General features: G+C 39.7%; 2 protein-coding genes across 6 annotated transcripts; both read right to left on the reverse strand.

The window, feature by feature from the left end:
* Positions 1 to 12,409: 12,409 nt before the first annotated feature.
* CLCN4 (chloride voltage-gated channel 4) lies at positions 12,410 to 45,343 on the reverse strand. 3 transcript variants are annotated; one of them, XM_015886956.2, is made up of 13 exons: positions 43,048 to 43,161; positions 37,833 to 37,910; positions 35,981 to 36,132; positions 35,719 to 35,818; positions 32,424 to 32,611; positions 27,515 to 27,637; positions 26,505 to 26,711; positions 26,333 to 26,413; positions 25,323 to 25,868; positions 23,849 to 24,035; positions 21,070 to 21,468; positions 18,141 to 18,357; positions 12,410 to 16,739 (listed from the first exon to the last, which is right to left on the reverse strand). In XM_015886956.2, the coding sequence occupies exons 3-13, from the start codon at positions 36,122 to 36,124 to the stop codon at positions 16,649 to 16,651; spliced, it is 2,283 nt and encodes a 760-aa protein (XP_015742442.1). In that variant the 5' UTR covers positions 36,125 to 36,132; positions 37,833 to 37,910; positions 43,048 to 43,161; the 3' UTR covers positions 12,410 to 16,648. The 3 variants fall into 3 exon arrangements, with proteins under 3 accessions (XP_015742442.1, XP_015742425.1, XP_015742433.1); XM_015886939.2 differs by lacking the exons at positions 37,833 to 37,910; positions 43,048 to 43,161 and adding an exon at positions 45,255 to 45,343; XM_015886947.2 differs by lacking the exon at positions 37,833 to 37,910 and having other exon boundaries at positions 43,048 to 43,180.
* Positions 45,344 to 45,957: 614 nt separating this feature from the next.
* WWC3 (WWC family member 3) lies at positions 45,958 to 101,631 on the reverse strand. Of its 3 annotated transcripts, none has more exons than XM_015886921.2 (22): positions 101,498 to 101,631; positions 96,644 to 96,847; positions 94,377 to 94,453; positions 92,588 to 92,667; positions 86,837 to 86,966; positions 81,634 to 81,783; positions 79,827 to 79,900; positions 72,901 to 73,143; positions 69,447 to 69,536; positions 67,737 to 68,311; positions 63,017 to 63,065; positions 62,174 to 62,248; positions 61,319 to 61,405; positions 58,569 to 58,761; positions 56,990 to 57,157; positions 56,170 to 56,321; positions 55,305 to 55,464; positions 53,751 to 53,915; positions 52,307 to 52,399; positions 50,244 to 50,474; positions 49,446 to 49,573; positions 45,958 to 48,392 (listed from the first exon to the last, which is right to left on the reverse strand). In XM_015886921.2, the coding sequence occupies exons 1-22, from the start codon at positions 101,511 to 101,513 to the stop codon at positions 48,326 to 48,328; spliced, it is 3,207 nt and encodes a 1,068-aa protein (XP_015742407.1). In that variant the 5' UTR covers positions 101,514 to 101,631; the 3' UTR covers positions 45,958 to 48,325. The 3 variants fall into 3 exon arrangements, with proteins under 3 accessions (XP_015742407.1, XP_015742400.1, XP_015742392.1); XM_015886914.2 differs by having other exon boundaries at positions 50,244 to 50,471; positions 62,945 to 63,065; XM_015886906.2 differs by having other exon boundaries at positions 62,945 to 63,065.
* Positions 101,632 to 121,896: the final 20,265 nt, after the last annotated feature.

Here is a 121,896-nt window from a genome sequence, read left to right on the forward strand (position 1 = left end):
GAGACTCCGTCTGGAACAATGTGTCCAGGTCTGGGGCCACCAGCACAAGAAAAACATAGAGATATTGGAGGCCATGGGGATGACTCCAAGGAGTGGATGAAGGGGTTTGTTTCATCTGGAGAAAGCTCGGGAGAGACTTTCCACACTTAAAGGGGTCTACAAGAAATCTGGAGAGGGACTTATCATGGAATGTAGAGACAGGACAAGGGGTAATGGTTCTGAACTAAAAAGAGGGATATATATACTGGATATAAGGAAGAAATTCTTCCCTATGAGGGAAGAATGTACATAGTGAAATAATTAGACAGAATAAAACTGACTGGAAATATGACATTTATGTAAATATTTTCTGGGATTCTACACTTTTTGGTTTTGTTTGTTTCCACATTTAGCACAGTAGCCTTCTGGTCTGTGACTGGGCTCCTAGGAACTATAATGACATAAACAGTGATTAGATGGAAGTTAGAAACATCATGACTGTACTGAACAAATATGCATAATTAAGATGTGTCTGTATCAGTAAGAGTGGAAAAAAAAAATGAATATATTTCAAATATTCCAATTTTAATACCTCATTAGTAAAAGATCATAAATATTAGCTTAAGGAATGGATTAAAGGGAACTCCTCCCCTTACCCCATTTCACTTATTTCTTCTTCTTTATTTTACAGTTGATAGTGATTTAGATATCTACAGAATTTGTTGAGTCTTTGCCATTTTTTTATGCCTAGGAGCTTATAACTGCAGGCTGCCAATCATTAGGCTGAACTGGTGAAAGGGAACATAGGTGCCTCATAGCAGCCTTTGTGAACTCATGCTTTCTGTGGCATTAGAAGCCAGTCTTCCAATGCTGATCTCTTTAAAAACAGATACTTGACAGCGGGGTTTATTTTTAGCTCCAAGAATATACTTTTGTTGTCTTTGAAGACATGGAACTTTGGAACAAATGTGCAGGATAGGAGATTACAGACAAAGAAGCTAGCCAGCATTGCGGAGATGAAAAGAATGGGTGTATTTTCTCTGGTTTCCTAAGCTGCACGCTAATCAAGTATTAAAGACCTGTTAAATACTGTTATCAGTGATTATTTAGGCAAGATTCAAACTTTTCTACCTCTAGAGCAGATTTGGGATTTGTGTCTGTTCAGTGACTTTGGTCGACTTTCAGAGAGTGTAGATAATTTTCTTTTAAAATGGCTGTATCATAAATGATGCCTTTTTACCCCTTAGCTGGTCAAGATCTAAAAGAAAAAAATAAGAAAAAAACAGAAACCAAAATGTTTTTCAGGAAACTCTTGGGATGGGGGATTTGGAATGTATGCCTACCTGTCTTCGTTTTCTTTCTATTTTGAGTGCAGGTAACTAAAATTTCCCTTTGGTACAGCAGATCAGCAGCCTCCTTAGTATTTGTTGGCAGCCTAGTTTGCTTTTGTCTGTGTAAAGCAGAAAGGGGCTATGCAGGCATGGAGCAGTAGTAAAGTGGTTGAGACGCTGCTGGCAGCAGAGTCCGCAAAGAAACCATCATATCGGAATGAAAACAGCTGTCTGCCAGCACCATAAACATTAGGAAATGTTGTGGGTGATTAGTTGCTGCTACTAATGTGTGAAAGTTGGCCTGTTTGCATACGAGCAAAATGAACTCCTTTTTACTTCTTGCCACTCAAACATAGAAATCACAGGACATTATGGGATTGATTATGAGCCATAAAAGCCAGGAAGTCTAGTTTTAGAGTGAAAGCCATGGTAATAACTGTCTCTTTCTATTTGGATGTCATTGTGTGAAAAGCTTAGGTGAAATGAAAAGGAACAGGAAACAAACCTCAAATGGAGAGTGGGACAGAACTCTAATGGGAAAAGCATCCTGGTCAGGAAGAAACACTCGAGCATGTAATGGAAGGCATCTGGCATCTTTCTTTTTTCTTCTTTCTTTCTTTCTTTTTTTATTTTTCCTAAGACAGTAAACCTTAGTTGTCATTGAATAAGACAAGCAGGACTACTCAATAAATCCCCATTCTGTTAAGTGCCACAGTCTTTTCCACCAGAGACATCCTCCTTATTTCCACCATCCCATCAGACTGAATATTCTAAACAAACATCACTGATTCAATGAAAGCTAGAAAAAAAATTCCAGAATAATAGCAAAAAAGAAAATATAGAAGCTTTTATTATGAAACCTTTAATTACATTTTTTCCAGGATAAACTGCTTAGTAGGACATTTCAAAATTGAATCAACTGTGACTATAAATCTGTGAGTTTAATGTGGATTAAAATTATCCGTGTTTTGTGCTTGGATCTTGTCTTTCTATGAGGGATTTCTCTCCCTGAATTGATTATTAAATAGATCTGAAAACCAAGGGCAGAAGGTGGGGATACTTAATTTTCTTTTCTCTTTTATACCTCTGAGCAGTCTGCTTTAAGCAATCATAACAGAGATAAATATTTACATAGCACCTGCCAGTCTATGGCTTAAAAGCTCTTAACACACTACAATATATATACTATTGTATGGAAATAGAAAAAAAATACAGTTCTAGGGTGAAAGGTAATTTCTAGCTGATAGCAACGCTGGAAAATAAGAAGTTAACTCAGTTTAGAGCGAAGTAAAACAGAACTATTTGCACTAGGCACCCACTACAAGAGCAGACTTAATATAATACTTTCACTACTGCAAAATCTGTCAGTGGGAATTTTCAACCCTAATTTTTCTTATCTTTCAGACACGGGCAGGTAAAGCGTAGGCCCATCAAAACAAAGGGGTGGTTTAGTACTTACTCTTATAAAGGACATCAGCTTGTTCCACAAATATAGTGAGGTAGACCCTTGGAAGTAATAGGAAGATCTGTTTCCAAGAGCTCACAAGGGGTTAAGAGGGGCTGTAGAAATGACTGATGCTTTTGCCTAAGCAATAAAACTAAGTTCTCAGGTGGAGGGAGACTGCAATATTTCTGAATGCTTTTTCCTCACAAAAATGTCACAAAAAGATTTTATTTCATTTCACATGATCCACTTCATTGTATTTGCAAGAAAAGTAAAGGAAATGAAGGCTTTTACTCTGGGAAATGCCTTTTTTTGTTGGGTTTTGGTGTGCAGTTTTTGTTGTTGTTGATTTTAATGCTAGGCAGCAGCCTGGTGATTTAGGAGTCACCCTCAGGAGAATACCAGGACCTACAGATGGTATCAAGGGAGCCTTAATTTCTTCTACTCTGACTGGTCAACGCTGACTAAATAATTAATGATCTACTAGAGAAATCTAATGAACAGCAGATCTACAGTCCTTAGGAAAAAGTCCTACAGGTTGTTCCATAAAGTCACTCTCATCCTGCAGGATGAATATTCAAGTATTCCATTGAAAGTAGGGCACCTCCGAGAGGAAGGCATGAAAGAGCCCTCCCTCCAAATGCCATGTCTCACAGGACAGATTTATTTCATAAACATTAGCAAACTGCTAACTCTTGCATGTGTAACCTTAATTAAAGCAGAATGTAACATTCTTTCTTTTAAGCTAGTTAGGAGGTTTTTTCTACTTACTAGGAAGAATATTTTTAGAAAACAAATCAAATGTCCTAAGTGATAGTGTGTATATATAGTACAAGTATGCTAAATTTGACCTTTGAAGGAGCTCTTAGCTCTTCTACCTCCAAATCAAAACCAAGAGAATAAAACTTGCTCTGGATTAAAGTGACATACTCCTTATTTAAGACTCAAAAGAGAGATACTTCTGTCCAGATATCTGCTTTGTAATTTTTGTCCCTAATAATTTCACAGGAATTTCAAAAAAAATATTCATGATATTTCTGATTCTTCAGAATCAATGCACTTAGTACTGGATACAGCGTAACAACATGGTATACAGTAATATGTGCTATGCCAAGATGATAACCCCAGCCCCCGGGAATTCCATCTCTGTAAGTAGGGTACCTTCTCTTCACCCTCCAAGGAAGGAGACAAGAGTTGTGAGCATACTGGCTGACCAGCACAAGCAATGAGTTCTGTTGTCCCCCGTTCCGGATCTGCCTTCACAGAATCAATTGAGATGGGACCTTTAGAGGTCACCTAGCCCAACCCCTCTGCAATGAACAGGGACACCTACAGCTAGAGCAGGTTGCTCAGAGACCTGTCCAGCCTGACCCTGAATGTCTCCAGGGACAGGGCATCCACCAGCTCTCTGGGTAACATTTTTCCTTTTCCAATGCTTCATTACCCTTGTTGTAAAAATAAAAATAGAACTTTTTATTCAGAGTCAGCTAGAGATCTCTAAATAAGTGTATTTTGTGTTACCATCACCTCTTCAATCTTTTAGAGATATGCTGGAGCACATGGGAGAACTGAGTACTGGCAGGTTAGCTTGGCTAGGAGGGACCTTTAGGGACTGATAAGCCCTCTCACTTCTTCCCAGCCTGAGCTAGTGCTCCAGTGTTGCTGAATTTCACAAACTACTTATACTCAGGTACATGACCCAAGGGAGAAGCAGTGCCTGAGAAAAGCAGCAGCTGGCTGAAAGACCTTTTTCAGCCTGGCAGTACTAGCAGCACCCACAGACTCTTAAGGCACAACCCTGACCTTTGAGATAGGAAAGAGCAGACAATAAAGCTCTCTTCACCTTCTATGCTGAAGCTGGCCCACAGGAATGCATGATTTTGGCAGTACACAAAAGGAAACATGATTCTCTAGCCTAATTGCTTTGACATCAGAGATGGGAGACTACAGCTCTGTCCTTGCTCCTGAGACTGGTAATAGGTTTTACATATACAAAAAAGTAAGTAAAACACACAAGTTGGAAGAAGGGGTGGGAATGCAGAGCTTCTTTCTCCTGCTCCCTCTCCCTTGTAAGTTTTGCTGGAGGGGAATAAACAAAAAGCACTGAGCCCTCATAAGCTGCTTCCTGCTCATTGCTTGAAGCATACCTGAGATTCAGACAGCAGCACCAGAAGCATTTCCACAAGTTCTCAGACTCTTTTAACAAGGGTGCACAAGGAATCTTTACTGTAAGAATTAGCTCAGGCATATGGTCTGAAGGGACATGGGGCTCCTGTGAGCCCTAATATAGGGAAGGAGAAATATTTTAAGGTCTTCTATGGTGTTTCCCAGTGCGTAGTATTGACTTTTATTCTGTGTGTTGGCTGCAGTGAAACCCATTCCTTAGCATTTAATTCTCATTATAATTTTAAAAGGGTATTTAAGCACCTAACTTGGGGTTGTAAATTACATGGAAGCCTAGGGGTTACATGTGGAAATGCTGCCTTACCAAGAAGCCTATGCTGTTTTCCAAAATTGATTAGATGCTTTGCAGGGAAGGCTTTTTATTCAATTCCCTGGTAGTATTTACATAGGTTTTAGAACTGCTGTTACAATATAGGAGACTTCCATGCTCTAAGGGCCTCTGATTTTCTGTGCCATAGAAAATGCTTGTGCAAATAGAAATTATGGTTTAAAATAAAAGAAGTACAAGACTGAATTGCATCTAGCTCCATCAGCTCAGCTCGATTTGCTTCCTGACAGCAACTTTGAAATGGCAAAGGAATTCCTTCTTCCAGCTCTTCCTGTGACCTAAATGCATAATTGATGAAAACGTATTGGTTACATGAAAGCCTCACAGAAACCACCAGGAAAGCACTGCAGATTATTTTTTCCTCCTTTTGCCACTATGTTTTTACAGATGTGATATGTGGCTTAAGAAGCCAAAACAGACAGGCATGCCTGAGCCCTGCCAAATCATGCAAACAAAGGGCTTGCGTGCTCGCTTTCCTCTCCCCTTTCCCTCTGGAGATGGCAGTACACCAGGATAAAAAACTATACCTATGTATGCATTAGCTCTTAATTGGCACACCTAGGCAAATTCACGAGAGCAATAGCAAACTAAGAGTGAACAGCACAGCTTGTTCTACGGGAACCTGAAGTCAACAGCAGCACCTCACGGCCTTTGTCAATGCGAGCCCGATGCAGAGCGCACAAACCGAGGCCGTGAGTGCCGCCTGGCGGGCCTCTGCAGTCTGTGTCCACGCCGGTACCTGAAACCCCGGCTCATCACCAGGGCACTTGTTAATCAAGATCCCCAACGTGGCTCAGTGACTTCCCAAACACCCCGCAGGGCGAACGGCTCCGCAGTAAAAGGATCCCGGGAGTGTTTATTGCGGTGCCCAAAATGTCTTTCACCAGCCAGGAGTGCAACACAGGTTGTTCCTCCTCACGTGGGTTGTTCTAACTCACACAGGTGGGGATGTTGGCCTCTCTTGAGTCCTCTGGTACTCGAATGCCCTTACAGTGGTTAAGATCATCTCTTTGGCCTTCTAGACATGACGAGGACTGTGAGGTAGTTTTGGTGCTGGAGAGGATCTTTATATAAGGGCTGGTAGCAACAGGACAAGGGTAAATGGTTTTAAACAAGAAAAGGGTAGACTTAGACTAGATATCAGGAAGAAATTCTTTACTGTGAGGATGGTGAGACACTGGAACAGGTTGCCCAGAGAGTTTATGGATGCCCTTACCTGGAAGCATTCAAGGCCAGGCTGGATGGGGCTTTGAGCAACTGGTCCTCAGGGTGGTGTCCCTGCTTATAGTAGGAGCTGGAACTATGTGATCTTAAAGGTCTGTTCCAACCCAAACCAATCTATGAGTCTATGACAGGGTACAGGTGGGGTAGTGGTAGCTGAAATGATGGGTTTGGTTTCCTCTTGCCTTGGAAAGGCAGGTTCTATGCTTCTGCAGGAAAATAAGCTAAGTAAGCATGATTCCAGTTTTGGCTGTATGGGGCAATGTGGTCACTCAGAAAGCTGAAAAGGAGAGATTGATCTGGTGAGACCTCCTGAGTTCAGTTGAATGGAGAGCCTTCTCAGCATCTCCCCTTGCCCTAGTAGGGAATTTTAGTCTTACCCCTCACTCTTGCTGTGTCTGTCACGGCTGCTGACAGTTTTTATAGTGAAGAAAATACTGTTAGCAGGATGACACGATGACCTCATGCTTCCTATATTATGTCTTACGTAAATCTGTGCACCTGGAACAGAAACAGCAGAAGACGTTCTCAGTGTGGAGCTGCCCATTAGAAACATGGAGGGTGGATGTGCAGAAAACATTGCCTCTGCACAGGTCAGACAGATCTCACAACATTTGGCTTTGGCACTTAGACCAGCCTCCTCTCACAGTTCATTGTTTCCCTGTGCACACAAACCCACCACCCTAACACAAATGTCTCAGTGGTATTGGCAGTCCCTTGGCAGGCAGGAGCCTGGGGTTCTGCCCTTGCTTCTCCATCCAATTAGACGATGTTGTTTTCACTGAGAATTTTTCCGCTTCTTTAGGAGAGGGAGAGATTGTTCAGCTCAAAATATCATCATGAGCAGGACGATCTGGGAAAAAGGCATCATGGCATAGCTAATGATTCCCCCTCTCCCTCCATAGCACTGAAACTTGAGAAGGAATCTGGCACTGTGGTCAGTAGATACCAGGCCATCAGATGAGTAAATCAGTCTCGACCCCTTGACAGGCTGTCTTTTACATTTCACCAGCACTGAATGTTTATTCTATGGAAATAATGCTGGCAACTAGAATAGCGCTCAGTTAATGGCTTTCCTCCTTGCCAACTTGTGTTCTGGCAGGGCAGCAGCTCCGCTTCAACAGAAAGAGCAAATACGGCAAATATGTTGATTTGTTTGGGGCTTGGGCTTTTCTGAAATAACTAAAAACAAACAAACAACAAATAAAAGCTGCAGCCGCAGAGAGACAGTGTGGACTGGGAACTTGAAGCTGAATGAGGGGAAAGGCAGCAGCATCCAGAGCAGATCAGGGAAGTAAGAAAAGGAGGAGGGAGATAAGAGCGTTACCTTCCATACCTGGTTATCCTTAGAGAGAAAGAACTGTTACACTTGGAATGGTGCCTTTGTATCTGGAAGGCAGCAGTCTGGCATGTTGAGCTTTACTAAACTCGAGTTGCTGTAGCTGTTGAAAGTACAGGGATTTCTGTTGCCCAAAACCAACTTGGCAGAGAGAAAGGGAATGATTTCATGTGTGTTCCCCCCGGCTTGGAAAGGAGAGGTACAGCACAGATTATGACTTATTCCTTGTGCTTCTGTGACTAGTGCTTTGTGGGAACACTCCTTAAAAGTTGAGACGTGGCCAAAACATAATTCAGATTAAACGTTGAATATCTGTGACATAGAAACCTTCAGCCAAACAGTATATACTTCTGTTGTACTTCTAATTATAGTAGCACTTGAATAGATGATATTTAAATAATTCTGGTCAGTAACAAATGGAAATTAGACGTTTTGTTCTTGGGCTTGATTTGCTAGAATTTTATTATTTTTTCAGTCATTTGACCATTTGGGTATTCAGTACCAGAGAAATATTTTCCGGAATCTAAAACTGTGAACCAACTGTTTAGAAGTCCAGATACAAGATATACAGATACCTTAAGAAGTGAGAAATTTTAAAGAGGCAAACTCGGGCATCGTCTATTCTATGCTTTTATCCTTACTGTAAGTAAGCCATGACTGAAAATGTGGCTGACCTCAGTCTAGTGATGATGAGATCCCAAGCCGGAGCCTGAGCTCCCTATAAAATAAATCATGATATAGAGTCTACCTCTCAAGTCACTCAGAGCATCCATCATCTGAGACATCTTAAGAAGCCTACAGATGGTATCACAGAATCACAGAATTATCAAGGTTGGAAAAGACCTAGAAGATCATCCAGTCCAACCATCACCAAAACTTCCCAGCTATATCATATTCATCAACACCACATCCAAACGTTTCTTGAACACTCCCATGGTCGGTGACTCCACCACCTCCCTGGGCAGTGCATTCCAATGCCTGACCACCCTTTCTGAGAAGTAATATTTCCTAATTTGCCTGAATCTCCCCTGCCACAGCTTGAAACCATTCCCTCTAGTTCTATCACTGTCTATGCGAGAGAAGAGGCCAACCCCCAGCTCACTACAACCTCCCTTCAGGAAGTTATAGAGAGCAATAACGTCTCCCGAGCCTCCTCTTCTCCAGGCTGAGGACTTATAGGACAGCGCTGTTCATAACTTTGACGGGGATCAGCACATTTACCTACTGCATCCCAGCCCTACCAGAACACAGGAATCTCTGACCATGAGTCTGCTGTGAAAAAGGTAAGGTCTGCAGATGACACTTCTTGTACTTTGGCTTTCATGAACTTAGTGCTGACAGGGATTGTGATTAGGTTTGGTAGAATTTATTATGTCTTCTCTCTCATCTCTGAAGTGCAGCAGAGCTTAGAGGTTTCTTTAAGCAGGTAGGAAGACATCAAGAATCTGGCTATCCATCCCCTCTAATTTATTCAGAAATGTTGGTATCTCATGGTGATTTAATATGGGTGTTAGGTGAGGGAAATTTGTCACAGACAAAATGCAAATTTTATAACACTGATGTCAAATTCAGCATAGATAATAAATCTTAGGGCTTCATAATGTGAAAATATCTTTGCATGGTACCTGGTGGTGAACTTTAAAAGAAAAGAGATGATTGATAGTGTGACATTTTTCTCTATCCACGTCACTTTAATTATTTGAAATTGTCTTTTTCCATGGCAGAGTTATCCCAGGCACTCCTTTCTACTGCTTTTATCAAAGGCAACATGCTCAGTGTTTGATGGCCAGCCTAGAGGCATGCCACATCAAGCTGTGCAGCACTGTCACATCTTCACTAACAACCACTGAAAGAAAGATCTTACTTCAAAGACAGAGGTGAAAAAATTGTCTTTAGGTATAAAACTGTAACATAGGTGGATAGAAATATCTATGATTTGCCTTTATTTTCCATATTACTCCTTCCTAGTGATGCAGCTAGCAAGTGTAGCACAGGGGGATAGTAATTCTGCAAGACACCATTGTGGACTTAACTTTGAGACAACAAAGAATCATAGAATCAGAATCATAGAATGGCCTGGGTTGAAAAGGACCACAGTGATCATCTAGTTTCAACCCCCTGCTATGTGCAGGGTCACCAACCACCAGACCAGGCTGCCCAGAGCCACATCCAGCCTGGCCTTGAATGCCTCCAGGGATGGGGCATCCACAACCTCCTGTGCCAGTGTGTCACCTTCTTCTGTGTGAAAAACACCTTCCTCCTCATATCTAACCTAAACATCCCTTGTCTCAGTTTAAAACTATTCCCTCTTGTCCTGTCACTATCCACACTCATGAATAGCTGTTCCCCTTCCTTTTTATACGCTTCCTTTGAGTGTTGGAAGGCCACACTGAGGTCTCCCCAGAACCTTCTCTTCTCCAAGCTAAACAAGCCCAGCTCCCCCAACTTTTCCTCATAGGAGAGGTGCTCCAGCCCTCTGATCATCTTAGTGGCCCTCCTCTGGATCCACTCCAAGAGATCCATGTCCTTCCTGTACTGAGACCCCAGCCTTGGATGCAGTACAGCAGATGGGGCCTCACAAGAGCTGAGTAGACAATCACCTCCCCCTCCCTGCTGGCCACCCCTCTTTTAATGCAGCCCAGAATACAGTTGGCCTTCTGGGCTGCAAGCGGACACTGCCAGCTCATAACCAGCTTCTCATCCTCCAGGATCCCCAAGTCCTCCGCAGGACTAATATCAAGGAGATCTTCCCCCAGTGTGTATAAATACCTGGGATTGCCCCAACCCAAGTGCAGCACCCTGCACTTGACCTTAGTGCATCCCATTCGGTTCAATAAAAAGCTACTTCTGTAGCTAAAATTGTTGACTATCTTTCTTCCTAAACAATTTGCACGTTTCTTATGTTTGTGGATATTTTTCCTACACCCATTATTGAATTTTGGGGCATTAAGGCTGCTTAATCATCTCCAGAATGTGTGCCAGCCCAAGAAGACATTGCTTAAAGGGCTGTGCAAGGCAGAGATGGACTGCAGGGGCTTTACTAATGTCCACAGGGAGCTGCGCATTGTTTGTTCAGGCTGCAGAATCTATTCTTAAATGAAACATAGGTGAAGAAGATGGGTGACACTGTATCCATAGGAATACTGAGTCTGTTTTGACCCTGACTATAGAAGATCCTTTTGAAGATAGCATGGGTTGAAATCATTAACTGTGCTCAAGCTGTGCTTGTAATACGCTCAAACTGAGCGCATTAATTATGCTCAGAATGCAAGCAAAATGAAAGAAAGGATGCAGAGCTGCTGACTAAATCTGCAGCTACAGGTCCATATTTCCTGTTAAATTCTGCCTAAGATCCAGTCAGTGTTTCAGGAATACAGTTGTCAAAGCCACTTCCCAGCCCATTTGCATTCTTTGTGCATTCACCGCTTGAGATAGTGAATACGTGTACACTGAGCTGTACAAATACAGCAACTATTTCTCTGAAAAGCTCGTCATTTTGGTATTGCATTAAGATATCAGCCAAAAATCAATCAGAAAACTCAGTGCAGGATACCAGTGTGAATAACACTTCCAGATTTTTCATGTCCTCCAGCAGGGACCAATACAGAATCCTGCATGCATCAATGACAGGTGTGACATCTTTGTGTGGGGTGCAGTCTGCCGGACATTGTCTGGAGGACTGAGCTATCACAGTGGGGAGGGACTGGAAGCAAGACTGCATTTGGAGCTGGAGCAGAGGAGCAGGGAATGAGCAGGGAATGAACAGCATGGGGAATAACGCTTCTTGCAGCAAATAAATAGGAAGGAGGGGGCTCCTTCAGGAGCAAAAAGGCACATGGATGGCAATCGCCCATTTGGTTTAGTGAAAATGAGCACCTAGGCTAGGATACGTGGTGCACAGCTGTAACAGGGCAGCACTGCATTCCTCTCAACTTTTTCTCTTCCATTTCCTGGCTCTGCCATCAGAAGTGATGACAGGCAGGTCTAGGGCTCAATCCCTCATGACCAACTACAAACTATAGTAACTATTACTGCTTGTTTAAGCTGCTGCAGGCGTGCTGCCTCCCAGCTTTTTGGTGTGAGCTTCTTGGGCCATGTTAGTGCTACAGCAATCCACAGAACAAGCTGTAGGCCTTGATACTCCAGCACCAACTTCTAAAGTAGGTAATTTATCTTCAATGAGGATATTGCTTAAATGTCAGTCTTAGCAAATTTGTTCCATGGAGCTTGAAATCTCAGATAACTTGGGATAAGTTATTTATCATTATCTCGTTTACATGAAGCCATAGTGCCTTTCTATTTGCTTGTATTTGTCTACTAGTTAGTACATTAATCTGATGAATCCAGTATTCTTTGCTATTAGACAAAAGTTCTCCTCTGACAAAGTTACAAGGGTGGTTTTATGCTACCCAATTTGGACTTCCTAACTCTCAACTTCATTCTAGGTAACCTAAAACTGAATTAGGTATCCTATATTATCCATCATATTTCTGTCATTTCTACGGGTGGGAAAGGAAAACATCAAAATTGTACAGAGCCATTAAGAGGTACAATTCTCCAATTATTAATACATTCAAGCAACATTCCCAGTCCTGTAAGTCCTCAGTTTTATTTAAAAAATAGATTCCAAACATGGTTTTTGATAAGGTGCAACATCTATACTGTTTTCTACCATAATAATAAAATAAAATAAAATACAACAACAAAACAATATTCATAACTATATTGTCATTCCAACACGGAATCAATGGGTCTTCAGTAATTCTTAAACATTCTTTATCTGCTTCATCAAAGCATAATTAATAGTTGGTGTCACTGTGACAGCCAAAGGATATGGCTAGAGCCATCCATGTCCCTCATTTTAATAATAAACTTTCTGGTACAGGTTGCTTCACTCACACATCAGAAGCTGAATATAACTGAACACAGTTCATGCAAAACAAATGTACAACACTGAATTTGCATCATTCAAAGGCTTTTTCTCTCTTATTTAGTTTGACATTACCAAAGTCCAACCGTTTGAACGTGAGGATTTCACAGGCTGCATAAGCAAAGCACTGTATACTGATATATATCAGTTTCAGATTCATCAGGCTATGTGACTCTATGATTTTGAATTATATCAATTCAAATACTTAAGGCTGAGGTCTATACCTCTTGGAGTCTATTCGGTGACTTCTGAGACACATTTGGGAATATAGATGGAAAATGGTGAATAATTGTGGTGGATTTGTTATGGGGGAATTACCTAAGTTTACATTAGAATTGCTTTTTCTATTTTTTTTCTTTTTTTTCTTTTTGAGAAAACCATGTCATTAATTTCTATTAAGAATGTTCCCCATCCAACCACTAAAGTTATATGAGCAATGAAAACTGTATAGCGGAGGTACAGCCAAATACCATTTCTGGAAGTCTTCTGATGAGCAAAGCCTCTCCTGTTTCAAAGCCTTCTTGCCTTTCTATCCTTAACTCAGCCTTGATAGTACCAAGCAGATGAAGTTAGCTATTGCTATGCTGTTCCTGATGACTTGATTTTAGTCTCTGCTATAAAGAGGAGAAAATTTTTTATAAAGATCTGAACCCCCATTTCCCTGTCTTCTATTTGGGTGGTAGTCCTAGAGTCAAAGCAGTTCTATCTGTTGTTGTTTCTTACAAACCATCACGATGGTTTTATGGATCCTGTTCTTAAACCCTTAAGGCTACTCATATACAACCCAGTAAGATGAGCTGAGAAAACATCACAGGGCTGGCTGTTCGTTTTAGTGGATCAGGCCTCTGAGTATCATGGAGAATTGGCCTGTGCAATGGACTAAGTTTAAACAGACAGAATTGGGTTTTCTATATCTAAATGAGTTTACATTCATGACAAGTTTAATCTTACCTGACACAAAATCTTTCTCTCAGTCTCAAGAAACAATTTTTTCAGCATTGATGTACCATCCCCGTTCTTCTTAGCAAATACTCATGAATGCTCTTCAGAGTTAGCTCTGCTGTGGAATAAAGTCTAATGGGGCATGGAATGAAGTTTGCCTGGCTAACACAGAGATCTTTAAGACCTCCTTTTTCTCCTTGACATATGTGAAGCAAAGAGTTTGATTTCAAATAGCAAATAAATGATCTTATTTCTCTTGTCTCATGAGCAAAAGAGGTATTTAGAAGTGTTCAAGCGAATCATGGAATCATAGAACAACAAGGTTGGAAGGGACCTACAAGATCATCTAGTCCAAAGTGGGGAGAGTCTGCATACTTACTTCCCATATATACATAAAAGGAGATGGAGAAAGTGTTCATCAACATATGTTAATGTTAGGAGCCATAAAAGTGAAAAGTAAAACACAGTCTCAGTTTTAATTTCAGAAAAAAACATTGCCCCCAGAAGTCAGTCTATTTAGATTCTAGTAATTTGGAGCAGAACTTGACATTTGTACAAAATCCCATTTGGGAAATCGCTGATTTTTAGAATGAATTTTAAAACCCTCGTCTGACGATGGAATCCAGTTTTCATGAGATTTGTGGTCGACTTGGTTGCTTTTTTATGAGTTTCATTGATGACTGTTCAATAGAAAAACAAAAGAAACAACAACATTATGTTGCATTTCCTATTTGCAGAAGGGTTACTCAGTCCCACGGTTTATGTTTAACAATATGCCTTTAATAATACATCATGCTGCAGCTGTTCAGTTAACCAAAAAAATACACACTTCGCTATTCATGGGATTTGGTCAGAGCTACATGTATTTATGTCAGTTTGTTGCAAACACTATTGTTAAGTGCTGTACTTAGCAAATTAAAACTATTCCTTTCTTTTTCTTAACCAATTTGGGCCATATTTTGTCTGAATGCAGTAGGACGCCAGCCAGAAGGAAGCAGGGTTGCTGTAGATAAGAACAGGAATTTGTAACTTTGGGCATCTGACTTAGGGTGCACCTGGTCAGTTGTCTCAGTTCAAGGACACAGTGATCATGCCTTCAAGTTAGCCCAATAGTATGGCTTTTGTCTGGTTCTTCTGGCATATTCTTTTCATCTCTGTCCTTGAAAGCCTTTTGGGTGCAATAGACTCGAGCTTTTGTTATCTATATAACTTTGAGCAAAAACAGTAGAGGTTTTAGCTGCCTAAATCAATGGTTTGTTCAGAGACTTGGCCCTCCTGATGGAGAATCTAAATTATCATCCAGTCATTATCTTCAAGCTCACAAACCAAACACTGGGCAGCATGGATTAGGTGTTACTGAGAGTAGAATTTGGTCATCTATTACTGAAATCAGTAATGACTAAAGTGCTAGTGTATTACCACAGGAAGTGTTGACTCCATGTATCTCATACAGGACCAAAGCAAGAAAATGTAATATTTTTACCTGAGTGGCTCCAAGGCCCCTATGTGGGGGTGTTAAATCATGTTTTCTTGCTACAAGCTGATAAATAATTAAAGCCTTTCTATTGTTGACTGCATCCTCAGTCCGTTTGATCCCTTATCCCTTCCACAGCGCAGCGGGGAGGGATTCAGCAGTCCTGTGACTGGCAGATACAGCATAAAGAACAAATATGCTACAGAATAAATGTCCGTGGTTGTTAAATTAACTTAAGCAATCTCTTGGCAGGTGCAGACAAGCATCGGGAAAAGCCAATGAAGGAAGGAAACTACGTGGAGAATCAGGAATCAATGCAGAACTTCAAATTTCTGTGAAAAGCGACAATTTCTCTTTATGCAAGGAATGACAGGTGAAGCCTTATCACCAGCACTGATGAGAGCTGGATACCATTCTCCCTTTTGTGCCTTTTAAAATTCCTTCACGGGCTTTCATGCTTTTTTCTATGGTCACAGCGAACCACATAATACTAAGTATTACAGTATCTGTACGCAAAATTGCATAGAGAAATAGGAAATCACACACATATACAATGGTTGAGGTCGGGAGGGACCTCTAAAGATCACCTATTCCAGTCCTCCTGCTCAAGCACATTGCACAAGATCACAACCGGGTGGGTTTTGAATATCTCCAAAGAAAGGAGACTTCACAGCCTTTCTGGGCAAGCTGTGCCAATGCTCCATCACCCTCACAGTAAGAAGTTTTTCCTCATGCTCCTAAGAAATAAGTCACATTTCAACATTAATAAAGAAAAGCTGATTGACAGAAATATCGAACCGTATACTTATAAACTGTATAGATATATAAACTGTAAAATTCAAAGGACTAAAGCGGGGAGCAGCAGCCACTATATTTGAAAGTGAATTGAAACATGCTCTTGCTCCTTTAATTTCAGTCCTGAATTTACTTAACTTTTACAAAAATAAGTGAAAGTGACAAAATCTTTGACTTTAAAATATGACTTTCTTTTTTCCTCATGAAAATGGTATAAATCAACAGCAAATAAATAGCCATGGCTTTCAGTAATAAAAACAACTGACATTGCTCACACACTCTCTAGTTTGGAACACAAATCTTTGTTAACAGTTTATACAAAAACAGTGTCTGCTAGTCTTCACACCTGCCTCCTGAGTTCCCCTGAATGTTGATGCATCCCTCTGGTGCTCCTGGCTCTTTGTCTCTCAGCACCACATCACTTACACCCACCAATGCACCAATTGAGCTGTTAGGAAACTCATTAAGAAAACAGCTTGATGTCTGCAGCTGCTCAGAGCTTCTAAACTGCCTTCCTCATTAAATAAGTGCCATCCTGCTTCCACACCCTCTGTCAGAGACGCATTAGACCATTCGTCATACACATTACGCTTTCCCTTGAAATAAAAACGAAACACTGAACACCTCTGTGTTAATCTAGAAGGGATTCCTTTGGGATTACTTTCTTATTCCTTTAACAGTCTAGTTAAACATGATAGATTCAGGGTCCTGGTTTGCCATTTGAGCCATATGTCGTAATACATCCTTTTTAGTTATGATACCCAGCAGCCTCCTAGAGGAGAAAAGGAAAGGAAAGGTCAATGATCATCCATATATCATCTATGTTTTCCTATTCAGCTACAGAGACATTTTGTTAGTGCTTCCATATAACACTGTACATACTCTCCATTTTTGCAATGATTATCTTTTATAAAAAACATTCACACTTCATGTATTTTTACTACCTCAACTGTAATTGTTAACTAAAATATTTTGGGTTGTTATCTCCTTTTTTTGGGAACATGATTCAGTGGGAAGCTAAAATTATTGACACTTCGCATGACAAAGTAATGTATTTCCTCGCACTCAGGCTGCAAGCATCAGCAGCACAAAACCAAGGCACCAATGACCTATGTAGGACACACATGGAGTTTAATAGTACATAAATTATGCTAAAGCATGGACTTTATGAAATTCTCACTGTATGACATCATGGTAACTTTCAATTTGATTAATAATTTCTCATTTATGTGATCCTAAATGAATTGTATCAATTAAGAAATATGAGGCCTATTGAGTATCTGGCCACAAGCGTAAAAAATTTCCTAACATTCAATGTTCCAGGGCTTTTACTTTCAATCCTTGAAGGCAATGAGGCACTGAGTTTTGAAACTGTCATCGTTAGAATTATTCCTCATGTAGTCCTAGAAATTGGGATAAAAATTTCCAAATCTGAGTACCTCAAATCAAAACCTAATTAATGGTCCTTATATATTTCTGGTTGAGCACAATGCATATGGCAGATTGGATTGCCATATATTTAAATAACAGAAAATGTTTTTGCAGAAGATTCAATTTTAATCTTCTGCATTTGAAATCCATGGCTCTCTTTTTGCTATCTTGCCATAAAGTTACTTCTTATCACCAAATCATGTGATGAACAGTGCTCCAAGAATAACTGAAACCCCACTGGAACCATGGGATATTATTTCTAGTGCACCCTATACAGCTTTTTACTCTTCTAATTTCATGTTTGCCCACATTTCTTCAGTAGTTTTTCATGGACTTTCATTTCTTCATAAGCGTCTATTCTGGTTGGATGTCTAAGAAAAGACACATCGTTTGCAAATAACACTACTTGCCAGATTGCCTTTAATGAATATGAAACTATAGAGGGAGTCACAACTTACATATGTTGTATTTACCTATCTTTACCCTATCTAAAGGGCAATACAATGAAGGATTTGGGAGAATGGCGTGAACACCTTTTCGTTGGTGTTTTTTCTTCCCTGGAGAGATACCAGATGCACTTTTCCTAGTTTTTTCATCAACAAAATAGAATAAAATCATTCAACTGAGTGCCTCAGAGGTACTCATTAATTAGTTATTGCCTATACTTGGCTTTACATGGGAAAAAAAGAGTGTTTTTGTTAATGCTAAAGAAAATCTCCTGAGATTCTTGAACCATACTCACCCACTGCGAGTGACAAGACACTGTCGGAGTCCAAGTTTCCGGAAGATATCTACCACAGTCTCCATCGGTGTGTGGTCAGTGACAGTGAAAGGGCTCAGGTTAAGAATACGCCGCAGCTTCAGAGGATGGGGACTGTTGGGTGGCAGTTCTGGAGGATCTTCAGTGAAATACACAATGGAGTTGCTCACTACCCCATCTTGACGCTGTCTTGCATTCTCTGTGCAACAGGAAGATAGAGGGAGAGGGTGAGCCAGGCTTGAAAACAGGTTTCATAACAACAACAATGCATTGTATCCCTATTTGGAAAGCGGTGGACTTTTGTCTTAAACATTCTGAGGTACTGGAAGTTGAAGTCATGGAAAAAACTTGAATTTCCTTGAGATATTGTTTCCTTGATACGTCTGAAGCAAATGATATTTTTACAAATGCGTACTTCTTGTTTGAGATAATGCTTTCCTAAATAAAAATGGGGCTCATTACATTCATTAACATCACTAATTCAGACTCAGTCAAATCCAAAAGATTTTATGTAGTTTCCTTCATTGTGAGAATCACAACAGAAACTTCCATTGCATGCCTGAAGGAGAGGCGTTCCAGTCATCTTGGAGCTGTATGTATGTCTGCCAGCAGATCTCTGAGTGGAGCTGAGAAAATCCAAGTGTTTTTAAAAGGCAGCAAAAGACTAATTCACATCCTAAGGACCTAGGAGATGTATGTGCGTTATTCTAGACTGGCACAACTCTGGGATCCAGGGTGAATTATGTAGTTTTACACTTAATTCCTTAAGTAGAGTTTATTTACCTGCATTTTAAAAGGGCAAGAAAAGTAACTCTCCTGTTTAATGGAGAACAGTGTAAGAAGGAAATCAGTCTGATAGATTTTTCTCAACAAGTATTTGAACCTTTTCAAAAAGTCAAAATCTTCAATACATACTTTGATTGAATTATGAACTTAACACTGCATTAGGAATTTACATGATCAGTATAAACCTTCTACTTTAAAGTATGACTTTACAAGAATTCTTAGCACAGTAGTGATTTATTTTCTTGGTAGTGTTTACCTCATTTTTATTCATCATTACAGGTTAGAATATTTGAGATAGATTTCCAAATGATAAGCAACTACTCTCTCCTCAGAACTATCGTGTCTTGTGTTTGGCTCAGAGGGTTACATTTTTTCTTCTTTTCTTCTTATTTTATTTTTTTTTCTCCTTCTCTGTATAAATTCTTGGAAATGGTAGGAATTATTATCTTTGATTAATATAAGTTGCTTCTGTTCTTGAGAGGTACAGCAAATCAGACATACTCAAAGCATATGTATATATTCTTGGAGGTCATTTCCATCAATCAAAGTGCAGAAATCTGCTTCTGTGACTTGTAATGTGTAGACAGTAATGGTTTCCAACATGTTCCAGCTGCATTTTTTTCCTTTTAATGATCTTTGTCTTGTAATATTTCTGGAACTGGAGCAGTTTTGGCTCAAACCTAATATCACTATATTATATGATCCTCAACCTTCTCACCCCACATATTACAAGCCTTATTGCAATTTATAGGAATGATGCTAACTTTGTCTCATCTTGTTTTGATTCATACGTCTAATTTCAAGTGTGAACATGCTGCATAGTTCTTTGATATACGATCTGTGGTAAGAGGTAACATTAATCAAAATTAACTCCCACCCTTTGATAAAAACCCTTGACAGCTAGGTATTTCCTTCCTGAACACGCACCCAAAACAACAGGCACAAGTACTTTAGTTACCACTTTGCCGCTCCCAAGGCAGCAATGACTCTGGACAACAGTGATTAACCAAAGCCATGACTTCACTCCTGAAAGCCAAATATCTCTCTAGAGATACGTGAATGATGTAGTACTTTTGAGCAAATTCAGTGGTATCATAAAAATGGTGGACTTTGTGTGCAGTCTCACAGGATGGAGAATTTAGATTAAAGGTGAAACAGATGAACAGATGATTTTTGCAATCAGTGGGTAAGAAAAACAGATACAGATTAGCAGAAAGGAGCAAAACAAATGATTGACAATGACTTTACAAAGTAATCCATACAGAAGGCTCTTGTCTTAGAGAGTGAATTAATTCTCCCAAATGTGAAATGGCCTCTCACATTCAGGGGTTCACAGTTCACAGCCTACATTAACTGTGTTGCTCTTCCAACTCCACACTGGGGAAAATACATTATACAGGTCACCTGGACTGTGTTCAAAACTCTGCCTTTTGTACAGTGTCTAAGAAGCTGGCCAAATGTACGAAGAGTTTTACAAAGTCAAACACTGTAAAGCAGAAGTCATATAAAATGGACATGTATATTCTCAAAAGGTGACTGACCACCTAAGTTCCCCTGACTTGTCTACCTGCTCAACAAGGACCTACAGAGGAATGCAATCCTCCTGGAGGTGCTTTGGAGCAATTAGAAGTAGTATTGCTGTTCTCTCTACAAGGACCAGACATTTATAAAGATTACTTAGTGATCCACGGTGTAAGAAAGAAATGGTGTGGAAGTAGATTATGAGGCAGAGAGCTGTATGTGAACCAGAATTTTATGCAAGACTCAATAACTATTTATTGCCTTCATCCAAGAGGTCAGTTGTGTGAAGGAATCGGAGTACTTCTCCAGTGTATTCCCTCAGCCAGCACACTACAGATGCACAATTGGTCAAGCAAGAGAAAGCTGAGGCTTCTGACTTGAAAGTGTATCTCTATACAGTGTGACATGTTGTTTTATGGTGGTACCAATGCTAGTTCAAACTGAGGATGCATTCTTCACGGCATAATGTTGGGAAAATAGAAATATAATTGTGAGCCTGACTCTGCTCTTCAGATTCTTCCACTTAACAGAATTGTGAATAACATAGTTAACATCCCGCACTATCAAAATTAAATTTACTGGTATACTGATACTCTCTACTCACTTATTGCAAGAATGAGCTCTCGTCTTTGTGCAAATCCAATAAGTCGCTCTGAGTCTTTTGAGACAACAACTGGGAAGCCATTGTAGTCGGTTTCCTTGATTAATGTCTCAACATCTTCCACAGTCATGCTGTCCTGTGTCAGAACAGAAAGAGGAGCTTCCCCACGCCTTGGTCTCATGACGTCTGTTGCCAGAGTTCGGTGGGTAAATTCATCCTTCACATCTAGAAACGGGTAACCATTCAGATGAATGTGAGCTTCATAGATCCCTTCTTTCCCAAAGGCGTCTGCTACCCACTTGCTTGTCACAGCTGCAGCCATAAGAGGTACGATATACTCCAGGCCTCCAGTTAGCTCAAACATAATCACCACCAGAGAAACCGTCATTCGAGTCACACCACCTGGTAACAAAGAAAGCAGGCACATGTCCTCAGTTCTCCTTAAGCATACCTACTAAGCATCTCATTTATCTTTCTGTGTCTCAAAGTCTAAATGTTACAAAATTATTCATGCTGAATACTTTGCCCTTATACTTTGTTAAGTACTGGGGGGCTTATTTAACTGAAGAAAGAAATTATTCATCTGCTGCAATTTTCATCAAAAAGATTGAGCAAACTTGCTCAAACCAAAGATGTGAACTTGGAAAAGCAAAGAATTAATGCTACAAGACTGAGCTACCAACCTAGAAGGCATACAAAAACTTCAGCTACACTGGATACTTGGGAAACTAACACTGAATCCTGCTGTTCACTATCGAAAACAACTCCAAGAATCAGCAAAGTTCCATGGCTGAGATGGGCAGGATTTCAGCTCTGGGAGCTTTGACAGCTGGCTTTCACTTTGGGTGACCTATACCATTCATTCTGAAAAGAAATTGAAGCATTATCCTCAAGTATGTCACAGTTACAAAATCCTATGTATGACCACTACAAGCTACATTACAGTAGCATAACACAGTTTGAACCGAGACAACTTGGTTTCAGGCCATTTAGGCATGCAGCTCTACAGAGGGTTGTAGTTGTATTTTTCAATTGAGTCTCTTCATTTTATAAGCAAACTTCTTATTCCTTCAGTTTACATTAAAGGATAAAAATAATCATGTATCTGCAGACAAGTGTGTATGTATCACTGAATTATTAGGTAATGTTTCTTTGCCTCTGTTCAAAAGGTAAACGTAATAAATCTGCTATTTTTAGTCCTCACAATACAACATCATTTTAGATGAGTGGTATCAGCAAACAGGTCATTAAACAATGTTTTTATTCTACAACATACACAAAAATTAAGTTTTTGATTATTTAACACGACGATCTGGATATAGCTTTCGTCTCAGGAATGTCTTAATGACTGAGTCTGAGAAGCTGAGAGGAGATACCACTGTAAGGATCATTTAATACTTCCTTTGTTTCTTACAGCCTTTCCCTCAGTAGGACAGAATACTGGCCTTATGAATAAGTTCTGACCACACCACTGTATGTTTCAACATACTGCTAAAAGCACTGCACCTTGATTTGAACTTTCTAAAGAGGAAGTGACTGTTGGCCAGAGGATGAACTGGAATATCACAGAAAAAATTGTGTTATATCTTTTATGAACATTAAGATCATTTATGGATAAGAGAAAGTGCTTTATGCTTGCTGAGAGTAAGATTCATCCTAGCTGGTGTTACACATCTGCATTGCTGCAGCAGTCATCCAGATTGCTTTTATAGCCTCCGGAGAGAATAGTCACCTTGAAAGATAAATTCACCTGATGTCTACTGCCAGATGAGACTGAACTTTGCAGTATCTCATTTTTAATACATGGACTGTGAAGGGTATCAGTGCATCTCAGGTGTCGGTGTCTACATTACAGACAGTAACTTTAGACAAGCAAATCCCGTCTTCAGTTCCTCAGTAAATGATCACACAAACAATCCTATTTCTTTAATGGGACACTCTGAAACTGAAATGTCCCCAGCTCTTCTCTGAGTGTATCTTTCCCACTGTTATTTCATCACCTAATGATTCCATCAATGATGATAACAAAAGGAACTCATGCACATTCAGAAAGGAAAGGCATGATAGGACAAAAATGCACTCAGATGGTATTCTTCAACATTCCTGTTAGATTTATGACTAGAAATTTAATATGTGAGGTATGGTTCAGTGACCTAGCATTACTTGTTAACAGGTCATTCCTGTAAAATCCAACGAATCCTAGCAATTTAATGTAATCAGATGTTGGCCTACAGCCAAAACGAAAACAAAAAGACAACTCAGTTGACCAGAGTTTGACACACAACCATAATAAGACCCCAATTTTTCACTTCTACATAGCTTAAGATTTGGCCAGACCTGAGAAGTTTATTCCTTGGCACTAGAGAGAGAATGCAATCTAAACAAGAAGTAGCTTTACTTCTGCTACAGTGGATTTCATTATATCTAAGGGAAAAGCAAGTAACCAACATAAATTACCACCATCGTTCCTCCTTGGAAATTTGTAACCTAACTTTATTTTTGTTTCTTCATTTGTGCTCTTTTGGTAGATTACAAGTAAACATTGGTGACTGCAAGTCTCTCTTGTCGACTTGTCTACACCTGTAGACAACACTTGCTGCCTTCTCTCTTGTAGACCAGTGAGGAGATCCTTTGAAGAAGCTTCCCATGCTCCAGCCCATCACATCTATTACATTCAGAAACACCAGCATGAAACCTAACACAAATACAATATCCGCTTAAGCAATTTATAGGTTCCCAAATATTGGTGTTACCCATGCACAATGATCAGCATATACTGTACCCAAGCAAGCTGCCGCTCCCACCATAGCATAAAGTCCTGGAGTGACGCAGTCTGCCCCAGGTCTGCACCAGTTCCTGAAGATGATCCAGTCATGATGGTGATAGGCCAGCTGCTCTACTCCAATTCCAACCATCCTGCCAGCCATGGCTCCAACAGCCATACTGGGAATGAAAAGACCTGAAGGAATCTTGAGTAAAACACAGAAGCATGAGAGCACTGACAAAAAATGATCAGTAATGAAATTATACATCAAGCAATTAATGATTAATTTTTGGCAATAAGAAAACCCGTTGTCTTTATTAAAAGATAGATCAGAAGTTCATAGCTTTCTCGGCAGCTCATAGTGACGTTCCTCATGTTTTCCCATAGGTTTCTACAGTGACTTTGCATGGCTGCATGAATATTAATATCTTTATATAATTCAAATGCATTTTAGAAGCCATTCAGAACTCTTCCTGCTGCATCACACTGAATTTGACAGTTAAATGATGGCTTTGAGTCATAGTCTGTTTTTAAAGTCAAGATATTCCTGGTTTTTCCTTTATTGCTTCCTCATCAGGAGCCGCTGATGTCTCTGTCAAGGGCTCAAGAATAAGCTCAACTGAAAATAACATCCTGAGTTCAATCTCTATCACATGAAATATTTTACAGCTTTGTAGCCTTTTGGGCTAAATCAAACCAGATTTTAAATTAAATGTCAAATAGAATAAAAATTTAAGGAAAGGAGGCTGAGTGCTCAGAGGCAGATATTTCTTTATCTCAGGTTGCTATAAATTTTCCTGTTAGATCAATGAATCATTTCCTTCGTGACTGCTAAACAGAAAAGTCACAGATCACTAAAAAAAAAAAAATACAATACTAAAACCAAACCAAACAACAACAACAACAAAAAAGGCAAATACAACAAAAACAACAGGCCACTTTTATTCACCTAAGTGAATTTTTTTTCTTAGGAGTCAAATTGGAGACAAATCTCCTGGAGAAGGGAACTCAAAACGATTGCAAAGGGCCACAAGTATCAAGCTATCTCTCCCCCAATATACTGCTAATTTTCCTGATGAAGTCAAATTGAGCCTTCTAAATTTGCTGGATATGGCCACTTTATCTGTTCTTTTTCAGAATAGTTGAAACTATCAGTTGCTACTAACAATTTTTTAATATATCAAATTAGGAATTACATGCCAAGTAAAGAACCAAACACAGAAGTTTCAGCTAATGACCAAGTATAGCAAAAACTGGCTCCTAGCCCCGGCACAAATCACAGTCTGTTGTGAAGGGCATCTCTTTTCAAGACCTTCCCCTGGATATCTTTCTATCCTATCCCCTTTGGATATCTTTAATATTCAAGCACTCCTAAACTCCCACACAATAAACTCCTTGCTGACTACAACCAATTTGTGCCTTGGGATATATAGACAGATTTGGTACTAAATGAGAAGCGCCACAGTGAGCTCTGCACCAGTCCCCAGTTTACCTTCATGCCGAAAGTGAATATTGTGATGACGATTTTAAACACCAAAGCCAAGGCAAGCTGCCACATGGCAGTGTAGACTCCAGGGCCAGCAGGTCTGTCAGGAATGTCATCCACTGGACGGGTCATGTTTGGGTCATTGATGTAGTCGCAGAGCTGGGAGGACTCCAGAGCACCACAGTCATTGAAGAGCTCTGAGATCAGCTCACTGGTGCTCCTCCGGGTGTATGGGTTGGGGTAGGCGATGATGGCAGTGATAGCTGTTATCACAATAACTTCCAGGACCGGGTATTTCCCAAGCCTGGTGGTTTTTCGCCTCCTACACCAGGCAATGTTGCAGCGGATAAAGAGGGTCCCCCAGAGGCCACCAAAGACACCAAGAAGAATGAAGGGGAAGAGCTCAGCCATGTACCAGGGGGTATGGTACTCCACGTAAAAAAGGACCAGTCGGCTATTTCCAAAAGGATTGATGGACCTCAGTGTGAAGGCAGCCACAAGAGCAGCGAAAAATGACCTCCAGAGGGTTTTCAGGGGAAAGTAATAGCTGACCTAAAAGCAAAGGCAAGCAAACACTTCATTGAGCGTGTCAGAGGTTGTTGGCTTTAGATATTCACCTGAGAACAGTAGGCTGCTGCAGTTTGTTTCTTCTGTGCCTTTGCATCTGACTGTACTGGGGTCACCAGATGTTACAGCAGCCAGAACATGTTCACAAAGGCATTAGAAAGGGCATTTTGAGGTTTGGATGCGGAGCAGCAATCAATGAAAGATCAACAAATCTAAATTCAAAGCTTAAAGAAGGTAAGACAGATGCTTCATAGGTCTGCCCATGCAGCAGTTGCCTTAAAGCCATAGAAAGCTCAGCACAGTGACGCATTTACAGACTGAATCATTTCCCGGGTTTCCAGAAAGCCAGTGAGCTTCTCTTATTTGAATTATGCTAAAATGCCTGTCTAAATCTTATTACTAAAAAGAAGATATATATTTATTGAAATAAATGAATTGACAGCTCTCACCTCTTCCAGGCTAAAAAGTACACCGCCAATTGGAGCCCCAAAGGCAACAGAAACTCCTGCAGCTGCCGCAGCTGAAAGAACCTACAAAGCAAACATTCACGTACAAAGTGTGAGTCTTTGAAACACTGAGAATCCAGAAAGGGAAATAAAGGATGATTTGAGCCAACCTCACCTCTCTTCTCTTTCCTTCATTCTTGCTGTACTTGGAGAAAAGGCTGCTGAAGAAGTTTCCGCAGCAACAGGCCACATGGACTAAGGGCCCTTCTTTCCCAAGGCTGAGGCCTGAAGATACCACCAGAACCAAGGTGACTGTTTTAATCAAAAGTGTCCACTTGCCCAGGTAGCCCCTAATAATGAACCCACTCAAGATGGTTTTTATCTGGAAAGCAGGAAGAACATATTGAAGAGCTGAAGAAACCTTTCCTACTCTGAACTTGCAAATTGAGTTAAAACCACAGCAGAGTTAAAAATCATAGACTGCTTGGGAAAAGACAGCGATGGAGGAGAAGAAACCCAAGGTAGGGCAGCTATCCCACAGTGATATCTGAACAGGGGGGAACTGTTACTGTTACTATGGGTGGTCCCCTGAGTCTGTAAGGAGTCTCACAGAGATCAATAGAAACATGAAACTCTTACATATCATCTTGGCTTACAGGATCAGAGTTAAACTAGACTGAACTTCAACACAGCGGGGGGGTGGAGGTAGGGGAAAGCAAATAAACAATCACAAGCCATTTCCAGGGGGAAATGCAGGGGGATTTAGGTTTGGAAACCAGCCCTGGAAACAGACTACTGTTGAGTGTCACTTTCACATGCGTTTCCCCACACAAAAACAATGACAGTGGGGACTGGAAAGCCATGTCCACTTTTAGCAGCAGGCTGCTTTTAGCACTTCTAGCTGTGGGAACAAGAATGAGGAGTTGTGTTGTCATTGCAAGTCAGATCTTTACTTTATGGTCTATGGTTTAAAAAAAGTAATTAAGACTGAGTATATTTAAGTAACATATTTCTACTGTGAAAAGTTCTGACTGTTACCATGAACACAGGTTAGACAAAGGAATGAAGACATGTGAGGTTTGGTTCTATTCTAACTCATAAGTACAGTTCTGGAAGAAGAAATGGCAGCAAATGATCTTTTCTTTGGTTTGTTTTTTAGATATTCATCTGTAAAGAGAAACTCACCTCTGGGATTCCGGAGCCACAAGCATAGGGAGCAAACACTCTGACCAGGGAGACTGCCAGGAAAGCAAAACATAGAGCCCATAGAATGTACAGAAAGTAGTTTAGAATGTAAGCACTCGCACCCTAGGAAAATAACAGTAACAAATATTGTTAGACAAATACAGTACACTAAGTCTTATGTTTCTTCTATAGATAAGGATGGTATGAAGCCTGGTCTTTTCATTGACATGCTAGCTGCTGCTTTGCATCAGGAAGGACAAATGACCTCATATACTCCAAAAAAAATCTACTATCCACATGAAGAAGCAGCATACTAATACATATATCTAACCCAATCCATTCAGTCACTTTGTGAGGGACATAAAGGATATTCAAAGAGCAGCTCTCCATACAAATAAATGCTTATCCTTCCAAACTGTATCCCTGCATATATTAGTAGCCAGTTCAGCTCATGGAGTGGAAGGGTGAAAGCATAAATCATTTCTTTCTATATGATACCATCTATGTGTTGAAAATCATTTAAAAGCACAACATTTTACCAGACACCACTCTCACACATCACGTATTCCTGATATTTTAAAAGTATTCCAGTCATTAATTAAAGCCATCTGCAAACTAAACCTATTTACTTTACTGACGGAATGGAAACAGTAGTGACCATGAGCTGTGGCTGACTTTTCAGGACCAGAGTGAAAGCACAGTCAGCAGTGACCTTCAAATTTTCTACCATTCTCAATAGCCAAGTCAAAATTGTTGTTCAAGGCTGTCTTAAACTACTCCTCCCTCTTAACAAGCAAAATTTTTAGATAGATTTCAAAAACAACACCTACACGGACAACAGAGAACTTAACTGAAGAAACTGGACTGATGCAAGGAGCTTTATTTTTCAAGCAATCTCCAGCAACACAACACTACAGAATAAAAACCAAGATGAAATTCAGTGCTTGAACTGGTATGAATTCTTCACCTCCCAGTGAACTCTTCCTGCCGGATGCAAGCCCAGCTGCTGAAGAACATCAAGGCGCTTTTCTTTGCTCTTGCAGGATAGCAGCGTGGATATCAACATTGCAGTTAATCAAGTAGAAAAATAGGCTCTAATGAGTTGTATCATGTCTTCTGTTAATCAAATTGGCCAGACCCAGTTTCCAGTCATTAAAACAACAACAACAAAAAACCCCTGGCACAGTGAAGTGTCTCTGTTTACAGATCTGAAAGAAATCAACCCTTAACAACATGAATCCTTGTTAAGCTTCATTTTCCTGACCTCTATCCAATTGAAAAAAACAGTGAGGAAACCATTGCCCTTACCTTGTGGATATATTTGAAAGAAGGACAGTTTGTTAAGTTCCTTTTATGCTTGCCGACATTAGCAGTTGGCTCTGCTAATAAAAACAGTACAGTATCATACTGCAGTGCCCTGAGAACATAGCAGTCATGGATCTGACGCTTACAGTGATTGACATCTGTCTATAGTAATCATGGATGTATGTTGGTGCAGCTGAAGACAGCCTTGTTTCTTCATGAGTGTTTTCACCTAGTGCTTTCAATTACGAACAGCTATGGCAATATTTACTCTTCCTCCAAAGAAAACTCTGGATATGTTGTCCCAGGACAAGATACCGTGAACCTGGGTTAGCTCCAAAGGCCAATGCCATCACAAAAATGTGGCCCTACAACACTGACATTAAGCTGCAGATGTGATTCTAAATTCACTTCAGTCTAACTAACTAAATTTCTTCTTTCTTCCGCTTCTTTCACATCTGAGAAACCAGCTGAAAACTATGTCAGCTCATTACTGCAGTCACTCATATACCTACTGCATTGTGGCAAGACCTCACAGGAGTCCATGTGGCCAGTTCAGCCTTATCCCTCGGGACAACTCTCATTGTTACATTTTCCAGATCTCTGTTTTTCTACAGATCCAATTGCAGAAGTTCCTAATAACTAAAAATAATACATCCTTTGGGAAGTGAAGTAGTAGTAACTCAGTATAGCAAACTGGTCATTTCCCATTCACTGTATGCATTGAACCAGAAAACATCTATACTGGAATCAGAGACTGAAAAAGCTCATAAGTGGAGATGATCTTGCTAACACTTTTTCCAGCACTGGCTCTGAGGACTCACCCTGGCAGCAATAGTGATGAAGCAGGCAGTGGAACAGAGCAAAACTTTACATTTTAGTTTACAAGTACTTAGCAACATTTCAGGTCTGGTTTCAGTCCAGATTAGGAACAAACTGAACATAATTGAAAACAATTATCACAAACTTAAGGTTTTGAAATAAGACACATCCCTCAGGATGCCATCCATTGCTGGCTAATACTTGTTTTCAAAGAGGCAAAGAGCTCTATTCTGATTCAGCTTCAGATGTCATAGCTTCCTCCTGTGGACTTTATAGCAATATGCATCCTTAAGGTTCAATACTAACAGATTTAAGACTGCGAAGTTGTGAAGGGGTTCAAGATACAAAGAGGCTTCCTTGGCTTGCAGCCTTCGTGACAGGAGATTCAGCAGCCTGGGCATAGTCCTGGGTAACCTGCTGTAGACCAAATTATCTCCAATCTCAGACAACCTGTGGTTGTGTAACAAGCCATGTCCAGATCCAATATCATGAGCCATGGAGGACATGAAGTCCTTCCCTCTAACTTGGTTATACATGAAGTGTTAAAATATAGGGCCCTCAGCTCCAGTGTAGTTGAAGTAAGGGCCAACCTGGATCAGCGGGAGCTCTGGGGCATCAGATGTCGGGTAGAGACCTGGCTGAATTGGGTGTAATCTTGTGTAATGTTAAACATCCATAGCTCCAGTGAATTTGAGTTTTTGAAGTTCTTTTGTATCACAACATTCTTTACGAGCTCTGTGGAAGCAATTCATAACCAGAGAGATGAAAAATACTGCTGGTCTACAAAACAGTGACCAGGGGAAATCAGTCTGGGATGTTTCTGATGCACTATTACGTTTTCCATTACAATTCATATCAAGACTTCTTTAGGCTCATTTAATAGGACTAGAATTAAATCATTTTTCAAGAGATGCTATAAGAAATGTCACAATTATCAGTGAGAACACATGTACAGGGTTTATCAGTCATAAATCAGGAAAACCACAAGGAAGAAGTGGTCTAAATCTTAGTCCTCTAAATGTCAAATGTAGTTGGCCATGATGAGAAAGAGTCACAGGCACACATGAAAAAGATAGACTTGTCTGATAAAGTACTTCTGGGGAAATTGCCCTGAGAACTTTTTGTCTCAAATGTAATCCAAATGAGTCCTCCTGTGCACCGCTATTCTACAGAGCAGCTACCCAAATGTAGAATGCAAAGTCAAGCAACACAGCCACATTCAGCAAGAGTCCTCTAAAAATACAGGGATCAGGTAGAACTTGCCCACATCATAAACCTTTTGCAATAGACCATAATTTTTACTTGCCAAATCCACATTTCTGTTGGGATATTACTGATCTTTGACATGGATTGGTATATAATAACAGACACCTCTTATTAACATTGCAGCATCCACTGGATCATGGCAGCCAGAAAGCTATGGATCTTAGAGCCTCCTGTGCTGTGAGAATAAAACTAAAACTAAGAAAGAACCCTTTTTTTTCCCACAGTGACATGATACTAGGAGGTCATAAGCCCAGTCTGGATATAAATGAGCTAATTTTTACATTGTCCACCTAGACGATACCTTTCTTATAAGCCACAGTGTACAACAGCCTTCATGGCTAAGCTTGCGCTGCAGGTGAAAGCAATAAATTTTCTCAAGGAAATGCTCTGTTTAAATATTCCCGGTTCTCAGAGTAACAGCATGTCAAACACATGCACGGGATTTCTAAATCCCATAACAATTGTAACATTCTACCCCTTTTTTGATTTGCCACATTTTTTTGTTCACTTAAATTACAACCCTGTCCCAAGTCCTGCAACTTTATACCGCGGTAATATTTCTTCACCATCAAAAAAGTACACCCATCCGAACCATCTGTTTGTGAAGAACTGTGCAAGCCTGGAGAACCTGTGGCAAAGGGAATTGGCATTGTGGACTGGAAGCTGTACAGAGAGATTTCTGCCTGTATTGGGAATGTTCAGGAACAGTAAGCAACCCGCTACCTTCACTACAGTTAATTGGAAGTACGGAACATTGGGTTGTACATATTCACAGACACTCTCATCCAGTATTCATCAGTATCCATCACCTATTTTCAATTGCCTGGCTGCAGAAGGTTTATGCCACAGAAGTACGTATTTTCTTTCCTTTATTATTGCCCAGACTGCATCGCCATGTATTTAAAAACAATCCAAAATGTTCTACATGGGCCTATAATATCACATAAGCCCTTTCTTTCCAGGACACATCCGTCCCACCTACCCAATGTCATATTGAACTTTACCTCCAAGTCACCTGTAAAAATGGGGGATATTTTTCAGTACAATAATTCTGCCCTAAAATCCGAGTGTTGAAGGAATTGATATTATTCAATACATTGAATAGCTGAGGTGAAAACAAAATACCATGAAAATACCACCTTCTGCAAGGGGTTGAGGAGGAATATCATAGATGTGTTAGAATGCAAAACTTCCACACATTCTGCTTTGAAACATGATTACCTGTATCGGAAATAACTACAATTTAAAACGAGAAACAAGGAGAGAGATTTTCCAGTTTCCATCACACACGGCATTATAACAACGGGACCTATCCTAAATTGTGCAGGCACTGCTTGTGGTAATGCCTTTCAAAATAAACAGCAACAACAACAAAAACCAACAGCATCAATCAACCAAACCCAAAAACACATCACTTTCCATTCATAAAGTTTTCTCTTTCTGGAGTGAGCATCAGCAAGTATAAAAAAGAGGCATTCCCTGGCCTTCCTTCACCCCACCCCCATCAGGTCCCCCATACCTCTGACTGGTTTACAAGAAGTTCAGACCATTTCTGCCACTGGGGACATTTGTCTCTGTCATCGAAGGTCGTTTCATTAGACGTCCAGCAGCACTGCTCGTGGCTGTACCAGAACGCAGACAGGCAGACACCTTCCTTCAGGTCTGTCATCCAATCCACAGCTAAATCTATCACTCCGGCTAACGTGCCTGGAGAAGGAAATGCATAAAGAGGAGACATGGCATTGAAAAATACCAAGCCATGAGGTAAATACATCTGTTTATACTAAAAGCAAAAATACATCCTGCGGGGAAGAAGCTGCAATATACCCTAGAATCTTAGAGTTGCTCAGGTTGGAGCTCATGGATATAACAAAGAAGTGGAAGAAACAGTGAGAAAACTGCAAATAAATGGCCATACCAACACGTTTGGCTATTTTCGTGCTGGCTAATTGACAAAGAGGGAGGGCCTGGGTAACACTGGGCTTATTCCTGCAGCCTGTACCAGGCAGGCAGACCATCTGATACAAGTCAGCAGGGCTGTGTGTAAGGGCTAGGCCACAGGGCCCAAGCCACACTGTGCATTTCAGGGGTGGAAAGAAGGAGGACTCTGCTGCTTTCCTTTAGGCTTTCTGGTCCCAAGACAGAAACCTTTTAAAAGGATGGTTTTGGTGCAAAAGCAATATGGATGCCAAATTCTGATCTACAAACTTAATAGAATCAGACTCTTGATGTGTACATTCATTGCCAATCTGAATACATAGATTAAAATTACTCTTCATACTTTCTTTGCACACATAAACCCCATCTAAGCTTTTCCCCAGTAACTACGCAGAGCTACAGCGACATCCAGTGGCCAGAAGACGCATAAATTTCACGCGGCGTGACCCCAAGGGGAACATTGTTTTTACAGTGTGTTTTGTCCTTGAATTTCAGTGAGATTAAAACATTTTGGAAAATGTAATGGATGGTTTTGATAGTTTCAAAACTTTTATTTTTCTGGTTCCTACTAAGTAACTGATCAACCGAAGGGAGGAGGTGTGGGGGATTGCTCTCTTTTTCCCTAGAGGTCACTTAATTTCACCCATAAATAAAGTTTCTGCTTTTTATTTCTGTGAAACAACAATAAATAATAATAATATCAAATAATTCAGTCATGTACAACCTGATTTTTTTATTTTTTTTTTCAGAGAACAAAAAATGTTCCACACATCCACAGGGCTTTACACATGAGCATATACTCTTAATGCCTTAGGAAGAATACCTGTCAACACACAAACTGTGTGTAGAATTTTTGATGGAATGGAAGAGTATGAAGAACTATACACAGAATCATAGAATCACTGAGGTTGGAAAAGACCTCTAAGATCATTTAGTCCAACTATCAACCCTTCACACCATGCCCACTGCCCACGCCCCTCAGTGCCACATCTACACGTTTCTTCAACCCCTCCAAGGACAGTGACTCCACCACCTCCCTGGGCAGCCTGTGCCACTGCATCACCACTCTTTATGAGAAGAATTTGTCCTAATATCCAACCTGGACCTCTCCTGGCGCATCTTAAGGCCTTTACTTCTCATCAGATACCAGACAAGACCACAATAAAACAGTTATAAATCTTTGCAACTTCAAGTGAAATTAATGGAAGTTGAAGACTGCTCAGCATCTCAAAAAGTCAATCCTTTAACTATTAAGCTAGACGTCTTAACATTGCTGTCTAGACATGTCACTGCAAAACTGCAATATAGCACATGTTTATTTTCATATTTTTCCACCAAAGGAACTGAATTTAGTCCCCTGGTCTACACATCCTCCATCTGGAATGAAAAATGTAAACTAACTTTAAAATCCTGGGCCTGAATAGCTTTTCCAAGTGCCTTTGGAAATACAAGGAGGCTCTTGTCATTCCCTTTCCCAAAAGTCCCACCTTGCTGGCCTCTGTCCCCCCTAAGGCTGTGGCAGGGGCACAGTCCCCTCATGCCCTGGTTACTACTGCTGCTGCTTTCCCCCTCCTCACCATCCCCCATCCTTGCCCCTGGCAATGCCCGGATTCAGCTGCCCAAGAGCTGCCCCACAGCTGTGCAGCTGAGCCAAGGTTCCATCTTTGACAGGCACAGAGCACATGTATCATTCCAAGAGCAGACAAAGTCTACAGCCCAGATCATGAGCACACAGATAATTTTTGTTCTCTTGCTGATTCACAAGTCCTTGCCCAATTAAAAAACAGAGTAATCTCTATTCTTTGTGGTAAAATGTGCTGTTCTGCACCTGCGTCATCACAAAGTTTGCTAAAGTTAATGCACCTCAGATCTAGCTTACCCTCGACCTTCAGTATGTAGGATAGATGTACAAGCATCAGAGCTTTACTGTGGAGGTATTCAGTTCTGCATGTGGGTCTCCCCTGAGCCTCTTCTTCTCCAGGCTGAACATTCCCAATTCCTTCAGCCTCTCCTCATATGGCCTGTGCTCCAGACCCCTCACCAGCTTTGTTGCCCTTCTTTGAACATGTTCCAGGGCCTCGATGTCTTTCTTGCAGTGACGGGCTATGATAAATGTGTTAACTTGACAGATAGCAAAACTGAGATTCACACTGCTTGGAAATTGTGAAGCTTTGCATGGTGGTTCTACCAAGCACTGTCAAACAAGAGCACCCTGACATCACTGGAAAAGTATAAAAAAAATGACAGCTGTTTCAACTTTGTAATAGAAGTAGAGCTTTCCAAGTTGGAAGATGTGCTAAAGCATGCAGAAGACAGGAGCAATGTGAGCAATTAATGAATTTGCCATCTGAGTTCAAACAGGCTGTTAAATATGTAATGTCTGTCTGGCTTGAGAGCAAATGCAGAACTGAGTTTGAAACTGTATTTTCCCTTCGTGCATATATAATAAGATATCCAAGTGGACATAATGATTTACAAAGCTCCCACTTGACTGTACACGCCGAACATTTTCCTTCGCGACATGACAACATCTACTTGGAGAGTGCAGCTAAGTGAAGACAAGGGAAAAAAAAAAAAGATCTACAATAAAACTGGCTGTGTGAACTGAAGACTCAGAAGGCGAAAGCAGTCAATTGAGTGTAAAGTACTTAAAAACATATTTTCAAGGAAACTCCCTCTACAGATTAATAGTTTTTTTTCTAAGTCAGCACTCAACGGGACTGCTTTTATTAAGTATTATAACTGCATAGATACATAACTGCTTTTTTAGATTGAAAAATCAGCAAATACAGAACAAAGTAAAGAGAGAAACAAATGGTACTGCAGAAAATTTGAGTGAGGTGGTTCCAGGAAAAAGTAATGTAGCACACACATACCTGCCAGTAGTCCTATGAGAAGCATTACAACCCATCCTGACCAGGCATCCAGCAAACTCTTGATGAATTCCCATATGGATTCCTTACTTTTGCTTGTAATCTGAAACGATATGTACATAGAGTTGTGTTTTTGATCCAGGCTAACACAATTTTAGTGCATCAGGCTAAATGAATCTACTCAAAAGTAGGCTAAAAAATTCTTCTACTCTCTGCTTCCTCCAGTCCCAACCACATTGTAGAGGCGCTCTGCTATAGCCATTACCTTCCTATGGCGGTCAGTGTCACGTGATTTCTCCCGCAGCCAGTCAATAGTGTGGAAATCTTCATAAGTCCCGACATCAGGAAAAGGCTCATCCAGAAAATCCATCAGGTTGCCAGAACCGTTCATTTCTCCTGCATTAACCATATTAGGGTCTGTATATAGAAGGGAAAACAAGTTTTTCAGTAAATTCATGCAGTTTTGCCAGACATGTTGGAATCAAGTCTTCCAAAACCCCTCCACAAACCACAAACTCTAGAAAACATGGCTCAGCAGTTCTAGTGGGCACTTACTGAAGTCTATGCATTACCATTAGGAAAAGTACACTGCTGAAGGCCACTTCAAGAGCTTGGCAAGCTCTTAAAAGCCAACACAAAAAAAGCAGAGTGCCCAAGTGTAGAAATACAGCTTTTATTATTTTTTTTTTTTTTTTTGGCCAATAGTTCCCCAAAACCCAGGATGGTTCTGGGCTTCTTCTGCAAAGTTAAATGCTGATCACATGTTGGAAGGTGCCCTACCTGTGGTGAGGCTACTGAGAAGACAAAGTTACTAACTCAGAAGACAAATGATAATACACTAAAATTTACCATTTATCATTCATCTGGGTTTTCAGACTATGGAAATGAAAGCAGAGAACCATCCATGCCCGTTGTCCTGAAGCCTCAGAAACTATACCTACTTCATGAGGTACAACAAGACCAAGTGTCAAGGTTACGCCTTGAGTACTGTGTTGGGTTTTGGGCCCCTCACTACAGGAAAGACATTGACGCCCTGGAGTATGTCCAGAGGAGGGCAACAAAGCTGTGAAGGACCTGTGACACAAAGACTTAGGAGAAGCAGAGGAGAGAACTGGGATTGATTGTTCAGTCTGGAGAAGAGGAGGCTCAGCAGAGATCTTATCACTCTACAATGACCTGAAAGTAGGTTATAGCAAGGTGGGGATTGGCCTCTTCTCCCAGGTAATAAGTAATCTCCAGTTACTAATACAACAGGTTACAGAAAAGGCTGACATCATTCCCAACATAAGGAACCTTTAGTAGCAAGAGAGTCTTTTAAGTAAGTATTTTAGGCATACAGGATTCAAGCAACTTAATTTCATCCATCCGAAAGTTTGGTATCTAGACCATAAGAACTACCTAGGCTGCCTCTGGAGACAGAGAAGCTGGTTTAGAAAGCTGGAATGAAGAGAAAAATCAGACAGTGCTATGATTTTGTAGCACACAGGTCATTTCCTTCAACCTACTCTTCCCATACAAGTAGTACCTGTAAGGAACATGCAGTCCAGACGGCTTGCTTGAGCCTAGGCAATACTGCTGATTTATAAAAAATGTCTGGAAACTACTGTGTTGAAAGAGTTGGCAAGTTCTCCTTAATGCTACAAGAAAGTTACCCAATATGCTAGTTATATCCCATAAAAAATAGCTTCTTAAGTATGCTGTCAATGCCCGGCACATGACAGTTTTGTGATGGATAATAGCAGGCCAGACCACAAGTATGTGGGTAATTACAATCTTAGCCTGAATCTATCCCAGACATACGTGTTGTACGGCATGCCCCGGGACACAAGGAAGTGCTAGAGACTGCAGGGCCAAGGAAGACTCAGAAAACAAACTTCAAACTCTAGATAGTTTCAGTATCTAGGAACTGCAGCTAGATGGATTATTATCATCCTGAAACTCCATGCCAGCTGCTGTGCTTTTGAATGCAGAGATGTGATGTCAGATTAGACAAAAACCAGTTCTGGCTCCAACAATTTTAATTGGGCTGTATAGAGATTCCATGTTTCTTATGTGCTGGCACTAAGCACCATTTAAGTACCACTGTCTTTCTCTTTATTGGCAATTCTTTATCTCACCTTTCTGAAACAGTCTCCAAAGCTTCTATTGGTGGGTTAACTTCTCCTCTCAAGGTTCTTGCAGAGAACTTCCCAGTCCTGCCAGCAAAACTACAACCTTACACTAACAATTTAGTTATGGATACTTTAATTTAATACACAAATGTTAAGGGCAAATGAATGTCATCCAAACACAGACTGTAGCCAGGTGCACAGTAGCAATCCACTCTTAGGACAGCAAAAGTACAAATACAGTGTGTGTTGTCCCATCTAGCATCACAAATCTGCACTAAGCTCTGGACACTAGAATCTAAACTCCTTTTGTAGCTGATGAGAGAGAAATGCTATTCAAAGGCAACTTATCTCACATATTAGAGACATTTGCATTATTATGAGATGATAAATTGTTCCCTATAAGCAACAGTTTCTGGCCACAGATCACAGAGACATCAGAAGTAGCCATTCCCGCCTCATTAATTCAAAAGAAAACACTGCAATATCACTGCACACAGAATTAGCAATAAATGCAACTCTTAGCCACTCCTAAGACTCAAATATCTAAGAAATTTGGATACTCAGCAATCCTGTACACACTGGAAAGTGTTGAATATTGTTTTGCTGCTGAGTGACTCTTGGGTGCGCGTGTTGTCCCTTTGTAGTTCCATGTCTCAGATGTCATTGCTGTCCTTTCAACTACGTTTTCAGGTGCTGATGAAACAATTTGTGCAGCAGCAAATGTTTCCTGCTTCATCCCCTATTCTTTCCTAACAACTCCTGGCATTCATTTTGCTTAGGGCATGCATCCAACATTTTCCATGAGCAATCTGCTGTAACTCTAATATGTACTCCATGAGAAAGAGAAGCCCATCATTCTGTGGGATCTTAGGGTCATTACCCCCATCATTTTGCCTTTATTGACCTTGAGTCACATTTCCCATTTCATTCCCTGCAATTCAGCATGGAAAGAAGGTTCTTTCCATGAATAGCTTAATCTACAACTGGATGTTTTAATCAATATTCTGCTTTAGCAAATGTAAACTGATTCTTGCTGGAAGCTGAATGAAGAAACAAACCTATTGGAACCGATAAACATGTGAAGTGTTGCATGAGAAGAGATGCAAGTCAGCTGTACGAAGCACAACAGCACGAAGATTTTATGGAAAAGTGATAAATTACATTTATAATGCAAATGCTGACAACCTCTGAGCTTTCTGGCACTGCTACAGCATGTGTAAATGTCAAAGTCGCAGCTAGAAGAGCTGTATCAATGAACTGACATTGTAGGTATAGCATTAACTGACTGATTTGATCTGAAATGCACTTGACATGGCAAGCACAGACCAAATCATCTCGTGGTTCAAAGAAGCTGAAAAGTGCACTGATGAGAAACAACGAGCTGAACAATCATCAAAGGAAAAGTCCTGGCCCTTGCCTGTTGCTACTAGATGTGCTACTGTCTCCTCATCCTGATTTCTGTTTCAATTGGACACAACACACAGCACATTTTGAAACACATTTCTAACAAATTTTAAGTTACTTTGAGCAGGTCGCAGTTACTGAACTACTCCAACACTCACACTATTTCTAGCAGATGAATGTTCCCCTATATACTTTCATCTTTATGCTGTTTGCTGTAAAAGTAGCAGTGTGGAGTTTGCTATGTGAAAAACAACACCATGCAAACAGCAAAGCACATCTCTGTCAATGACTCCTCTGCTGTCGCATAAAGAAGCGGATGTGGAAGAAAAGCAGAACCCTAACTGCCCAATCTGTATTTGTTTGGAGTGACTTATCACATGAAAATCTCTGGGACTTATTGTTCTGCAGACCTGATTATGAACGGTCATGAAAATGCCAAGGGGGACAGAGGCAATTCCACCTCCATCCCCTGCCACACAGAATATGACCTAGAAACAGCGCATCCTACAAGATACAGGAGGTAAAACGGTTATGAGATCATTATCACCCAACAGCATCTTACAAGAAAGATGTCTTCAGTAGAGGTTGAACCGTGAGTTAAATGTGCAGATTTCTCCAGTCTGAAAAGTATCCATGAGCTATATAAGACCATTCATCATGAGAGCCTCAAATTGAACAAGGAGATCCATTTATTGACCCTCTGCCTTAACAGCAATGCTTAAAAAACACAGGGATGGCCTAGGATCAGACCAAGGACTCCTTGAAATGTAAGAAAATGCTCAACTCAGTCACAGGCTTTTCTGGAAACATAATGTGGCATTGGAAAAAAATAAAACATAGAGCAGTAAAACTGGGAAAATGAAAATGAATAATAAAATTGGCAAATCCCTTTCTTACAGTTCAAGGATTAATGGCTTGATCCCACTATACGAGTAAACCATACTGTGAAACCCTGCCATCTCCTGCAACGCAAACACAGGCAGATTGCCATATCTGGAACAAAACTTTAAAACACTGCAGCATGTTATTGTAGGGCCCCGTCACCACACATGAAGGAGATTTCTGCTGTGGTAGCATGGGCAAGCTACATACAGCCAATCTTGGATGTGTGGCTTTACCCTGAGTAACCCCTATGGAAAAAACGATGAAGCCACAGCCAAGCTCAGAAAGCACAGGGCAGCAGATCATAGGGGAGAGGGCCTGGGAGGCAGAGGGGGGAAATATTTGGGATACATGGTGGAAAACTGAAGCCCAAAGTCTCCTCCAAACTGAACCACAGTCTCTGAACACTCCCTTCAGCCACCGCACGTGCTAAGGGTACGATCACAGCAGCAATATTGGGAGCGGGCCTGGAGCACAGGGGATGCAAGGCCTGGGACCCAGAGTGGCCTGATTGGAAGCCAGGGCACCCCATGTGCCCCAAAGCTGATGGGAGATGTAACTAATAGCTGAGGTACCTCAGTGGCAGGGGACTTAGCAGTCACAGCAGAGCTAGGCCTGCTCCCTTAACCTCCAGAGAGGCCTCTGTGCCATGGCACTAACCCTCAGCACCAGAGGCCTGTGCAACCACTGCAACCCAGCTCCTCCTGGCCTGGGTCTCCCTTTGGAGGGCAAGTTCCTTTGGTACGAAACATCACGTGTCTGCTCTCCACTCACGGTTTCTTGGAAAGATGGAGCAAAATTAGTTCAGCTGCTGAGTTCCATCAGGAAGGGAACGAGTGAGGGGGAACCTCATTCTTTCTCAAAAATGTCAAGTGGAACGTTTGCACTCGCATCGCTCAAAATGGACTCCATTGGTAAGAAAAACACTGCTCATGATCTGAGTGCAGGCAGTGAGTCGCACCAACACAGATGGAGCTTCGTGTTTTTCTAGGAGGGCACTGGTTTGTACAGCAGTGTTTGCTGCTGGTGGGCCCTGTGCTTCCAGAACGGTGACTTCATAGCTCCAAGTTCCCTCACCTGCAAGATGGAGTTTCAGAGTTGCCCCAGCATGCATTTAGGCCAGTACCTTGTCCATTGTTGTACAAAAAGGCCTTGACTCAAATCAGGAGCCCAGGTGACCAACTGCTTTATACATATTTCCATACAGCACTCAAATATAATCGGGGCTGCTGAAAAAAACACATAGTGTCTGTAACACTGGTGTGTGGCAGCCGGGGGGTTGTGCACTTCATGAGGGCAAAGGGCTGCGTCCCTGCATGCATGGTGAGCAGGAACTGAACTTGGTGCACTCCTAAGTGCTAGGAAGAATTGAGCCAACACTTCTCTCGTGATGCTTCAGAGGAAGTTAAAAGAGGAAATTCAGCACTGGTGCCATCAGCATACAGCCGTCTACCTCATCAAATGACGAGCTTGTATTTCTATTGCTTTTGAGGAGAGATCTGGAAAAAGCAAAGATTCTATTTGAACAAATAATAATAAAAAAGTTTTCTAAAAACTGCCGCCTTCATTGGATCCAGTGTTTCATTACTACCGCTGATGGCTTTGTTTTCCATATTTCTTTATATCTTTTTCCCCATATTTTCTCACACAACCACATTACCTGAGACCGGAATGTACCTCTCTCCAATATGTGAGCCCTACAGGCCAACACCACAGACGCAAAATCTCCCCATGTCTTTGGCTGTGACCCGAGCCATGTCACGCTTCCATATTTCTCAATGATGGGCAAAACATAAATTAGGAGGATGATTTTCAGGCAGAATAGCACATTCTGCAGGCTGTGACTGACGTGCCACCTGCCTGCCTGCCCTGTGGAGCTGCAGCTGAGTCATCCTCCATTCTCTTTCAAGAGCGCGCGTTTATTCATCAGGATTCTTAACGCAAAAATCAACAAGCACAATTTCACTTCTCTGAGCAGAATGAAGTCAAATGTGAGTTTGCTTCTTGCTTCTACCATTCATCTTAAGGACAATAATAACGCAATGTAAATAAAAAGCCAACATATGTTTAAAAATACATCCTGAATTGAAAAAAAAAAAAGAACAAAAAAACAGGCCACGAAGGCCACCCTCTGCAAATTTGTGTCTTCGTACATTTGTACACAGTGCATCATTGTAGGAAATGAAAGCAGGCTCTGGACTTCGGCACAGCAATACCACTCTCTGAAACATCCATTCAGTGGGGATATTTCAAGCCTTTTGAGCAGCTTGTGTAAGAGCTGGAAATCTGCTCGTCATATCCTATGTCCTTTCTGGAATATTATTTTCCACGTTCACGTTGGATGACAAACGATTCCTATCCTACACAACAGCGCATCATGCAAAAAACCTGTCCGACTGGCTACTTGCAAACCATGTCAGCAAAAATTAATGAAGAAAAGCCTCTTTCCCCAAATACATCCGCTCACCCCCTAAGCAAGTTAATCCTCATTCCTTTTTAAGCTCAGACACATCTCTCTCCACAACTTCCTTTAGTCAGCCTTTAGGGTGAGAAAAAGCCCACAGCAATAAGCCACAAAACTGGCAATGCAATGCAAATGGTGCTGCTGCTCCCTCCTCTCCCTGCACGGCTGCATGATGATGGCTGCTCCCGCAAATAAAGCTCAGCAGACACATGATGGAGCCATATCGAAACGCAGGGACAAAGGGCCTTCCTCAGCTTTAAGGCACCAGCTGGCAGCCTTTCTGCTGGAGATGTCAGCTGGAAAAGCAGCAAGCAGCAGCAAGCAGCCTCTGCACCTGCAAGCCCTCTGCTCGCAAAGAACCTGCTCTGCTTTCTTTTCTAGCAGAAACGCTGCCTCGCAGAGTGGGATCTCCAGGATGGCAGCACACAAGCACCTGGCACGCTAATTTGTTGAAGAAGTAATGTTGCTTACCTGCAATTCAACATCATTTAGCCCAGTCCCAAAGATTTTAAAAGCATCCTTTCTTTGGTGGTATGGCTGCAAAGCACTGATGTCATGGGGAGGAAGCAGTAATGGTCATGTGACTGCATCCTCCGTCTATAGGATATCTGATAGGAGACGGGCAGAGAGACAGCGCGAGCTGTAATCCTGCAGGATTACACCGCAAGCTTCTTTATCCCTCCCTACCTATCCTTGAGAACTGCAAGAGCAGCTGGTGCTTTTCCTTCCCCCTCACCTGAAAAGTGGTGTTGTTTTTTTTTTCTTTAAAGAGGGCTTATGAATTCTGCTGCAACAGCAGTAACAAACACATTTTTCATGAGGAAAAAGCAATGTACAGACAGCGTACAAATTAAGATGCTTTCTTCTTGGCCCCGCAGCAGCACACAAGTGTTTTAATTATCCTATTTCATCTATCTGCAATATGTAATCACAGCAGCCTGGGAGTCAGACAAACCAAGTCCCACCATCCCTTGCAAATTTCCCTTCTCTTCACACTCCACTGCTGGGTCATAGTCAAGCTTTGCAAAATTGCCCTCAAGGCTCAGTCCCGGATTCTCCACCCTGTTCACCCATTAAATCACCCCACTTGCAGCCTTCTGCCTTTTTTTCATCAGTGAAACCATAGCTGCTTGAAAGGTCCTCTCTTCCATGCCGGCTCCTTTTTCCTTCTTCAAAACTTCAGCCTTAAATCCTCCTATCAAGTACTTCATCATCAGAACATCCTAAAATGCTTCATTCAAATGCAGCGATTATCTTTCATCATTTTGCTTAACCGTGCATTACACCTCAGCATTGTTTCGTTGCATTTTGTTCTGCTGTTATTATACCCTGCAGTGTATCCAGGCTCTATAGCAAAATAACAATTTTGAAAGCTGATGGTACAAGCGTTGCACTCCCCGAGGAGCATACTGTGCAGTGCAGGGTTATTTCTCTTTTTCAAGGAAACAGCATACAAACACTCACACATGTTTGCACACACACAGTTACTGCTTGGTTCACCTTATCCAAACACTGCACAGACTGTTTGTGCACTTGAGGGCATTCAAGGATGTGCTTTGTATCACCAAGCAGGTGCACAGGTAGAGGAAGACCTTGTCCAGGCACACGTTAATACCCATGAGTGACTGAAGGTACATGCATGTATTCCACTAACTTCAAAGGCTGAGGAGCAGGGTTCCAGAAGGTCTTTTTGTCCCAGTGTGTTTAAACACATACTTGGGGATGCTCTAAGCACACAGCCCAGCCCAAGAAAGCAACTCAGCCAGTACAGCATGCACAAAACCTTTTCAGAATGGCTCCACAGATCCACCTGATCTTGTCTGTGAACCGGAGCAAGTTCCTGAATTCCCTGTTTCTGACATGGATTCCCCAAACCGAAGGCACATTTTCCATTTTACTGTGAAACCTAATCTCTTCACTTGCTTCACCTGAAACAGCTCTCTGGAGCAAGGAGCACACCTTCAGAAAAGAGATTTGATTATGCCCTTTACATAGCAGCACAAATCACATTCCTCTATTATTTGTGCATTGGTAACAGCTGCAGACCTGCTATAATCACATCAGGAAAGTGGAGAAACGTGAAAGGCCTAACTTCTTGCCAGAGTCTGTTATTTGTGCCCATTAAATCAACATTAATAAGCCAGCTGAATTCTGTGGAGGAAGTCAAACACTGGCACTTGATAATTTATCTGTAACTTTCCTTGATCACATTATGCAAGACTGTAGGGAAAACAGCAAGCAGCAATGAATTAGTCAGATGCAACCAAACATACCTGGGACCTTTTGTGTCACAAAGCACATAACAGAACATAAATACCACGTCATAGACACAAAATAGCTACTGTATTGTACCAGTTTAGCTTTTGCTAGCTTGCAGTTTCTCAAGTCCCTCTGTAAATACATTTTTCTCCTTTTCATTCCTATGACTCCATTGTTAGAAAGGAGATGGGACCCAAAACAAGCAGAGAAATGCTCTCCCCCTAAAAACACAGTTCTAATCTTAGTTTTGCACCTAGCTGAAAATAGACACAAAACATGTCATTCGTCTGACTCCTGAAAAAACATCCACTCTTTTTATATAGCACTTACCTTGAGGTTTTGCAAAGCGCTCACAAGAATCATAGCAAGAAATATACATGCGACTTAATTCTTATATCAGAAGATCCATACCAACATACCCATTGTAGCTTTTGTAGTTGATCCTGGTGGTAGCGAGACAGTTGGTATCCCGAATGACTATTTCAAGCAGACCATTTTAAAAATAACCTAAACTCTGTCGTACCCTTAATGCCTTGCGAACAGTGCACAGAGAAAGGTGTCATGTGTCAGTACTTCAATTCTGACTGTGCTCCTGCAGTTCAGGATTGCAGAGAGAAACAAACAAACAAACAATGGTCTTCCTACAAATATTAAGGTGGAAATCAGCAGTAAAGTTCAGCCTAAAACTGTGCATTCTTTTGAGCGGTTTCCAGATTGAGACTGGTCACAAACTAAGATACTACAGAAATAACAGTGTCAGCTTAATTCAAATGCCAATCTACCGAGTAAGAAATTCTGATAGAAAAAAGACAACTCAGTGTGTGAGAGAGGAGCCACCCAGGAATTCGGAATAGTTAACCATGAATTTCAGATACAGCTGTCAACTTATCGTGAGCAGTAACCACATGGGAAAACGGATCTGCCATTCTTTACGCTCTGTATCCATTTCAGATCTTCAGTGTAACCTCTCAGGAGTCTCTGAGTTCACAGATTTCCTCTTTCTTTTATTTGAAAACATTCGCTGTTATGCAAATATACGACGTCTTTATGAAAGGATCATAAATGCGGCAAATACCAACCCCTGAAACAAAGTCTTTTTCTGTAGCATCAAACAGAATTCTATTTGTTTATGGCAAATTATTTTATTTTGTAGAAGAAATACTTTCAAATAATACAAAAAAAAATGACACAATCATACAGAACTGTGACAAAAACAAGAGAGATGAATACTGAATATGATAACTCATTACCACATCAAGACAGAACTCATTTACAGTAGTCAGAATCACAGACTCACAAGAAAACCAATGGCATCTCACAGCGGTCACTAATTAAAAACACCAACGGAACCCCCTCACAGAGAAGCTGACAGACATTGTCCCTTTTTTTTAATGGTCAGAGATCAGTTTAGGGTGTGAGGAAGGTTCCTATCCCAGCCCTTGCACAAGGTGGGTCTAACGCAACCATGCTGCCCTGGACCATACCCAGTCAAGTCCTCGATCCCTCCATGGACAGAGACCTCACAACCTATCCGGGCAACCTCTTCCAGTATTCAAACACTGTCATGAGAACACGATGCTGTCTATTCTTAGCACATAGCAAGTATTTCTGGAAGCACTGCATGGTAACTTATGATACATACTACTATGAAAGGGCCTCCACTGATTATGAGACATGAAATTCTGACCAACTGACCATTTCAAGTAACAAGCACTTGAAAGCTTGCTATCCCTAGACTTTCACCCAAACACTAACAATTTCTTACGTGATTTACGTGTTTTTTATCTGTATAGTTTCCAAAGTGCTAGTTTAAAATTAACTGTCTTTGCTAACCATCCTCACTGATTAATGACTGATATTTAACTCCCCATATCCAGCACTTATGGCCTCAGACTGGGCAGACAGAAGCCAATCGGCTTCACTTTCAGGCTTTCCATATCTTTGACAAGCTTACAGAACATAAGTTCTTGATACTCACAAAAAACGCTTACAAAATATCTTGAAGTACTCCAATTGATCAGAGGTTTTCGTGAGTCTGCTTAGCTTCTGACTGCTGTTGCTTTGGTTTCCCGGCATAAAAATCTGAAGCCAATTTGACCCGGGCACATCCCCTTGATGAAAAGAGAGCATCATCTTCTTTCGAGGCAATTCCAGCCATTTGCAAAGTTAGCCTTGTGTTGGGCACCATTATTTTTTTTTTTTTTTTTGTAGGTAATGCGTAATTAGAAAAATACGAGAAACTCTATTATAGTAGCTTAGTAAAGAAGTATTTTTACATACTTGCAGGATGCAAGGACACAAAACTGGCATTCTTGGGAATGCAGAGCGACAGTCTTCCATGACAACAAACAAGTAAAATTATTTTTACCGGATCTCAGCTCATCCAACCAGCAATCAAGTGAGCTACATCTTCCTGAATTATATAGTCCAGAACTTTCCTTCCTGGAAAGCGTCACTGTTCAAAAGAACTCACATGCAGTAACCACAAAGCATATCCTTTAGATAGAACATGTGTTTAAGCACCCTTCCTTACTGCAGCTGCTTTCTGAAATGAGCACGTTTTCCTGACTGAAGTCAGAGTCTTGATACCATAGGAATTGCTGTATCCCTTTAGCAGTTTAGCTAGCTCACAGAGCTCTCTTAATTCCCTTTCCCTTAAACAGCAAAACAAAGATCTGTCACCCTTTTCCTTCCTCCGTTTAAATCGAGAATCTGGTTAAGAATATAAAGATATTTTAGAGACAACCGAAATGAAAACATTCTATTAGTGCACAGTAAGAACATGCAAACGAATGCTGCGGTGTTTAACATCGCTTCTGATCAGCGTTGAACACACCGCAGGTGATAATATTTTGCTATGACACAGACAGTGCTAAAGGATACATTGTACATAATAAGCTACAGATAATAAAGCTGAAAAAAGTGACAATTTTAGAACATAGTATTTTCATTTCAGGTATCAGAAACAAAACCAGCTCAATGGTTCCATTCTACTGTATGACAAATACTGAAGAACAAAATTTCAGTCTTAAAATACATCTTAAAGTAGGTATTTTCCTTCAAGGAAAAAAAGGCACTATAAATAAATTACACTACAGTGAATTTGCCTGAACTCACTTTGTTTCTGTCTTCCAGCCTTTAAGTCAAATAAAACAGCATAAAAACTGTACACGCTCTTAACAGGATAGTCGATCTTTTATAAAATAAGTTGTCTTCAGAGATGTCAGTTTCACAACAAGGAAAAACCAAGCCTCGTTGCAGTCGCTATTATAAAATATATATATGTATATATTTATATATATGTTTTTGTTTACTTTTACTTTTTTTCCTTTTTTTATTTTTTACAAAACGTGTATATTAGCTTTTGCACTTTTGCTTTGTTTTTTGAGGGTTTTTTTGTTTATTTTTTTGTTTTTTAAAGAAACTTGGCTAATCTAATAACTTCATTAAAATAAAAGCGATAAATACTTCATGTTTACAATGCAACACGTCATACATCGTCAGCCGGCAGAGGAGGTATGTTAATCCTTGGTCTTGTAAAAAATGCTATCTTCTCTCTGCGATCAAAAAAGATGAGAAGAAGTCAGATGTACGTCCTGCTTTTCCCAACCCCTTGCCATAACCATTTCTTTACTCCTTTACTTATTATTTCTTATTTCTCACACTCTGAGCAGAGGGCTTACTTGAATACAAGCAACTTACAAACTTACTCACCATACACTTTTGGAAGCCCTCCCCTGAACGCAGTTATGTATACAATCAATTACCCTTCACTTAATTTACCTCATTTTTATCAATTTCCCACATCATTTTATGAGCATATATTCAGTCATTACCAGAAACATATGATTTGAAAACAACCCCCAGAATTTCCATTCTTAATTCCTCCCCACATCTGTGAGGAAGACCTTTCCCCTTCCAATATTAGAGAATGGTCAAGTTTTCTACTTAAGTATTCCTCACAAACAAATTCTGAGCAATCTGAACACTGTGTGAAGCAGCATCACGTAAAATTGCTGCTCATCTTCCCCCCATGCCTACACTTACCCTAAAAACATTTATAACCATTAGTGCTAAATTCTTCCTATGAAATGCACACTGTTTATATTGATACCTGTACACAAAGTAAATCTAAGAGAGGACATGCATGCTACATGAACACAGATGAAACAGGAACCAAAACCCAAATAAAAGGCTTAAAGGAAGCTGGAGGATTATTGAGCAATTTTCAGAGAGACAGCGTCTCTAATAATGTATATGCACGACACTAAACAAACTCTTCAGGCCCATAGGACAGAACTGAAGAGCGGAGAGATCATTTCAACTTAACAGAAGCTAGGCTAAATTGAAAGAATCACTCAAGGTATGCTGTACACACTTGAAGACTTCTTTCCTCAGGTGTTTTAGAGCTGTAACACTATAATTTTACCTTAACCTCGCCTCTTTTCACTACAAGTAATTCATAGGAAACTTCAAGTGTTCAAATCACTGCGTGACTAGAAATTACTCGTTATATTCAAGACACGCAAAATTTGAGCTAACTGCTTTAGAGAGCTCTAACTTCTGTAATAAACTGTTGTTATGTTATTTCAGGGTACATTATCACTCACCTAAAAGTCTGCACCTGAATAGGCTCCTTCTGGTTTTTCCCACGCAACTGGTATATTTCTTTCGATGCTTTCTTTAGCATCTTTTCAGCTGCTTGCTCCTGGTGATGTTCAAATTTGGTCTGTCGTGTCTGAAAACAAGGTGAAGAATATGATGCTAATAGTTACAATGTGAATAAATAACACAGAAAAATACTCAGGTTAACATGGTGGACTGTTTCCAATCACCACAGTAAAACCACACCACTACATTGTCTGAAATAGCTGAACACCTAAGAACCATCAATGCAGCAGACTAACGATACTATTTAATTTCTTAGTGTTCTTTCCAAAGATATGCATTAAATTCAAATAATCTACTGCTCATTGCTCTCTCAAGCAAGACCTCAAAATGAAGTGAGGTTCACCCTGTTTCCGATATCCAATGGCTGGTTGATATGTTTTGCCCGAGAAGAGGAAAAATACTTAAGGAACATTTCAAATACTTCTAAAAGAAGTGAAATAGCAAACGAGCAATATTTCTTTTAGTAATGAAACCGCTAAAGTTGCAGCCATAACATATCTAAAAGGAAGTGACATTCTGCAGTAACCGCCTTCAAACAAACACACAGCAGGGTAACAACCAATGCAATCGTTTTCATTGCCGTAACTTCAAGAACATAGGAGGCAACGTGAATTATCTGACTTGCTGGAATAAGTGAATAAATAAATCAACAGGCTCTTTAGAGAAGTTCTTACAATCAAGGAATTTTGACTTGAAATGCTTCTAAAGAAGCTGAATGCTACTTCATGTTAGCTTACCTGCCTCTCTGCTTCCTTCAACAAATTTCGGAACCGCTCATCCCGAAGGACCCAGTGGGGCAGATCTGTCTGCCCCCTGAGCTGGGCATCTTCCAGACGCTGTCTCAGCTCTCTTAAGACACATATCTCCTCGTTCAGCTGTCTCTGTCTAGTTCTGGATGCCTGGAGATCCAGCTCCAGGTCTAATGATGTCCTTGCCATAAGCTCAGCCAAAGACGATCTGCAGGACTGCTGAGTTATCAAGTTTCAAATACAATGCACAGTACGTTATTGTCAACATGGTGCACTGGTATACTTTTAGGTACATGGTGCATACACTTTACTTATGTAGTTTACATGAAGTTTTTCTTGATGTAAAGATTCAGAGAGATTATTTATACTCCACAGTGAAATGTTAAAAGTAGCTGAAGGGTATTTTTCTGTACAGTATACAACTTTTTCCATTAATACACCTTACTATATTCCCTTACAGTCTAGTTTCAGCTTATAAATATTTAATTAATTTCAGTTTATAAACTAAACCCTTATGTAGTGAAAATAAGCAAGCATACAATATGAAAAACTCATAACTGAATAACGATGCTAGAAAACAACAAACTCAGCAATAGATTCACCTCAAAGGAATTTACTCAATATTACTTTAAAATACATCCTGAATCAAAATGGAAGGCACAGTTGTCTACATACATACACCAGCAAGAAACCAGTATCTGCTTACTAGGCTAAACGGTAAGCAATTTATCAACATCATATTAACTTCCTACACTCCCTTCTATACCTGCTTGCTCTGTATGGTGAGTGGAGAAAGAACAACTTAAGCTATCAGAATCAGAGAATGTTTTTGGTTGGAAGGGACCTTGAGGTCTACCCAGCCCCAACCCCTGCCATGGGCAGAGCTGTCCCCCACCAGCTCAGGTTGCCCAGGGCCCCATCCAGCCTGGCTTGGAGCACCTCCAGGGATGGAGCATCCACAATCTCACTGGGTTACCAGTTTCAGTGTCTTACCAGCCGTCTGAGTAGAGAATTTCCTCCTAACGCCTAATCTAAACCTCTCCTCTTTTATTTTAATACCATTCCCTCTTGACCTATCACTATCAGATCATGTAAACAAACAAACAAACCCAAACCAACCCACAAACATTCTCCTTGCTTATAAGCTCTATTCAAGTAAAGGAAGGCTACAATAAGTCTCCCTGGAGGCTTCTCAAGGCTGAACTAGTCCAGTTCCATCAGCCTTTCTTCACAGCCTTCTGAGCATCCCTGTGGCTCTTCCCACTCCAACAGCTCCTCATCCTTCCTATACTGTGGCCCTCAGGCCTGGGTGCAGTACTTAAGGTGGGGTCTCACAAGAACAGAGTGGAACAGGATATTCAGCTCTGATCCCTGCTGATCATTCTTCCTTCGATGCAGCCCAGGATACAACTGGCTTTACCAGGCTGCAAATGCATACTGTCAGCTCACATCAACTTTTCACCCACCAGAACTACCAAGTCCTTCTCTGCAGTGCTGCTTCTCAAGGAGTCCTTCTCCCAGTCTGAACACATGGACTACCCCATTCCAGGTGCAGTACTTTGCACTTGGCCTTGTTAAAATTCATTGAGTCCTCAAAGGCCTGCCTTTTAAGCCTGCCCAGATCCGCTTTGCTCCAAAAACCTCACATACTACTGCTGGGCCTCAAACACTGCTGTTTGCTAGGCTGCATGGCAGGGGAGCTGGATGTTTTCCCATCATTCATACAGGCTTCTGTGGGACCACATTCTCTATCATAAACAAGATTTTAGAAATTTAACAGTTTACACCTAAATCAACACAAATCTAGTGCCAGTTAAACAAGTTTTTGTCTGTCACACCTTGTCCTTTCCTCAACAATCACAATAATACTTTACTTCCCTATGTCTACTTCTCAGATTAAAACAAAACAAACAACTAAAACAAACAGAAACACTATTGATTACATTACAGAAGACTCGTAATGTCTTACGCACATGTAAAACATCTAAAGCTTAGGTGTGGAAGTAACATTGTTACAGCAACTTCAGTGAACACTTATTTCCCAGCCATACCTGCTTATACCGTAGAGTGCGTCTCTCCAATGTATTTCGGACAAATGGTGATTTCCTTGGCAGAGTTGAGCTGTCACTGTCACTGCGATACAGCTGAGTAGAAAAGATACTGAATATAAAGCTTGCTAACATCTACATTCAGAAATAAGGATTCTTTTTTGAGTTTTATTACAAAACAAAACCACTGCAATTATGTGGTTTTAAACAAATGATTTTTTTTCCATCTTCAATCACAAGTTTGCCTTTAGTTATTTATTAAGAAAAAGCCATATATAATAAAGCTCATACTGAAAATGTAAAGTAGTTCACAGTTGCACTGTATGCAACATAAATAACAGGGCAAAACCAAGAAGATTCATAGAATCACCTAGAATGGCCTAGGTTGAAAAGGACCACAGTGATCATCTAGTTTCAACCCCCTGCTGTGTGTAATGTCACCAGCCACAAGACCAGGCTGCCCAGAGCCACATCCAGCCTGGCCTTGAATGATTCCAGGGATGGGGCATCCACAACCTCCTTGGGCAACCTGTGCCAGTGCATCACCACCTTCTGTGTGAAAAACTTCTTCCTAATATCTAACCTAAACCTCCCCTGTTTCTCCATTTTAAAACCATTCCCCCTTGTCCTATCATTATCCACACTCATAAACAGCCATTCCCCCTCCTGTTTAAATGCTCCCTTCGAGTACTGGAAGACTGAAATGAGGTCCCCCCAGAGCCTTCTCCAAGCTAAACAAGCCCAGCTCCCTCAACCTTTCCTCATATGAGAGGTGCTCCAGCCCAACTCTTAGTGGCCCTCCTCTGGACCCACTCCAAGAGGTCCACGCTGTTCCTGTTACTGGGGGCCCCAGGCCTGGATGCAGTACTGCAGATGGGGCCTCACAAGTGCTGAGTAGAGGGGGACAATCACCTCCCTCTCCCTGCTGGCCACCCCTTTTTTAATGCAACCCAGAACACAGTTGGCCTTCCAGGCTGCAAGCACACACTGTCAGCTCATGTCCAGTTTCTTGATTCTTGGCTTAAAAATCACTAAGGCTTTTTTAAACTCAAGCTCTCAGAAACTTAGGAAAGACTGCAATTAAAGCCATGTGCATTCCACCAATATTGCAAAATCAGTACTGATGTAGTGATCTGCAATACTGAGAAACAACTCCGTAAAATGAATCACTAGCTCAACATCACAGGTTGCCAAGTAAAGGAGCTTAAGATTCAAGTTTCGGTGGGTTCTTAAATTTTAGCAGAAATAAATTCAGGTTTAAACCCTTACAATGATCAAGAACAAAGGGACCTTTTCCCCCCACCTCAATGTTTATAATCAATGAAACATTAATTATCATTAAAAAAAGTGTTTCTTGTAATTAAAGTTTTAAGGAGAAATTATCACAACCACACAAAATACTCATGTGAAGGCGTCTCCTTCTGTCTTCTATTTAAGCTTTACTCACTCTGCAAACGTATTGACTTCGTGCTCCAGGTGAGAAGGTCTGGGAACGAACAATTGTGCTGCTGCGAACAAAAGCAGAACCCCGTGGCCTGCGGCTGGTTCTCTCTTTTGGAAGGATAGCAACTTCTTCGGGAAACAGATCCTCAGTATTAGTTTCCTTATCCACCTAAAATTACAATGAAGGAATTTTTATTTATTCATTTTTTTTCTTTTTTTCCCCTCTCCCTTTATTTCAACAACACTGAAAGTAAACAATCTGCCCTGTTAGTTAGGCTGAAGTTTTAATGAGCCCTGAGAACAGAGAAGGAAGCACCTCATTCTCAGTAGTTTTAACATTAGGTCATTCAAAATTAGAAGATTACTTTTCAGGAGCCTTTCCTGGAACAGTAAGAACTATAAGATGCAGTTACAACGTGAATCATAGTTGCAGAAGACAAAGACTGCATTCACTATTAACAACTGGGCATTAACCGAGCTACCTCCTGATCTCCCAGCCTCAACAAAAAGAGAAAACTAAGCCACATTTCAAAAAGCAACGTGACTCTAAGCAACCTAAAAAGTTCAGGAATTCAAACCAAGAGAAAAAAAAACTTCAATAAAAGATTGCTGAAACAATGACACAAGAACACTAAGCTATTTGGAAGTACAGGTAAGATATGCTACTCTATCAAAGCATCAAAACTTTAAGATAATCCAGTCCTAAGCAGGAAGTAGGATTATCCCTAAAGGCAACCCAAACAGCTCATGTTTCTCTATACTTCAATGAAACTGTTTATTTCAGCATGTCAGAATTATTTTCCATGTTTCATATCTTGAATACCAAAGATTTAAAACACCTCCGTTTCAGCACATTGTTATGAAAATCTCAGCTGTATTTCTTTCAACACTGGAACAGCAACTAAGTTTTAAAACTTTAAGCATCTTTCTTCCTTTGAGAATTGTAAGTTCTCAGAGCAATGGAATTTCATCATGATCTTTTATGTTACAATTTCAAGGCAATAAATCATAGAATCATAGAATCACAAGGTTGGAAAGGACCTACAAGATCATCTAGTCTTCCCATCACCACTGCTATCACAAGCCACTAAACCGTATCTTGTGGCTTCTCATCCAGATGTCTCTTGAACACTGCCAGGGATGGTGACTCCACCACTTCCCTGGGCAGCCATTCCAGTGTCTGACCACTCTCTGGGAGAAAAAGTTTTTCCTTATGTCTAATCTAAAGCTCTTCTGGCACAACACATTGATGCAAGTGCGTATTTAAAACTAGACAGAGGTAGCAGTTAAAATTCTCCTCCCTATTAATGTAAAAGCTGCTGTATTCAGAAGTAGCTAGCAAGAGAACAAAACACAAACAAACAAAAAACCCACCAGCCCTTTAGAGGACACTCAAGAGACACACCACTGTCATCAAGGCAGTGCTCACGCAGGACTGCTAATCTCATTTCTTTTCTCTCCAGATCAATTTGGACTTAACCTCAACAAGCAGCAGTAACATATAGAGCGTGCACCAGACATCATGGCAGTTCCCGTACTCATTGCCTTCTCTCATTACCTTTACTGGTGGAGGCTGGAGTTTTCCAGAACTGTACTGGCCTGCTTGAGTTGCAAATATGTGTCCAGCTAATGAATCCCCGCAAAATGGCTCCGGATAAGGAGGGCTAGTCTGGGTGCAATTACTGCATCCACTGTCAACAGATTCTGCTTGCCAACTCCTGAAGTCAGAACATGACAAGGATTTTGTAGGTATTAAAAAACAAACCAAAACAACCCAATCCACCCATGAAGTTACAAATAATAGTTGTATATTTCCTCCTCAGTTTCTCAATTAAGAATATTTCTGCAATAGAAATACAGAATTTAATACTTGTGTTTCTGTAGATGCACAGAAAAACAACTAAATTCCATGACAGAAAAAAAAATCAGGTTCTGTAATTTTTTCCAAGTATACGTTCCGGTCTTTGTAACTATCACAGAAATCAGTAACACGAAGAAAAGCACAACTCATGTAACAAAAGAGGAGTATCATTAATAAAGAATTAGAGCAGTATGGCGTACTTGCTCTGCAAGCATTGCAATGCGTATTTTTGCATTTTCCCATGTCACTACATACACATGTATCTCTGTTAAAAAGTACAGTGCCACTGCCAAGTCATTGCAGTTGCCTCCCTAACAATGTTTCTGCTTGATTCAAAACAAGTGATTTCCCTCTCCCCCAAATTCCAAGTCCTATAAACTCAGCTAGTTGTTCAACTGAGGTTTTTTCCTGTTTGTGCATCATCACACGACATTTTACATTTTACACCCACAGCACCAACAGGGAGCATATCTCAACAAAAATCTGCTGCTTCTCCCACTGTATTTCAGATTATCATTGTAGTTTAAACATGCTTCAGATGAGGTATTTTAACTATTTGTACCTTTCTGATATGGCTTCTGCTTGATCTTCCTTTCTCTCCATCTCCAGGATTTCCTCCTCGGTGTACTCCAGTTTCACTCTCTCTTCTGCCAGCTCTCTCTCAACTGCTTCCAGCTGGGCAGTCGTCCTGGCTAACAGCGCTGTCACTGCATCCTGGAAGGTAAACTAGATTTCAGACAAACCTGTTTGTACAAGCTCTTGTATTTAATGCATATTATTCGGAGAAGACAACAGAAAACACAATCATTGTATATTCATATTTAAGAAAGAAAAAAAAAAGCTTTGAATGACAATGATTAAGAAATAATGCAATTTCTCAAACAAACTGGGCCAAAAGTAAACACCTCATAGTTGCACTAAGCAGCAGCTCACAAGCTAAGGAGTCAAAACCATTTGAGGACTGGGAGACTTTATCTCACTATGGAGCACCATCCAGTGAGTAGGACCCAAGTCCATCTCTGGAGGTCACTTCATCTGACATCCTGCTCTAAGGAAGAACAGCTATAGAGTCACACCAGGCCACTCAGTGCCAAAATGCTGAAAAATCTCCATGGATGGAAACTGCACCACCTTTCTTGGCAGCAACTTCCAGGGCAGTGGCAGATTTTTTTAATGAGTCTTAGTGAGTTGAACTGGAGGCGTGCATACAAAAATACACACAGTATATTTCAAGATCATGTTCAGACACGAACCAGCTTTTAAATATTCTTTTAAAATCCAGATCTTGCCACAGCAAGGTGTCTCAAAGATAAGATCCCAAATAACCACCAATCAGGTCAAAATAAAGTTAAACGGATAATTTTTTTTTCAGATTTTCATACCGTTTTAACTGTGGTTGCATTTCCAGAAGACCGGGGAATACTTTCTTCACATTGGTGTTTGTTCTTTGGCCTCTGGGGATCCGAACCAGTGAAGATTTGAACAGAATACCACTGAAGCTGCATCTCACCAGAACTCTCCAAATCACTCAGGTTTATCTGAGCAATGCCCTGTAAGCAATAAAAAGCATTCACCACAATAAGATAAACATACACAGTAGGACAGATGCCTTGTCATTTAACGAGTACTCCATTTGTGATGGAAAAAATAATACTTTATGAAAAACGAATAGCATCCTCTAGTAAGAGACAGTCTTGTTCTATTTTATCATGATGTCTAAGATGCTGTATTTCTTGCCTCCTCTTACTATCAAGAAAGGATGAGAGTGTGTATTTTTTAATACTGAAAAATACATAACATCACTACAGTTGATGTAGGTATGAGTGTAACAGTCCTTAACAGTTTAAAAGCTCGACTTTGCACATCTCATTTCTGCAGTTGCTTTAATCAGTATTAATAAAACAACGTTACTTTAAGTCGATAAAGAATTCCCAACTTTAAAGTAAGCCTACTTCATTAAGTAGCATTCACATAAGAAATTTCTGAGCCATGATGAGCTTTCACTCTGTTTGAGCTGGCGTATCAAGGACAACAGAAAAATGAAGTCTGTGAGATTAACAAAAGAATGGCATATTGGGACACTTTATTATTAAGAATGTCTTTTTATGTCATTTGTTATTGGGTGCTACAATCAGGAATACCATTTCCTATATATATATATATATATATATACACAAACACACACCCCTATATACAGAGAGATAGAGAGTATATAGAGTATATATATATAGCGTGGGTGGGTGTGTATATATATATATATATATAAATAATTATAATTATAATTATATATACTTATAAAACAGAGATCTCCACTAAATATCTAGCTGCTCTGACAGACTATAAAAGAAACACCCACATACTCACACTTTGACACCGAAGCAACGAAGTTAAGATTGATGTCATGACTATTACACAGTGACCATCAGTTTGTATTTGCTATCTTTTTATTAGGAAGCTGTTTTACAGATACTGGTTCATTGCGCGTGAATGACGGTGCCGTGCTGTAAGGGTAAGTCTTGAGCATGGCACAGTTTGAAAGCATTCAGGTAAAGTCTCACCAATATTTAGCAACACCTCCTCATCTACTAAATCCCACAGCAATGAATATAGGTAATATATCAAGTTTAAATATGGTTCTGCAATGTAACAGATATCATATTTAACAAACAGTTTTATTAATAGTATGGATAACAGTACTTTCAACACTGCTTAAAATACTCCAATTCTAAGCTACTAGTACTACTGCTAATCACTTCCAAATCTTTATGTAATATAGAAGGTACATGCTTTGAAAGGTTCTCTTGTATTTTTATAACATTACCATAATGGTGCACATGAACCAAGAGCCTCAATTACTCCCAACTTAAAACTTCACACATTACTACAAAATATAGAGCCTTCACGCTTTGATCGTAACTTTGGTTTTCCATATCACAAGACTTAAGAAAACGGACCACTTACCAATAATTCTTCTTGTTGCTGATGGTCAACTGAGCAGATGTACAGCTGAAGTGATTTCAGTTTCAAAACACTCGAATGCACAGGGATGCGGAAAACTTCATTAAATATTAGCGGAGTTTGGAATTCCAAAGCTCTGGAGCAGTAAGTGGTTGGCGTGCCTGACTCGAGTGGTGGCAAATAAACTCTCACATGACTAGGAAGAGCAAAATAGACAAATAGAACAGTTCAGATAAAAAGATATTTTCAGGTATTTTGCATTTCTGAAAATCAAGCTACATGAAAACACCTGCATAACTTCTGTATTAAGAACCTGCTTTGGGATCTCTGTTACAGGGAACAGAGCAAAGCTCATTTGGAAAACATATCTTTCTCTAAAACCAACTTTTCTCTAACTTGGTGATTAAGCACAGTCACGAAGTGCCACTTGAGATGCCCTGAGGTATCCAAGGCATCTACATGGGGCTAGCAACTATGACATAAGATCTGTGGGAGAGCTACAGCCTTCCTGACGGGCAGCAGCTGGAGGCCAGGTGCTATGCCATGAGGTTTTGAGTGGAAACATATATCTGTGTTTAAGCAACTGAATTGCTCCTCTATTTCTTGTCTCCATCCACTAAGCACACCTTCCTCCTCCACCCAAGAAGTTCAGCACTCAATGGCAGCAAAGGAATCCACATCACCTTAAAAAAGCCAGTTTACATATCTGATATCATCCCATTTTAGGTTCCATAACAAAATCAAAGTCTGCAACCATTTCAATCTGACAAAAGGCAACACACCAACTTAAAAACTGTTTGCTTTCTCCTCGTTCTGATTGCCAATTGACTACACCACTGCACGAACTCTTATGCCAAAAGCAGAGGGGGTGACACTGGCAGACATGTAAGTGTTAGAAGACAACTGATAGAACTCATTATGGTGGAACTGTACAGCTGGAGTGTGGGGAACCAGTTAAGCTAAACTGGCTCATGTCATAAAATGGAAGTGAACCAGCTCCTCTGCTCATCACTTGCTGCAGGTAAACTCCCCACCCCCCACCCCCACCCCTTAAGCAATCCAGTTTCAATGGACATACAGATGCATGGAGGAGCTCGTTAAACTGGCTAAAAAGCTTCTGGTCTTGCCAAGATCAACTGTTCTTTTTTTTGACAAGTCAAATCAATAAGTTTATCCTGCAGACACAGAATTTCCAGATTCCAGCCCAAGAGAAGGATGAGAAACAGAGCTGCTTTTTGTTTTAGTGTCACTTAAATGCCTGACTGCCTTGATGACAATGTGCAACAAACCCCCTGGAATCATTCCTTTCCTTGGTGACTAGATTTGATTTTCTTCAGATGACATTCATTTCTTTTTCTAACCATGAGGCAACATGGTTGAGCACTACTCAATACTCAAACTTTTCCCCTTCAGCATGCCCTAGTGCTCGTACTGAACACAAAGAACTGCCACTAATGCACTGACCTACATGAAAAATTTCCACTCCAAGTCTGCAACATTTGCAAGGTCAAGCTTTCTGAACAAAGATCAGCTCGCTCTGTGAGACAGATGTCAATTTAAGAACTCCCACTTAATGACCCATTTTACAATACAACAACATTACCACAACTCCGTTTTCCACAGTTTTAAAGCAACTTCTCCCAGATATAAATTTCCACAAATTTCATATTCCTTTAAAATATATTAAGACACATCACTAGATTGAACTGCGTTTTATGGCAACATTTAGAAAATCCTTATTAAAATAAACTAAGGAATGCTCTCTGTGATATGGAATCTGAAGCAGCAGTAAATGCAGCCAGAAGTTAAAAAAAAAATGCTAGCTGAGAGTCAGTACAAACAGTTTGTGTTAAAATTATTTTCAGAAGATGCCTCATAGGTATTCCAGGAATATTGCCATGGCTACATAAACCTGTAGAGGTCTTGTATTTTATATTTACTTAATTATTTATTTACTATTTTTTCCAGATAAAAAACAAGGTCTATAACTTATTATTACAGAAGTTACCTCAGGAATTTAAGAAAATCACATTAAGCTTATGCCATGATATATCATAAACAGATTGTAGATAAGTTTTATAGGAAGCATTTCTAGAACACTATGAATATTGTAGATAATTTTTTGTACAGAAGTCATGAGGCAATAGAATGACCTGTGTCCTTCAAAAATCTTTCTTGCATATAATAAATACATTAAAGCATATGTCATTGGGAACTATATCTGCTGCCTCACCATTAGGACAGAGGTTGGCTTTCACAGAATCACAGAATTGTAGGGGTTGGAAGGGATTTCCAGAGATCATTAAGTCCAACCCCCCTGCCAAAGCAGGTTCCCTACACCAGGTCACACAGATAGGTGTCAAGGCGGGTCTTGGAATATTTCTAGAGAAGGAGACTGCACAGCCCCCCTGGGCAGCCTGTTCCAGTGCTCCATCACCCTCACCGTAAAGAAGTTCTTGCGCACATCTGTGAGGAACTTCCTGTGCTCCAATTTCTGGCTGTTTCCCCTTGTCCTGTCTCCACACACTGCTGAAAAGAGTCTGGCCTCGCCACTTTGCCCCCCACACCTCAGATACTTATATATCTATAAATATATACTTTTTTATTTTTATATATAATATAAATATATATACATAGTGTTCCATAAAAAGGACGCTTATCCCCTTCCCCATGTAAATTAAGATATGCCATAATGGTTTAACTTTGCATAAAAGCAAACAAAAGCAATGGTTTTTGGTAAAATGTAAGCTTACATTTTGCAGTTTTCCTTAACAACTAGACTTGTAAAGTTCTTCAGTTGTAGAACATGGACTAAGAGACATTCGCTTCCACTGTCATGCCTGAAAAATAAATTTCCTATGTTAGTCACCATTAATACGTTTCCTAAGAAATACAGACAAAAATTACGATCAGGACTTTACGAATACAAAAATGCCTTTTGCAGTCAAATGAATAGCTTGTACAAATCAGCCTGAATCAAAAGCATTTAAGGGTATCACTTATCAGAACAAAGAGAACTTAACATTATTCAGGTGTAAAAGAACACTGCCTAGAGTGATCTTGACAGTGAATAAGTTTTATAAAACATTCCTGCATTAATGAAAACGTAAAATAAATACTCTTATTTTCTGCAACTGTGTGAGTTTTGAGATAGAACCATCACATCTGCTTGAAATTTGAAAATTCTAGGCCTTGGGAACCCAGGGATAGACAGCATTCTGCAAGACATCTCATCATGCAACTGCTTCCATCTGCCCTTCCCCACACCACCTGCACAATTAACAATAGCTTGACACAAGTACAGCATTTCAGAGGTGCATTTAGGAGTCTTATTTGTATTGGTCTCTTCAGATGTGATTAGGTAGTCATCTTTTATCAGGCATAAAAAAAATCAGATCTTAGACACTGAGACATAGCCCTACATCCCCACTCACACTAATGGCCCAGACAGTGAAAATACTACTGAAAGAAGTAACTAAAGCCCCTTAATTAGTCAGCACTGAAAGGACACCAAATGAACAGTGGTTGCCCCAGGAAAAAGTGGCACGTTGACTGCTGCATCCAACCACCTTGACTTTCAGTTCAGAAACGGGAGTAACACTACTTACAGAAATCCAACATGTATTTGTGGTTCTTCATTACTGGCAATATCACCATAAACAGGCTCTTCCAGATCTTCATTCCTGCACAAACAGAAATGACTGTAAACTACATGCTGATCTATGATGTTGAAGCACAATGAAACGAACATTTATTTCACAATTTGTGGATATATGTGACTGTTCAGTAATATAGGGGGAGAACAAAACAGAAGCAGTAATTCATATTTTGAAAAAGCTCTGAGAATAATTCTTAAGGCCAGTTTTGTATTTGTTCTGTCTTCCATTACTCTTCAGAATCATAACAGCCTTATCTTCTTCCCAGTAACTGTTTACTGTGTTGTAACAGTAGTATAAAATGTCTCTACCCTGCTTCAGTCACTTGATCAACCTGTGCATTTAGCCTTGCAGTAATTCATATACTTTTTTCCCTTCATCATAGGAAGATGTATACTTTTAATTATGTCTCAGAACTTGAAGTCCTAAACTGTATCATTTTCTTTTGTTATAGGTGGATGAAATAAAATTGACGCTTTATGACTAACATCTTTCAGGTGAGAAGTATTGGATGTTAAAACGCTAGAGACAACCAAGTGAAAGGGACTTAGCAGAAGAACTGTACGTAAAAACCTTCATCCACTTAACACATGCAATCTAATATTCTTACGCTACCAAGAATCAGCAATTTTGAAAGCATATTCAGAAATTTACTACAAATTCTTTCAGGCCGTGTGGCAGAACAGGAATATTTCCAGCTTACTACACATTTATACACCTGACCTTTTGCTTAAAGCTTCAAACACGCCACTGTCACTAGCCAGTGAATGATCTGAGAGACATGCTGAAACTCGCCTGGCTCTCCTCTCCGATCTTCGACCACTGTCTCCTCGCAGAGTTACAGCTGTCATGGAGAAAAAGAGGAGGCAACATCAGCTCAGGGCAATCTCTTAAGGCTTAAGCAAGAAGCAGTATATGAGCAGCAAGCAGTACAACTAGCAGCAAAACACCTGGTACAAACACAGCTCATTGTCTTCTCATCTATCTTTAAAAGCCAACAATACAGTGGACCAGAGATTTTCTATGGAAGAATTAAGGCTAATTTCTCCACAACACGACTAAATGTAAGTCGATCTCATTGTTATTACAGTGTTTTTCTGGAGGCTTACATTAATTCAGTACATGTACACATGATAATCTAAACATCTAAAGTTTACCTACTGATTATTCAATAGTCTGAAAATAAACAGAGACTCACTCTTTTAAGAAGTTATCAGATAACACAAAGTGAGGTTTTGTTCTCACAGGTTTCCATGTATGAATTCTCAAAGCATATTGCTTATATCATCTCATAACAGCAACTTTTATTTACAGCCTGAGAGATGTTAGCCAAAACAACCAGTGCTTTTCATCTCACAACAGTTCTTGGTGAATGACTTTGCAAACTGACTGAGGGAAGAAAAAGTCAACACCCTCCTCCCCTCCTTCTGCTCTAAATCACCAGCACCAGATGATCCAAATACAAGTAGAAATAGAATGTAAAAATCCTTTCAGGTAAGTGCACAAGTGATAATGCTCAAGAATTGCATAGGTAAGGTTTCAAGACTTCAATGAAAGTCTGCAACTTAAGTTTTTCCTCTTTCACATCCTAGAGAGAATCCTCACATGGACTTATGGAACTGCAGTATCTTTGACCAACTTCTCCCTTTTGCATAGGATCAATGCTTGTCCTCAAAGCAGAAAAGCAACGGCAAAGAGATGCCCCTTTTAGAAGTAGGGAAAGCATCATATTTCTACCTGTGCTCATGAAAGTCTTAGAAGTATCTTAGGTTTTAGCAGACATTATTGGAGTGATAGTGGCACAGCACACATCACAGGGAGGCAAGCAGCAGCTGCTTGATTCCAGCTTAATACGACTAAGGATGAAACATGTCTTACTCAAAGTAAGTAACAATTTAAGTACCTCTGTTAAGATATTATCTTTAGACCTTGGATCTGTGTAGGCAAGGTCTCACATCCCTTGCCAAGCCCATGCAGAAGACAGCAGTCAGGCCTTCAGGCTTGACAAAAATCCCTCAAATCAATACATCTGTGCTGCCGCTGTCAACAGAAATGTCTGGCTTTGTCCCACTGCAGAACTGACGGACAGGACGCAATGAGCACTGACACCCTGCATCAACTTGAGATGCGATCTTTTTGTCACATAACCAACAGCACAAAACCAGAAGAGGTGTTCATAAATATCACAAGCTTCTGTTTGAAGCTAAGATTCCCGTATGTATGTCTGCAGAATCAGTTATCTGTGCTTTTGGATCAGTGGCCCTATGGACCTCAAAATTCAGTGAGCAACTTAGCCATCTTCAGTTACACAGGGCATCTATTTGCTGGCAAGAACATCCCACTCTGCATTTGTTTCTGTACCTGCATAAAGAACTACCCTTTTTCTCCCTAATTACAGCATCCCATCTTATTGTCCAGCACATGTCATTTTGCCATACATCTCATTTCATCCTCTCTGCAAATGAGAGCCAACCTCTACCTGACTCAAAAAGATGCCAGAAAACTGCTCAAAATGTGCTAATAAAAGAGGCGAACACTGTCATAAAACCTAAAACAGAAACATGAAGAGACTTCACCACCATGATGCTGGCAGGTATTACAGTGTTGTAATAAAGCTGAACCTTGCGGAAAACATTGTTCAGGTATTTAACCACAGCCATGAATATACTGCTTATTTGACATAGCCAAAATTGAAGTAAGCCATAATGATTAAATAGATACAACTTTATATCAAAGAGCATTCCATCAAAACCAAATCTAGCAACATTTCCTCTTTCTTTCACATGCATCTCATACAAAAACACTTCACGCACAAAAATCACACTGGGAATTACAAGCAAAACCAGCACAATTAGTAATTTTATGTTCACTTACAGTGCGTTTTTCTGTTGTGCCGCATGAGAAACGAGACAAAATGAAAAGCACACAGTGATCAATCATCTCTTAGGTCTATCATTAGGTCAGTATTTTGTAAAATAGATTACTCAGGCACTGAGGGAAATTTAACACTCAAAACATTATTTTAGGACAGAGAAGAAGATATAGTGAAAATCTTTAAAGACCAATGTTAACTTAGCACTTTTCCTCCCACCCCCAGCTTAACAAATGCAATGTACACACCCCCAGAAGAGATACAGAAAAAGAAAATAGCAAATAAGTAAAAAAGCATAAAAAATTCAGTTTCTGGAGAACTTCTGAGCATGCTTAAATACTGCTTCAAAGCACAGTATACACAGAATCACAGAATTGTAGGGGTTGGAAGGGACCTCTAGAGATCATCGAGTCCAACCCCCCTGCCAAAGCAGGCTCCCTACAACACAATATACTGCTACAATATACCGCTATCCCTCTGGACCCCTGGAATTTGGGAAATCACCCCATATTTTGTTTGATGGAGGAACTGGTGAAACATTTGTCTGACTTGAATACTTACTGGTTATCCAGTCGCCCTGCTGATTTTCCAGAGTAGCTTTACATTGCTAGACCATCAGGTGGCAGCAGCAAAGCACACAGCATAGTAATTCAGTAAGACCAAACAGCCCTCAACATCTGGGGGTTCCCAAACTGTTCTGTGTGAGGTTGATGCTTCATCAGATTCTTCAAGAAAACAGTACTGAACTTAAGTGACTTTAAGATTTTGAACTGATAGATGGAGACAACTGCATTACAACAGCAAACCCACCAACTAGGGGATGCCAAGCTCAAAGCAGTCGTGACTCCAGCTGTAAACCAGAAAGGTTAAACTTGCTTTTCTTTCCCTGGCAATTGTTTCTAAAATCAAATAATTAAAAAAAGAAAATATCCATCAAGACAAAGCGGTTACATTTTAGTCATGCATTCAAAAAGGAATGGAAAGCACTAAATTAAACACAGAGAAAAGTCATAAACCCTGGACTAGGAGATGGACTGGCCACCACAGTAGTGACAGAGGCATCACAGACATGATCTGCCAGAGGCCTTCAGAAAGAAAAGAAGCAAAATGTGTAAAAACATTACAGAGAAGGGAGAAAAGGAAAAGTGAAGCAGGACTTGACCCTCATCCTATTGCTCTCTAAGCCCTCAGACTGGGCCTTCATTTCTAGGAAACACATATGAGCTATAAATGAACTACTAGCATAGCTTCACTTACCACAGTGGGTGAAGACACGTTGTGGTCTGATCTGAGGTTTAAAGAAAGCCTCAGGAAACTTCTCCATGACACTAATTTAAGCACAGAGTTACATGTCGGTCTCCAGAATTCTGTTTATTTTGGTCAGGATACCGCAATATGGGCAGGAGAAATGTTTATGTCTAGTAAACAAATTCTGCAGCACTATCTGCTGGCAGTATGAGCTGCATTAAGGAAAGTACGTCTACACTCAATTCTGTTTGAACAATGCAGGGTTGTTAGCACAGTAATGGCCTTTTTCTTCATAAAAAATAGAAAGCTGAAATCCTTCTCTTAGATACTGTTGGTGTTCCTTTTCATTATCTCCTGATAAACAAGATCTGATGGGATAACAGATTCTCTGCTTACAATTCCTAGTATCCCTGATTCTCTAAGTCCTGAAGGTAGTATTCCACACATATATTAGAAATGAGATGTGAGTTATAATCCTTAAAATATTCTCTAAAAGCCCTTCTCGACTATAATGGTATTTATTGGAAGTGCAGCATGTTAACACAAAAATATCATAAGGAAGGAAAATTTCAAGAGCAGTTCTTCAATTGATGAAAATAAGAAATTAAACGTTTATTTTTTTAAGGTTTCTGTTTCATCTTTTGATCTCTTCAACTCAAGTTTCTAATGCACTCTCATCTACAGCACCTCAGAAGATTCCAACAACACAAGCTGAGGAAAGTCCATCAACTTCCCATTCAAAAGGAAAAGAAAACCCTAATAGTATGTGCATGGTGACTGAGACTGTTCTGTGATCGCAGAGCACATGCTCTAAGGTGACAACAAAAATCATTCAAGTGGAGGCTCAGCTCCTCACACATCACCAGCAAAAAATGCTTCCCAGCTGCTGAGGTAGAGAACTCAACTCATGAGCACAGCCAATCATGCATTCAGCACCACCCTGCCACTCTGGTTCCCATCCCAATGCACAACACAGACATGGGAACCTGGTACCAGAGTGGACATGAATTCAGCACGGCACCGTGGGTAGAAAAGGGGATGTAATTAAATCATGTGTGTTTTTACTAATGCTTCATGCAAGACCAAAATACACATATCTTCATGTGCTCCACTCCAACAAAATTTACATTCCTTTCCCTTCCTTCCATCCAAATTATCACAAAATTTCCTCATTTCATCTCTGCCCTAAATCAAAAGGGTTTTTTTGTTTTGCTTTTATTTGGTTTTAGGGGGAGAACAGGGAGGGAAGTCCTCTCATTTTCTTTTTCAACAAGCATTCACCATGCAATTTTTAACTGAGCAAAGTTAAATCAAACAGAGTAACAATGTCCACTATGCCAGTATGATTAGGGTTGTGTGCCTAATATGACAAAACGATCGAGTCCAGAAACTCACCTCCAGTAGGCTGGACAGCAGTCAGCTGTGGGCCCATTTCTCGCACCCCTTCACTGTCGACAGGATAAGAGGACATCTGAGATGAACTTGTTCCTTGTGCATCATCATCACCCAATGCTGCGGTCTGAGCTCTGAGCATTTCCAGAGCTCCCATGCCTGCAATCTCCTCAAAGCCTTCAGACATCTGAGCCAAGGGAGAATCTCGAGATGCAGAGAGAAACGGGGTGTCCAGAGGTGAGCTTGGAGGGGACAATGATGACAAGGAGGACCGTGACGACAGGGATGCCAGGGACTGAGGGGTATCCAGAGACCTCCGTTGCTTATTGAAATTTGAATGTCCGATGGGATCAGTGTACGGCACGTCCTTTGTCAGAGACTCAAAGGGAATGATGTCGAAGCGCAAATGCTGCCCGTAGTCTGTAACGCTGTCTGACTTGTCATACTGCGGAAGGCCGTAGATGTCCGTAAAGCTGACTGAGCTGAGGGAGCCTCTGCTGGAGGCCAGGGAACCTCGGCTGGAGGCCAGGGAACCCCTGCTGCTGCCAGATGACATTGTGAGGGTGCTAGCCGACAGACTATGTCAGGCAAAGGAAAAGGAAACAAAAAAACACCTTTCAAATATGGTCACAAGCACTAGCACAGATATAAAAACATCAGCCCATCTAGTATAAGCAATTCTATACACATTCAGCACACAACACAGGGAGATGATCCGTCTGCCTAGGAACTAGCTTGGGTTTCTTGTTCTGATCTCAAGCACAGACATGACTGGAAAAGCACAAATGACAGTCTAATCAGAATTACATGCAAACCAGGACAGAGTACAACAGGACAGGTCTACTCCTTCCTCTGAACTGTAGGCAGCCCAAATTTGGCAAAGAAGAAGAAACACGAAGGCTTGGATAAGTGGACTCAGCATAAAGCTAGGAATGGTAGATTGCTTTGATCCAGCCTGAATTAGTTAATGATGAATCATAAATGTATCAGGGACAAGAAGCAAGAACAGATTGGGAAAGGCCTAACAAACTGCTGCTTAAGTCTCACCCTCACAGGATTCTTCAGTGCAAAATGAAAACAACTTTAGCATGAATCTTATTTCAGTTCCTTCTATTGCTCCCAGATGGCTACAGAGAGAACAGCGTACGTGACGGACAGAGATGAAGTAAGACACAGCAGGAATTGAGCTTTTGATGTTGGCATGGTGTTGAGCTGAGGAATCCCTGAGAGCTGCACCGAAGAAGGCAGCTGTGAGCGTGAATATGCAAAACATTCTGGGCTTCTGTGTGGGTCTTAGCACGTTCTCATATTTAAATGACAGAATTCTGTCATCTCACCGGGGATCAAAATCACCTCCTTCAGAGAAGGTACCAGGATATTGAACTTCACAGAATTTAGAAGAATGCTGTTTTCACATAAAGTAAATCTCACAATTTTACTAGTGGCTTTGATTACTCCTTTTTGTAAAAGAACAAAAGGGAGCATACAGAATTCCCAGAATTCATAATAGTCTACCCCAAACAGCCATCACTAATGCTACTTACAAAACTCCATTGAAATCAGATATTTCCACAGATCAATCTGAATAAATTTAGTAAAAAATTAATTTACCCAACACACACACACAGGAAGTTTTGGAAGGTAAACTTCCATTATCAATATTATTCTCTGCTGCACTTAAACTTCAAAACCTACTCTTTCTGCTCAGCTCACCTTTTCAACTGGGAGTGTAGATACGAGGTTAAACGTGTAGCTTCCTCCAGTTGCATAAGCAAACAATTCCTCTTTTCCTGTAACAGTATCCTGTAATTAAAGAGATACATATTATCATTTTTCTTTATTACAGTAGTACTCAAGAAGGGCAAGGTGCTTTCCAAGTACAGAAAAATGCCACTGCATCACGGTTTAGAACATAAAAAGAAGCTTTCTTGTTTAATGAAAAGATTGAATTTACGCTGCGCATATGCAGCAAAGGAAACCCCACCAGGAACATAGGAACCAAGATTAGCAAATTCCCAGACAAGAAAAGTAAGCTGAGGCATAGTATAAGCATCTTGATGTCAAAAACATGCTACAGAAACTGTCAAAGTCATAAAAAGTTCTACATAAAAGCATTAAGACTCTACAAGACATTTTTTTCCCTTGCATCAACATAATTGTGTCAGTAAAATACAGAAAACTATTATGACTAGTTGCCCTGGCAGGAAAAAAAATATTCCAATTAGTTCTGTTATTCAAGCAAATTAATGTTACATTTCAAAGGTAGAAAGAAAAGCTTCTGAGAATTTCTGTTAAGCAGTTACCATAAAACAGAAGTTCAAGTCATAATTCTACTTGTTTCAAGCAAGTTTATATATTTAAGCAGACAATATAACATTTTGAATACTAAACAAGGGCAAAACCCTCTTACTGTGACTAATTTTTTGCACATTCTAATAAGGAGCAGCTGAATTACTCAGCGCCACTGCCACAAGTAGAATATACCTGTAATGCTGTCAGCCTTACATGCCTAGAAGATTTCTTAAATGCTCTACTGAAAATGACTGTTTATGAGGATAGTGATAGGACAAGGGGGAATGGTTTTAAACTGAGACATGGGAGGTTTGGGTTAGATATGAGGAGGAAGTTTTTCACTCAGTGTGGTGACACACAGGATGCCCAAGGAGGCTGTGGATGCCCCATCCCTGGAGGCATCCAAGGCCAGGCTGGATGTGGCTCTGGGCAGCCTGGTCAGGTGGTTGGTGACCCTGCACACAGCAGGGGAATTGAAACTAGATTATCATTGTTGTCCTTTTCAACCTAGGCCATTCTTTGATTCTATGAAAGTACATTTATTCTTTTCCTGAATGGATAATTACAGGTATTCTTGGTGCTTTATTATTCCAAACCCTATCACTAAATTTCAAAATAGAATCAGTGTAATAACCCATTCCATGTTATACATTTGTACACAGGAAAGTTACTGCTTCAGACCTGTGTTCATAAGTAGAATAGAAACTGGGATTCTGACAGACAGTCTGGAGACAGCATAACAAACGTATTTAAGATTCATGTGTCAGACCCTACCAACTGTGGACAGCTGCTACTCAACATGCTGAAGGGCAGGATACAAAAAAAAAACCCGAACAATTAAAAAGGAACCCTTTTGGACAAAACAAAACAAAACGGCAACATTTATTTCAGTGAAATGTGGATGGTAAAGGTACATAATAATATATATTTGTGAAGAATAAAATCAGAAATCTCCCAATTTTGTTGGCCACCAACTGCATTAATTCAGTACACTGGTATGGAGTCTGCAGTGCCATGTTCCAGCAAACCTTTCCCACCCTCTGGGGAGGTTCACTTCATTGCAACCACACAGCCTAAGCTCCACACCAAAGCATGTGCAAGATCAAAGCTTTTCTCCCATTTCTGTGCATAACAGATCGGGTTAAACAAGTGGTGCAAGGAAGGCTGCAGCTCTGCTGTATCACTCAGGTGATCACCGCACGCAGGGACCCTTTTGTCTTAGATTTTAAGTTAGCTCTGATCCATAACGCAGCACATTTCAAACTCCACAACATCACAAAACTGGTAGTTATTTAAACAGGAAATTTCTTTCTATTTTCTGACTAGAAGGAAGTAGAAATAGTAAAGTAGAACTGGGAATAGCTTGGGTTATTCTTGAGCCTAAACTAAAATAAATAAATAAAGTAGGGTTACTAATAGTTAAGATTTTCTCCAATTTGTTATACAAAAAAAGAATGCCCTTAAATATTATTCTAACTTCCACTTTTTGCTAGCATTTGAAATATCAAATATCACACTGGAATGCTGGTTTCCACTGCATGAACTACATGGAAAAATAGCTTGGCCTTCTTGCCAACACAGTATGCAGTACCTAACGTGAGAGCCCAAGAACAACAAATAGAACGTACTACATTGCAGTGTAAAGTGAACTCCCATCTCTGTCAGTTCACGCTGGAAAGCTTGTTTGACAATATTGCAGAAAACTGCAAAATACGCAACTCCGAACTGCAGGGTGGCTGTTAATTCTCTGTTTTTATTGCCTGAATTTACCTTCTAATGGAAGTCCATCCAAAGGAACAAAAGTTCCCAGAGTCTGTATGTGGAAGGCACTTCCAAATCTATTTAACAGTTTCTCAATTGCATAAATATTAGCCTTAAAATGGATCACATTTGATCTGTTTCTCATAATTTTCCCTCATATTAAACCTGGCTTTTTACCATTTATTCATGTCTCAGTTTGTTTCAGAAAGAAGAAGAATAGCAAAAAAGACAAATCTTTCATGCCTCAAATAGGACAAAATCATTGTTCTGCTATAAATAAATAAATTAATTTTAAAAGGCCACAAACCTCTTAACTGTAAGGTTTTAAGATGGCATTTCAGGCATTTATATATCATGTACATATCAACTATTTAAGAAAAGGCAAGTCTGCAAAATAAAAACAAGTACTTCCATGTTTTCCACTGGAAGCAGCCTATGCTAACAAAAACGCATAAAGAATTTTTGTCTATTTCTTTGCCTAGAAGAAAAAATGTCTAATTTGGAAATCAACAGCGCTTCTGCTGCAATGTTTTTCTTCGTTTGTTTGTTCTCACACATAACTTTACATTGAACTACACTTCCAAGAATGACTCAGTTTATGATACTGTCAGAGTTCAGATGTGCTCATGCTGCAAAAATTGTAAATGAGAAGAAAAACTTTGGATGAAACAGGTGGAAAAAATCCTTTAACTTTCCCATTCTCAAACAGAAAGTAAATATGGGGAAGGATCTTTGTTCTGATGAATTTGAAGACAATCATTACCCCATCGTAAAACAATACAAAAATCATCTGCTGTCCAGGTGCTAAAATTTCTTTCTTATCTGGCAACATCACTCAGATGACTTCTAAGTATCTGATGCAAGCATTCTGATCTCTTCTTTCCATTCCCACCATTCAGATGAATGAAAGAAAAGTCAGCCAGTCAGCATCACTAACAGTCTTCCACATAACTTCAAGACAGACAGAATTAAATAATGGCAGAGTCAGGAGCAAATCTTTCCTTCGCTTAAATAAATTACTAAGTTTTTTTGTTTGTTTCTTAAACACATGAAATTCTCTACCCTTCATTTTGAAACTACACAGTGGTTAAGAAAATGATGGAAGTTCACAAACCTTTCAGTGGCCCCATGAGCAGAGGTTGCACGAGCTCGCTGAATTTCATCCTCCAAACGCCTTTTTTCTTCCTCTAAACGTGCAATGTCTTCTGGGGATCGTCTCTGCTGACTGATGAGCTGTAGCTCCTGAAGAAGAGCCTCCTTCTCCTTGATGAGCTGAAGACGGTCCCTGTCCGCTTCAGCCATTCCTGGCCAAGATTCATTGTCTAGCAAGGCCAGCTGCTGTTGTATATTTGAAACTCTTTAAAACAGAATAAATATATTTCAAAACGCAGAACAAACTAAGATGAAGACCCATAAAAGGAAAAACATCAGAAGGTGAAGCCTGTCAGTTTCAGTGAATTTCATCTAAACTCTGAAACAAAAAAACAGCATTCTTTGGGAGGCTTATTTGTTTCTAGGCTTGGGATATGTCTTGGTTTGTTTTAAATGTAAAGAATGGCAAGTATTCATGAATGGACCCATCATCAAAACAGTGAGATATGCTAACTTCAACATTATTTTTAGTTGTAGACTTCATAACCAAAATGAGGTTTGTTGGTGGTTTTTTTTGTTGTTGTTGTTATTTTTATTCTCCATACACTGAAGCATAACATTCTTGTAACTACTGTTGTCTTCTGATTCCACCGCTGACATTGTGAGAAACTGAAGTGCTAAAAAGAAATTCTGAGCTCTAATAAACACTACACCGACCCCTAAAGCGAAAAATTTCACAACTGTTTCTTTTGGCAAAACCAAAAGGTATGTAAGCATAACAGGGAGAACACTCTGTTACTGTTGGTTTTTTATGCTTGTCCTATAGTTATCAATTTAAGGCACTCCAGAAGCTTACAGTTAAAATGAAAAGTAAATAAGAAAATCCAGCGTTCTGATTTTTGACCATTTGTAAGAAACTAAGCTGTACCAAAGTTAGGCGTTTGTACAACACAGCTTCATCTTCACTTTGAAATGGCAGCATTCAAAGTTAAGGGCACACGAAAAAATTACTGTCCTTAAAGGAAAAAGTATATGGTAATTAAAGAAATTAATTAACAAAGTATTGTTAAAAGCACACAACAAGCAAGAGGAAAATCCACAGCATGATAATGTCTGCCCAAGAGTAAATGAAAAGGCATGCACACTAAAGGTAGATTTTTCCTATCTAAACCGTAACCTACAGAAGTATTTATTTCAGACTGTCAACTGGAAAGTATTTGGCTTATAATCACGGCAAGGGAAATAATGTACTAAAGTAAGTCAATGACAGCATTAGCTAGTTTACATGTTCATATATAAACAGGAATGTTTACTGTTAATTTTGACAAATACCATTCTTCCCCTTTATTTTTCATTTACAACAAGTAAGGAACTTGGGTATTATGTTACATCTTAGCCTGAAGTGTAATACTTTACCAAGTCCTTCAAGACTTTCTCAGTCTCCTTACATCAATACCCAACTTCCTGGGAACAGGTAGCAGAAGCACCATTGTGAATCAATACATGCAGTTTAAATATTCCCATCCTCAGCTACTGTGCGTGAATTCCAGAGGCAGTTTCCTGATGAACACCTCATCCCCTCAAAGGGATGTCAGGGCCACTCACCCTCCCTCTTCTCCCTCACCCACCCTGCTAAGTGGTTAAAGATTCAGGAAACATTTCTGAACATGTATACAGCTTGATTTTCAAGTGTTCAGTGCCAAATGAAACAAACAGGAACCCAAGGTTTGCTTGAGAGAATTGTAAAACTCAAGTACATTTGGATGGTCATAACTTAGTTTGGTAGTGTGAATCAGCTGAGCCTTGGCAACGCACTGGAATGGCCACGTTCACAAACTCTCATGTGGCTTGTGAATGAAAGATTAAATGTGTTTAGTGAAGACTCTGGGTTCAGTTTGATGAAACAGCTGAAGGAGTGACCCGCTCACAGATGTATTACTAGGTATTTTTCTAATGCAGACTGAGTTAGTTACGGTACTGGCCACTGAAGTAAATAACTGCTAACACAGGCAGCAAAGAAGAGAGAAATGCCAGCAGGCAAGATGGGAAAGTGGCAGAAGGAAGGAAGTGATCTATCCTTTCAGTGCCATTTCACCAACAAATCAGCTTGGCTGACCAGGACAACACTCTAAATACAGGAGGTTTTAATTTAGACTCTTGTGTTTGCTAAGCACACATTACTCTCCTGTATATGTCAGTCCAGATTAAAGTTTGCTTTGTACCCCGAATTTCTGTTCGAAGATGCTTTGAAAGCAGGAAGTTGTGGTACAGTAACTTAATCGTACCATTATTAAAGGAAAAAAGTACTGCTGTGGACTAGGCTCGTGTCACTGAAAAGTTCCAAAATCTGATTAGGTAGTTAATTTGATTCCCTTGATGCTCTCAGCATTAATGCTAGCAGTTCCTGTCTCCATTTCTTCCCCTAAAGCAAAGACAAAGCACTTGCGTAACACTACATACTGCAGAAATCTGTTGGGAGAACTTCAGCAATAGTAAGCCAATTTCCTGCAACCTGTATTTCCTGCAATTCCTGCAAGCACACCAAACTTTTCTGCGGAACTTTGCTGCTTGTCTTTCACTAAGGACACCTCTATGTAGTATATTGCCCCAAAAAGCTACTAGTGATAAACTTGTTAAAATTAAATCTCCTTGGCTGGAAAATATTCCCAGGGTTTTTACAGTCTCCTTCACCCCAAACCTTAGAAACATATCTGAGGATAGGAGACACAGTGAATTCACCCTAAAGCTTAATAAGAAAAACCTTTCCAAGCATGTTTCATACCTGTAGTTTGTTTCTTGCAATGCAAGCTTTTATTTCTGAATGCAGTAAATACACACGTTTACTGTGCTTATCCATGCCAGACTTAATGCTCATACTACACCAGACATCTCTTACAAAAAGTGTCTATTTTGCCTTGTTTCAATGTATATATTTCATCTACCTTAAACACTCATGTAAATCAATGACTTGACAGGGGTAGCAATTTAATTCCTTCCAAACACATTTTTGCTTCTTACTGTGTATTTTTCAGGCGGACAACACGAGTACACTCTGTAGAATATCCAGCCTTTCTAGCAGCCTGTTTCAACAAGGAGGTCTTAAATTGGCTTAAGATAGTCATGAAACCTTTAGAGTCCATTGGCATTTTGCAGAAGAAGTAAAGTTATTCACATTGAAAATAAAGCTTGCTAAAACCAATGGAGGAGAGAAATTAGGATCTCCTTAACTCACATTTAAATTGGTACAATGAAAACTTAAAAGCTATAGAGGGTGCAGAGCCATGCTATTGAACTAACCCAAAGAGAAAGACAGCCGTATGTTTAGAGTTTGATACTGGGGAGATTTAAAAATTTAGCTAACATTCCTAAGAAGATATTTACGGGATATCAGACAAATTACTTCATCCCTAAATCAGATTTTCAGATTACTTTAGCAAAGTAATACATACAAATCCACTGAATTTCACTAAAAAGTAAGCAAATAAACTTCCTTAAACTTGTAACTTGCCTTCACAGGATGAAATTTAACATAAAAATACATGATTACTTTGTTTTGCCTTTTCAGGCTTCCATATGCTCTAAACAATCGGATTAGAAAACAACATCTCTAAATTCACAATGCAGGTGACTGTAAAGAAATTACTCTTCCTGCACCTAAATTAGATAAGCTGGTTGAAGGTGCTTGGATGTTTCTGTTCACTTAAGTCAACTGCCATCAGACTGGATTTAAAAACATAAATAAAAATCAGTTAATGCCAGTGCATGTTCTTGGAGGGATCATTCTTCATCAATTGATTAATTCACTTCCCGGGGCATGAGGTGCTGTAACAGTGACATTTCATCATCACTCACCAATATACTCTGTGTAGTCATTACACTAAATCGTACGACTTTGAGGTATCAAAGAAAAACAATTTGCTTTTGATTTCTCTTTCTATGAAACAGTCTATTCAGAAAAAATGCTTGAGGGGGACACTTTCCAGCATGCAAATGCTTTTCATGAGAGGTGGTCTCACTGAAATAGCAAATGGAACTGAAAACAGTATTTATCCAGGCAGCTTGGGGCTGTCTGCTCAAAAATGCCGTCCTCCCTCCCTCCTGCTTCTCTGGAGGGCCACACTGACAGATCTGAGAAAAACATTTTCACGGAAATAAGGTACAGTTTATTTAACAGTAATGGGGGGAAGAGAATGGTAAAGAGCAGGAGCCTCTCTGTTCAGCACGACTGCCGAAATAAAAAGTGGAGTTTCCACATCTCCCCTCGGAGGCTGGAGCAGACACAGGATAAAGGATGATTGCTCCAGCTTTTTGAAGCTGTCGGAACCCACAGCTCGCAGCATCTGAAGATACTCATGGGAAAAATTAAATTGCAAATTATCTGACTTCCTTCCAGTGGGAAGCTGAAGGGAAAAAAAGAAAAAAGGAGGAAAAAAAAAAAGCTCTGCAATTGCATGTCTTGATTTATGCAAAGACCAAAACACTCACTACTGTTTGAGAGGCTTTTAAAGGAGGAATAAAAATCAAAGTATATTTTACGAAGGAGGAAAGATATTTGGGAAATATAAGCCAACTTCCCCGCTATCACTAGGTTCATCTCCTGTAATTTCTCGATGTGGGCGAGTCACGAAGTCCCAGTACTGCAATTTCTCACTAAACCACTATATGCAGAGAATTTACTTGTATTTTTAAAAGCTTCTGCACTACACACAGTAAGTATTCTGCTGGCATCTAAGGCTGTACTATCATCTATGGCAAAAATGCACCATGCTGCCCTTCAGTTAGTGGGTGTTTTCCCCCTTGCTTTCTTTTAAGGGAAGAGGGACACTTTTTCTCTTCCAGTGTACTTTCAAAGCCCTACCTTAAAACTTGGACATCCAGGCAAAGTCTGCCTGCTGAACTTGTTTGCTATACATTTCTACATCCTGTTTGACAAGCAAACGGTCATAATATACTGTTTTACACTTGTGATATACTGTAGCATTTTGATTTTCTACTTAGCAGATTTTAATCCATGGCAGCACATTCCGTCACCCACACTGCGCAGTAACAGTAGATATTTCAGCAGCCAAGGCAGAATGAGCACAAAGATATTTAGTAGAGACAAAAGCCCTACAGAAATGCCAGCAAGCTAAGGGGAAGGAATGCATGATAAATGAAGAATGCAACCACAGAGATAACTGGTAGAGGCAATGAGCTTTGTGCAGTTCCACTCAAAAGCTGAAAGCTGATTATTTCTGTACAACATACTGGGCAAAATAAGGCTACTATTTTAAAAGAACTAACATGCTTTTGCTAGATAACAGAGCATTGTTGGAGCTGTTATTCTGGGACAGCAAATCTACCCTTACTGCAATCACTATTCTCTGTTTGAAAGGTTAGCTACCCAGATTTTCTACATTCAATTAATGTCAGAACCCAGATCAGTTCTCATGTTCAGAAATACCACGTTCTGTGTATAAACAAACAATCAGTCAACCTGAGAAAACTTAATTAAAAACTTTTAATACAATCTTTAGGTCACCAGTAGTTCTCCTCAACTGAACAGTGCAAAACTAAACACTATTCTTTTTCCTTCAACAATTGTCATGTATTCCTAAATTACTACTGGGCTGTGATGTGCTTAAGGGTTAACCTCTGACCAAACAGTAAACATATGGCCTTTTGCTTTGCCCCTTTTTCTCCCCAGCTAGTTAATTTTTGATAGGTAATAGTCACTGGTACATACACAATGCATTTTACAATGCAGACTTTTATTCCAGTTACAAAAACTGAAGAAATTTTGTTGTGTATTTCTAATGTGCTTGCATCAATTTCTTTTTCTATGCCTGTATTGCATCCAAATGTGGGTAAACTTTCCAAGAAAAAAAAATGGCGAACTGCCCGTAAGGCTTCCAATCTGTGCCAAGACATATGACAACATCAGAATTTTCCTCAAAAAAAGCCATCACTGCAGGAAAAACAGGCAAGAGGACTGGACTTTGTTTTTACCCCTTGTTCTTAGAGATGGAAAAACAGACAAAATTGAAAAGGAAACTAAAAAAAACAATCTTGAAAAACAAATTCAATTAAATGAGTTTCTCACAATTGACTGTAACTGGATCTTTTAAGTGCCAGTCAATTTCAATTAGAGAACATCCTACCAGAACAAATTAGCGTAATCATAAATGCATAATGTTACCACGTTCAAGTTATCATCTGCACCTACACCACTGTCCTAAACATGCGACAAATAGTTTGAAAGCAGAAAGATTAAAGGAGGGCCTATTAAACTACAGTGGTATGTAATACCTTTAAAATAATTCTAGATCAGATAGATCACTTTCACAAAGCCATGAAAAAACCTGCAAGACTTCACAAAAGAAATAAGTAATTATAATAAGTAAGTAGGCTGAAAGACTTGGTAAAGAATTAACTAATTTCAAGTTAATTTGAAAACATTTTTGTCATATGTTTTTCATCCTCAGAATTTATTTTATGTGCCTTTTTATTCAGCTATGAATGTCTATTTATCTCAATAATTTTTCATTTTGTCTTCGCACTGAATGTACTACTTCAGCACATAGAATTTAGATCACAGGTATGTAAAGATCTGAACAAACTGACAGACACAGCCACATACAAACCAAATATATTAAAGGCTGTTTACAGTGAGGCTTGAGGAGAACAAAGAAAAAATGAACAGCTCAATTAAACTGCTGCAGCCTTCTGTTTGTACAAGCGTACAATAGCGCTGACATTCAGTTTTATCTATGCAAACAAATATAATAATCTTCTGATAAAGTCCTACATTTACCCTAGCTTTTATTACCTCCAAACTATCACAAGTAAGCACAGTAAGCATATTAATCTTCCTCAAGACATTTCAGTTAGGAGACTGGCTCCAGTTCTACTTTGAAAACACTGACATGAATAAAAAGTAAAAAAACCATCAAATTTGTCTTTAATTACCTTTTCTTGGCCTCTTCATACTGCCAGTTGAGTCTTACTTTGTCGACAAGTCTTGTTTTATCATCAAACCCAAACTTTTGCAGAGGTGAAGAATAAGGGTGGGAGGAAAATAGAGGGAGATGTGAGATTTTAAAAGTACTCTCAATATAAGGGGTTAAATTAGTCTCTCCTACCGACCTAACTAAAAATTGACCAATGTTTTGAGTAACAACAACCAAAATCAATTTTATGCTTTAGACATACAACTCTGGTTTGTAGCTAAACATATAAAAGTGAACCCTTTCAACACATTATGATACAGGAAATGAAGGGTTTGCAAACAGTATCACTTACAAAACATCAAAGCTTTTCAACTTTATGCAAGGCTAAAATGTAACAAATATGTTTTAACTGAAATGCTTTATTACCTGATGGATAGTTTAATAAAAAATAATTCAGACTGCATTGCATATACTGTGATGTGTTACCCAGCACTTAGATCATTAGTGTGATTTAAACACTATTACAAAAACATTACCTGTTCTTTGAATCAGTCAGTCACAGAAAATGCATATATGTTACAAGTCCTTCTGCACACAGCCTGGTTTCTACAGCAACTTCTCTTCATCTTAGGGCATCAATAGTTGCCCACTTCATTGCTGCACCTCTAGATTTGCTATCTAACTGCTTCTTTTGCTCTCTTCATCATTCCATGTGTAAAAATCAACCTCCTCTTTACTCACATTCCATCATTAATAATTGAGGAAAATAATTAACCTCATTATACAATTTTATTTTCCTAAGAAAAAACATTACATCCAACAAAAACAATTTTCTGACTACAGTTGGCTTGTACTTAATGTATACTGTGAAAGGGAAAATGTTGCAATTTTCCCTTTAGGTAATTTGTTTTGGATTTCGTTAATCACATCCAGCATCAGCCTGAAAAACGGCACCCCAAAGGCGCCATCTAACAAACACCCTACAAGAAAGCCTAGAGTTAAATAAGTTTTCTAAGATGCTTCAGGAGTAACCTCTTAAAAATACAGATGTCCTCTTATGCAGAGACATTCAGCTTGGCTACTAGTCATCAGTAAAAGGCAATGAAATAAAAATGAAATGCTAAAAGCCTATGATTAGAAGTTACACACTTCAATAGAAATAACTGAATGTGACGTAACATCCAAACTATGTTACTATCAAACTACAGACAGGTTTTCTTCTTGCTCTGCTGTCAGTCTTGTCCAAAGAAGCAAATACTAGGCAGCCACAGTTATAGAGTAAGCCAAAATTTTATTATTTGAAATATACTCTTTTATTCACACCGAACTATCTCTGAAGACTGATGATAAGGTATTTTCAAACACCTTATTTAAAGGCATATCTGAACATAAAAGTATAATAAAGTATATCAGAAACTTTGTTAGTTTCTTTAAGAAAAATACTGTGGGATGTGAACAAGTATTTCCTTGTCACAGGAAAATGAAAGGAACAGAGGGTTACTCTACGTCTTTGATGTGTGCTAACAATGACAAGATAAAAACAAGATTAAAAGAAAAAAGCCTTCCATCTCTATTACCAGGTTGACTGTACCTGCTGCCAACCTATGAGCTATGACATGCTTAGGCAGCAGAACGGCAAAGCCCATCATTCACGTGCTCTGGGAACAATAAGAAAGTGCAAATCCTTCACAATCAAATATTTATTGGGATTTTTTGTTTTGCCACAGCTAACATGTCTTGAATTAAAGCAGGAAGTAACAAAGTACCACTCCAGTAGAAAAAGCAGCTTATTTTCTAAAGCAAATGGCTCACACAGGAATACATACCTCCCCAGTGATGTCAGTCTGAGAACAAGCATCGCAGTGTTGTTGAGGTAAACAGGAATCACTGAGTGAACTAGAATTGTGCTGGAGATCCTGTAGGGAATCTGTAATGCAGCAGCTATTCCTGAATCCATCAGTTAGCTTGGCCAGGCTCTACGAGAACAGACATTAAAAAAATAATAACAACAGATATTTATAATACCTTTATTAACAGAAAAACATAAATGAATTCTCCTTAGAACACATGACTTCATCAAGGCAGCTTGCCATAAAAGAGCTATTTACATTAAGTAAAATTTGTAATACTATCAGCCCTATCAGCCAATAAGAAGCACCTTTGCACTGCAAAAATTTTTCTTCCAAAGATGCATCTAGATATTTTTTCTTTAAATCTAATTTTCACAATTTATTTTAGGTCTGTGAAGGTTTTGGCTTTTGTATGGCTCACAGTTCTTTAAATCTAGCAACTGTCAGCTTTCATACCAAGTTCGCTGGTATGAAAGACGAATGTGATTCAACCTGCCCTTTTGCCATCTTCTGCCCAGGTTACATTCCTCAGCCAATACTGCCATCACATACAACTTGATGAATAGCTTGTATTGATTGTCGTCTTATGGCAGCTGATTTCACCCTTGTGCTCCCTTACCCAACGTTCACAGAGATATTTTACACTTTGGGTTAAGCAAGCAACATCTCTGAAATGTCTAGACAATGACATAAACTGTGCGGGTGAAGCAGAGCCCTTGAGCAGTCTTAAAGGAGAAAAAGAGCAACAAAGTCAAACAAAATTAGAGAAGTTTGTTTGACTGTAAGAACTTGGTTGGCAGGCTCTTAAAATTCCTTTCATAAAAAGGTATAATTGTCATTGCCACTTATTTTTCTGTATTCTCTATCTTTCAAAAATCACAGATATCACACTGTTTATGACAAAGCTGCTACGCAAGCTATTGCTTACAACCAAGACCCTGAGTATTAAGACCCTGATTATTCTGCAGTAAAAGAAATTTTAAAAAAAGCTTTAAAGATAAGTTCTCCCCCCACCCCCCAGAGGGGAAAAAGCAAACAAATTACATGGACTGTATCAGCTCATAGATCATAATGTAACCAAGTCAGCTGACTGCAAAAATACCCCAGGAAAAAAAAAAAAAAAAACAACCTCAAAACCGCTTGCTCCATTGGCCAAACTAAAATATCAGAGACTAAGCAGATGCAGCTCAATGGCAACACACTGACCCTCAGGAATTTCAGTGCCTCTGACAACTGACAGTTTGCTACAACCCCCAGTTATTGTGCATATCCAGTTACCAAGATAGTCCTCAGCCTTCAAAGAGCAGTTTAAAAAGGATACCCTGGATCATACAGCAACATTTCCTTTTCCTACAACACATTCAACTAATGGAATCAGGAAGATGAGCTTGTGTAGCAGCAACTGGCTGCTGCTCTCAGGAGTTGCAAGATCACCTTGTTGCCACCTGAAGACAAAGGCATCCTATTTCTGAGTCCGGAAAGCAGTGCTAGGAATTGTAGCAGGCCTGAAACCAGCCAACAGAAACAGCTATGACCACCCACACCAAAGGGCTCGGCTTGTCTTGGGTACCCAAAAGAAGCCAATTCTTCTGCTACCTACCAGTCAAGCTGGGCCATCTTATCATGATGGATAAATGAAATAGTTTGTTTTCCACCCTAAGAAATCACACATCAGTTCTGAGTTATGCTGCCACTAAATCCCTAGCCAGTGGCCCTTTAACCTCTGAATATTTGCTGCCAGATGAACAGCTCTACAAAGGTGCAAAAAGAAAACCAGAGCGTCTGCCATTTTGAGATGACTGAATACTGTCTTTCTACTTAGTGCTCCAAAACTCACTGCAAATCACCCAGTCCTGTCAGTTTCTTGCTGCATGGAGAACTGAGATGGATCCCTAGTGGATTTATGAGATGGAAATAATTATTTTAAATTGTTGCTGCACAAATATCAAATGTCTAATATGTTCTTTTTTCCAGTAAAGCGGTGCTGATCTCATGACCACCAGGGATTCAGAAAGCCTGAAGTATCTCCCAAATAAGCTACATCCATCTGGTACCTTTGGCTAGCATACATTATGCTACAGGTACATGTATTATGTTACAGGCACCACAGGTCCTGATGCCAGAACTTATATCTAAACTTATCCCCGTATTTCAGCTACTTCATGCACTCCTGCTGTGCTCCTGACCCCCCAACTCCAGCGTCTCCCTGGAAGGTAGTAAGGGACTGCTTGGATGCTGGCCAGGTTTCCTAACTGGGCACAGTTGCTGAACTCTGGGTTTTACTAACAAATTACATAGCATTTTGCAGGTGGCAATCATCTTAACTTACATCTACGTGCATAGGTGACTGTGCTTTATGGTAAGTATGGAAGTCCTCTGAGTCTTTAGTTGGATGAATTAAAAGCATACCCTCCAGCGATCATAACATGAAAAATTACAACCTAAGCTAACACACTTTCCCATAGAAACAATTTAGATCAACTACTTGGAGAAAGACCCTTCCCAGAAACATGGAAGAGAGAACCTCTTTCATCTGAGGTTTATGGATTGTTTATGGTAATCTTAGAGAAAGTGACAGACCACTTTATGCATGGTTCTGAAGCTGCAGACACACCAGTCAAAGTCTATCAAAAAGGAAGCACTGCCATCACATAATTAATTTGCTGCTAGCTGATTTAGGTGGCACACATTTCAATACAATTCCTATCTAACCTAGTTGGCTTACTTAAATGGTAAAGAAGGAAACAATAAAGAAGAAAATAATAAAAATTGAAGAACAAAACAACAAACACACTCTCCAATGCTTTCTAAGAAAGAACATTTTTAAAGGATATGAATATGCTGGTACAGAAATTAAAGCATGAAGGGAGGGGGAAAGAGACACACAACAAGCATGAAGAGGGAGGGAAAAGAGGCACACACTCAGCTTTCAGGAACATAAGCACACATCTTGATTACTAATCTTATATAAAAAGTTTGTCCATTTATTTGGAGCTATGAGATTGTATATTTGGCTTTATTTGTAACCACAGCACCCAGTTTAAATCCAACCACCCTCTGATTCCCTTGTCAGACTTCTCTCCCACACAGCTCTGCCCAATTATCATATTTCTATGACAGCCACAATTTTCCAAGCACCTACACAAGACTGAGTCACTTTTGCTATGTTTAGTTCTGTTGCTTACACTGGCCAGATTTAAATTAAGAAGTAGTATGAAATTTTCTATTTCCTTTCTCTGAAATAAATTCCCAGCTGTTTACAGAATACTTCCAACTCATCTATAAACAGTGTTCAAAACAGACAGTTTTCCCTAAGAAAGCTTGTCTTACCAACAATAGCTTTTAAAGATAGCACTTTTGTGGACAACTCGGTTTCCAAATCCATAGGGAAAATAAAAAAGATCAAATTCTCAACTCATTACAAAGATGTTTTAAACAGATTTCCACTTGTTTGCCAAAGCTAAACAACTCTTTTCAAATAATAATAAATAAAAGAACATGCAGGCTCTTGTCCATGGCTGGCAAAAATGCATAGCTAATGATGGTGACTTTGTTGAAAAACTGAGTTTTGTAGCTGAGAGTCTGCTCTATCAAATAGTGTTATTGTGCACTTTCTGTTCTATCTGATGTAACTTCCACGGTAATAAATGAGAAGCATTGCTTTCAGAGTGCCCTATGCATATTTAAAGACTATGCAACTGCACTTAAGATTGGTTTATAAGACGTGATTTTAAGGCGTCTTAATGTTTACCACTGGATATAGTGCCACTGAGGATTGAAAATCTAAAGAAATGGGGGAAAAAAAATAAAAAACCTACTAAGAGAGTCAAAACAAGGCCAGTAGTTAAGCTTTTCCAAAGTCTCACACACAAGACTTTAAATTACCCCTTAGTTTCCTAAAACGTGCGTCACGGCATCCATGAAGAACTGCCTTTCTAATCATTTCTTGCTAGCTAGGCATGTGGAAGACTTGAGAATCGCTTTAAAACCTGGCCAACACAAAATATCAAGTATGTTAAAAGCTGCCAAGGCTGAAACTTTTAGTAGTGACTTAAGTGTTCTGTCTACTCGAACAAGGATTTGTGGTCCATCAGCTGACCTTCGGGTAATACTTTGGAGATTGAATAATTGTATAACTATGGAAATTTATTGTATGTAGATTACAGGCTACCCACATCATTTAACAAGAAGAAAAATGCCAGCAAAAGACTATTGCAGAGAAAAAATGAAAATAAATAAATAAATAAAATGGATTGCAATGATAGTTTAACGCAGTCCCAAAAACTTTGGTAATATTTTTTTTTCTATACAATATTTTCAGGATTAGGTGAGGAATACTCTATCCACAACATGTTTCAGCAAGTCTGTACCAAAGTTCCTGCAGTGGCAAAGGATCATGGCTCAGTAAAGTTCTTGTCACACTGATAATGCAGACACAGCAGGTAAAATCTCAGAGCAGATGCAGAATCCATTCAAAGACATGCCCAAGCAGTGATCCAGCATCTTCCCTTAATCATCACACTCAGATTCAAAACAATAATTTTAAGCTTGCATGATGATATCTACATACACTCCACTTAACTGTGTGCTTTGAGAGTTTTATGAGGATATTTTAAATTAATTTGTCTTAATACAAACATTTTGGAAAAAAAACTGAGGCAAAAAAAGGGAGCTGCCAAACTGTCACATAGTGACAGAGATTCAGTTATGTGAGAAGCTTATAAAAGGAAAAATATGATAGACAAGCTGATAAACCTTTTAAAACATGGACTCTCAGTCCTACTTCTTCATAGGGAACACAAGGGGACATTAAACAAACAAAGTGTAAAACAAACACTATTGGTCTCATTTTTGTTTTTAAACACAGCATAATAATTCCATAGGAGTCTTTGACACAGCGGCAGTGGAATTTTATATTAAACAAAAACACCGCTCTCAACATTAAGAATAGTATGTTATTTACAACAAAAATATGAAACTCATATTGTGTATACTGTGAACATAAGGCTCCTTATCTACTTCTTTTGAATAGCGTGCTATTGTCAGCTATCAAACAGAAGGATCAAATTTAGCCACCATGCTTGTTTATTTAAACCTGGAAACCCCAACACAATCACCATCAAGGAAATGGAAATACACTGCACATTTTAGCAATTGTGGTTTGGTTGTGTTTTTTTACCTGCATAAGGTCCTGCCTCTCTTTTTCACCTGTGCATATGGCTTTCTTTATGGTTCGTAGCTCACTCATTATAGCCTGTGCTTCATCCAGTCTGTAATTTGTATGAGAACTTGACATCTTACGATCAATCCTGTTGAAAAGACAAAGACAAGTTCAAGAATTTTCACATAATTAGAAACACCACAAACATTTTAAGACCTTCTGTTTATGAGTGTACCACTTTATTTCCAAGAATAAAACGACATTCTACTGGGAAGAAGCACAGCATTTGGTGTCCAATACACTCAACAGCTAGAACAATGCAATTACCTAATCAGGTTCTGCAAAACCAACAAATATCCTGTTTTTAACCTCCCCTAGTACAGAGTTTATTTACACAGGCAACATTTGCAGATTACTTTACACAACAAAAGTATAATCAATCTCACCTACACAGTAACAACTGAAAAGACACTGGCAGCTAGGCCAACACTATTCAGATGCATAACTACACATTTGAACATCTCTTCCAAGACTTCTGTCTGATCTTGTTTTAGAAGATCCTAATGAAGGCATTCTGTTTTTTCACTTCACCATAAATGCTTTCCTGTCTCTATACTTTGAGTATCTTCTCTAGACAATATCATCTTGGAACATCATCCGACATTATCAGCCCAAGGAGGCTGTGGATGACCCATCCCTGGAGGCATTCAAGGCCAGGCTGGATGACACAGCCATCAGTCATTACATACAACATCAGTTTATAAAAAGTAGTTGTAAGAGATGTACTAGATATAATCATGACAAGAATACTCAAATTTTGTATATTGAGAATAACTCAAAATTTCAAGGTATATTATGCTAAAAATGAAAAAAAAAAAAAAAAAAAAAGCATAAAAATAGTGAAAAAATTCTAGTCTGGAAAAAACAGACTGTCACTAAAAGACCTCCTTGCATTGTAGTACAATAGGAGATAAATCTAGAAACCTCATAACTGTCTTGTATTCTTAGAATATTTAAGTGATACCAAGAATGCAAATGTATTTGCAGCTTAAACTACACTTTTGTCACTCTCACTCAGCCTGCTCTGTCAGTGAAGCAAATCACTAGAATTCTACATGCAGCAGATTACTTTCTTTAAAATTAAAATATTAAATTCATAATAGGAAAAACTCAAAAGCTTGAATGAAACTCCTGAGGTTTAACTGCGTAGCTCACAACCTTCAGGAGAAATTGCAGGCTGGGTTTCTACAGTTTTGGTTTGTTTGTTTTCTTCTGACAGGTCCTGACTTTGGACAAAATGCAAAGTGTAAGCCTGAACCTCAACTTTCCGCTTAAGCACAATTTTCCCCATGTTGCATACGAAAATACATAAGCCTTTATGATTTATGTTTCAAAAAACAGAAAATACTTAAATCATGCGCCTTCAAGTTTTGCTTTGTTTTGTTTTTCAGATGACCGCTTGGAGTTCTTCATGCATTTTTATTTAAAATCCTGAAAAGGTCAGGTAAAACTGTGGCAAAACAGCTACTCCGATTCACTACAAGCTTTATGAAAATGATAATGTGGTTTTATCTGAAGGTTATGTTAATGTTAAAAACATAGATTCCACCCAAATTCTAAACCAGGAAACGTCTCCTACACAACTGTTCATTATACTGTTTGGCTGGTACAAGGTGGCATTACAGGAAGAGGAAATTATTTAATTTCAAACAGATTTTTGTCCAGTTACCCACAAATTAATGTTCCTGGACGTCACTTTGGAGCCCAACTTAGGAACTGGTGTTTGTTTAAGTAAAGAATCAGAAAAGGCTCTACTGCCAGACATATCACAGCTTAAATCAGTATTGCTGTACATCCAAGCTGCCTTAAGTATTTTACAAAATTATGTTATTTATTGGCCATTAATTTTTCTTTCTCCTCTTCATAAAGCTTTACTTTTGAAAGCTACAAAGTTAACAGGAATCTTCCATTTATTAATGGGAAAGCGCATGATGCAAATACTGATTAGCCCTTTGTACAAACAGGAAGAACATTCAAGTAATACCCTACTATGAATGAAGCACACATTTTCTGAGGAAGGTGCTTCCAGAACATGTAGGCTACGAGCACACTCACAATACTTTGATTCCATACAGCAGTCTCCACTCTGTTTCCAGCCACATCATTCAAATACATAAGTCTCCTCCCCTAATCCTCATTAAAGTGTATGTCTGTAGTTGAGTTAAATCTAATTTTAAAGCTTTTGTCGGTTCTCATATCCTCTGAACTCGTGCGTAGCTATAAATTGTTTAGTCAGCCCTAATTCCCCATCTCTCCTCATTTTCTCTGAGCATTCCTTCCGCTCTCGCAGCCAACTGGCTGGGTTTTCATTTCCTTTGCTGCTAAACGCCTTCTTCCTCCAAAATCCTCTGCTCTTCCTCATGGCAAGCAGAAGGGTCACTGAAAACACATGGGAGAGAAAGGAGCTGCACCTCATCCTCAGTCCCTAACAGCCAGACAGAGGAATATGTTCCAGAAAAGGCTCAGATTTAACTCCCTAACCCCAGGCTTTAACAGAATCGGCTGCACCTTGGGGCAAATGCACCCCTAGAGACCAAGGAACGGTGAAGGAGATCACACCGGGTGGGATAGAGGCAGGACTGAAATAATGAGCTCCAGAAAGTCTCCAGTGGGTGAGGGCAGACCGTAACATTTGAAGGCTTATCATAACATTGCCAAATTTGGATGAAAGTGGAGAAAATACAGCCCTAATGAGAAGTGCTGCAGCACTACAGAAATCAGAATTCTGACTGTATTGGAATTGCAGAGCTATTAAAAACTCAGCAGTGGTTGAACAGAGAGCTGTGCTGGTTCTGATACCTGCTCCTGGCACTATGCTGCTTAGAGGTTCAAAGCAAGCCTTCAGCCAGATATAAACCCTGAAGTGTGACAACTTCCAGTATTGTTCTTGGCACATACTTAAAATAATGTGAAGAACACAGCTTTAAAAGATCTGAACAGGATGTATGCCAGTCTCCATTTGGCAGTTACTTGATGATTTGACCTAACACAAGAAGGAACAAAAAATACAAAGACCCAAAATTTAGAAGTAACAAAAGGGAGAAATGCCTGGAATGTGCAAGTCTCCACAAAATAAAAAAATAAAAAAAAAAAGCAACACAAACTACTTCTCTTTTGGAAAAGGAATGACAAGTTTCTTTTCAGACAGCACACTTGTTTTGTGGATATGCAGAAAGTAAAATTCTTCAGCTTCGGTACTTGACTGGACTGCCACTTTCCCCTAGATGAATATGAATGCTAGGAGAGAGAGGCCAGGGACAGCCCAGAGCACAGATAGGCTCACAGCCTGGGCCATCTACCTACAAAACCATCCTCTCTCTTGACAACACAAGGAGTCTAGAGATACTCCTCTCTGCAGTTGTTAGCACAAGCACTCTCCAAATAGGCTCGTTTCCTACTGGAAGTGTAGTAATTCTAAGAAAGCACCAGAAAAGCAACTGAAAAATTACCTGAAAAACCAAAACAAAAGCAGAATTCATCTCAGAGAGTGGAGCTCAGCAAAGCACAAACACTAACATCACAACACAAATCACTGCAATACCTGATAGAGAGCAGGCAAAATGCTGTCACCAGCTACAGCAAATGGCACTGACCACCACCCAGAGCACTACCAGACAGAGTGACTGCAGCAGAAGCAATGAGAAGCAGCACTGAAGCACTGAGCTGTCATGCCTGAACTCTTAAACCAGCTGATTTATTACTACCACTGACTGATTGGGTACACAGGGCTTGCCTTGAACCAGCTCCTCTCTTGAATGTTTCTCCTGTATCCCCATCCTCGAGTACAGGCAGCTTAACTTGGGCTAAAATCCAAGACAAACACTAGTATTCATAATCATCTGCAGACTTTACTTTTCAGTAACATGCACTACTTCACTGGGCTATCTTAAATTAATTACATGAATTAAAACAATCTTGAATTTCAAATGGCCTTCAAATACTTTCACCTCCCCAGTCAAGCGGGTAGCCTTTTTATAAGAGCCACTGAACCTATAAATGATTGAACCTATAATCTCAGAATTGCCTGGTAGCCATGAGGAGGAAAACAAATAACTAAAGCAGAAAAGGCGAGACAATTTTTACTCAAAGAAATTACAATGGAGAACACTATGACAAAATTGTTTTTGCTCATCTTACTTAACTGGGCTACCACCCAGAAACATTGACCAGCCTTAAAATATTTGCAGTTTCAATACACGGGCTGCTTGACATTATGAAGTTCCAGTTAATTCTCCTACAACTAACTGTAAATGTTTTGTGCAGTCAATAAAATATATTTATGCCTGAGAATGATTACATCCCACTTGCCAGTGAAGGATTTTGGCTGGACAAATTTTGTTGGATTTTCTTTTCTCCTGAAGCTTTTAAAATTCATTATAGAACAAAAGAACCTTGTAAAATGGAATGAAAAATATGAAATGCACAGGCTATTTCTTTAACAGAAAGAACTGAGTATCTTCCTTTATATAGTTTAGTTAATGTAATGCCATGTTAATTTTGTCTAAGCTGGAAAATCAGGAACCTAATTGCTCTGGGACCTCTGGAAGCTTGGCCAGGATTCCCAAAGCAGAAGTGTGTGTCCATGCTTTACAGCACCAATACAATAAATCCAAAGCTTCCAAGTATTTCCACAGATGCTGTACTTATGCTGCAAAATGCATTACACATGCAACAGTTCCAGTGTTTTCAAGAAGCACTTGCATTAGGCAGTTTGTTTGCATGCATGCTGGAGGGATGGCCAAGATTTCTAAATGCACAGCCACATGTCCAAAGCAAATCCAAGATCTCTTCAACATACAGCCTCATTCCGGGCTTGTTGAACAGATCTGGAAGTCACAATGTGTGTTTACCTGCCACCTTTTCCATGGCCTGGTAACCTTTCTCCCTATCACACGGGGCTTCCCACATACATGCTATGTGTGCAGGTGACTAAGCAGCACACAGATGGAAGTCTCTCGGTTCCCATCTGATGGCCTGCAGGAAGAGTGGCAGGTAGAGGGTTACCACAACAGTCTGCAACCTTTGCCACCAGCAAGCGTGAAGGAAACAAGAGCACAGGCTGTTTAATGGTCTGGGAGCAGTGGCAAATTGCCCTGAGCTCCCTCAGCTACTTCTCCTTCCAGAGAGGAAACAAGGGGTCATATTTACATGCAGTCATTCTGCACACATGCAACAAAATCCAAGGTCTCACAGAGCATTAGATCTACTGCACATGAACACATCAACTGTGCTGCCCAGAACTGGAAGGTCTGACCACCAGGAAAAAGGAAGAAACAGTGTTGCAGTGTTCCAGCTCCCACCCTGGAGAAATAGTTTGCCTGGCCAGAAAGCCTAGGTACTGCTCACAGTAACACTAACCCATTGCACAGCGGTTCCGACTGGGCTCCTGACAATACGTACCTTCAGAAGATGCTTGGAGTACATTCTAAAAATCTCACTCATTTTCATGCAGAATGGAAAGACTACCTATAAAACTGCTTTTACATGTGGATCTCTAAAATCACCTTTCCACCTAATTCTGTCTAATCCTTCTTCCATCATTTCACACTGTTCTCAATGCGCACCATTATCACAGCAGAAACTCTGGAGCAGAGCATTTAGAAACTTTCTACTTTATTTTTAGGCAATAGTTTCCTGAGCAAGTCATTCCAAGATGGGGGAGGGAGTGGGGGGGGGGGGAAACCAGCCTCCCACAACCCCTTAACTTACTCTTGCAGAGTTTCCACTCCTTTTTCCTTATATTGCAGCTCTTGCTTCATCTGTGCCAATTCTCGTTTTAGCCTAGAAAGCTAAATATACCAAAATAATTTAAAGTCATAATACGTAACGGAAACTTACTTTATAAAAAAATAACCGTTTCAAATACAATAATTTCAGTCATTTTTAAATAAATGGAAGTTGTAATCTAAGTTTTCTTCTTTCTTACTTTAAGACCTGCAACAAAATAATACGCATTCTCAAATATCCAAGGACCTAATCACAACATTCACCTTTTTTCTTATCTTTTCAATTCGTTTTCCACCTCAAATAGTTTATATGAATAGCTAAAAGCTTCATATGGCTTCCCTTCTTCCCTTGTAGCAAACAGATGCCTCTGAACTGTCAATTCCTTAGTTAACCCAAAAATGAAAAAGAAAACAAACCAAGAAACACTGAATATTTAATGCTATTAGTTTTTCAGTCTAGTACAATAAAATCACTGACATCCTTCTTCCAGAAATGGCAGTCTGATTTGCTATGGTTGTTTTCATACTGTCTTGCCTTTTGCTCTCTCTGGTAATCTCCGTCATCTAGAGAGTGTATGTAAATCAAAAATGAAATAACAGCAGTGACTCAAAAAATATCTACAACAACTTGATACTACACATTTTATTCTATTGATTCTATTACTTGAAGCAATTATGTACACACGCACACACATTAAGTTGAGCAGATTGTCCAACACACTTGTGAAATCATTTTATTTTGTGATGTAGGAAAAGAGACAAACAGTTTTAGAAGACCTTGCTTGTTTTCTTTAAATATCATTTAAAGAAACAAGGTTTGTTTTCTTGTTTAGACTATGCTGACACTTAGAGTATGTAACACAAGCAAACACTGGTCAGCACGTAGTAAACATACACAAATAGAATAAATGCCTTTGAAGGGTGGTGAATGGGATTTGATTTCAGAGGCACTCATGTGAAAAGGAGTCACTACAACAGAAACAGAGCACCATTCTGCAAAGATAAGATTTTTATTGATTTTGTGAGCCAAGTGCCTAGAATGCTACATCCCATTTTACCAGTTAATGAAGAGAAATGTGCAATTTAGAAAATGGGTTTAAAGCTCAATGTTATAAATTGTTTTTTATAACCATTCGTGACTACTGTGTCAATTTGCTTTAAACAACTTTCAGACTTGAAATCTTTGCAGCACAAGATCAGTTTCTAAAGTCAACTATTCTTCTTTCAGATTAGACAATACTAAAATCATGGTTCTAATTTCTTGCTTTTTTTTACATTATTATTATTAATTATAATATTTTACCACAAAACTGCCACAAAAGCCCAGAACTATAAAAAAGCTTGCATTCCTTCCATCACCCCCAAAAGCTTTGGATAAAAATTAGCTTAAAATATCTACTTGGTCAGCATGTCTACTAACTTGCCAATGGACTTGGAAACAAACAGTTAAGTCTAGAGCTCAATGACATCCACAGAAACTCACTGAAGATGGTAAATAAGAATATATAAGGACAGCAGGATTGAACTGTGTGCCTCTATCATCTATGACAAAAACTTTATGCTTTGTAACATGGAAAAAGTGTTACTTTCCAAGTCACTGAAAATGCAATACATGTAGGCTTCTTGAACGTAGCAATAGGTCTGAGTGTATTTTTACATTTTCTTTTCAAAAGCACATACAGCACCCAGTGTAAACGTCAGCTGAAGCACACAGTCCCCTTCCCCTCCCCATGCCTAATTCACATTTAACACAATTAAAAAACACTACTCACCCTGTCACGACGGCTGGCTATTTCTGCTTTAATCTGATATGGGTCATACTTGGTATTAGTTGAAAATCCAGAGAATGCTAAACAGATGGAAAACATTATTTTATATTTATTTCTTTTCTTTACCACACTTGTTAAGATGTAGCACTGTTTAAAAGACCGTTGCATTCATTCTTTGTGTTACAAGTCACTTGTTTTTAAAATAATTCTCTCAGTTCAAGTGCAACAGAAGAATTATCTTTGGTCTGGTTGAAGTTTCTTATTTAGTTCTGAACAGAAAATAAATGAACTGTATATAGCAGCACTGCATATTGCTCAAAAGGCAGCAGCTTCCACTAAAGGATGCTGGCATTTACTGATGCAATATTTGTGTAACATTAACAACTGCTATTTGTTTTCTAACTTCATTAACATTACTAAACTTGAAACTTCTTGCGAGTTCTTAAAACAGCACCTCTAGAGCCAGGCAGTGATTTCAAGCTGTGACAGTATCAGCTAAACCCTAAACAGATGAGGTGAAAGTCCTAGAGCACAGGCTGGGCAAGACCAACCATGATTTATTGAGTGAGCCATTCATGGCAGCACTGGCCTGCTGAAAAATGCCCGGTATGCAAGTGGATTGGGTTGTACTGTTAGACCTACCATCCTTTTGCAAAGCCAGAGGCTGCCGCTTTGAAACTCATATCCATGTCTGCATTTCACAGAGCCTTTCCACTCTCATACGAGCACTGCAATGCCAAGGTCATATCAAGCGTGCAGAAACTTGCCAAAATGAGTAGTCATGCCTGGACTAATTCTTTAAATCCAGGATTTTCTATGGATTATTTATAATTTTATTTTTTTTTTAACACTGTTGATCACAACTGAGTCACAGAAGTGCTGCATGGGCACCTCCCTGCCAGCCCACGACCGCTGAGCTCATGCTGCCTCCCACTCATGAGCACACCGCACTGAGTCAATGACAGCACCCACAAGCAAAGGAGAGGAAAACAGTTTGTGTGCTTTTAGTTCTTTTAAGGCAACAGATTTAAAGATGTGGTAGTGGAGGCAGGAATATTTACAATATAAGCACCCACCTTCAGCATTTTAATTGCACCCAAATTAGGAGTCAAAGATTTCTGCACAAAAAGTGGAGAATGAAGCATCTCAGAGTACAGGGGAGTGGCAAAATTAAGGAAAACAAATGGAGAAGCCTTAGGGAATCTCAAGTAGACAGTATGAATAATCGTGAAAGGGATTTAAAAAAGAAAAGGACTAATCAGCTCGTCTCATTTCCTCAAAGCTGATGCATGTGGCCTTAAAACAATATAAAATATATTTTCTCAACAAAACGACTTAAAAGGTTAGTTTTACAGTATCATATCGATTCCACAGACACATGGAGACACGTAGAAAATCTACCCAAAGACTAAGAAGGGAAGAAGTCACTTAATACAACATTCACATCCATGCTACACATAACCTCCCATGCTTGATGGAGACTGGTCAGGACCATCTAGGCCACCTCACACCTCGAAAACATCTTTCATTTAGGAGTTTTACATATGAATGAATTCACTGAGAATAATAAATACAGAACCTAAACACTTATAGCCCAATGCCTACTTTGACCTCTCACAGCCATGTTTCTTCAACTTTTTCAGAAAGGAGTTAGTAGAGATTCCCATACTTATGAAGTAGTTGGCATTTACCAGCAGATGCTGCATTTGAACAGTGGCTGTACACACAGGCAGTGAAAAACCACATGTGCACTGAAATCCCACTATGTTTCCACACTGCCCACAGGTGTATCCATCTCATACCCTTCTCCTCTGAAGGGGTCAGAGGCTGGCTTTATCGAAGGAATCTTTTGGTGTAACAGTTATTCTAACTGCTATCATCAGATATACTTTTGTCTACAATGCCTTTTCCCTTAATCTTTATTAAGCTAATAAACTGACAACAAATCTGCAGAAGGCTTCTCTTGAAGATGACAGTTTCAGTACAGAATAATCTATGAACTTAGAAGGGAAAGTGGGTAGCTGGCCCAGAAATATTCAATTTTTGTTGCCTTTCATGAAGCATCAGCATGGCTGCCACCAAGATATTCCTGTTTAATGTTAAAAAGTTATACTCCAGCAGATCTAACAGAAAAGGCCCCGAATGAAAGAGATAAAGGGCTGTGCCTCACTTATGTTTTCAGAGTCTTCATTGAAAGGAGAATATGGTGCAAATGCTTTCTTACCCCATATATTTATCATGATAAATCAAGAAAAGGACAGTAAACTCACAGCTCGCATAGGAACGGTTGTCATCCTCACACATTTTGTGCAATTGTTGATATTCTTCTTGGGCTAGTTCAAAACGCTGCTGCTTTATTTGGTAAATCTCTTTCTTGGCATTGAGTGCCTCCTGGGCAACTATTAAATATTCCTTTAGCATGCGTTCCTGCTCCCTTCTCCATTGCTCCCTTGGGTCTTCAATTTGTGTAAGCTCTAAGGAGAAAAACAACAAATTTGTAAGACACTATCCCACAAAGAGAAAATGGTTTGGTTAAGGTCTGTTCTGCAGGTCTACATCACAGATTAAGAGTGACATGCTCAAAAAACTGAATATGAAGTTGCTGAACAATTAGTCTGCCTAACACTAGTGTTCAAAATCACTCCAACCTGAGTGATTTTTCCAGAATGAAAGAATAAGAAAATCCCTTTGAAATGTAAAAGGCATTTGCATTTGTTTTCCCTGGGCATGCTCTAGTTTGTAAAGAAAAGAATCTGTTTATGCTCACTTTCCCTCACAGCCAGCTTGAAAATTCTGAGGATTACCTAAAAACCTAGAACCACACAGGAAAACAGAAGGTATCTAGAGGCAGTTGGAACAACTTTAAAATATTATGCATTAACTTCACACATTTAAAATTCTGAAAGGCTAGCGACTATACCTGCCTAGAGAAGAACAAAGTAGTTCAACTAAAAAGTTAGCATTTTAATCCCAAATCCAGAAGAGCACTTCTATTGGCATTTGTTTGTTAATGCTTTGATGGCAAGAAGTCACTGCAGATGCTATGTCAGGGTTCAAAGCAGTTGCAGAAAGTGCAGCGCAGTCAGGAGGCAAACCTAGTCATTTTTTCCAAACCTTGTTTCTCATAAGAGATGAAAGCCAGTTATGTTTAGTATTTATCTTGCATGAAGTAATTCAGAATTTTGGTGCTCATGACTAAATGTGAAACTATAAAAGGTTGACCCTCGTGAATTAATAACTCTCATGGTGTCAAGGTTATACTACCAGCTCTACCATTTACAAGCCATTTGAGAAGTAGACAGAAACATGAAGCAGTACTCCAACAGAACTACTATGTTCCCAACAACCTTTACTCAGCTGTAACTCTTCCCACAACTCCTCACAGTGCAAGAGCACGAAGCTCATGCCTACAATTTTGCCCTTCCTCCAATATGCTCCCTGTATCACAGTGACCTTTCCAGCAGCACCTCCAGTTTCCAAAATATCTCTGCTCCAACATCCCCAACCTACTTCTGCAGTCCAGAGCAAGATGTGCTGTGACTTGTTCCAGTCTCCATAAATGCTTATACAACTAGTTTCTGCACGCATGGAAAGCAAAAGAAAACTGCTTAGTTCAAACCACGGTCCATTCTTAAGTGAGAGCATGAAAATTTGCAACACTATCACATCCATCAGTGTTCGTGATATTTGTGAAAACGTAATATTCCTAAAGCTACTATACTGCATGTGCCCCGGTGGTGCAGTGGTAGGAATGCCGCATTGCAACACCGGAGGCCCTGGGTTCGAATCCCCCCTGTGGCGCAAGTGGTAGAAGTGCCGCTCTGCTACACAGAGGCTCGAATCCCAGGGGTTGGACTCGATGATCTCTAAGGTCCCTTCCAACCCGCATGAGACTGTGAGACTGTGAAACTATGCAAAAAATAACTAATATTTATGAGACAGAAAAACTATATCATAGCAAGCATCTCTTTTTGAATGGAAAATTAATAGATCTACTATTAGCTAAATGACATTGTATTGCACATTGAGCTTTGAGGTCCTACACTACAGGGTATGTAATCACTTCACAGATTACTTCAGAAGCTTTCTCAAAAGCTAGCAGCATTCTTCTGAGACAGAAAACTACTTTAGTACAACAGTGACAATCTCTTCTGATTTATGAGTATGGAGTCTTCACTTTGCCCTGGATTTCTACATAAGTTTGTCACGTAATAACTGAAACTAAAGCTAAGTTGGATGGTAAAATTCATTTCCTTTGTTTCTTTATAGACAATTTATAAAAAAAATACAAATCTATAGTAATTCGAGAAGAGCCTCAGACAAATGCAGGGAATAGATTACTATTCCCCCACTGGGGAATGCCCAACTGGTTAAAGGAGACTTCAAAAGCTCTCAAGACACTGAGGAGGAGGAAAAGGAATTCTGCGGCTGGCAGCCACCACGGGTTTTTAAGCAATGGTTGGACCAGAGCCAAGAGCAGCTTAGTACGGGTGTCAACAAAGTACTGAATTTACAGAACAAGATGGAAATCAGGGTTGGAAGCACCGTGGAGATTTACTGAAGATTCCTCTTTTCCTGGGGATTTTCAATATAAATGGAAAAGTATTGCCTAGAAGTCCTTTTACTACTTTCTAGGTAAACAAACTTAGTCAGAGGCTTGAAAAAAAAATGAACTGATTTCCTTTAAAAGTGATACAGACAAAAAGCTGAGCATACACAAAGCATGAGAGCTCCTCAATAACCATAACTCTTAAAAGAACCTATTTAAATAATCTCTTGCATTTTCTCATAGGATTTCTTGGAACTGAAGCATCACTATTTTCCCAATTAACACAGTTCCGTCATTGTTTTAAACCATTTAAACCTGATCATCCACTAAAGGCAACCTGGAAAGGCTTAAATAATCAACTTGTTTTCACTTGGAAGTTGCTTTTCAAGTATTTTAGTCGTAATTCAGAACATAATGCAAGGGAATCGTTTCAGAAAAACATTTATTCATTGCTCTATCATCTCTGCCACCTGCCTGACATGGTCTCATGATGCAGATGATTGCATACACATTAGTTCTCACTTCTACAAAAGAGGTCAGTGTCACCTTGATTGGTACTTTTGCTGTCCATGGTTTAAAACTGGATCAGCTATCCCAGTAATTCTTGAGTAACGATTATCCAGCTGTAATATCAATTTTGTTTTCCCTCTGAATATAAATCTTGCTTGTATAAGCAAGCACTGTATTAGCCTAAGGGTGACAAACCCATTTTGCTATGACGGCTGAATTACCATTTAGGATAATATCTGTGGGCTGCAAGTAATTAGTTATCATGAAAGAGACAAATTTTGCAACCTGGTTAATTGCAGAATGATTCCTTTCACTCAGTTCAGCATTGGCCGTATGAAGTCTTTATCCATCTGTTCATATAATATGTTTATTTAATTCATAATAAGATTAGATGTACGTTCTCAGACCCATTTGTATTAATCTTCTCTTGCTATGCCTTCCTAATAAGCATTTGGGAATTTAATTTCTCTCTCAAAGACCCTCTTCTACAGTTTTTGTTCTGGATTGCACAGGAAAAAAAAAATGCAAGCCAGATCTGACATGTCTACAATGATTAATATCCTTACTGCAGTTCCAACTTGATATATGCGGTAAAACAGCTAACAACAAAGTCTGAAAAACAAAAGGAAGTGATTTCTTTTGCATGCAAAGGTGATTGTTGTTCCTATCTAAGACGTCTACTGCTAGAATTCTTTATTAACTCTTTTAGTCATAGCATTGCAGTGGGAGTTCGTGTTCTACCCATCATCTACAGTGGTGTCTAAAGCTGCCAATATTCTCATGTTTTCTTTTGTTTTCAATGCATGCCTTTCTTGTACCCATACACCGCTACAAATGCACTCTATTACTGTACACCCAGCACAAAGTTCACTTTTCACTTAATTTCAGCATTAACAAAAGTCACAACTGTTTAAACAGCTATCCCAAAACTACTATTTCTTTTAAATAGAGAAGCAATCTGTATTTATCAGCTTTCAGTTGTCTAGGACATCTATCCTTGTGCATTAACAGCTCTTCTAAAATTATTATTCAATTTGTGTCTCCATTAATTTGTTAATTTCACAACAAATAAGCATCAGTGAGGGACAAACAATGTCATGAGAACATTTGTTATTCTGCTGTTGGTGATGGGTTTGGTTTTGTGTTTTTTTTTCCTGTTCACTTATTTTAAATAAGTAGCTGTTCAATCACAATAGATGAATACTATCAGTGATGGCAGGAAGGCAAAAACTATTCTATACTTTTATTTTTCAATTGAGTAGATTTCAAGTAGATAATATTGAGGTTGTTTTTACAGATTATACTATTTACCATTACTGTGATTGCTCTCATAACCACTTTCTTCTTTCCTCCCTCCCTGCCAACTGCCAGTTCCCACAATATTGAAAGCATTCACTCATTGGTGATAAGAAGCTTAATGATAGCAACACAGCAGTAACAGCAACAGTAGTACAAAGCTGTAAAGATAAGACACGCTGCTTTAAAACTAGAACTGGAAAATGTGCCAAACAGAAGTGATATAAAGCTCAGCAACAGTCCAAAAAGGTAAATGATGGATATCATTCCCATTCTCAAAGAGTCATCTATTGTGCTTTGTGACAGTACCTAAGAAGTGTAAAATACAGGCTGCGTAAGAGTGGATGACACTACTGTAATTGCTGGTGCTTCTGATTAAAAGTCAGCACTCCTCTCTCAGAACAGATTTGGTTTTTCAAGAGAGAAGAGTCAAGCATCAATCACTAGAAAGCCATGAAATGCAAGAGTACAGCATGGAAATTTCAGTATATGCAGAAAGCAACAAAGTTACTGACTGTTCATAGCTGGACAAAGCAAAGCAAAGCAACTTTACGCGCTATATCTCTGTCATCCATTATAAAACTCTTTACAAAGGAAAGAAGGGCTGTGCCCCCATTTAAAAGATGATGAAACAGATAGTGCAAGAAATTACTTGTATACATTCTCTTGCTGTAACATGAGCTGCATAAATGGTATCGGAAACAAAGATAGTGCCATCAGTTAACATCAGCTTGCTGGTGTTCCTAAAAATAATCACACATCTACTCACGATTTATGTGGTCCATATAATACACTCCAATCTGTTGATCGTAAACAGTTTCCCATCCTAAAGGAAGCTCATCGCCAACACAGTCAGCAAATGTCAATGGCTTTGTAATCCTGTAAAAAGAAAAATAATGTCAATGAATACAAAAGATGCAGTTTACAGTGCCGTGAGTGTCTTTATATGTTTTGAAGATATCACCATGATCTGATCACAAAATAGTTATGCTGCTTAGGAATGTGTTAATAATCACAAACATACAGTTTCAAAATAAAATTTCATTTAAATATGCTGACAGATACTCCCCGAACAAGTAAGACAAGCTTCTCCCTTCAAGTTTCTATGTTTAACAATTTAATTACAATGGCATGCAGTCCTGCCAGTTTTTCTCCCATATTGCAAAGAACACAAATATGAAAGCTGGAGTTTGTCACTGCTAAAAAATACCAGAAGCTTTACAGGCTTTATCCTCTTTATGATGTCAAAGCAGTACAATTGCTTGTCCTTAAAAAAATTAAAACAAAAACAACAACACTGTAACGCATTTATTTTCAATTATGCATTTCCAACTATTAATTATATTCTTTTGGTCCTGACCCATTCAAATTTCTTCCTTCCCCCAAAGCAGAAAGGAGGGGAAACAAGCCATTCCAGTGGTCCAGTATGTACACCAGACAATCGCTACTGAAATACACGCAATTTCACACAGTAAGCAGAACAACTGCATTAACCCACCTTCTAAAACTATTCTAGCACTTTTAAGATTGAAGTGTTTAAAACTGAGAGTAGTAGGATATATATATTTATCCTCAGTAGTTTGCAACTTCAACGTTTTGATCAGTTTTTGACAACAGTGCAGAGATCAAGTTATTTCAATCAAAGGAAAAAGTCTGATGGATTCTCAAACACAGAATCACAGAATGACCCAGGTTGGAAGGGACCTCAAGGATCATGTAGTTCCAACCCCCCTGCCTGGCAGGGCCACCAAACATACACATTTACTAGATCAGGTTGCCCAGGGCCCCGTCCAACCTGGCCTTGAACACCTCCAAGGACGGGGCATCCACAACCTCCCTGGGCAGCCTGTTCCAGGGCCTCACCACTCTCCTGGTGAAGAACTTCCCCCTAACATCCAACCTAAATCTTCCCTCTTTTAACTTAAAACCATTTCCCCGTGTCAAACACGTATAAACAATTTAATAAAATGAAGGCGTACACAAACCCATGCACCACTATTCAGAGATTTTCCACTACTGACAGAGTTCATGTCATGTACTCATGTAAATGCAAAACTGTTGTATTCAAGATGTTACTATATGCTGGCATAAGCATTCTTTCAGTAATTAATCAAGCAGTCAGGCAGGTCAAACAACACTGAAATACTTATAATCTCCCTGGTGTTCAGTCACATGTTAAAGATACAATGTGCAGCATTTTCTCTTAAACCCTCATGGTTCTGTTCTGAAGACATCATGTTTACCATTTCTCAAAGCAGTCTAGACATCAGTTCCTAAATTACCATTCTATAGACAAGATTTTCTTTGGAACAAGTTATAAGACATGCTTGCCTATTATACAAACACACCCTCACCCTTTATTCCTACATAAAACCTACACATCATACTTTAACCTTTTACACTACAAGAAGTTTAATTCATCACTCTCCATGGTCCCATCACAGCTCCAGCTTCCAGGGCAAGTGCAATGCGCTCTTTCTGGAGAACGCTGACCAAAGAAAGTCATCTTGCCCAACCAGTTTTTATTCCAATGTTATAAAGCATGCATGAACAGTTTAATTAATGGTTTTGAAGGAAACTCTGTAAGAAAAAGGACATAGAAAAAGCTGTCTTTCAGACATGCAGAATATTAACTTGATGTTGCTCATTTTAAATCACATCCAAAGTTGCTCTATGTGGTCTTCTTTCAGACAAAGCATAATATAACATTGATTCACTACTGAGTCACATTCAGACATATGTAGTTTGAACATTCACTCAACTGCTCAAAACACACAAAGTTTAAAATAAGAATGGAAAGCTTCTCCCTGTGTTTTGCACTGATTTAACTAAGTCAATTGAAAAAACACATTTCTTGTTTGACGAGCACAACTGCAGAATTCCTCTGGCACCAGTTTCCACATTAACTGCTCCTGGCCATTGGATTTACAGCTGAGGTGTAAGTAACAGTCATCCAAGTGGGCCAATTCTGTACATGCCAAAGAGCCGATCATAATTTCAGATTGCTCCACTAAGTCTTCATTATCTTTAAATCTTTACCCTTTCCAGAAGTAATGATGCTCTTCAGTCACTAGACACTTCTCATTTTGGGCCTCAGAAACCCTTCGAAAGCAGATACTGAAATACACAGCAATGCTTCTATCACCAAAATTCTGCAAACTAAGCTGAGTGAGCAACCTTTGAGCAAAGTCTTGCTCCTCTCCCCTCTAAGTCTGTCCAAATTAAATGTTTTCCTTAAGTAGCAGTAGAAGTATGCAATAAAACAGACATTTCTAAAAAATCAAGTTTTATTAATGCTTTCTATATCAATCAGAGCTAAACAGAATACAATTTCCTTGCCAATTTATGCTGTACCTTTATCCATTACACATATCCAGGAGGCTTCTGTAATCCATTATTGCAGCTTTCTGAATATAAAACAGCCAGAGGAACGTCTTGTATTAGTTCATAGCAGAGAGTGGGTGGGAAAGCAACAAACAGTGACAAAATACCATTTTTGATAAATTACAGCAAAATTGTTTTTAGCTTTAATATATATTTTGCTAACAATCTAACTTCAAACTCCCAAAGCCCAGGAAAATTCAACCTTTAAATAACAAAAAACACTTCTTGGTTCAAAGAAAAGGTATGCTTCGACTCACAAAGCACAGTTCAACTGCTAATACAGGCAGCAACTTTGTTTTGGAAGTTTTGGAGCTTGGAAAAAGAACGAGGTCACTGAGAACACTGCAATTCAGAAAATTCTCAAAGAGCTTCTCAGGCCACCCATGGCACATAAGAGGGGCCTGGCTACTTGGGATCTCTAGGTCTGACTGAGCAAAAACTCCAAAATTTTTGGAGAAACCAAATGCAGATAAACAGAAAGTGCTTTTGCAAGATCTAGACCAGAAAATCAAAAAGGCATTTCCAAAGTAGGAACTCCACAGCATACCAAGTGCCCTCTCTCAGACAATACCCAGGTGCTTAAACTATAATTTCTCAGTCAATAGAGGCTGTGGGGTTGGCCTCATTTTGATCTTCCAGTAACTAAAGGGAGCCTACAAACAGGAGGGGAGTCAACTCTTTATGTGGATAAATAATGGCAGGGCAAGGAGAAATGGTTTTAAGTTGAAGGAGGGAAGAGTTAGGCTCAATGTCAGGGGGAAGATCTTTACCAAGAGTGTGGTGAGGTGCTGGCACAGGCTGCCCAGAGTGGTTGTGGATGCCCCATCCCTGGAGGTGTTCAAGACCAGGTTGGATGGGGCCCTGGGCAGCCTGGTATAGTATTAAATGTGGAAGTTGGCAGCCCTGCCTTTGGCAGGGGGGTTGGACCTTGATGATTCTTGAGGTCCCTTCCAACCCAAGCCATTCTATGATTCTATGATTATGTGCCTAAATGACACCCAGGGTACTGCTGTCTTCTAAGACTGGGCCAAAGACTGAGAGGAAAATACCAATTTGTAAATAAGTAACAGCGTAACTAGAAAGAATTAACCTTTCTGACAAACCTAGCAATAGTTTATCCAAAGAATTACACCTATTGTTGAAGAGTCACGAGACAAGAAATCATGTGCATGCTTCTGCCACCGTTTTTTTTCTAACCTCCTTCCTAATAAGCCTTTAAATTATACCCTTTGTTATAAATTTCAGCTAATCCACTTGCCTTGAGCTGTAGCTTGTACCTCTCCCGATATCGGGGGCAAAAAAAGAAATCAGGGGTCTGACAAAGAGCAGAAGGCTATTTTGTTGTTCTACAGCTGGGGAGGTGGAGGGCAAGAGTGGCTGTTGGCCTTTAGAAGTCACCCTCCAGTTCTGAAGGGTACCCTAGGGCCAGAGGACTTCTCTGGAGAAGGAAACCCTGAGGCCACCCATACCCTGCCCACAGGGCTCTCCAGAAAGGCCTCCAACAACTGAGTACACACACACAATGAGTATAACCTGCTGGTGCCAAGGCCTGGCACCGTCACAGTAGCTCAGAACCGGAGCCATCTACCAAGTGACGTCACCACAGCCTGAGGCAGGTGTCACCATGAATGCTGGGCCTGGTGCTACAGCGCTCTGCAAGACACTGAGCTCTCACTGTCCATTCTACACAGTGGATTAGGTGACATCTCCAAATCATAAAAATAAGCTGGATTTCAAAACAAAGTTGGGCAATTATGTACTACTTAGTCAAAAGTACAATGAAATTTTACCAAATGTTATGTATAGATAAAAATCTCTTGCAACTTTCCTAATACAAATGACATATATCTTCATTTTACCAATCAACCCAATCTGACATTGAGAATAAAGTAACTTTTTAATCATCTGCTTGATACATAATTAAAATAAACCCAGAGTACAGAAGGCCAAATGGAATCTTGTACAAATGAAATTCTGAGCTTGGAACAAAGACCTGAAGAAGGTACCTTGTATTCAAAAGTCATTGCTGGGACATACTTCCCCTAGAAATAAAACACTACCCTACAGCAAGGAAATAAAAGCATTCATTCTTCTAAAGGTCATTTCAAACTCAGTCGTTTTAGGACTGCACTGTACTTTGCTGTAACTTACTTTCTTTTTTAAAGCAATAAGCACATGGGAAGAGTGCTACTAGTGTCAAATCAGTATATCTGACTCAAAGTTTTATACAGTAACATAAGCGAAAGCATTAACTCACAAAATAAGGCAAAGAATAGAATTAGTCATCTACCATAATGAATCAAAATCTTTATGCATGGATAAAAATTTGTCTGGTTATTGTTAGATAACATTTTTTTTTATTTTAATGGAAACAGCAACATATGGGAAACTGTTGATCACAGCCTGAACCTGTGATTGACCACTTGAGGCAAGCAATGAGGTAAGCTGCAGGAGCACAGGTGAAGGTAATTCAGCTGCGCTACCAGGAGGGGTGGAGCTTGGCTTCACCTCTCCCTGATCTCATTTAAGGGCTGACCACCACTAAGGGAGCATCTCTTTGTCTGGAGATCGCTCCTTTGTGGAGTTTGTTGTGAACCTTCAACATTGGTGAGTATTTTCATTTATCATAGATTATCTTTCTATCACAATAATCTTTTGCACAAACACCTGTATAACCTCTGTTTACCTATCGACTGTAAAAGTGTACAAGTAGTTAACTGCCTTCAACATGCTGTATTACAAACTTGAACAACCTATGCTGAGACAGCTGACAAACATCTCATTCTCACCAGCACCTGACTATTGCTGCCTAAACCATAGTTTGCCAGTGTTTACCGTCATGGAAAATACTGGCAACAGGTCCCTCTAACCCCAGCCTAGTTATTTACAATGCTGCAGGAGTTGGCTAAAAACAGATCTAATGTCCAGCCAACAGGACAGCATGGACAGTGATCTCATAAGCCATCCTAGCCCTAGCCCATCTATTGAGGTCCTTGTTTTACAATCACCTAAGTTTATGTGGAACAGCACACATTACACATATGTTTTTTTAGGGACCCTTTCTATTCTACTCTCTATTCAACATTACAGAAACAGTAAGCAATTACTAACGAACAGCAACAATACGCTTATTTTTCTCCTTAATCATACTTCCAAAAATCAAAGCAGCTAAGAAATACGGGCTAACTCTGTTGAAATACAAAAGAGTATGTATGTAGCTTCCAGTTATAGCTCTCATAAAATTTATCTGGCTGTTCACTAACTGCTGAAATATGCCATACAGCCAAGTTCTTCAAGCAGTTATACGCTTCTGAGCAGTAGTTACAACTAAATTGAGGACACAAATATTATGGTAAATTCTTGCTGAAAATACACCAGTATTTCATCAAGACAAGCAAAGTTCTTCAGAAGCCACAGCTGGGTTAAAAGTCAGTTTTTAAAGAAAACTGCTTTTGTTTCTATTATTTATTGTCTTTACAGAGGCTAAACAAGAAAAAAACGGGGACAGATGGGTTAAGTAAGGCTGTCCACGAACACTTTAAAACATGTTTTGTTTGGGTATGCACAGACAGGCTGAAGTTATGGGGAACAAAGCAGCTGGCCAAAGTCTAAGATCAGCAGCAGGGCAGACACAGCAGCTGGAGTGCTGAAGCCTGGGCAGCAGGTGACCTGATATCTCGAACCAGAAAACAGTCAGAATGAAAAAGAAGACTAGTAAGAGGCCTGCAGACACTGAAAAAGATGAGATGAGAATCAAAAGCCTAATCTGAAGGATAAGGAAAAATGTCTAATAACCAGGACAATGGATCTTGAAATGTGCTTCTGTGAAGATGCATTTATGAGCATATTTATATATAACTGGTAGTGTAACCTGGCAGCAACTCAACACCACATGGCCATTTGCTCGACTAGCCCAGGTGAAATTCTCTGATAAAAACAGTGCTGAAGAAAGTTTCTGTGAACAGACTGTAGCTTTAGTCAGGTCTCAGCAAAACTGAGGTTACCAGTTAATCTTCAGTCTGAAGCTGGCAAGTAGTTACAGATGGGATACATACACAACTACAGTCTGCTACGGTCTACACCCTTTTCACACATCATGCTACAAAACAGGCCAACTAACACCATGCTGATGGTATTTTATACTTCTGCAGTCTAAGAGAAGAATACAATACAGCCAAACTATACTTAACTACTGGTGTTCCTAGGAGGTAAATGTAATGATATTACAAACAGACACCTGTCATGTCTATATGCACAAACACACTCAGCACTCCTATGAAAAAAGTATCAAGTTATTCCATGTCTTAAAATGTTTTAAGTAACAGTCCTCCAAACAACTTGCTACAAACTTAAGAGTATGTTCAATTGAGCTTCACTGAAATTAATTTCATTAAACTATTTCCAGCAATAATTATTACTCAATCACACCTAAAAAATACAATATGCATTTTACAAGTCACCAAAAATGGGTTCTAAAGAAATAAAGCAGAAAGCAACTAACAATGGGAGGAAAAAGTAAATGCAACTGAACTAAGTATAAAACAATGGTTGGAAAAAATATATATTCAAGAGACCATTCTTTTCAAGTCTCAGAACAAAGTGATGTGTAGATAACTGCCAAAAGACTCGGCATACCATGACTTCACATACATCCTATTAAAAACAAATCGTGAGGTAAAACATCAAACAAATGTCTCACATTCAGAAAACTCTACACTGTCAGCTAATATTAGAAATTCAAGATTTTCTCATTTGAACTTTCTTCTTCTTGAACTTTTGAACATTCTTCATCCTCCTCAAAAACAATGCTGTAAGTTTCCTAGAAGTACCATGTATGGCATTTCTCAGACTCCTTTAGTTACCGCATTCCTCCAAGTTTCATAGGCTCCCACGCCATTTCTGCTAATGTTTCCTAACATGCACTGCCGCACACTCAGTGCCTGCAGAGCAGAGGAGTGTTGCCTGCAGAAGTGTCTCCAGGGCACACACCCTGGGCCCATGCCCCTGTGCTGTGCACCCATGGGGCCATCAGAGAGGTCGTCCCATGGTGTTCCAGCAGGCCCTGTCCAGATCCACGAGACAGGCTTTCTAGACTGTTGCATCAGTCATTGAACTCCATTAACAAAGCAATACTTGATGTAGGAGTGAGTGAGGGCAACCAACTTGACACACACACACACACACACACACACAAACCAAGGGCATCATTTCAGTAGTTCTCCTGAAGATCTAAAAAATTTGGCATAACTCTAAGCAACCAGAGTGGAAATACGTTGACATAATCTTTGATGCTTTGGGTTTCAGTCTCAATTTCTTGCAATATATGGCAGTCACCTCATGATTTAACTTCCTTTTTTTTTTCGTTTTTGCTCCTCCAGAAGGTAGAGACCCCTAGTCAAGCAGATATGGGCATGTGCTTAAGCTGCCTAGAGATGGTGATGGACGGGTCAGTAGTGAATATTCTCTATGCTGGCGCACACATAGGAAACCTCAATTCAACTGCTTAAGTACAAGCTCCAGTAAACTATATTTTAACTATTGTTACAAAACCATTTAGTGGTTACCTTTAAGACATTTAAGGGTGGTCTGATGATAAACTCAGTAAGGAGAAGTGTGCTTAAAATCCCATGACGTTCCAAATTTATCTGCAGAAAGACTGCAGATTTATCCAAGAAAGACTGCATTGCCCTAAAATCTTTGGTCTTTTGTACCATTGGAGCAATTGCCCCTTTTGCTATAAATAAATTAATTAATTAAAATTAAAATAAAAAGACAGCTATGCAGATCTATGTTCATGCGGAAGTCTTCAAAAGATTGAAGTTATGAAGTTTGATGTTGTTGTTTCTACGGTTGCCGGTAGTTACACAATGCATGATATTTCAATTTCAAGCTACATCAATAAAATACTTCAAAGTAAGTAATATAAGGAAGTAGTTATACAATACAGAAATAATGTAATTTTTATGAACAATAGTAGGAAAATAAGAAAAACAAAAAAACAAAAACAAGACCATCTGTTCAATAATCAATACATCACATGTTTTTAGAGTATAAAGTTTCAACACAACAAAAAAAAATAGAAAAAGAAAAATTAACAAGAGAAATTAGAGTAGAAAACACATGTTCTTAGATCTACCCCGATGCTGAATATGAAGATCAGGGAACATCCACATGCAGTAACTACCTCTTCATCAAAACAGCCTGGAAATTAGATTAAGCTTGAAGAGTAACATGCTGATGAGACTTCGACAGTAGATGGCCTCCTCTTCTTCCTCCCCATCTCTCATGACTGAGAAAGTTAAAAATAGAGGCTTCCGTTTCCGTAGATTATTTCACTTTAAACCTTTCTAGAGCACTGAAATTAGCTGCTTTGCCAGCTTCCTACATTTGTGTTGGAAAAGGAGTGTTAAAAACATGCTTCCATTTACAGCAACTCAGGAAATCAACTTCTGTGGTTTGTTTTGTTTGTTATTGTTTGCATATCACAAATCCCTCTAGAAGGTATGGGTACCTCTTAGAAAGTGTCCCTTTGGGTACTACTCGCCCAGAGGTGCCTTGCACTGCAAAGTAATGTATTTTGGGGGTAATCTTGCTTACACTTCAATATTTAAGCATTCCTTTGCAGTCAATCACCACAGATATTTTGGGGGCATAGCTTCCAATTCCCCATCCAGCTCCAGGAAAATCCATCTTCTCTGAGCAAGAGAGAAAGAGTCACAGAAAGCCAGCTATAGACCCCTTCCTCCATGGCCCTCTGCTTTCAAAGAAGTCAGAAGCCATGGGAAGCCTCTGACTTCCATTGTCACAGCACAGTGCAGTCCCAGCTGACCAGGTCCATATTTCAAGGTCAGAAAGAACCACTGTCATCAACAAATTGACCTTCTGAATAACACTGGCCACAAAACTCTAGCTGGTAACTCTTGCATCTAGCCCAACATCTTGTGGTTGACCTACAGCATATTTTCCATACTGGTTAAGAGTGGTGTTAGTTTACATTGAAAAAGATGTACATTGCAGAATAAGTATCTGAACTGCTCATCTGGAAATACTGCATTAGAAAAAATAGCAGGAATCCAAATACTGGTCTGGTATAAAGTTGTATCATCTACATCACCTTAATGCAGTGCCAACCATCCTGGTGTGCTTTGTAAAGCATTACCTCATTAGGAAATTTTTTGATTGCTTTTTATTTTGCTAGACTGAAATTGTTCTCACTGAAGTTCTCTCTCCCACAGGGCATGTCTCATTCTCATCTCTGGTGAGGAGTTTCGGTTGAAGAGGCTCAGCCACTTGAAAGAATCAAATAGGAAAAAAGCTGTCCCTTCTCACCTCCACACCAGCATTCCTGTAGATGATCACAGACAATTTCCACCACAAACACCGAGCCCTGACTTTTTCAGGATTCCTACTATCCCCTGTGGAGAAGAGTTTAAACTTGACCAAGGCAGAGGAAAGTGGAAGGGTGAGAATGTGTTCCTGCACATGCTCAGGGTAATTTTCTTAAGTACAAAAGCCCCATTCTTTGTGGATTTAAACTCCACAGAACATGGGTTGGCTCCTCCAGACCCCTCCCAGCTCCCACGTGCCAGGATATCACAGAGCACGTTCCAGCAGCTGCACAGCGCTGCTAGAGAAGAAACATTTCCAGCACACCCTTATTCCTCACTCTGTGCCCAGGACTGCTGAATTCCTGGAGCAGAAACTTTCTTCATATTCTTTCTCCACTCTCAGTGTGATTCATTCAGTACCTGAACAACACAGACTAACAGAAGTAAGCAGGTACACCATGACACAGAAGGATGAGGCTTGTTGGGAGAAGGATGTCAGAGGAGAAAGCCAGAAGTGGTGCACGGACATATGGACAGAGAAATAGGAGAGTCAAAGGGAGGGGCCTAACAGCAGAGCTGGAGAATGGCTGCAAACAGTGTGAACAGAGTAGAGAACAGGGAAGGACAGGATTAGTCAATGTCAGATGCTGCCCTCTACATCCCCCTACTCTGAACAACCAAGGCAGACATGCCTTGGTTCTCTTCTGTGCATGCTCAGCATGGTCATTCACCTACAATTACACCATAAATTCCAAACTTAAAGCTGTGTTACCAGCTTGGTACCACCAAACTGGAGAAATCCCATTCCTCTTCACAGACCTCTTCTTCTACACAATGTCACCATCTCATAGCACTATGATAGTGAACGGTCTGGAGGGTAAGTTGTATGAGGAGTGGCTGAGGCCCCTGTGTTTGTTCAGCACAGAGCAGAGGAGCTGATGGAGGCCTGGTGGCGACCACAGCTCCCCACAGAAAGCAGAGGAGCAGCGCTGAGCTCTGCTCTGTGTGACAGCGACAGGGCCCGAGGGAACGGCATGGAGCTGTGCCAGGGGAGGGGCAGCTGGGGGTCAGGGAAAGGGGCTGCACCACAGGGCGGTGGGCATGGAACGGGATGCACAGGGCTGTGGGCACAGCTCTGAGTGCCAGAGTTCAAGGAGAATCTGGACAGCGCTCTCAGACATAGGGTTTGGTTTTGGGTGGTCCTGCATGCAGCCAGGAGTTGGACGAGATGATCCCTGCACATCTTTTCCAACTTGGAATATTCAATGATTCACTTTGAGACAATGTAGAGGAAAAGGGAGGCTATCAACACCTCTCAGTATTGGTAACAAACCATTAATCAAGTTTTTGTATCATTACAAGACTCCTTATGGGGAAAAAAGTCAACACAACAAAACACAACACAACAGTAAATAAAAGCAATGTCACAACAGTGACAGACCTTAATTCTGGTACTTTAGGATATGTCTGTTTGACTATACGACTGTAATAAATATGAAAAGAACTGACATAGACACATCATAAAAGCATCTCAATTAGGAAGAGTTCATTTGGGCACTGGGATATGTGTCTTAGACAGGTTTCTTGATTTGGGGGAAAGTAGAAAAAAAAAACAAAATAAGTACATTGATGTCTGAGATGCAGATTCAATGAACTTCTGCAGAACAGAGGAAGGAGAAAAATATCCATACTCCCAAGGAGCCTGTCTGCTACACAGCAAACAAGTTGGACAGATGGATTTGTAAGAGCAGTGGAGGTTTAAGTCAGACAGAGTAGAAACCTGAACTCTTCCCAGCGCTACCAGAAGGGACGTGATACTTTCTTTGTTTCAAAATCAAGAAAATTATCAATCCCACAGGGATGATATGAAGCCTTATCAAAGAAAACGTTCCCTGCATTTCACAGCTCTTTGTTGTTGCTAGCAGTGGAAGCGTCTGAACTTCAAGTTTCTTTAAGTGCTACTGAACTACTTTCTTCAAAATTACTTGTGGGAAAGATCTAACCATCAAAGACTCTCGGGCTTTGAAGTAAGGACAGTACACAGAACTGTCTGAATTTTCAGAGCTGACCAGCAAAATCTGAGGCAGGTGGCAGACTTTTCCCAACAACTCCACCCGTTTCTCATTACTGAAAGATGGAGTGATTCAATCTCCAAGTAGCTTGAAAGAGAAAATTCACATATTTCAGTTTAGCTGAGTTAAGCTATGCTTCAGGAGAACCAGTAAAGGAGGGCATGAAGCAGACTAAACCACGATTGCTATTCCAGACAGCAGACGCCCAATGTGTGTTGAAAACTTTGTGACTAAAGTCTGTTTAAGGGACCACGACTTCAGAAATTTACCACCAGCTACTCAGAGTGTCTTAGGAAACCTGCAGGAACTGAAAGGGAAACAGCAGAGCATGGGGAAGGCAGGAGATCATGCAATCATGACAGGAAATTCCAGGGAAAATGTGGTAATGACTCTTATGTAGTTATTCTGCTCCACACTTTTCGTGTTGTATCATTTTCTAAAAATCTTTTACTATGACCTGTTAGGCAAGAAGGCAGCTGAGGGGAAAAAGCAAACAATGTTAAAAGAGATGTTAAAAACATTATAATTTTGCCCTCAAATTCTAGCTAGAGTACAATGAAGATGCCACTGATTAAATAAGCTGTTTGTTTTTTTTTTTTCTATTGAATTTAATCTATTTCACCTCACCCTAAGGAATTACCACTACTGCAGTTTCATCCAGATTTATTTCCCCTACAGCCATCACCAGAAGAGCAAACAATTATAAAATTAACAAGGTATTTTTAATCACCAGGCTGAAAAGCAATGTCGATGAATCTCATTTTCTACATCTTTTTCAAACAGCCTTCCAACACTACAGCACTCACTTCATACCCAGTTAAAGCTTGCCATTCTGCTTTGTTTCAATGAAGTTTAAGTTTTATAGATATGACTGGTCTAGACCTTCCCCCTTCCCTTTGGCCATGTATTGAGCAATGCATCTTATTACTAATGCGGAGCATCAGCCTTTCCAATTCCTGCAAAAGTAAGTTTTTCTGCAGATGATTAACTTTCCCAGGCTCCCTGCAGAAGGAGCAGCGCTGATTAGTACACAGTTAAAAGAATTAGTCAAGACTTAAGTGAAACACTGATCTTCATCCTACTTAGAGGAAAAAAAACCACACACCGAAAGCAGCCACAGCCAAAGACCAAACTCCTCAGTATAGACTAATGGAAAAAAACATATCCTAGAGAACAAAATGCAAGGCGCTATATGAGCTACACAGGACATCTCTAAAACATGCTGCTTCCCAAGGTGGCACCGCAGTGGTGCAAAGTGCAGACATCCATGGACGCAAGCACATTTCTGATTGAATAATATGTACTTCTCAAAATTCCAGAAAACACAGAAAAGGGGAACTATTCCACATTTACTTCTTCCCAGAAAATGAGCGCTGACAGAGCAATGGACAGGACGGCCTTGTTGCTGCCATCATACAAATCCAGAATTCTTGAAAGGACAAGACGCAATTTGGGGACAGCTGAGCCAGAATGATTTCACAATGTAACATTTTATGTGATCCAAGAACAGTACGAAAGTAAACAAAAATATTTTAAGAGCTCTTGCATATAGACTAATTGCTTTTAAAAGGCAAACAAATTACACAAATGCTGTTTTCAGTAGTAGCTTGTCTAAAACATTTTCAACAAACAAATTCAGCAGCTCCTAACATAGCATGACAGTAAGCATGGTCAAGTTCTTCTAGCACCTTTAAATATCCATCAGAATTTTCACGTTGAGAAGAGAAAAAAAAAATGTTGTTTTCAGAGCTACAACATTAACTCACCTCTTATTTCTTACTTTCTTTAAAAGCAGACATCAAAATACATCCAATTTCCAAAACAAGTGAATTAGAAAAACACTCTCAGACTTACCATCCACTGCCATTATTCAACAGATTGTATACATACACGTGACCATTAAAAACATTTTAATACTTTACTAAAATCTTTAATTGTAAATTAGTTTAAATATCTTAATGTCAAAACCAGCAAAAAACACTCTTTATTAGAGGTACTTTCTTTCCCAAACCCACGTGGCCAGAGCCCTTTGAGCTGCTGGATGCCACAAAACCACAGGACAGCCAGCTCCGGCGGCAACTCTTCAAGCCCCACTCCAAGCTCACACCACGAGTTCCACCAGGAGCAGCACTCATTGACCGTACTTCATGATGGAGGAGACACTGGAGGGGCAATGTAAAACCATACTGGTTTCTTACTGCACGTAGGAAAAGTTGCCTGATACCCTTATGGCCACAGCTTTCCCCCGGCAAATTCTTCATAGGTTAAGCTGCTGAACTGCCAACAGAGCAGAGCTGCACGGAGAACACCTAATACCCACCCCCACCAACTTAACAAAAAACATGTAACTCAAGCTACGCAGCTAAAAAAATACAGCTGATAGATGGGACAAAGTGCATATAAATACAATGCAAGACATCTCTGTTTACTGTATCGTGCCTTGCAATTGTAGCATAAATTTCATAAAATCAAAAAACTCCAGCAATTCCTAATGCTCCTTGAAAAACTCTGTTTGGTAGCAAGTTAGAAAGGAGGGGAAACAAAGGAGAAAGAACACAAAATTCTATTGTTAAATTAAGCTTGATCGTTCCTGATGTAATCAGCAAAGCAATACACAATTCAGAAGCTGAGGTCTTGTCTTTGAAAGGCTGTAACTGAGACTGTCTTAAGTACCAATGATTTTAGAAAGTAATTTGTAAGAGTTTGCAAACAAAGCCAAAAAGAAGACGTGAAGCTCTATGAACCTCTTGTTTTAAATGCATTCACACAATCACACTATTCATTTATAATCTGACCACCACCATGACGTAGAATCATAGAATCCCTAGTGTTGGAAACGGACTATAAAAGGTCATTGAGTCCAATTCCACTGAAACAAACAGGAACATCTATAGCTTGATCAGGGTACTGAGAGCCCTGAGGTAAGGAGTACCATCAGTAGTACCCATGCTAAGAATTTCTTGGGGAGTTTAGAAGTAACATTACTCAGAAAACTTGTGGCAGACCTTTTTGGGACTACTTCCCAAACCTCAGTTAGTACCACTGAACTCTCTCTAGGTGCAGGGAAGCACAATTAAAACACTGAAACAACATTTTGGGGTTGGTGTTTCACAGCAGCTGTGAGAGATCAGGAAAGGCACCGCTACTAGTAAAGCTGAGAGGGCGATGAGCCTAAAGCAAGGTTTTGAAAGACAAGGGGAGAAAACTTTAAAGACCCTTTTTTGTACTTCTATAAAGTATTTTAAAAGAGTAACTTAATCATCCCCTTCAGAGATTCAATTTATCCTTTCAAGTCTCTATTGCGACCGGATAATATTACAAACCTTCCTGAAGGCTTTATTTCAAAGTTCTCTTAATAGCAGTTTATTATATACAAAACACTGTACTGCTGCCAATCAAGAGATAAGAAAATTATGAAAGCATTTGTAATGAACCCACAGTGATAAATACTACGCTAAAATACATTTAATGTCCATAAACACAAGACATGACTAGCATCCCCAACTTACCCAAAAGAAAGTGAAGGTAGCTGATCTCTAAAGAAAGTAATATTCTGGCAGAGGTACTGTAAATTCATGCACAGTGTGCTACTGGTAGACTCTTCTAGAATTTGTCTAAATGTTCCTTAGGGTAGACCCAAAGAGCTGAGCCCCCACTTGGATGCATGCAGTCTCCAGCTACCTTAGCGTGGCACCACCCTTCATCTAACAGAACCTCCCTTAGCAGAGCTTGTTAGTTCAGGTTCAGAGATGCATTAACCGCAGCTACCTGGCTCCCAACCAGCTCAAAGCACGAGCCGAATTTGCAACATAGCATTTAGACACAACTGAGAGCGTCTCATAATGAAATTGCTTACTCATCTTATTCATCTCACTTACTTCATCTAGTGGAATAAACTACTCACCCGTATTGCTACACGAAGAGCACTCATATGAAGGATCTAGGGCACTGCTTATTCACACCCAAGCTCACTGAACTCCAGATTTTCCAGGTAGAAAAATTCGTGCTCAAGGAAGGCTAAAAACAAAAGTCTTTGTTGACAGCAAAACTGATGTCAACCTCTATACTCAAGAGCATTTCAGACCATAAACCTTTGATCCACAGGAACAAACACAGGCTGCTGTCAGCTCCAGGAGGTTCATTACCAGCACGTATTTCACCAGCAAATCTGCTGTAGGACTCTGGATTTCTCCTTCAGGTTGCTTTGCTTGCTCACACCGGAGGTGAACTCGGACCAAAAAGTCTGGCAGCATAGCACAGATCATGCTGCCCAGTAATCTTACATTTGTCCTTTCTCTGGTAATAACGCAACCACGTGAACAAGCGCTCCACAGAATGGTGACAGCCAAGCCTATATCATAAGATGTGGCAAACTGTAACTTCAAAATGTATTCATATTAATTATTGCTCTTTTTATCAAGAAAAAGATAGAAGCATTATTTGGTTTTAGGACTTGGTTTTTGTTTCAATTAATTAGCTATCAAATGCTAGCAGGCAGAGACATTATATATCTGTATATATCTACATCTATCTATACATATGCATACACACACACGTCAAGGTCTTGGAGTCCATTTTCCTACCAAAATATGGATATGCTTTGTTTGTTTGTTTGTTTGTAACAGTACTGTTTGAAGTCTATCTGGCTTTTACTCCTTTAATCAACTTCTAATTCTGCTGAAAGCCCCTAGCAATTCAAATACTTATGGAGCTTGGAGCACACAAGGAGCCCAGCAGAGCCAGAAGCTCATGCTCACACCTCCTCAGGTATCAGAAGAACCAGTAGGGAGCAAGTGGATACATATACCCCAAATGCAAGGCAAAGAGCATCCAGCAGAACCTTCACCTTTCCAGACACTGAAGTCAATCAGCTGTAAGACACAAATCCACAGGAAACCAGGCTTTGTTCATTCCGGGACTCACGGAAATACTCGGTTTATATAAATGGTGACATTTTCCACATCTACTGCAAGCTTCTTTAGTGCAGCAAGTTTGGCATCCTGCAAGGCATCTCCCTGCCCTACCCTAGACATTCACGTGCAAACTACCCAAATATTTTCCCTTCCAAAAGTTATTTTCTTTAAAAATACATTAAATATTTCCTTTAAAAATCCACAGCTAGTCCTATTTATGTGACTGTTTGCTGGGTGGAACAAAGTTAGATGCTAAGCTGGAAATACCATAACAGCTGAGTATTTTAACTGGCAACACCCTTGTAATGACATGCCTGTGTGTCATATCAGCTACAGACACCACAACTTCACAAATCTGACATCTCCCAGCTTGAAAATTAATTTAGTGTGTTTATTGGAATTTTACATGCACATTTGCACAGACATTCTTGCATAGAAAATACCTAAGAGCGCCGTATCAGGTGCACATTCTGGAGGCTGACTCTCTGCAGCCCCTTTAAGACCAGTCTGTGCACCATCCCTCCAGAACTGCACAGAATTCTTGTGCTATGCCACAACACAATTCACGCTATGGTAGCTCTTCTGTAATGCCAAAATCTGAAGCGAAGGTCATGCTTTGTTTTTAAACACTGAGATCTGATCGCTTTCCAGATAAAAATCAATGGCAGTTTTACCTGTACTGCCCCATCCATACAGCTGTGCAGTTTGCATACATTAGCACTGTTATACAAGGAACTTGTCCTACATAAACAGAAGCTGTGTAAGGATGCTGCAGTCCCTTCTGAATCAAACACTGTTGAGCTTGGGAGATTTTTTTCTCCCCTAATTTAAAAGCAAATATACGATGGCACATGGGAAGATTACTTGTTTAGAACAGGCACCAGATGCATTGAGAAACTACACGTTCATTCCCGTTTTCAGCACTTCCTGACTGTTTTGCTGCCATGTTTTGTAACTTGAACTTGGATGATGACTGTTTTGTTGCATTTTGTAAATATATAACAACAGGGAGAGAGTGGAGAACTGACTTAACCCTGGATTCGGCCATGCAGTAAATATCTAAGTCTTTATTAAAAACATTTCTTCTGATTAAAAGTGACCCACCCATGAGAATCAAAGAGATAGGAATTTGGAGACTTGCCAGTTCATACAATAACCGTGTTTATTTGTCTTAATAAATATTTAAGAAACGTGACTTGTGGTATTTGATACAACTGAGCCCGGTTAAAAGGCCACCCTCCATGACATAAGCAAATACCGTCTGTCCTCTTTATTTGTCTGACTTGTCCAGCATTCAAGGCTAATCTAGTTTTAAGTCAGGAAAAAGACTGCGGTCCGTCGTTTTAAACAAACCATTGTAGTAAAACGTGAACAGGAAATTCCTAGCTACGCTGCTCAAAGAACAATGATTAAAAAAACAACGCCAGCTTGCAAAGTACAAGGAGCCTGCAAACTATCGCAGGGCACTTTGGGTGGGAAAGAAAAGAAATAAAAATAAGAAATTTAACACATACGATTACCTCACTAAGTACTTTCCAGCCCTCCTCCGTCCCCCTTGCCCACCCCATTCCTCTCAATGTAGCATGGGGTCCTTTCAGCCTTTGCTGAGGGAGAAGCCTTGCTACCCGAAGGGGGAAGACAGCAGTGCATACAGCTCTGTCTGATACCTTGGAAATATCCGGCCCGCGGGAGCTAGAGCAGGCATGCCATTCATTCCACAACATATAAATGCCCTCTTTAGAGCCTCAGCTAAGCAGCAGTTTCATTTGGATTTTGAGGCACAGGTCTGCCTTGTTTTTCAATAAGCAGCAAGCTATTTTTACTGTAGGAAAAAAAAAAAAAAGAAAGAAAGAAAGAAAGAAAGAAAAAAAAAGGGCAGCATTTTAAAAGCATGCCTACTAGCATATAGACAGGATATAAAACGGGTAAAATGTGGATTCGAGAAAAATCATCTCCAGTATTAGCATTCTAGTCATAGCGTAGAATTCCCTCCCACCCCTTCCCCCCCAAAAAATACCAACAAAAAAAGACATTTTTCTGTTTTAATTTATACCAAGTGTGGTGTCTGAAAATGCTTCGTAATTCTTTAAGTGACGCGCTCTGACAACTGTTTGGGATTTACTCTCATAGAAATGCAGACATTCGACCATCTTCACCTATCAAGAGGAATATATCCCTTCTTTTTTCTAACTTCAGACAGAAATCACAGCAAAAAGTAACTATATAACTTTTAATGTAAACTGCTAACAACAAGAAATAAACCTACAGGAAGAGCCTATTAACCTTTATAACACCTCGACCTTTTTTTCCTTCACAGTAGATGTATTCTAAAAATATCTCTCTATGGGTGCTAGTATGAAAATCCTCATCCCGTTTGAGGAATAAGCTCTGGACTATGTATGTAAACAGTCAAAGACAGAAAAATGAGCATATGATCCCCACAGAGCTGCATTCTGAAGAACACCATTCATGGACTGGAGGGTGGGGAAAGAGTTTCCACAGCCAGGACACTGTCCGCAGTTTTGGGGTGTTTCTAATGGAACCAGAGCTTCAGATACAGGCTAATTTATTCTTAAGGAAGACAGAAAAGCCTTTCATAAATGCTCCATGGCTTCTAAACGCAAAGAAACCTATGGTTGTGATTAAGGTCAAGAATAAACGTGATCTTCTTTTTCAATCATCTCCAAGGAAGGAACAAGCCAAGTATCTGAAAGACAATGTGGGCCATCAGTCATAGGCTCATAACTTCAAAAACCCCAGATGTTCATACACAGTACAGAATTACACAGAAGCAATTCCAAAAGTTTATTAGAGTAAGTTTTAGTGACAATATGATGCAGTTGTGCTTTAACAACAAAACTTCTTAAAAATTCTGACCTTCCTAAATGTAAGGCGTTAAGAAAAACACACAACATAATCAATGTTTCCGATGGTTAAATGACATTGCATGAAACATTCACCTACTCCTTCCTACATACCTGTGTTTGGATACATGGTGGTGTACTAGAAGACTTTTTGATCATTAGACAGCACCTTGGAGGGGAAAAACAAAGAAAAGCCTGCCCTATTCAAAACAAACCAAATAAAAACCAAGGCAGTTCAATGGTTAACTTCCCTCCTTCAAAACCACCATCCTGAGAAGGCTGGTAACCAGCACACTTCAAGGACAGCAATCGTACTCCACAAGCAAATCAATTCAGAGGGCCTTAACCAAAGCTAACTATTCATTATGATCCAAGAAAATATTTGTTAAATTCAGTGCATTGCATGACGTAATGGAAAGTGGAGGAAAAAATTAGCTGAACCAGTCAGTGTGCAACACTGCCAAAGCAAGGAAAACAGCTAGATGCAAACAATAGGATGGACATGAGCAGGACAAGCACCGGGACCTTATTAGGGAACTGTTGAGTCACGGCCTGAACCACTGATTGAGCACCTGAGGAAAGGACTTGATCAGTCATGGGAGCACAG

This window comes from Coturnix japonica, chromosome 1 (assembly GCF_001577835.2).
Source record: "Coturnix japonica isolate 7356 chromosome 1, Coturnix japonica 2.1, whole genome shotgun sequence".
NCBI lineage: Eukaryota > Metazoa > Chordata > Aves > Galliformes > Phasianidae > Coturnix > Coturnix japonica.

Excerpts from the sequence above, each read along its gene's own strand:
- CLCN4 (XM_015886939.2), bottom strand. Across the intron at positions 26,712-27,514 it reads GTGGCTCCGGAATCCCAGAG|ATAAAAACCATCTTGAGTGG; the intron begins GTGAGTTTCTCT and ends CCTGCTTTCCAG. Across the intron at positions 16,740-18,140 it reads TGTCTTGTCACTCGCAGTGG|GAGGCTGCTGGGTATCATAA; the intron begins GTGAGTATGGTT and ends TTTCTCCTCTAG.
- WWC3 (XM_015886906.2), bottom strand. Across the intron at positions 92,668-94,376 it reads TAGCCAGCCGTCGTGACAGG|CTTTCTAGGCTAAAACGAGA; the intron begins GTGAGTAGTGTT and ends TGGTATATTTAG. Across the intron at positions 61,406-62,173 it reads CAAATACATGTTGGATTTCT|GCATGACAGTGGAAGCGAAT; the intron begins GTAAGTAGTGTT and ends TTTATTTTTCAG.